This window comes from Mustela nigripes, chromosome 8 (genome assembly GCF_022355385.1).
Source record: "Mustela nigripes isolate SB6536 chromosome 8, MUSNIG.SB6536, whole genome shotgun sequence".
In the NCBI taxonomy this organism is placed as follows: Eukaryota; Metazoa; Chordata; class Mammalia; order Carnivora; family Mustelidae; genus Mustela; species Mustela nigripes.
Window position 1 is genome coordinate 81156415 of NC_081564.1, and position 144179 is coordinate 81300593.

Sequence of the window (144179 nt, forward strand, 5' to 3'; positions counted from 1 at the left end):
AATAAATAAAATCTTTAAAAAAAAAATTTACTCAGCAGAGAACATATGGTAATGTGTTCTTAACTTTTCTTTTTTAAAAAGAGAGAGGATAGGGCAAGGTGGGGAGAAGTCAAGGGCGCAGCATTTCACTTTGTATTGTCAGAGGTGATTAGAACAATCTGTTCTGTAATTTGATTTTAAATTCCTAATATAAAATTAGAACTTTGGGCATCAGATGTCGTTAACAACAGGTTTGAAAGATGTCTTTTGGAGCTGTTAGCATGTTTCTTGAATTTCTTCCATATAAATCTAATAAAACAGAAACAATTTCACTTGTGCATTAGTGATTAAGTGAGGAAACCCCTTTCTTTTTTGATAGTTTTTTCCCTAAAATAGTCATACCTAAAGAAAGTTGCCATGATCTGTGTTTATTACTTAGCAGAGTTCCCCCCCCCCCAAATAAATGTTATAGGGGAGTGATTTTCAATCAGAACATCTCATACATAATGCATAATTTGAGCAATTAAGTTTTTCCTTGATAATAATGGAACATTACCCAGGAAGGGTCAAGGTGGGGAGGCAATAAGTAACAGCCAGCTAATTATTGTCCTGCATTAATTCATTTTCTTCATGTCCACATTAATTGTAGAGTAATGAGCTTGGTCTATGAGCATTTCTAAAGATAAACTTGATAATGTCACAATAATTGTGTTAACAATAACAGATTAAATGTCATAAATTCTCTTTGTTAGGCATAATTCATTCTTTATATGTATTATTTTTGCTGATTCCTACAAAAGTCTGAGGATGTATTTTTAGTATCCCTATTGCACAAATTAAGGTGCCCAAAGAAAATATTTAAATAATACATCAAAGTTTACACAACAAAGAAATGTTAGCAACCAGAAAATAATTAAAAATATACTTCATAGACCACTTTTTCTCACTAGCATGTAAATGAGATAATATTATGGAAACATGTGAATACTTACATCAGCCGCACTCCCTTTCCTAGACAAAACGTTCTACAGATTTGTACCTGTATATAATCATGGATGTGAGTTATTTTCCATGTCCACCTTATTTGTAGCTGAGATAAATCACTTAGCACTGAAGAACTCAACAGAACATACCACATTTTAAATATTAAAATGAATAAGCACAAAAGAATGACATGAAATAAAGTGAAAACTATTTTCGTATGCTTACAGATGTTTTAAGGACACTCTAAATTAGGTCTACTTTTTTTGTAGTTTGCTTCTGATTTAGAATTGATTTTTGAATTATTTAAAATATATGAAATTCCAAGTCAACTTGATATCTTAATGTATCCAGGTTATTGATTAGTTTGAACTTGAAAGAAACATCATGAAAATGTTTGCTACTACTCAGTTTTGATACACATTTGCATGGATCTTCCTGCTGCCCACCTTGGCCAAATCCCAGACAGTTTGCACGGCTTCTGATCAGTGTCAAAAACACTTTTTAAATTATGTTTTTCCTTACATCCGATGTAAGGTTCTCTCTCTCACTCTCTCCCACTAATTGCTGCTTCTGGACCTCTGATTCCAGAGACAGAAGTAAGGGGCACAATAAACATGGCTGGCGCGTCCATAATCCCACAGCCGGATTCCTCTGCAGTGTCACACACAGAATGCTGGCGCTCTGTCCGGGGCTATTGTTAGGGTAGGTGGAGACATTTTAAGTACACTTGACGTCTGTATTTTTCTTTAGCCCGTATGACATATGCTGTGGATGACTGGTTTAAGCTTCCTCTCAGCACCTTCCCTCTGTGCAAAATTTCTAGAGCTGCCATCTCCTTAACCTATGGGAACTTCATGCAGCTTTGCCTTGTGAACAGCTAGGAGCTGCATCTTGTCCCGCTCCTGGACTGTCTGCCATTTCAGACCAGTTGGTCAGCCTTCCACGTCAGAGCTCTCTAGGAAAAGGCGGCAGCGACACATTCTAACAGGTCCTAAGGATCTGCTTTGTGACAGAGGTGCCATTCTCCCCTCCTCCAGGAAATCACAGTTTATCTCAGTAGACAGATGATCGATAGATACATAGATGTATACATGGACAGGTAGATATAACTGGAAATATAAAAAACCACATATTCCTTTCCTCCATTTCTTTCTCTAATTTGTCTCCCAGCCTTTAGTGTATTTGGTATCTAATGTCCTTTCATGTCATTCGAAAGATCGTGAAGCTACCTTGTAGGTTTCCAGTAGCCTTGCAAGTCTAACAATATATTTGTTGCCAAGCATTGTATTACAACCAGGAAGCAGAATTCTCACACATTGCACATGTTTTTATTTTCATCACACTTCATGGTAACTCATTCACATGAGCATTTCTACGGCATTTATCAATGGACCTGTTTAGACTGAACAGTTTATAGACATTACCTTTTTTCATCCCTGGGGATAATACCAATACGTCCAAACGAGTTAAAACGCCAAACTCATATACTAGAAACCTTTTGAAAAATCTTAGTGTACCCGAGAACTGCCCAGTGGTGACCTATTCTGAAAAATACATTAGTTCCGTATTATTATTTAACAAAACTCAATATGGTTCTACGCATGACCAAATAAAATAGATTGGGATTCATTGTTGTATTCAGGAATATTTATTGGTCCACTTACTATGTGCTACAGACACTTTCAGACAAGAACAAATGAACAAGACAGAGGACTCCTTGCCCATTACGGCTTACATTCTAATAAGTGATAAAGACATAACAAGTTAAAAAAGAAAAGTACGTATATATTGTAATACCAGGTGGCTAAGTGATTTGAATAAAAGCCAGGAGGAGCGAGGGCCACCGTGGAGGACGATGGCCAGGAGGCCTTTCTAAGGAAATCACAGTCCATCACAGACCTGAGTGAAGCGAGGCAATGCAAAAGCGAAACGTCCGGGGGCCAGAGCGTTGCGGGCCTAGAACACGAGACCGGAAGACATGAGCGGGGACAGAGGGACACCCGGCTTCCAGGTGGCGTGAGCAAGTGGCCTCAGATCACAAACACGCTGTGAAGCCGCGCAGAGCACTCAGTCCTGGAAGGGAAGGGTCTACGAGGTCCAGCCGCATCGCATCGGCTCCCACGACGACGCAGTTCTTCCGTGGGTCAGGGACTGCTCTGTCTGTCCCAACAACCGTGTGCAATAGCTGAACGGGGCCTTATTTTACAGATGACAAACAAGCCGGGCCAAGAGCAGACAGTTCGACAGAGTTCACACAGTTACTTGAACAAAAGCGCACTGAGTCATACTCGGATCTGCAGGCTCCAGCACGGCTGCGGTGTGAACGCCTATGATCACTGAAAGGCCTCTAAATATTTTCTTGTTGCAACCATTAGTGATCCCAGACTTACACATACACCTGTGAGTTAACGGAGGGTAATATTTAAGCACTGCAAGTGTTAGTGCGAAGCTGTGCTATTTTCATAAATATCTGCACTGATTTAGCCTTAATGAAAATTTACAAAAATGAGATCTTAATGGCACGACTTTAGGTTAGAATACAGCTGTGTTCTTGCAAAGCCCAGGGGACCGCAAAAAGGTCAAGTGTGATTGAAATGTGACCGAACACAATTTCTAGGAAATTGCAACTTCTGTACAAGAATCAGATAGTATTTTTTGATATTGTTTAAGACTAGCAAATCGATATGCAACCATCTATGTTCTTTTCCTATGTACCTCGAGTTAACAATCTCATCATCAACTAAGCCGAATTTATTTTAACACACCTGCTTAGTGCCACTGGACTCAAACGTGTGCATTTTTAAAAGTGTTCATCCAAATTGATAGGTTGTTCGTAAGGCTTTCACCCATGGCAAGACCTACTTGAGCCTCAGAAAACCCTATTTCTGTTTTTCTCATCTATTTTCCATGGACTGATTCATCTGCTGCTTTTTGTACTTTCCAATTCTTCAACCAAGATTACATATAGTACAATCTTTTAAATACAGGGAATAATCCTTTATGGAATAATCCCTGAAAATATCCCCAATTATACTCTTTCAATTTTTATGTTAATCTGATAGAAATAGAAATGTTCTCTCAACTCACACATTTCTGTTTTACTTGCAAGTTTTTCTCTTTGAACATTTTGTTTTATTTAGTATTCATACTCTTTCCTAAGTAAATGATGATATGAATGCCTAAGGATTTTCTATGACTTATCACTTCTCATCCACTTCTAATATTTTCCTAAATTGTCGTATTTCCAGTCTTGGGCTTTTTAAAAGTGTTGATACCTATGTTACTGACGTAATGGTACCTGAATGGATATTGGTGGAAAACCTCGCTTCTATTACATGGTGTGGTGCTTGTGTTTCCAAGTACAGAGGAAAACAGTACTGTAGCTATTCAAACCCACCTATCTTTAGCTAAACATTATTCAAAATATTTTCTCTAAATATAAATGGTCGATTTGGTTCAGCTCATTTCCACATGCTGCTAAGAAGAAATGAACATATAAAACAACTTTGAGGACACTGTATTATTCACCATTTTCTTTCTGTTCCACCTATGAATTTTGAATTCCATCTCGATTTGCATAGAATAATAAGGATGGTTCTGAAAATGCTGGTTAAAATTAAAGGGTTTATTATCTGATTATCTGACGTTATCATAAAGCTTGTTATCTGGATGTTTCCATGGATTTTATCATGTCCGGCAGCTTAGCATACTTCCTTCATAATGTTATAATAAAAGTAACTATTGCACCTAATTTTATATCCCATAATAAAAAAGATGACACTGAAGAATCAGTTCTGGTCTAAGCTCTTAATAAAAAGGAAATGCTAAGAATTTTATCATGTTTCATTCTATGCGTGGTGAGAATCAGTACAGGTGATCATAATATTTTGCATGAATATTAATTCAACTTTGAGTCAAATACTTCTTTCATTTACTGCTACCATTTTTAGTGGCAATAAAAACTTACTTAAAATTTTCATGCTTTCCACAATTATCATAAAGTTAAAATTTAATGTTGAGTAAATTTTGACATGCATTTTGTTATTGCATTGTGCCATAGTAAAGATGTATTTTGGCTACATATAAAAATAACATTAAATGTCTCAGATATATCTTCATACTCCCTTTTTTATATAAATCTGTAATATCAAAGATAATACCAATCTATACTGTATCTTTGATTAATCAATATACACTAAGAGTCTGTCTAAATTTGAAATCAGTTTTCAAGTATGGCCTTGACAGTGATTTTAAAATATCAAACTACTGTGAGTCATAGAATCTCAGAAACTTGTTTATTCATAAAAAATAAACACTTTTTAAAAGTTTTATATCATCACCCAGATTCTACTAGGTATTTGTTTCTCTCTGTACAGCATCAGGAACTTAAAACACATAAACAATATACTCTCACTTTGTAAGATTAAAAAAAAAAAGGATAACTGAAATAATATTAAGTTGGTCTAGTTCAGGGCCTTTCTCACATTAAACATTCAAAACTTTGTATTGGATGGTAGTGAAAATAGTGGGAAAAGTGCCAGAGGAATACTCCAGCTACATGCCACAGTTGGCCTGCACTGGCACACGAGAGCTGACTGTTAGCATCACTCCACATCTGCATTCGGGGACAACATGTGGGTAGCTGGAAATAACCAAGGGCATTTACTCCAAGGAAATCAGAAGATGCTGGAACTTTTCTGCCCCGCCCCGAGAACTGCAGTACACAACTCTTTACTAGGAGACTACCAGTTTGCCCAAACACATACTAGCATTTTTAAAAATTTTAAATAATAACAAAGCCCTAATTATTGGACTGCATAGCAGACCCAAACATGCATGCTAATCTTTTAAAGCGAGGTCCCAACTCGTTAAGGTCATCGTAATTTTCATCCTGATCAGAGGCTGCGGACCCTAAGGAGCTCAGGGACCCAGCCGAGGACCCTGTTCCCTCAAAAGCGTAGGTCTGGAGGGAGTCAAAAGGAGGGGCACAAGGATCAGTATTCGCTTCTTCCAGCTTTTCCAGAATGAACTCGCGGAACACGGCACTGTCGGGGCCCGCCTGCAGGGACTGGCGGTACAGGCTCCGGATCTGGGCGCCGGCGGCTGCCCGCGCCTTGCGCTCCCGCAGGACGGCGCTGCTCCTCAGCGGGGCCAGGTCGAAGGCCTCCGTGTCTTCCTCGCCGCCGCCTTCATCGCCGTAGCTGAACACGTTCTCGCGGAAATCTTCGCTTTTCTCCGGAAACAGAGTCGGCTTCCTCCGCTGCTTCAGACCCAGGATCAAAAAAATAAACCCTGACAAAGAAACGAGAACGTGAGCCCATGAAGCGACACTCCGTAACACGTATAGCGCAATACGTGACTATATATTAATGCAACAAGTTCATATTCATCAATATTATATGTTATTTATAATAAGCCTTGCAATCCTTGCTTTTGTTAAAAGCTCAGGACATGAGTTAGATTTTAGGATTATAAGAAAAGAAAACATAGAGGGGAGCCTTGAGTGGTGCAAGTGGGGTTGGTGACGTCATCGCCTGTACAGTGGAATATCCCCGAATAAGGTTTGATTCCCCAAAACTCAACTACAGTATTTGCTGTTGAACATTTACAAAAGGGGCGTGCAGAATGACAGAAGGCAGTATTACTATATTTCAAATCATTTTTACATCATAAAAATAAGAGTGAACTGTTTTGTGATGATAATTCACTTAAAACTGTATTTTTTATATATTGAAAACAGAAAAAGGAAAGGAGCATTCGGGAACATTTTCCAATCTATATGCATTTCTCAATTTTAGTAACCAATAATCCATGTTAAGAGAAGTTAAGCACAACAGAGCCATCTGAAATTCCTCACTGGGACAAATTCTGTGGCATAATTATTTTCTGTTAATACCCATTGACTACAAAGTATATGCCACCAAAAAGCTGGTTTAGAACCTGTGCTCAGTGATATCACATTAATTTCAGAAAGCCCAAACTATCATTTTTTTAAAAATCGTAACACTGGTATGCCCACAATCATTATTTATTAAGATAATTTTAACATGATGTAGAAACAGAAAAATTTCAAAGCACTTTTTGCTATTTAGAGAAAATTGTGTGTGCATGCGTATGTATGTATCGAGAATAGCCAACCAGAACTTCACCTATAGGAACTGAAATAAACATGAAATGATGTTATTAATATTATCATAAAAAGAAATATATTAGGCCATACTTTATGTCAATCTTACCTTTTAAAACACTGAAATAGTGTTCTTAAAATAAGGTCATTGAGTTTGAATCCAGATACTGTGAAACTCGGTTCAGATACATGGTTGGTATAGAGAGGAAGCTAATAAATAAATTTTTCAAGTTATGAATGGGAGAGAGTATTCTCGACACTTTCAAAGAAAACTACTGTCTGTTGGTTGACCCATACTTCCCACCCTCTAAATCTTAGTCATGACCTTGACTGCAAGGCTGTCCCGTTTTTGGTCTTGGGTTAGGTCTTGTCACCCTTCAAACCCTACACTGTTTTTACTACACTTGATTCTGATTCCCAGCTATGTAGCTCTATATTCAGTTTTAGGATCAAAGACCATTAAAAATTATCATAAAAACTGAGGCTGAATTGGAAAGAATGGTAATTTGGATGGTAAAAAGGAATGCATGATTTTTGAGCTTTGAGAAAGATGAGTAGAGTGAGGGCAACGCAATCCCTGAAACACAGATGCCATTTGGAGCAGTGGGTTTGGGAATACAGAACCAGTGGCTGATACAACTGTTCGCAGGACTCAGTCAAGTGGTGTTGACCTTGACACGGAGTTGTAAGGGAAGAGAGGGTTTAGGTTACTTATACTGACTGGTTTGCTGAAGAAAGAGAGACGGTGATGCTAAATGAATTATTTGTAGTTGTGGAAGCCTGATAAAACATTTTGCGGTTCATCTGCCTCATCTGTAAAATGTAAAATCTGTAAAACATCTACATCTGAAAACAACAAACAAATAAAACAGAGTTGGGGGCGCCTGGGTGGCCTCGTCTGTTAAGTGGCCAACTCCAGTTCAGCTCAGGTCATGATCTCAGAGTTGTGAGGTTTGGCCCCACTCACGGCGCTCAGCCCTGAGTCTGCAGGAGATTATCTCCTTCTCCCTCTGCCCCTTGCCCCGCTAGTGCACACACTCTCTCTCTCTCTCTCCCTCTTGCCCCTCTTGTGCGCTCTCTCTCCCCTTCTCTCTAAAATAAATAAATAAATAAATAAGTAAAATCTATTAAAAAGAGGAGCTATTTTATTGAAGTTTCTTTTGTGTTTAGCTCTGATCAAGTAAAGCCCTCTTTTTGCATTCCCCCAACCTATTTGCTTTCTTCCATTGTGGTCCTACGGCTCTAGTGAGTTGCAGGACAGGGTTAAATAGACTGTGTACAGTTATGGAAATTTAGTACATCTCCATGACCCTTTGTAAAGTACTTAGCACTTTGAGTTTTACTTTGTTCATTTATACAACACAGGTGATTAATAGTTATTATTTCATATGGTTATCATGAGAATCAAATTACATACTGCTTGTGAACACTCAAGACAGTATCCTGTAGCATAATAAGCACTCAACAGAAGGTCGCTACTATTATTACTAATTGTTATATACTGTATATGCTGTCCACTGCCAATGCTTAGTGTCAAAAACATTCCTACACAGACGTGCACACACATGCTGACACACTCAGAATTCGGGGATCATTCGTTTTCATCTTGAAATGCATGGTCACTCTATTTTTCATTTACTCCATGGTTTAAGAATTGCAACATATTCTGAAGAGCGATTACATACTTACACACACACTCACACACACCCCATACTGTGATGATGGAATTAACTACTTTTTAATTATTTTTAATAAATGAAGATAGGTTCAGTTCAGCACTACTTACCAAATATTATCATGACGCTTATCAAGACAGCAAGTATGACTTCTGTTCTGAATCCCATGGCAAGCATAAGGTCCTTATTCCTGCAAGCCTGTGTACTGCCATGGTCATCGCAGTCACAGATGTGTATGGTAAGGGTGTTTGTACTTGTAAGTGATGGGATTCCATTGTCAGCAATTAGGACAGATATATAGAAGACAGGCTCTTCTTGAAGGCTAAAACCAGTTCTATTAGTCAAAATTACAGCTGTGTTATCTAAAACAAAAACCCATGTGCATAATTTTTCAACAATATAGAAGAAATTCGTACCAGTCATATGTACTAGAGGCAATAACATAGATATATCAAGTAGGTTTAAATAATAAAGAAGAAATGTCAGGTAAAAAGTCAAAAGATCAACTCAAAAAGTCATTATTGATTTGGCATTGCCTAAACCATAATTACAATCTTAGATGAATTACATGAATCAGTTCCAAGATGTTTTTGATAAAGATAGAAAAAGTAAATGTGGAACACAGAAAACAGCTTTTTAATCAGATCTCAGTATTTTATAGAGGTTACTGATATTAAATTTATGATCACAGTATGAGTTTCATTGGGGTTATTTGCTCACTACACAGTGCTTTGTCTAATAGAAACTCATTCTTTTCACAAATACTATAAATACGTAAGACTTTCAAAGTCATCTACCAATATCACAACAAGTGGTCTCAAATCATGTATTTACTAATGAGACAGAAGGATTAGTTTTATTTGGTAGGAAAATTCTATTGGGATGTTTCATTTTACTTTGACATTATTAACCCATTTTCTATTTAAAATTCAGGTAACAGTTAAGCCTCAGCAGCACTGATCGCTCTTCTAGATAGAACATTTAAGAAATTAGCAAAGATGAACGATATACATAGTTTGACCGTTCTGCAGTTGTTTCCCCCTGAATCCCAAAATATCCTAAGCTTTTTTGGTGCAATTTCTTATATCTGACTCCTAAATTTCCCCCTCCTCTTTGTATTGCCACCCCCAAAATATTTTCTGTAGTAATCAAAACTTAGGATACACAAACAGTAAAAATGCAAATAAATGAAGTGTTTCAAAATGTGTGTGCTTGCCAACGACTTTTCCCAAATCATCTTTTAATCTTTTTTTTTTAAATTTTTATTTGTTTTCCAAATCATCTTTTTAAAATGAATTCTTCGTCATGCTTTGGAACCTATAAAACTTGGGATTTTATTGACTAGGCAGACTGAAAAGGTAAGAGAGTTTACATTTTTCAATTCATATCTTACCAGATTATTTTTAATCACAAACATTAAACCCAATTAATTATTTTCTTTGTTTTAATATACTTATTTTGCCTCAGTGACTTATGTTGATGTAAACAAATCTAAGTTGTAACTTATTTTTTCTATTGATATTTGCATTTTTTTAATCCTAAATTTAGTTGAGTTTCCTTTACTGAGAAATTTGGCAAGGAGAAAAGGGAGAAAACATGCCTGCATTTATTGTCCACAAAAGATCTCCCGTAGATCGAAACCCAGAATCAGGTGTAAAGAAGGACATCAGCAGGTGTTTGGCTATGGATACTTCCGTAATAAATCCTACAGTGTTTCTTATCTTCAAGATATAAAGTAAAATTAAAGTAGGCCCATATTATAACGAGAAAAGTGGCTTCATGCAAAGTCAAGTCACCTCTGCACGGAAGGAGAAAATACTCTGTCTCTCTACATGAAACCCTTTGGCACACTGTGTCTTTAGATTGATAGGATCACTTCATTTTGAAGGAAAGAGAATAATCTTAAACCAATTTTATATATTTATAGCTTCAAATTAATGACTCCAAATATCTCTGAATCAATCAAACTAACATGACTGTAAGTATATATCATTTTCTTCCCCAAAGATTGAAGTTTGGTTTTACGAGACACGAAAGGAAGTACTGGCTTAGTGCTGCCATTATATCTGCAGGTTCATTCGGTTTTGCAAGGTCTCACAGCCACTGATGACTTGAAAAAGTGCTTCTAATTTAAAGAAATCCAGTGAGAAATGGGGCTAGTGTTTTCAGAACGTGATGTCAGGTTTTGTTTGCTGTTTCCACTGCTTCTCTCTGCTCTACTTCTCAATATTATCATACTGCAAGAACCTTATAAAAAGCAACATCATAAATCCCTTTAAAACCAAGCACATTTCCCAAAGAAAGGATCAGAAGCCATTATGAGGGAATGGCATTACCTTCATTATCTATGATTATGAAACTCGAGTTCTTTGTGTCTTCCCCAGAGAGATGAAAGTAAAAATGGTGATCTTCTGAGGATTCATCTCTATCCACTGCACTGATGGTCTGAATTACCTAGGAAAAGCAGAAACAGGTTGCTTGGTTTTTGATTCAGGAATATAATTACTATTATAAAGATTATTATCAGTATTAGTATTAGCTTTTACCAAAATTGCCTTATCAAAATTTTCGTATCTGTTGCAGAGGATCATTTAATTTGGGGAGAATGTTAAAACATTTTCTCAGGTTAAAAATAAGTTTACCTGCCCCTTTTAAAAAGAGTGTTTTGATAAGGGCGCCTGGGTGGCTCAGTGGGTTAAGCCGCTGCCTTCGGCTCAGGTCATGATCTCAGGGTCCTGGGATCGAGTCCCGCATCGGGCTCTCTGCTCAGCAGGGAGCCTGCTTCCTCCTCTCTCTCTGCCTACTTGTGATCTCTCTCTGTCAAATAAATAAATAAAATCTTTAAAAAAAAAAAAAAGAGTGTTTTGATAATACATAATGAATTCTTGTCGGGGGCTGAAATGATTTCTAGCAGTTAAGTTTGTTAGAAATTCTGAAAATACTGCTGCTATAAATCAGGATTTCCTCCCGTCTTTCAGGCCTGATTTCCCCTTTTCTTCTCTTTTCCCTTCTTCCTTCCTTATCTGAATAGCAGCCATTATGGTTTGTTGAAATTATATATTCCCTACTCATTTGAGAGCATAGCTGTGGCAAACTTATTGTCTTACTAAAGTATTAGCTAAACTAATGAGTTTTCAAATTGATTTGAGCAAATAATACATTTAGAGCTTAGGGGCAATGTATATGATTTCCTTTGACCCATAAAGACTACAGCAAAAGTGTTCCACGTCAAATAAATTCCTATTTCAGAACATAAAAAAGTGAAGTAACGCAGTTATGAACACATCAGATCACATTTAATTCTCTTCTTTCAAGACATGAATGTGTCAGTCAAGTGGTTCGTTATTGTCAAAAAAGAAATACGCTGTCAAGATCACATAGTGAGATTGTGATTAATTCTGGAAATTAAAGTAAATTGATTATAGAAGTTATTGTTTTGAATTTTCTAGAATTAAAGTGCTTTTAACAATGTGTCAAACAAAAATATCTTTAGTTGCAAGATGACAGACCCAAATTTTATAATGTTATACTTCAAAGAATAGACTCTCTCCACATGTAGTCTTATAAAACCAAAGTAATTTGTAAGTTATTGCTCTACATCGATTGATCTTTTTCCTTATAACACATTCCTAGTTAAATCATATTCATATGGTGTTAATTAAATAATCTAATAAAACATTTTCACTCAACCCATGTCTACAATAATAAATTTGCATTGTATTAGGGTAATGGTCTTATTTTGGATTACCATAATAGCCGGGGGAAGGGTAGGGGCATATTTTGAGTGCCTGGTGTTGTTTTGTTTTGTTTTGTTTGTTTTTAATATATATTTTATTTATTTATTTGACCGAGCTGAAGAGTGTGAGCACAAGCAGGGGGAGTAAAGAGGGAGAAGCAGGCTCCCCGCTGAGCAGAGAGCCCGGTGTGAGACTCGATCCCAGGGCCCTGGGATCATGACTGAGCTGAAGGCAGACGTTTAACCCACCGAGCCACCCAGACATCCCACTAGTTTTTTTATTCTTAAAAAAATAGAGATACTAATACTTAAGTTTTAGGAATGATTTTTAGAATTTTATGTCATAGCTTGTCAAAGTGCTTGTCATACCGTCCGTACATGTTTATACGGTGTTTTCTTCACGAAAACATGTTAGTGTTGGGATTTGCATAGACAGAATGGTCTCCTGAATCCTGTGTGTAATCTCATCATATGTGTATTTCCTTAACTAAGATTGATAGCAAATTGTAAAAACTCATGTTTACCTTGTTGACACATGCAGTCTTGATTTTTAGACAAGGAATAATTTATCTCACTACCTGCCTTTCTGTATTAAATACATGCATCGGGGATGTGTGGGTGGTTAAGTGTCTGTCTTCAGCTCAGGTCATGATCCTGGGGTCTTGGGATGGATCCCTGCATCGGGCTCTCTGCTCAGTGGGGAGCCTGCTTCTCCTTCTTCTACTCCCCCTGCTTGTGTTCCCACCCTTGCTGTGTCTCTCTCTGTCAAATAAATAAAATCTTTAAAAAATAAATAAAAATAAATAAACAAACAAATAAATAAGTAAATACACAAATCTGACCAAACATTGAAAATGTTTCCCTTTTGGGTATGTAGGTTTAAGAACAATGGTGAAGTGCTGATTTTGTATATATTTTTAAATGATTTTAATTAATTAAATTACTCCCTACATATGTACAGGTAAACTGAATATGCATAGGTTTCAATATCCCGGTCCCTCTTTAATGTACATCCCTCAACTTGCACTTGCTTTATAAACTAAACTTCCACATGCTTTAGGGGTTTTATCACTTTACAAAATAGGAAGCCACTGATATAATAGAATCAGTTACCATCAGCAGGTACCATTAATTCTTTTGAACTAACCCTGAATGTGTACATTATTCTTGAGAACATAGATTTCTAGAAAAGAGCCAACATTAATGAGCACAAGAGTCTTGACTAGGGATGCTCATTTTTTTTTTTCATTTCATATAACAATGGCAAGGTTTTTGTATTAATTTTCAAATAAAATTCTAAGAAAAAAATCTTGTTGCATTGATTAGATTTCCAAACTATTTCCTACATCTACTTGCTTGGGGCTTACCACTGTTGTACACGCTGATGAGAGGAGCAAAGACAAATCAAAAGCAAAGAGTAGACAAAGTAGACAAACATGGGTGGCTATATTATGACAAATTCTGGGAGCTCAAATTTTTAAATTCCCCTTTGTCCTGGGTAGATTTTTGTCCAATTTTTTTCTGAACCAATACATGTGATTTTCCATTTATAACACTTTAAAATCTATAATGGAAATACATTGTGATAATCTAGAAAGTCTAAAAAGAGTTCCCATTTTCTATTTCCTTAGATTAAGCTTCAAGTCATCTAAGTATCCCAGGTGAGTAAAACACTGGGTCAGAATCTGAATGCAAGCCGACGTCACAGCGAGTTGAAATGAGTAGCATGTGTTGCCCCCAGAGAACATTTTCTTCAGATGTATTGAGAAAAATAAAATTGATAAATGTTTAAAATGTACATCATAATGGTTTGAAATGCATATCCACCGTGAAAAGATTCTCTCCATGTGATTAATTACCATATCCATCCCCTTACATATTTATCATTTTTTAAAAGTTCTACTTAGCAAATTTATACAAAGAATTTTATCACCTATAGGCACCATGTTGTACATTAGATCCCTAGACTTTATTCATCTTATAACTGAAAGTTATACTCTTTTTTTTTTTTTTTTAATTTATTTAGTCAGAGAGAGAGAGCGAGAGCGAGCACAGGCAGACAGAGTGGCAGGCAGAGGCAGAGGGAGAAGCAGGCTCCCCGTGGAGCAAGGAGCCCAATGTGGGACTCGATCCCAGGACGCCGGGATCATGACCTGAGCCGAAGGCAGCTGCTTAACCAACTGAGCCACCCAGGCGTCCCAAAAGTTATACTCTTTAACCAACCTTTTCCCATTTCCCCCACCCTCAAGCTCCTGGCAACCACTTTCTATTCCTCCCAGGCCCATTGTTCAAGCCCTAGACCTGTTCTTGTTCATGAAGTTGGCATACAAAAAAATACTGTAATGCGTGGGGTGTGCAAGAAGCAAACAAAACCAAGGCTCATAAAAGACAGAGACATACAGAGAAATAGGTAATATAATTGCCGTAGAAGAGATATAGACCAAAATGATTGGGAAAAAAAAGAAAAAAATAATCTGAGTATTAATTTAGGAAAAAGAAATGATTTTCCAAGTGGAATTGAGCAAATGAGCTAATACTTGAGTAAAAAAAAAAAAAAAAAAATACGAATTAATGGGGAAAGTGTGATCCAGATAAAAGGACACCATGCAAAAACCAGGAATCCAGAGAGCATATATTATTAGGTAGGATTACATGAAATTTGCATTTTTTAGGACAAAGTGAAATAAACACTGGCAATTTTATAAGTTTCAACTTAATCATTTTATGGAACTACAAACAGTATTTAACTTTAAAGATAATCATGGGAAAAAAGATAATCATTTGTGTCTATCAATTACTTCACACTATGACTTCTTTTCCTTAAAAAGGAGGCACACTTGGGCCAGCTTACTAAAATGTCATCCTTAGATTACTATTATGTGGACTAAAAAATCACTACAACATTCATTTCCCACAAACTATAAGTATGACCCTTATTAAACATGCAACTTTTTGATAGCTAGACAAAGAAGCAAGTATCCTACCTGGATTTGGAGCAAACAGGTAACACATTTGAGTCTGTTTCTTTACCTGAACAGCAGATATCAATGAAATCTACCTCCGGTATTAGTCGAGGAATGCATTTTTGAATAAGATTACAAACTATAAATTGAAAAATGAACTATAAATCAATATATAGGTATTGAGAATTAATATAAGTTATCAGTTTCTCAGAATGTGTTTAATAAACAATTTCTTTCAATAGATACATGTTAAATGAAAAGTGAGAATTGCAATAAATGAATATATGCGAGGATATTTACAATTTCATCGCAATTGCTTACTTACATAATTATTCTAGGTATTTGTACCCTGCATCAAGCTACAGATGCGAATTATTCTTTGCATCATCAAGAAATATTGTCAACAAATTTGAAGAAGACTGTCACTTTCTTTACCACTCCACTGAGGAAATGATACAAAATGTGACTTGTTTAGATAAAATAAAGGATTTGAAAAGGCTGTTGAATATCCACTCAAAAGGTCAAAGTATTAATTAACACGATAAAATTAGAGCTAACGAGAAAATTTAGTCTATAGTCTCTGTTTTCTTTGTTTAGCATGTTATTAGGAGAAAAAAAGTTGAGAACCTCATGGTATTTTAATATTATGGTCTGGACAGAAGCAGAGATACTCTGTTTCTAAAAAGGACTTTTTTACCAAATTATAGTTACTTAAGTGTCACAGATATGGAATGTTTTACAGATATCTACTTATACTCAGTTAAAAATTTTACTTTCTTAAATTTTTATTTCAGTATATATTTCATTTCTTTTGTTAATTTTTAAAATAGACCTTATACAGTTAATATAAAATCATCATATGTAAATAAAAAAGATTAAATTATGAAATTATCTGACTAATATACCAAAGGTATCCATTCGGCCAGTATTTCATTGGTATTTGGAGCATCCCATGCCATCTCAGGCCCTGGGGGTGAAACAGTGGCCAGCACCAAGTGTCTGTCAACACTGCTTACATTCTAATGGAGTAGAGAGACATAATGCCTAAAGCAAGAAAGAAAAGTACAGACTAAAACACCCACTATTTCGGGGTCAGAGGATCTGGCATCTAAACAAAAATTAGATTAAACTTCAGAAGTGAGCGGTGGTGACATCATGAATATTCTAAAAGGGCTTGTACTTCATTTTGAGGTCCCCTTCCAAGTCTTAAATTGGAAAAAACATGATTTTATTTTTATTTAGGATTCCATGATCCAAATGATTGGGCAAAATTTGCATTTTAGAATGTTCATTCTGAAGACATCTTTATTGTGAATCTGGAAATAGGGAACCCAGTGACAAGCTATTGCCTCGATCCAGGGGAGCAACTAGTTTGTACTCAAGACCTCCTGATGTGACCTATAAAGACAACAACAATCACAGTTACAGAACATGAGCTCTTTTTAATGAGAAATCATACAGAAATTGCTGAAGTGTTTATAGAAACTGAAGCTGGTAACAACATGCTCTCAGGTGACGATATGGTTTCCCAGGCTCCAGATTTCCCACAGGGAAAGTTGTTATTGTCAAAGTAACACTTCACCGTTTCAAAGAGGACACACAATATATTCTTCGGACTACTGCCCCACCACTAAGAACTGACTGCCTTGGAAATTTTCTACATGCCTTCAGACTTCACGAATAAAGATAACTAACGAGCAACAACTCTGGGTATATCCTTGCACAGGAGCCGTGAAACGGGATAATGAGAAGTTTGATTTTATAGGAGCGTCCTTCAGCAGAACTGCTCATGGTTCACTCCAGAAGATGTCTTGGGCCCCTGGTAGGGTCTCAAGAGGGAGATCAGAGCAAAATTGACAGATTACAGGGGTATTTAGAGGATGGAACCCAGAGAATCAGTGACTGACTGGATATGAAGAATGCAAGAGTAGAATGAATCAAAGATGATGTCCACACACCCTTCCTGCACAACTTGGTGAGTTACGGTAATTTTGCAAGAGATGTTAAAATAACAACAGACAAACGCAGCAGGCTTGGAAGACAATTCAGCATAACCTTAGGGCATATACGTAGCAATCTCTAGTTAACTGGGCAAACAGCTTGAAATATAGGAGAAAAAACTGGCATGAAGATCTAGAAGCCATTTGTGTATGAACTTTAATTAAGACATAGGTATGACTGAAAGCAAAAACAGTGATTTTGAAAAAATAAATAAATAAAAGAACAGGACACAAGAGAGAAAGGATGTGAGAAGAAAACCAGACTATAATGCAGGATCATGGAAATTTAGGCAATAGAAAATTTTTACATGGAGACAATGTAAATGTCTTTACATTAGAATATTGTTATGAAAGAATCTAAAAATCGCTGATATTATACTTTATTTCTGGAAAAGATATTTGGTATCAGTCAAGATAATGGGAATCATTAATTTGAAAAATTAGAACTATTTCCCCCAAACAGGAAAGGCAAATTGCCCTAGTGTCAGCTCATTTATTATATTCATTCTGCAAACCACTGAGACTTCTCTCTCTCTCCTCCTCCCCACCCTGGGCACTTAACACACTAAGAACAAAAACAAAAATTCTGTTTATCCATATAGATCATTAAGGAAAGTGCCTGATTTTCCCCAGAATGGAGAGCAACTATTCTTGCATTTTGACTTTCTACGATGAAGGTATTATCTATCCAAAGCAGATAGACACCTTTTAATTTGTCATCCTGTCCAGCAATTAAGCCTGTGGAAGTAAGATCAAGAATGATTTTCACAGTGGGGTGTCTGGGTGACTCAGTTGGTTAAGTCTCTGACTCTTGGTTTCAGCTGAGGTCATGATCTCAAGGTCAAGAGACTAATCCCCATGTGGAGCCCTGCCTGCAGGGCTCCGAGCTCAGCAGGAGGTCGGCTTGAAGATTCTCCCCCTCTGGTCCTCCCCCACTTGTGTGTACTCTCCCTTAAATAAATAGACAGATAGATAGATAAATACATCTGTTTTTTAAAAAATAATGATCTTCACAGTATGAGAAGACATAAAATACTTGCTGATTTTTAATTTATTACATGTGAAAATGATAGCATTTTGTATATATTGTGTAGATATATATTAAATTGATTCTATTTCTTTTTAAACTATGGACTCTGAAAAACAATCTGAGGGGAATGAAGTGCTGGGGGGGTGGGAGGTTGGGGTACCAGGTGGTGGGTATTATAGAGGGCACAGATTGCATGGAGCACTGGGTGTGGTGCAAAAATAATGAATACTGTTATGCTGAAAATAAATAAATTTAATTTAAAAAAAATTATAAAAATTTAATTTGGTAAGAATTTGGTAAGAACATTTAACATGAGATCTACCCTCTTAAGTTTTTAAGTGCACACACTGCGCTGTTAGTTCTAGGCACTGTGTGGGGCAGTAGATCGCTAGAACTCAGTCCCGTGGTATAATTGGAGCTTTGTACCTGATGAACACCAACGCTCCATTTTTTATATTTTTAAATGCGACTTCAAGAAAATTTAAAATTTTGTCATATTTATTTGGCAGTACAGCACTAGATCTCATTTTCTGACTAAATGTCCTTCTTTTTAGTAACTTTTTTGTATATATTTTACATATCATTGTATGGACCTGAGCTGCAGAAGACCATGAAGTGGTAGTGTGAAAGCAGAGATTTCTTCCTCATCATTGTTTTAAAGTCTGCTACCACACATTTCAGTATTAAGTGAGATTGTTTGTGACTGTTGATTTGAGTGCAAGTATCATCATTTTATTCTTACTCTATTTATTATGGCTGCATTTTGTCTTGGTTTATTTGTTACCCTGAATTTAAGTTTTAATTTTGTGAAAGGGCTTCTTATCATCATCAAATGAAGTTTATGTGCATCTTTTTGTTCCTTTGAGATATTGATATAATGGAAAATATTAACATTTTAAAATAGTTTGTTCTTCTCCTTAAAGACATTTTTCTATTCTTCGTATCACCATTTAGTACCTTCATAAATTGTTTTTAATTATAATTTACATATAATGTTTACAGCCATATTCTTAACAACCATTTTGTGTTTATGTTTGCAGGTGTTTAATTTTGTCACTTTTCTTTCAGTAAAGCTACTCAGAGTAATCTGAGGAAAGCTCCCTCCCCTTTTGTTGTGAATGTTTTGGGAAAGTTTATATAGCATGGGGACTAGTAATCACTAATAATTTTGATTTCTTGGCCTAAAATATTCTTGATAATGTTAATGATTTTTCTTTGAATCTCTATTCTTATTTTTCTTACACCATTACTTTTGCATTTTATCACCTTTTATTCCAGCAAATGATTTTGAACTTTCATTTTGAAATAACTGTAGCTTCTCAAAAAATCTCAAAAACAGTGCAAAACACATTTTAAATACTTCTTTCAGCTAACCCAGTGGTCATGTCTTAGTAATTGTAGAAATCAAAATGGGTAGAATATTATTAAATGGATAATATATTCAGTTTTCACTGGCTTTTACTTCCACATGTGTGTGTATGTGTATGTGTTGGCATGTGCGTGTATAACTCAAAAGTTGGATCTCATGTAATGACCGGTGTCACCACACCCAATCAGGATTCAGAAGACTGTTATCACCACAGGTGTGAACTCCTTCATACTACTCTTTTTTGGTCACTTACATCCCCACTCCTTCCCTTGTTCCTTGGCAACGACTAATTCCTTCTCTCTTACAGTTTTGATTTTTGGAGGATGTACTATAAATGGAATCATAGAACATGTAAGCTTTAGGATGTTGCTGTTTTCACGAAACGTAATGCCTTTGAGATTCATTGCGCTACGTGTGTATAAATAATCTGTTCCTTTTATGGCCAGGCGGTACTCCCATTTACGGATGTATCACACTTTGTCTAATCATTCCTCTGGTGACTGACATGTGGATTATTTTGGTTTTGGCTATTATGAATAAAGTTGCTATGAATATTTTTATGTGAACATAAGTATTTCTCTGACATGTGTGCGGCACTCTGCCCAGTGATGATGATTAGGCTGTACAGTAAGTATATACTGAGCTTTATAACAACCTGTCAAATTATGATCCATTTTTTATTTCCACTTCCTCTTCTCCCAGCACTTGAGGATGTCTGAGGGTGGGGTTATTCTAACCGTTCTGGTAGGTGTGTAGTAATAGCTCATTGTAATTTTAAACTGCATTGTCCAAATACCTAATCATGTGCAACATCCTTTTGTGTGCTTTCTTGCTTTCTGTATAACCTCTCAGTGAAATGTCCTGTCATGTCTTTTGCCACTTTGTAATTGGATTATTTATTTTTTTTTAACTGCTGAGTTTTAAGAGTTCCTTGTATATTCCAGGTGCAAATCCTTTGAGTAATCTTTGGTTTTCAAATATTTTCTTCCAACCTGTAGGTCATTTCTTTAATCCTTTTAACAGGGATTTACACATTTTTAAGTTTTTATAAAGTCAAATTAATACTTTCTTTTTGTTATGAATTGGGCCTTTCGTGATATATCTAAGAACTCTGTTTAGTCACAGAGAATATGTTTTTCTCCTGCGTTTACTTCTAAAAGTTTTACAGTTTCAAGTGTATGTATAAATCTGTGATACATTTTGAAATAACTTTTGTATAAGATAAGAGGTTTAGGTGGAGTTTCCCATTTCTTCCCTATGTATATCCAATTGCTCCAGCAAAATTTGCTGAAAAGACTAGAGAATTTATAGGTATCTTTGCATTTGTTCTGCAGCACTTGTCATGTCATGCAGATTTGCAAATTTATTAGGACATGCAAATATTTTATTATAAAATATGGGTTTTTTTTAACATATATTGATCTAATTGTTATTTCCTTTAATTTGCCTACTCAAAGGTAAAATTTTATCTTTTCTTATATTACAAATACCAGTTTTGAAATTAAATAATCTGGTCAACAAAGAAAGCAGTATTTAATTACTTTAAGAAAAAAAATTGGCAAATGCAATTCATTGTTATTGCTCCAGAAATTTAACAAGCAACAACTTAATCTCTTTCAAACCAATCAAAAATCAATAATCAGACAAAATCAAAACTTCCAAGAACAAAACAAAACCAACCTCAATTAATTTTTATATTGAAGTTGTAACTTTTAATTTTTATTTTATAAGCAATGGATTCCTTTAAGCACAGGATAAAAAATTAATATTTTTAATTAATTAATTAATTAATCTGTTCCCACCCTTATCTGTGTTGAGAGTTTTGTTTCTGTGCAATGTCAAGTGTACATACACACCTTTTTAGTTCATTTAGAATTCCTTTACAAGGGAATGAGCCCTGCGTCAAGAACTTGTAAGACTACTCTTAACTGTTAATTTTAACAGTAACAAAATTAACTTTTAACAAAGACCAATTCTACCCATTGTCTTACTTAATAGAATTTTATCTTTACTAAATCCTTCTAAGATAGGGCAAAAGTGTCTTTCTTTTTCAAATGAGGAGACTGGTATTCAGTGTGGTTAGATCATCATCTTATTTGGGAATTATGGGCGATAGTAAAATCCTCTTGTAACTATACCAGTCAAATTTTCTGTTACTGCTGTTTACTGTTGTTTTTGATGTTTCATGCCTAAATGAGGGGAAACGTATTTGAATTAAAACCCATGGTTTTCTACATACGTGATTTTTAGATAATAATGAAGAATACCAATTAGCCCATACAACACCCCCAAATTAATAGTAGAAAACAAATGTTTGTTGCAGTCCACTCTAAAGGACTCTTTGTGTCTATAAAAACTGGGACAAAATAAACACATAAAAACAAGGAGAACACTTAAAGAATAATAAAGGAAACAAAAATTACTTTCCTATTCTGTCAACTTTTCTCAAATGGTAAAAAGGTAGATTCATCACATTCACAGAAATACATTCAGTTATAATTTGAAAACTTAAGCTTTGTATTGTTTAAGACTAAATTAGAAGTTTAGTAGATAATACCACTCAAAAAGAGAGAGAGAGTATACTGAGTTAATAAATACCTATCTTGTCCTTGACTCTGGTCACTTTGGGGCCAAGAATGATAATTAGCTGGAAAATAATGACATTGTTTAGCTTTCTAATATTCTATTTTTTTAAGGTTTTATTTATTTGTCAGAGAGAGAGCGGGAGCACAAGCAGAGGGAGAAGGAGGTTCCCCCCAGGGGGAGGAGCCTGATGTGGAACCCAGTCTCATGACCCTAGGATAATGACCTGAGACACCCAGGTGTCCTAGCAGGAAACTACTGGGAGGTTTTTTTTTTTTTTTTTTTAGATTTTATTTATTTATTTGACAGAGAGAGAATGAGAGCAAGCACAACCAGGTATAAAGGCAGGCAGAGAGAGAGGGAGAAGCAGGCTTCCCACTAAGCAGAGAGCCACAGATCATGACCTAAGCCAAAAGTAGACAATTAACTAACTGAGCCACCCTGGCACCCCATAGATTTCTAACATTGTAATGCATTCAAGCAATGTCCAATATCCCCAATGAAGTTGTCATTAAGAAATCACCATTTTGGAAAAAAAAAAAAAAAGAAAGAAAGAAAAGGAAAGAAATTATCATTTTGGGAAGAAACAAGCAAAATTCTATCTAAAATAATAAAAAAATATTGTATATAATAAGACATTGTTTTAAGACATACAGATCTTTGAGTGCATTTGGAAAACTTTAAATTGCTTTAAAATGCTACACTTTTGGACTCTCCATTTATTTATAGATTTATATTATAAAATATAATATCCAGCATAGCTTATGGATAATCTTATAAAATCTCACACACACAGTCACATCATGAGCTTTAAAAAATGAGTTTCATAATTCAAAGTATCTTGCCCTAATTATTTGCAAATACAAATTTTAAAAATCTGATAATCTTGATGCCAAAATTAAGGTAATGAGGGAGAATGCTGCTTTTAGAGAATAACATCGGCTGTTCTGAATCTAATTGTATGACTTCAAATTGTGTGACTTCAAGACTCATTAATTTGGTTGTTCTAATAATCTAGGAGCCAATTTCAAAGACTGGTTTCCTTTTTATTGGGTTTAGGGTGCTTTCTTAGGTAATTGGCATCCCCAAACACCTTTCACTTTGGTTGTTATTCTTAAATTAAGATCTCTACATGCTCACATTTTACTTATACTCATTTTGACATGCTTACTTCATTAGTATTTCTATACTCATAAATAACTTATTAAAGATGTTTTCTATAAATCAATTTATTATAAATGTTTACATATTAGCAGTAAATATTCTATTTTAAAAGACTATGTAATAAAATGTGGTTTCTTGATAAAATATAAAAATTACGCTGATTTTTACAAAATAATATGCTTTTTACAAAAGCATATTATAGAAAATGATTTGGGTAAGTTCAATAGATCAACATATACTACAGAAAACATTCACATTAAGAAATAATTAAGATGTCTTCTGTAATGGATTCAGAGCGCTTGAATACTTCTTCATTGACAAGCTCTCTCATACTATTTCTTTTTTTTTTAATTTTTTATTTTTTATAAACATATATTTTTATCCCCAGGGGTACAGGTCTGTGAATCGCCAGGTTTACACACTTCACAGCACTCACCAAAGCACATACCCTCCCCAATGTCCATAATCCCACCCCCGTTCTCCCAACCCCTCTCCCTCCAGCAACCCTCAGTTTGTTTTGTGAGATTAAGAGTCACTTATGGTTTGTCTCCCTCCCAATCCCATCTTGTCTCATACTATTTCTGAAAGATCACTTACTACATCAATACCAAGAACCTGCTGTTAAACAAGATGATTTCTCATCAAATAGCAACTACTACTGTATGTTAATACCAGAATGACTTTTTCAGGTTTTTGCAGGAGCTATTTCCCCATTTATCTTTTGTCTTTATTTTTAACTAACACTTACTGATAAAGCCAAAAAGGTATAGAGTATATGAATATAGCTATTTGTAATTGAAAATTTGTTGTTGTTGTTGTTGTTGTTGTTCCAAGTTTTAATTTAAATTCTAGTCAGTTAACATATAGTATAATATTGGTTTCAGGAGTAGAATTTGGTGATTGATTCATGACTTACATTTAACACCCAGTGCTCATCCCAACAAGTGTCTTCCTTACTACCTATCACTCTTTCAGCTCACCCTCTGCCCACCTCCCTCCTTCTACCCTCAGTTTGTTCTCTTAGTTTAGAGTCTTATGGTTTCCTTCCCTCTCTTTTCCCCCTTCCCCTATGTTCATCCGTTTTACTTCTTAAATTCCACACAAGGGAAATCATATGGTGCTTGTCTTTCTCTGACTTGTTTTTCTTAGCATAATACATTCTGGCTCCAACCATATCATTGCAAACATGATATTGCAAGATGTCATTCTTTTTGATGGCTAATATTCCATTGTATATATATACTAGAGCATTCTTTTTTTGAGAGGGAGGGAGAAGGGGCAGAGGGAGAGAGAATCTCAAGCAGGCTCCACATCCTGCACGGAGCCCGATACAGAATTGGATCTGATGACACTGAGATCATGACCTGAACTGAAATCAAGAGTTGGAAGCTTAACTGAAGCACCCAGGCACCCCTACAATATCTTCTTTATCCATTCATCCATTGATGAACATTTGGGTTTTTTCTATAGTTTGGTTATTGTTAATAATGCTGCTGTAAACATCAGGGTGCACGTGCCCCTTTGAATCAGTATTTTTGTAACCTTTGGGTAAGTACCTCGTAGTGTAATTGCTGGGCTGTAGTGTAACTCTATTTTTAACTTCTCTGACAAACCTCCATACTATTTTCCACAGTGGCTGCAGTAGTTTGCACTCTTACCAATACTGTAAGAGGGTTCCCCTTTCTCCACAACCTCACTGACACCTATTTTTTCCTGTGTTGTTAGTTTTAGAAGTTCTGACAGGTGTGAGGTGGTATCTCATTGTAGTTTCGAGTTGTATGCAACTGAAAAGATTTGCTAAATTTGACACTGCTTACAAGCGTTGCATTTTTTGTACAATTTGTTTTTGCATTTTTTGTCTTCCATGATAGCTTCTAATGTTTAAGATTTTTTTTTTTCACTTTTTGGTATTACTACCTTTATAGACTGTCCATATTCATTCAATCTTATTTAAGGTTAGAGAGTTCTGTACCACTCCTAGGATTTTATGTCTCTATTAGAAATTTAAAGTATTTGGTTTAAAAAAGCATTTGCCATAACTTTGGATAGCTAACACAAATGTATGTGTGCTGATGCACACATGTACACACATATGACAAAACTAGCCCAACTAGTGAATGATGAGTGGGGTTATCATTTGCAACTTGAGGGAAAATTGTTTCCTCTGAATCCTTATATTTCTAATTAATGAAAACCTTCTGAAAAATGATCATATCCGTATTTCTCTAAGGTACATTAATTACAAATAACTGAAGAAATAACAGATTTTGTTGGAGTTTCCCTTAGAGTGGTCTCCACATTATTGAAAATAAAAGAGAACAGGAGAGCTATAAGATGAGACCAAGAGAAAGCAGGATTTTTCTTGGTTTTCTGGGACTGGCATCCCAATTTTGTTTACTAATCATTCCATCTGTATTTTCTGCAATATCCCACTAAAATATCACAAAACGTTAAGAAAGTGAATGCTTCTAAATCTGAGGCAGAGAATATAAAAGACGAGTTTATGTATTAGTCTGGGTCCAACTAAGGGAAAGGAAGCACACAGTAATTTAAAAGGAGGAATATTAATATCAAGAATTATTAAGCTATACTAGGAGAGTAACTATAAAGATGCAATAAGAATTCCAAAGAGCACTTGGAAGTTCAGTGAAATTATCCAAAGACACAAATGTGGAAGATAGGGCCTCTCCACAAGACAAGTGTTAGACCTCCATGGAGAACATGTGGTTGCAGCATCTTGTTTTCAGAACAAAGGAGCTCACTGGGTTGCCTGAGTCAGAGCTAGCCCACATTCTCCAGACAAGCAGAACAATCCTCCAGGGTACAAGTGTGTGGGTGGACAGAAATGCAGATGGAGTTGGGAGGCCACTGCAGGTACAAGGCCTGAAGCTCACAGCATCCATACTGGGAGGGCGGCAAGACCTCACAGGCCTTGGATGGAGTTGCATGGTTGCTGAGGGAATGTACCTTTGGGACCTTTGGGGCTATACTTGTGGCTGGATAAAGCACCACGTATATCTTCACACTGACCAACTCTGCAGGTTGAGAAAGGCAAAAATAAACGTTCTACACACAGGACAAGGAAGAGAAGACCTTTTCCTTCTCCAACGTTCGTTTCATGCCCTCCTTTGACAAGGCTCAACATTGCATTCCCAATAAGAGAAATGCTCTAAAGGGACCAATCCATTATCACGGTATCATGGAACAGGTATTTTTTAAGGCAGTACTGAGGCATGAATGTGAAGACAGAAAGCAGTAAATTAGTAAGAGGCAGAGCCTCGAACATATCGCTGTACCAGAAACGATGAAAGCAATCAAAGACTAATAGGTCATGTCTAAAGTACACAGAACCCGATACAAATGTCTGAAGACCTATTCTTTACCGCTCTTTGTCCATTTATAATTCTTGTTGAGATGCAGATTGCTTACATTTTTTTCCTTTTGTTTCTACTTGTGTATGGGTATGCACGTATGGGTAAGCACATGTAAGCATGCTTTAAACTATACGGTGCCGTGTTTTTTGAGTATCAGAGAGGCCTGCTGTTTTATAAAGAGTGTTGTGGGGAAGGAGAGAAGGTAGGAGAAGAAAGAGGGAGCTCATTTTGGGATGCTTAATAGAAACAAATTCACACCAAATTCCATCTTCCTTGGTACAAAGACTCCCTCAGGTTTTGCTTTTATGAAATTTTATATTCCCTACCCCAACATTTTCTAAATTATATTTCTTTTTTTTTATAATATTTTATTCATTTATTTGACAGATCGCAAGTAGGCAGAGAGGCAGGCAGAGAGAGACGAGGAAGCAGGCTCTCCGTGGAGCAGAGAGCCCGATGCGGGGCTCGATCCCAGGACCCTGGGATCATGACCTGAGCCGAAGGCAGAGGCTTAACCCACTGAGCCACCCAGGCACCCCTCTAAATTATATTTCATTTTAGCAATTTACGTGGGGGGTAAGCCTCAGGCCCGGAGGGGCATCACTGAAGGTTCCTCCTTTCTCCACACTGCCTTCCTTTCTGACTCTTCAGTCTAGAGGAGATTCTTTCCTCTTTGCTTACACACCCATTTGCTCTCTGGAGCAGCATATGCTGTTTCTGCATCCTTCCTTGGCTCAATCAAGAATTCATATCATGTGACATATATATTTCCCAGTTTGTGTTTCGATGGTGTAGCTGCTTTCTTATTTTGTTAATAGACTATTTATTCCTTATTTTTAAATAGAGTAAAATGAATTCCCTCTGAATGTCTAAACAGAATGCTCTTAATATTTTGCTTATAGGCACCGTTATATTAAAAATAATTATGTTGTCTGCATAAAAACCATTTCAGTTACACAAGATATGCTTTATTATCTTTCAAAGCAGATATTTTTTTGACAGCTTATTCCACCTAAGTTGTAATGTTCACACATTACTATCTAAGTTTTAGGAATGAGTACTTTTGAACGTTTTTAATGTCACTCTAGGAGGTACATATTTATATTAGGGGCTTGGTTTCGACTGTACTTGAAGGAAGCCTATCCAGTAAATTTCAAACCAGAAATCAGAGACCAACTCAATCTGATTTCACATGTAACATCTGAGGAATCATGGTACAAACAATGAAAATCCAGGAGCCATGATCGCCCTAACACCCACCCACTAAATAAGTCATCACCAACTGTGTGTCAGGAAGGAAATATCTATGGTAATGTTGGATATCTTGGCAGCACTCAACCTGTACATTGATTTCAATTCATAAACCACAACATATGTAGCAATGTGAGTGGGGATTTTTGGACTCCCCTTGGATTGGAGTGAAGGACCATTATAGGGAGGCAGGCTGCGTATCATTTTTTTCAGATACTTACAGACCTTGGACAAACTTCTAAATGTGATAGTGACATCTCTGAGTCCTCTGACTTATCTGATGATTTGTGGCATTCCTCCTTAAAGGACCCTGATTATGAAATAGCACTAACCCATGTGATTTATTCTGAATTTGAGCTATGCATCTCCCAGAAAGGAGGTGAGATTCAGTTGTATCGATTTCATTTTTGTTTTTGCCCTCATGATCACAGGTATAATTAATTTATTGGTACAAAAATTAGAAAGAGTGGCACATGGGTGGCTCAGTTGTTAAACATCTGTCTTTGGCTTAGGTCATGGTTCCAGGGTCCTGGGACTGACCCCCTGCATTGGACTCCTTGCTCAAGGGGAAGCCTGCTTCTCCCTCTCCCACTCCCCCTGCTTATGTTCCCTCTCTTCCAGTGTTTTCTATCAAATGAATAAATAAAATATTTTTAAAAAATAGAAAGAAAACTTTTTTTTTCTATTTGCTTTTGTATTGCGCAAATAATCTAAGGACAGCTGGTCTTTATAATTATCAGGGCATAGTTAAAATAAGCATCATTCTTGGAGAAAGAAACTATAATCCTTGCTCACTCATAAGCTATATGATGTTGAAAAAGTTACCTAAACTTTTTGAGGCATAATATACACATCAGTAAAATTATAAAAATATAGCATGTCATAGATTTCCCACAGAGCTTTGTTTGTAAACTCTAAGTCACACAAGAACTTAAAGTCACTATATCCAACAGACACCGCTCTTCTTCAGCAAAGTTCAACTCTCAATATGCCTTTAAAGTCTGTTGCATCAAAATTAGCATGTGAGTTTCTTTTTGAGCAGTTCTACTCATTTTTAAAGACTGTTATTTCATTTTTTTTATTTTTAGAAGTATTGCTGATAATAAGGAAATATTAACTTACTATTAGTAAGTAAAGTAGTCTTTCCATCAGTAACTGGAAAGGTACATTCATTAAATCTAGGCTACATTCTGGGAACCTAGTGACATGAACCTTTTTATGCCTTCAGCATTGTACTATTTCATCATCTTACAAATCATTTCATCATTACTCATACATTTCTCTTAATGTGCTTTTAAAAGACTTATATGAAACTTGTAAGATGAATGGCCTAGAAGGATGATAAAATAACGAAGTAAATCTTCCCCACTGCATCATTCTCCTCTTCCTCTTTTTAAATGAGTTGCTTAAAGTATTACATCATTGTTCAAAAAGATCAAAAAACTGATACACTATCTTTTTAGTTTGATTTTATTTTTCTTTAAAAACAGTTGAAAATTCAAGATTTGTCATTTTACATTCATAATGCTAGAGGGAAAGAAATTGACAGAGGAAGTAATTTCACAGTAGTGTGTGAATAGAAGATGAAAACCAAAAGCAGAAACCAGCACTACAGACGCAAGATGATGGTGGAACTGATCATGTAAAAAAAGGTTTGAGACAGAGTCCTCAGATGAAGATAAAACAGATGAAGATTCTCAAAATCAAGAATCAGCAAATGAACAATATGATTTTAAGGATAAAGGAAAAATATAGTAATCATCCTTTTAGTCACTCAACAGGAAGGCCTTCATCACACGATATTTTGTGATAAGAATCTGGGCTGTTCTGTTTGGCTAAAAATAAATGTGACAGTATTTTTTCATCTTTTATAAATGTTTTGCACCAAAATCTACTTGATTTATCTTGCAAATGGAAAACTGCTGAAGGCAGAATGTATCTAAATGTCACTGGAAGGAAGGGAATGCAATAGGATTTTTCTTTTTAACTAGATTATTATATTTGCGGTTTATAAATTTAAAGATTAAATGCTTTGCAATCACAGAGCAAAGAAGATAGCCATTCTTTCTTCAACAAAAATATGAGCCGTAAGGGTATTTTAAACTTCTCAGAGTATTACATACTGAGAAGTACGTATTTGACATTTTTACATTCCGTTAACATTTGACCAAGAGGACCATAGCATTCCCCTTGGCCTGACTCAATTTGAGACAGGATTCTTCCTGACTACAATCTCCTGACCTCCACTTTTTCTGACCAATTACAAGAGAATTTCTCATAGCAAATTCTTCCTCTGACCCTTTGTAATGTAGGTAAATCTCCCAAACTCTTTTAATTCGGTGATGCAGGATGGTCTTTCTCAAAAGCCTGAAAACCATCCTTTCCAAATGTAGACATCAACAGAGATAAGACCCCATCTCTCGTCTCTATGGGAGGGTAGGAGCCTAACTTCTCTTGGAGCCAGTCACACAGCTGTCCTAATCACACTGGCCAACCTCCCCCTCCCCACACGCATTCTCTAGCACTTTTTCACTAGCTCAGCCCAGCGTTTAAAAACTCTCCTGAATTTTGCTTCAACAGTTAAGTTCATTTGTCTCCCCTATTGCAATGGTCTTGACCTTTATTGCAATAATCTGAATTACATCTTCCTTGCCATTGCTAACAAGTGCCCAGTGCAATTTCTCTTTGCCACATTTTAGTCAAGTTGTTTTGCACTGTCATTTTATTTATATAGCTGTGAGTGACTTACAAAATTACATATTTTTAAAGAGTAAATTTGACCATATGGTAAACTGTGAGGATGGTCCCCCCACCCCCGGAATAGTGGGACTTAAGTCTGTTGACACTTCCTCCTCAAAAACTGTGGCACTCATGCATGTCCACATCAAAACTCTTGTTTCTCTCCTACATTACTGGTCCCACCTACTCAGTCTACTTTGCAAGATTCTCTATCTCTACTGAATCCTTAAATATTGCCAATCCCAAAGGTTCTGCTCAAGTTCGTTCATAGTCTCGCTTTTTATTTTCTTCCTGGGTGTTATTACATATACTACAAATAGTACCTACAAATATTCTAGTGAGTCTAAAATCTCTATTGTTAAATTCAATAGTACCTTTTCTTTTCTGCTTTTACCTGACCTGCAAGCAGCAAGTAAAACAGGTACTAACCACTCCTCCTTGGAATACTTTTTTAGTTTCTAAGGAGTTACTTTCCTTGCAAATTTTATTTTCTAGTGTGCCGACCCCCAAACACTGATACTAAATCCCTGGGTCTCAGTCTTTAGACTGATTCTTGTCTCCATCCATACTCTCTCTTTAAAGGATCTCATCACACTGCAAAGTTTAAAACATCACCTACAGGGCTAGTAATTTCAAATGTGTACTCCAGAGAATTACAGAAGAAACGCTCTTTATTTCAGGAACTACTGTCTTCAGGCTCTGCTCATTTACCCAACTAGTTATTATTGGGAACCACACTGCAAGTTGACAAGAATATAAAAATAAATCCATTCATTGTTCACAAGGATCTTGGAATCTAGAAAACACATGAAACTAGAAATGACTCATTTTGCAAACACATAAGATATATTCAAACTATGGATAGAGAGGCAACAAAATATAATGGTAGAATGCATGTATTCTGATGCCAGCACTCGGGATAAAATATCTCTCTCTTTACATAGGAAGGAGCAACTTCCCTGGGCCTCAGTTTCTTCACCTGGAAAATGAGACACATTATATATTTCCCTCACATTTTTTTTGAGAATTTTTGAGAATTGGTCTAATGTTTATAATGATGCTAGAATCATGCCTGGGATGTTGCAAATATATATTTGTTTAAAATAGTTTGATTATGTGGCATGTGAGTTCAGTTTTGCAGTATCGTTAAAATTCCGTTAGGAACTGACAAGGGCATTTCAGGAAGAAGGGTCAATATGAACAAACTCTAGAGAATGTAATTTGTATTTTGAAAGACAAGTAATTCAGAGTGTGAACAGGAAATGTGTGTATATATATATATACATATACAATTGCGATCAAATCAAAGAGAGTGATAAATACCAGGCCAGTGAGTTTTGTACTTTTATGTGCTGGTATTGGAAAATCTATTGAAGTTTTGAGTACTGAAGTCAGAAAACTGTGCTGTAGGAAGTTTTGTCTGCTCTGCCCTTTGCTGTGAATTCATCTCTGCCTAATGCCTGAAGCCTCCTGTGATCACGGTGTCACTGTCAGTGAGCAGAAGTAGAAAAAAAAAATCTCATTCTCAAAAAAGGGAGTATTCCACAATATTACAAATGCACTGACCTCTGAGTTCTGACCTGTGAGCCAGATTCTGTGAAAAGAATGAATGATCCACTGAGACAGTAAGGATATGAGTGGACTCTAATGTAATCACCAGTTAAAGGAGCTCGTTCCTATTAGAAATGTCGATTTCCATCTTTTCACATGATGCACAAGTTGAAAAAGATTATTATAAACATGATTAGTTAGAGTTGTTATTAATAGCTGGAGGAGTTAGAATAAAAACTCCAATATGATCAATAGTGGTGGGTAGCCTCATCCTGAGAAGTGTTTACAAAATAGGGCGAGGGCACTGGTAGTGAGTCTCTTCTATAAACTGTGTTGCTTCCCAAATCTTCTGTCTATCTCAGCCCAGATAAGACCATCAAACTTGCAACTTTATTGGGTAAGCGGATTTACCACCTGGGACATTTAAAAAAATAAGTGTATAGTAAATTAAGCCCATTTTTTTTAAGTTTGGGAATAGGTTGTCTAATTAGGGGAGTACTGTGAATACATGCATGTTTATGTAAAGCATATAAAATATTTAAATTTGACATATATAATTTTAATAACTATAAAATGTAATTGTACTTACAGTAACTATAAAATACAAGCCATCTTAAATATGTAAATGTAGTATGTAGAGATTTAGAAAATTGTGAGATAAATTATTTCCAAAATTGTTTTAATATTAAGCTTATTATGTGTCCAGATAGACAGATGTGTTTGAAAAGTTTGAGAACATCAGATATGTTAAGCAGAGCCTTCGATAGCTCAGTTGGTAGAGCGGAGGACTGTAAAACATCAGATATGTTAAATTCCTAACTATATCAGCTATTTATAATTCCAAGTTCAAAGAAATGTTGAAAGTCAGTTTCTACAGGAGTCATTGGTAGCAGGTCATCTGCATTCTGTTTTAGGGATTCCTTTACACCATATAGTCTGTCCATAGGTTTCTATATTAGTTCGATTTTGGATCTGGGGGAAGTGTTGCATGGTGAGAGTCTCTGAAAGTTTTATATTGACATTTTACTTTATCAAAAACCCTGGGTCCTACCAATTCAAATTAAGTAGCTTAAGTTTAAATTTATTTGTATATTTATTATAATTTTATTATTATTTTAAACTTAGGACATGCTGATAGGCAGTATTTCAGTATTATTTCTAGAATACTATGTATTCTAAAATACATATGGCCAAATCAATGTCACAAGACATTTTAAGAGCTACTAATCATCCCCGTTATGTTACAATTAAATAATCCATGGTGATTCATGTATGCGTCATTCTTAAAATATGTCTATTTCCTAAGTCAATCGAGGAAGACAATTATCATATGATCTCTCTGATATGAGGAATTTGAGAGGCCGGGTCGAGGGTTGTGGGGGGTGGGGAAGGAAAAAATGAAACACGATGGGATCAGGAGGGAGACAAACCATAAGAGACTCTTAATCTCACAAAACTGAGGGTTGCTGATGGTGGGGGTTAGGGAGAGGGTGGCTGGGTGATGGACACTGCGGACAGTAGGTGCTATGGCGAGTGCTGTGAAATGTGTAAGACAATTCACAAACCTGTACGGTGATTCACAGACCTGGACTGCTGAAGCAAATAATATATTATATGTTAATAACATTTTTAAAAATTTTTAAAAAGCAAATTAAAAAACGCCTATTTTATTAAGTATTTGAAAATGAAGCAAAATGTTGGCTACTACTATTTACCGGCAGAAAATTAAAAGTTCCATTTTTGTGAAATCCGCATTGTTTTCACCTAGCTTCATTGAAAAATTCAAATCTATTGAGAATAATTTATTTCATAGTAAATATATACTTCTATATATACATATATACACACATACACACCTACATACTCACATTCAGGATTCTGAAACCTGTCTATAGATCTTTAAAAATGTTTTATGACGTTGAATAGGTTTCTATGATTTCAAATGATGCCTAAGAAAAATTTTCGTTTACTGGAACTGAAAACAAAGAGCCATCTACTTTAAGCTTTACATTTTGCAGATGAAAAAAGTGAGTTGCACAGGAGAAAACGTGTGAAATAAATAGTGAAGTGAAAATACATGAAGAAAGAACGAGAAGGAAAGAGAACAGAAGGGAGGAAGGAAGAGAGTATGGACGGAATGGATGAAGGAAGAAAGGAAACGATCAAGTGAAGTAATGCTGGTGTGTTTCCCAATAGTCTGCTCTCTGTTCTTCACATCTCTAGGAACTCATGTGACATCAGGTTTCTTTTGTGTTGAGGTGTCTGGTACAGTAGTTATTAGCTACACAAAGAATTCCAGCTCCTTCTCTTCATGTTTCTGTTTATGCATCATGTTTCTTTAGGCCGGGATGAATAAAAATATAAAAAGTAATTGAAAGGTGATTACCTATTCTATAGAATTACCCAAAAAAGGACTTTTCTTTATTGTATTGACAAAGAATAAACAATTCACTGTGAATCCCCAGTGTTAGCAGATTTTTCAAACATCTGAGGCATTGGAAAGTAGAAAGCTTGAAGCTTACATTTTATTTTTTTAAAAAGACATGTAAACTATAAAGAGCTCACAACATAAAAGCAGTCATTGATATAGGTAAAAGAAGATTATTTTTATCGTTTCAAAATGGGAGGGATGGTAGCAAAAGTTATTAAATATAATATATGGCAATGTTTAGACATTAGCAATTTATCGTAGGTCCTTACCTGACCAGAGCCTGCATTTTCACAAACATATGTGTCATAGTATTCAGAGAACTCAGGAGCATGATCATTAATATTAAGAACTTGCACATACACAGGAACTGCAGAGGTCTGTTGCACATTGTCTGCAAATTGAATAAGCAGAATGAAAATAAAGGATGTTAATGCTATCTTTAATGCTATCATGAGGATTGCAGTAGACCCTGGGTGGCATATTTCTAATTTCCTTGAATAAAGGCTACCTGAGCACAGAACCTCTATATCAATCATATATTTATCAAGAATACAGCCTAGGAAAAAATGTTCTCGACACATTCAAATCAGCCAATACCTACCAAGTGCCTTTTCCTTGCCAGAGACTATAGATAGAGCTGATGAGAAAAAGTAATGAAAAAGATGGTCAGGTTTAGGGATACCCTCCTAAAATCCAGCAACTGTTGAATATACGTATATTAATGAATTTAATTCATTTAATAATGAATTACCACCCTCCCTAACTTTACTGATAAAAACACTGTGAATTTAGTTCCACAAATTACAGGCAAATGGCTGGTCTAAGGTCATAGCTGAAGTAGAAAGGGCAGTTTAAGAAGCCAGCAACAAGTGCTCTTAACAATGGCACTGTTTGGTACAATTTTTAAAATCAAAAACAGAGAATAAGGATCTAGATAAATTTTAAAATAGAATAAACAAATCCAGGTAAAGCTTTATGTATACATTCAGTTGGGAGGATTTTCTTGTGAGCCAAGAAATACAGAAACTATTAAGGAATGGGAAGAAATGGTTAAATACATTTTAAAATGCTGTCCTCGGCCCACCCCCCAACCCCTCCCCCCCCAAAATAAAAAAAGCCACAAAAACAAGAAGATACCAGCGAACTGGAAAAATGTTTGCATCAGAAGATGCAAATTTTAATAGCTCTAATTTACAAATTCTGACAGTTGATATGAAAAAAAGCAATGTGGGGAAATAATCACAAACTAGAAATTCATGGATGAGAAAATTCAAATGATCCACGCCAGTTTTTCAACTTCGTCGCTACTGATATTTTGGACTAGATAATTCTTTGTTTCAGGGGGCTCTCCTCTGCACTGTACAGTGCTTAGCAGAATCCCTTCCAGGAACTTGATGGTTGTGACCATCACAATGGGCTTCACACATGGTCAAAGGTATCAGGAGGCAAAACCGTCCCCATCTGCTCTTTAATAATATTCACACACACTCCGGCTCACAGAAGGGCACGTAGTGATGACTTAGTCTGTGGGTTCCGTGTTAAATACAGTGGAGCACAGTGATTGTGGAGCACTGAGAAATAGTAGGGATGTAAATCTTTTCTGGAACTTAATCTGGCAGTCGATGGTAAGAGATAAGCTACACTTCTCTTTGACCCCAGAATTCCTTTGGGAAATCTATGCCACAGTCCAAGGCACTAGTATATTCAAAGAGTATGTGATCCAACTTATTTATTCCAGAAATTTTTTTCATCTCAAACAACTGAAAATAACCCAAATGCATATCAAAAGGGAAATGAGAAATAAATTACAATCTCACTATGAAACTGTGTGCGCTTATTAAAAATGAATGAGCTAATGTAATAAACATATGAATACAGTGAGCTTTAAAAATAATTTTAATCTTGATCCTCAATTTGACAAAAATGCTTAACCACTGTCTCAGCTGCCTCTCTGCAAATTGGAAAAGATACGAGTAAATAACCTTATAAGATCTGTTATAAAGATTAAATTAATTAAAACATATAAGCATTTATAAGATTACTAAGGATATACATAAGCAATAAATGTTAAATATTATTATTTTATATATCTACTAATCAGCAGTGATAATACATGGCATTTTTCGAAATTTTAAAGAAAGCAAGTTTCTGCTATTGTGTATTTGCATATCATTATTTTAAATGATTTTTTATTTCAAAAAATGCTGTGGGAAGGTACATACAATTAAAGAGTGAGAAGAAGGTTTCTTTGTTGTTTTAATGTCTTTATTTATAATGTCTTCTTATGTTATTGCAAAAGCATTATATTTGCAATTGTAATTTGTATGGCAAATACATAAAAAAAAAAAAGGCTTAATTCTCCCTTTTGAAAGCAAGGAAAAGATTTTCCCTCTTTCCTCTTCTTAAAGCATTTACTTAGAAAACTTGTAATTTAAGTTTTATTTCTCTCTCTCTCTTTTTAATGTAAGTAAACCCTTTAAAAGCTGAATAAATGTCTTGCCAACTTCACAACACAGGCTTGTCTTTCTCAAGTATGGAAGCCAACTCTATGAAATATAATTATCAAGGAAAATGACACTCTTTTCTCCTAATTTCTGTTGGAGCCTCATTTCAGCAAAGCCTTTGACTGACACTCAAAACCACCTCTTGTCATAAAGGTCTGAGAAATTTAGTTTTCCTTTGGATAAAGCCGGTTAGTAAAAACAGATGGTCATGTCATCTACCTAGTAAACATAGAGTGAACTATGTGCGACACACGGTGTGAAGTCTTCCTACTTGAAGGCTAGTACTGGGTTATGTTGAGAACATGACGCTTGATTCTACAATAGGGTGAAATTTCTTTCTTACTTCGAAATCGCGGCAGTTGCTGTAATGCACCATCAAATTCTGTTTGAATGCTTTTCAATTATAAAACTGTTTTCTCTCTATTCCACTATTATGGAGTTGTTTTCTGGGATGGCATGATCTTGTCTGTAAATATTTTTCCAAAAAATAACAGTTGCAATGATGACAGAAATTATAATTTCCAATTAATTAAAAATTATAATTTGCAAGGTTTATTACATACCAAAAAATCTAGGTCTTAGGTTTTATCATCTTAAGACTTATAGTAAGAATTATCATCTTGAGACTCTTCTCTATTGTGTTACGCTCAGGATAAAAATAGATAAATAAAACATTAAGATACAGCAATTTCCAAGAGATTACAAGATAGAATTATTCAAAAATTAAGGCTCATATATTTTATGGCTTAAGCATATACCCACAGATAAACTTTTTGCTTAAGTAAGTAAAGGAGAAAAATTATTTCACACACAAGTAAATAAAAAAAAAGAATTGAAACTTCTATGGTCAAAAAATTATTTTTTTTAAAGATTTGTTTGTTTAGTTTAGGGAGAGAGAAAGAGAGAGCGTGAGCCAGGAGAGGGGCAGAAGAAGAGACACTCAAAGCAGACTTGCTGCTGAGCATGAAGCCCACCTCGGGGCTTGATCCCACAACCCTGGGATCATAACCTGACCCAAAATCTAGAGTCAGATGCTTAACCAACTGAGCCACCCAGGCATTTCTCAAACAATTATTTTTGATATTGATACCACATTAATAAGAAATTGGCACATACAAATATTTTCTCCAAAACTGTTCTAAAATGAGTTCAATGATGTAGAACAAGAAAAAAATTTCATAGAGAGGAAAAGTACATGAAAATTGGTTACTTGGTATTTCAAAAGTTTCCTCAAACAAATTTTTCTTAACATGAAACAAAAAATTCAAAGTCTTCAAAGATGAGTTAAATATCCACTAATTTTGTAGCTTTCTGAAAATGTTTATCTAATTATATTTTACTTTGGAATTTCATCCCCAATGCTGTAACTTTTCAGCTTTCTAATAAAAATAACAGTGGGAATATCATTTTTTATCTAAAAGTATTATTTTTTATTCTAAGGGAAACTGATTTAAATTGCCAGAAGCAGAACAGCATGAACTGTATAATTCTTGTACTTGATAACATTTCTAATCACTTATTTCTGAAACAGTGATTAACTTCTAAGTATTAAATTCTGTGTAAAATAAATGTATTCAGTTTATATTCCATGTGCCTTTCATAGCATTTATAAGTGTGTTTTCCTTGACTGCATTTTTAATCTTCTTTTATTTATAAATTATTATTATTATTATTATTATTATTATTATTATTATTTTAAAGACTTACTTATTTGAGAGAGAATGAGAGAGTGCACATGTGAGCACGGGCCAGCGGTGGGTGGCAGAGGGAGTGAGAGAGACAGATCTCCAGCAGAATCCCTGCTGAATGAGGAACTCCATGCGGGGCTGGATTCCCGGACCTACAGATCATGACCTGAGCCAAAAACCTGGAGCCAGATACTCAACTGACTATACCACCCAGGCGACCCTAACTTATTGTTTCTAAATGTTTACATGTGTTTTATATTGCTATCTTCCAATATAAAACAATTATTATAATAAAAATATGTTCTGACTTTAATGTTTCAAGAGAAAATTTATTTTTAAAAAACATCTTTTTTAAAGATTTTTATTTATTAGAGAGAGAGAGAGAGAGAGCGAGCATGCATGTGCACAACCACGGGCGTGCACATATGTGTGGGGGGAGATGCAGAGGGACAGAATTTTGAGCAAACTCCCCACTGAGTGTGAGTGCCAGTCAGGGCTCAATTCCATGACCTATGAGATCATGACCTGAGCTGAAATCACAGGTAAGATGCTTAACCGACTGAGCCACCCAGGTGCACCCCCCAAAACCATGGTTTTAACATAGTTTTGCACAATAAGACACTGTACTTCAAAATCTATTAAAAAAAGTAATCGTCTCCCAAACTCCTCTTCAATGACTATAACATCACCTGCCACACGTGCTTTCATCAACAAGTGAATATGGATGAAGCAACAGCAGCGAACGCCATGAGCTCACCCCAGAGCACAGTCAGAACATGTATCAGAGAGGAATTGAGCTAACATACTTAGAGAGATTATCAACTGTTTGGCCCTGAGGAGGTCATACAACATGAACTGATTTAAACCTTAAGAGTCACTAAATAAAATAACTTTGTAATTAAACCTTAGTTTTTAAGACTAAAAATAGAAGAGAGTTTGACTTCTTCTTTGCTAATGTGAATACATTTTATTTCTTTTTGTTGTCTGATTGCTGTTGCTAGGACTTCTAGTATTATGTTGAACAACAGTGGTGAGAGTGGACATCCTTGTCATGTTCCTGATCTCAAAAGAAAGGCTGTCAGTTTTTCCCCACTGAGGATGATATTCACCGTGGATTTTTTCATAGACAGATTTTATGAAGTTGAAGAATGTTCCCTCTATCCCTATACTTTGAATCATTTTAATCAGGAACAGATGCTGTACTTGTCAAATGCTTTTTCTGAGGATGACATGATACTTTATATGGAAAACCCAAAATACTCCACCCTCAAACTACTAGAACTCATATAGCAAGTCAGTAATGTAGCAGGATACAAAATCAATATATAGAAATCAGTTACTTTCTTACATACTAACAATGAAAATATAGAAAGAAAATTAGAGAACTGATTCCATTCACTACAGCACAAGAAAGATAAGATGCCTGGGAATAAACCCAACCAAAAAGGTAAAGGATCTGTACTAGAGGAACTACAGAACACTCATGAAAGAAATTGAAGAAGATACAAAAAGATGGAAGACCATTCCATGCTCATGGGTTGGAAGAATAAACATTTTTAAAATGTCTATACTGCCTAGAGCCATCTATATTTTCAATGTCATCCCGATTAAAAGTTCACCAGCATTTTTCAAAGAGCTGGAACAAACAATCCTAAAATTTGTATGGAACCAGAAGAGACCAGGAATTGCTAAGGAAATGTTGAAAAAGAGAAACAAAACTGGGGGCATCACATTGCCTGATTTCAAGCTTTACTACAAAGCTGTGATCACCAAGATAGTATGGTACTGACACAACAACAGACACATAGACCAGTGGAGCAGAGTAGAGAGCCCAGATGTGGACCCTCAACTGTATGGTAAAATAATCTTCAACAAAGCAGAAAAAAATATACAGTGGAAAAAAGACAGTCTCTTCAATAAATGGTGCTGGAAAAACTGGACAGCTATGTGTAGAAGAATGAAACTCTACCATTGTCTTACACCGTACACAAAGATAAACTCAAAATGGAGAAAAGACCTCAACATGAGGCAGGAATCTATCAGAATCCTAGAGGAGAACATAGGCACTAACCTCTTTGATATCAGCCACAGCAACTTTTTTCAAGATATGTCTCCAAAGGCAAAGGAAACAAAAGCGAAAATGAACTTTTGGGACTTCGTCAAGATCAAAAGCTTCTGCACAGCAAAGGAAACAGTCAACAAAACAAAGAGGCAACCCACGGAATGGGAGAAGATATTTGCAAATGACAGTACAGACAAAGGGCTGATATCCAAGATCTATAAAGAACTCCTCAAACACAACACACACAAAACAGATAATCACGTCAAAAAAATGGGCAGAAGACATGAATAGACACTTCTCCAAAAGAGACATACAAATGGCTAACAGATACATGAAAAAATGTTCATCATCATCAACCATCAGGTAGATTCAAGTCAAAACCACATTGAGATACCATCTTACACCAGTTAGAATGGCCAAAATTAACAAGACAGTAAACAACAAGTGTTGGAGAGGATGTGGACAAAGGGGAAGCCTCTTACACTGCTGGTGGGAATGCAAGTTGGTGCAGCCACTTTGGAAAACAGTGTGGAGATTCCTTAAGAAATGAAAAATAGAGCTACCCTATGACCCTACATTTGCACTACTGGGTATTTACCCCAAAGATACAGATGTAGTGAAAAGAAGGGCCATCTGTACCCCATTGTTCATAGCAGCAATGGCCACATTTGCCAAACTATGGAAAGAGCCAAGATGCCCTTCAGCAGAGGAGTGGATAAAGAAGATATGGTCCATTATGCCTCCATCACGAAGGATGAATACCCAACTTTTGTATCAACGTGGATGGGACTAGAAGAGATTATGCTGAGTGAAATAAGTCAAGCAGAGAGAGTCAATTATCATATGGTTTCACTTCCTTGTGGAGCATAAGGAATAATGCAGAAGACATTTGGTGATGGAGAAGAGAAGTGAGTTGGGGGAAACTGGAGGGGGAGACAAACCATGAGAGACTGTGGACTCTGAGAAACAAACTGAGGGTTTTGGAGGGGAGGGTAGTGGGGGTTTGGCAAGCCTGTGGTGGATATTATGGAGGGCACGTATTGCATGGAGCACTGGGTGTGGTACATAAACAATGAATATTGGAACACTGAAAAAAATAAAACGGAATAAAAATTTTAAAAAAGAGTAAAAATAGAAAGCAAGTGTAATTTCTCACATACTCAGTAAGAAACACTGTGGCATAGTATGGCATAGGAATAAGACGGGCTTTAGAATCAGATATAACTGTGATCAATCTCTAGCTTCATTATTTAGGAGCTGAGCAAATAAACTGTGTAAGTTTCAGATTTATCTTTTTTTTTTTTTTTTTTTTTTTTTTTAAAGATTTATTTATTTATTTGACAGAGAGAGAGATCACAAGCAGGCAGAGAGGCAGGCAGAGAGAGAGGAAGGGAAGCAGGCTCCCTGCTGAGCAGAGAGCCCGATGTGGGACTCGATCCCAGGACCCTGAGATCATGACCTGAGCCGAAGGCAGCGGCTTAACCCACTGAGCCACCCAGGCGCCCAGATTTATCTTCTCTGAAACAGGAATAATGTTTGCTTCAGATTTTTATTAAGACCTATAAAAATGCTACTAGAATATTACACAAAGTATATATGCAGATGCATACCTTTATAACCACATATATATTTATTTGAAATACAAGTATCTATTTAATAAATTATAATTCCTCAAAACTCACCAATACTCACAACACCATGTAAAATATGTATTTTATAAACAAATACCTAAACATACAAGAATTGACAAAGGTAGAATTTTTTTCCTTGTGAATCACAAAAGGTACCCAGTTTTTATTGTCATGGTTGTATTTTTATTTTCCTTAATATAGAAATCATTATAATATCTATGGTATTTTGTGCAAGCTTAAGTAATAATAAGTAATATTGTAAACTACGAATTGAAACAGTTCTATTTCCTGAATACTACATGCTTGCACACCCACTCACATATATAAATACGTTACAGAGAACACTTGGAGCCACTGTTTTCCTTAGTAAGGTAAAACTGGTGAGGAGCAACAGTTTAGTAAGAACTCAAGTCTCACTGAATCTTTGGGTTTCACCTCTGAACACAGCATGTAGTGAGATAATTAAATTGATTAGAAAATACATTTTGTAGTATATACATATGTACATACATATGTCAAATCAATAATTTTGGGGGATAGCAGCTATCTTGCAACCCAGAGATTTGTGTGACTGTTTTTATTTCACTTTGTGATGTTACATTTACCTCCACTATATTAAAAAGAGGGCGGGGCAACACAAAAATACTTCAAACCATGCCTCTCCAGAGATCTCCATGACATCTTTTCGATAAAAAGTAATCATGTAATTAATGGGATTTGGGTATAACTGGCTTATCTTACGAACTTTTTATATCAATCAATCATCCATCCTTTTTTGTATTCATTCATAAAATATTAGGATTTTTTTGTCTCAGAATACACATAATACATTTTAAAGATTTTGCTTCCTAATAATGCATATTGTAGCCTTTCTAATTTAACAAAAAGTGAATGATATATTCTTACAAAAAAAAACCTTGTACATAAAGTAAACTTACATATGTATGTAAAATGAATATAAAATGTTTATATGCATTTATTAAACATACTTTTGTAATAGCTGAAAAACCATTTTATAGAGAAACACATTTTCAAAGATGTCCACCCTTCCCTTGAACTGATTCGAATTCCTTTCTCTCAACAGTTTTGTAAATAGTGATATTAAAATAATTTGTTCTCAGAAAACCCAATGAATAAAAGCTTCTTGCTTTTAGAATAAGCATCTTTGTGTTTTCTGACACCAAGAGCCTTGGCATTTCTTCTGTTGCGGCAGACGTTTATTCCCTGTGACAGTGCTCCTCAGTCTTTGTTGTTAAGTTAAATGGAAAATTCAAACCCAGACTTAGGCCTCCTGCCGTGTTTCCATAGAGTTATTCAAGGCATGACAAAAAAAAATATGCAAGAGATGCTTTCCAGTCTACCATATCCCCAGCTACCACTCAATACTAAGAAATAAGATATATGTATAAAGGTTTTTTTAAAAAGCCAGAAAAGTAAACAAGATTATTAAAATTTACACAAAATCAGTTATCAAGGACACATTCTGGAACATTTCATATTCACAAATTTAATTATCTACTGAACTATAATAACTATCAGTTAAATAAAGGGGATGATCCTGGTAAGCTTTTACACTGTGTTATACCTATTCTTTTGAGATCAAATTAATTAACATGGTTGACTTAATACCAAATTGATTGATAATTTTGGAGACACTATCCAAGTAGTAAATTAGGATGATTTTATCTACTTTTTACAACCTGAAAATGGAATCACCTCCCTATCTGAAACAAAAACCAAAATCAAAAAATAAAAACGAAAATAAAAACACACAACAACTGGTCTCCACTGATAACTGAAGAAGTGATCATTAGCACAGCTTCCACTAGTAGCTTAATTTGAAAATGTCTGACTGTGATTTACCAATGAATATTTGTTGTTTGAATCCTTCATATTCTTTCCCATAATTTCATTGAAATGTGATTATTTTTAAGTGCCTAAAGTTTTAAAAGGCTGTGCTGGAGTGTTATCCTGTCCCTAATGTCCAAGAGTATAGTTAACATGTTGTTCCAGAAATAGAACAAGGCACAGGCATTCTGTGTTTTATTTCTAGAATAGTCCTTTCGTGAACTAATACAGTCAGTCTAAACTGATTATAGTTAAATGGTATGATATTACTAGTCAACTTTAAATTACTTTAAATTTAAAATATTAATTCTCACCATTAGGTTTACTATTCCTTGGATGGCAGTAAAAGAATGCATAACATTAATTAAATATTTCTCTAAATTAAAAATATTTTCTCTAAGGGATAGATTCCTATGAAATAAGTATTATAATTTCTTTCTACTTATATGTATTTTTTAAGGGTCAATTTTTTGGGGGAGGTAATGTATATAAGACTTTCTTTTTTCATTAAAATCATAACTTAAATGAGAACCCATTAATATCTGTTAAATATATCTCGGTTAAATATATCTTGCAAAATTTATGCTTAATTTGTCATAATAAAAAGTCTTAAAATATTTAGTGGTAAGTATATAAATAAGCTATAATAGGAATGAACTGACATTGGTTTATAAAATAATAAAATAAAATACACATGTATGAATTGACATATATATCATTTAACTCCAATTCCAACAAATTTAAGCTAGCTTCTTCCCCTACATTTGGAGATTACTGAATGGTTTAAAGATATGCTGAACCAATGTGTGGTCCTAAATGAGTACTTACATTTTTCTGTGGCTGTAATACTTAGGTTGTACCAAGCACTAATCTCTCGATCAAGAGGGTTAGTTGTGACAATTGTGCCATTGTCATCAATACTGAACACTTTGCTTCTGGTCATAGAATACCTGCACACAGACACACACACACACAGAGGAAAAAAAAAGTTTCACTTAATTTTATTATTTTATCTGTATAATTGTGATATGTAAAACATTTTAGAGGCAATTAGACAAATTAAAATGCATGCTCCATATAGCAAGTGTAATGCTGAACATTTTTTTAGAAAGGTACATGCGTATATTTAAGATTCAACTCAGTGAGGATGAAAAAGAAAAAAAAAACTACACAAAAATGGTCTCAGATTTAAACTGATGCATGCCAAATCTAAAACACATGTAATTCATTCTCAATCCCAAAACAAAATTTGAGTGAGTGAATGATTTAGCTAAAAAGAAATGGTACGATGTTCTTTGCAAAATTAAGAGAAGTACAAATAACTAGTGGTAAAAATTACTGCCTGTTAACTTTTTTTTTCCCTTTGAAGCAACACAAAGCATATCCTCACCCTAAACTGCTGAGTCTCTTTCCTAGACCATATCAATGCTGCTAAATCTGGCGTTATACTATAATTACCTGATTGCTGATATATGAGAAATGTGTGATTTTGTTTGTTTAAAGAAAACGCTTTGATAATATTTGATAAAAATGAGATGTGTGTGTGTGTGTGTACATCCCCTGAAAGTAATGATATTAGATGGAATATGCTGTTAGAGCATTCATGGAAAGAAGCCAGATAATAGAATTCCCTCATGCAAAAGCCTGGAAAATGATCTCAAACTCCACAATGAAAGGAGCCTTTGAAGTACTCAGCATGTCTTATCTGCTTGCAAATGATTAATAATAAAAATTAAAGAAGAGTAATAACTTGGGTTCAATGATGACTTCCCATTGCACGTATAGTCCTGAAGACTTTGATGCGACATCAATGAGTCTGCCATAATTATGTGGCAAGAGATGAGAATATTTTAATCTTGAATTGACAGGTCTCTAAAAATATCACACTGATTTGTAGACTGGTGTTCAGGGAAGAATTAAAATAGAAATTGCAGAGAATTAACCTTTAAGGAATTTAGTTTTACCTCTACTCCATTTTAAAACTTTATAAGCAGTTTACTGACATATCCACAAATGGTCACATTTCCTACTTAAGAGATTTGTTGACAGAGAGCAATAATAGTTTAACAGTTAATATTTTGTATTGAACATCTAGAATATTCTGTTGCTATAATAAACCATTCCAAATAAAGCCAATCAAATGTCTGACATAATTTTCAAATAAAAGTTTTTAAAAATCATGACTTCATCATCAGTAACATTTTAAGTAATAGTCAATATGCCCCATTAGGAAAGAAGTGTGCAACACATTTTAGAAAGAGTTTGAGCTAAAAAGCTTAAAATGTGAAGTTTTGATGTTTGGTTCATTGTCGAATTCCTTTTCATGGAACTCTTCATTCCTAAAGAATGCCGAACGAATACTAAGTGACTGTGGCACTGTTTCCTTTTGCCAACCGCTCTTGCCTGAATGATAAACAAAGGTTCTACACTCATGCTTCTCCAGACACCTGTGCCTCTTGTTCTTAATCCTCGTGTGCCTCTACACAAAGACTGTTCCCACTTCACAGACAAAGCAACTGAGACGCATAAAAGCCAGCCCATTTACAAAAGCTGGATTTTTCCAAGCAGGCTGCAGATCCATTGGGTGTTTCAAGGATTTTTAAGTGCTTCCATTAGAACACAGATGAAAGATGTTTAAAGACAGCCTCTTCCACAGGAGAACACTCCTGACATTCTTGAACACCCACAAAGCTCTGCCGGTTTCTCACACACATGACTACTCAGGTTATTTATCTTTTTATATCAATGTTGGTAGTTTCTTTGACAGAATTTCAAGGAATTGGTCTGAATTCATTGGCTTGGAGTCGTTCATAGTATTTCCCTATAATATTGTTTAATGTGTATGTGTATTAAAATTTATGTTCCTTCTTTCATTTCTGATAATGTTAATTTTTGTCCATTCTTTTTCCCTCCTTTGGTTGTTTTGCTAAAGGTTGATCAATTTCAGGTCTAATTATCGCATTCTCTCTTCATACCTGCACCCCATTTTTCTTAAACATTTACCACAAAGTTTATAATTCATACCAAAGCATATTTTCTCATGCTTTTCTGCACTTAACAGTGACATCAATGGCAAGAATAATTTGTTAAGCTGGTTTATCTCACTGAAGACTTCGCTGAAACTCAGCCTGAGAATCTCCACACTTCAGAGAAATACCAGATAGTTCTTACATGGAAGGAAAAAGTAAGTAATGTGAGTTATCTGAATTATGTATAAGGTAATTTGTTTACTATGTGCTAATTTATTTCCCCCAAACAGGGAATATCCCTGAAGGCAAAGTAAAATGCCCTTTAATTTCCTTTGGTTTCCATATGTTTTGCCATGTAACGAGTATTAAGGAAGATGTACCACATTAAAACTCAAATTGAAATCATTTAGCATTTGATTTCAAACATTTTTTTTTTTTTTTTAGATCTTTTGCTTCCAAAACAAAAACAAACAAAAAAACCTGGGGCGGGTGTACCTACTAGAATGTGTTCAAGTAGCTATTTTCATCCTAACAAATGTATGAAAAGCAGTCTTAATGAAAAGGCAACTCTAAATGAAACAATGTCCATTAAAGACATTAAAAAATATTGTGTTGATAAGCACTAACAAAACATTTTAACGTAATTAATTTCAGTATAAATGTAAGAATTGTTAGCTAAAATATTCTTGGTAGAAAATAAAGTAGGGTGCGCCTGGGTGGCTCAGTTAATCATCTGCCTTCTACTCAGGTAATGATCCCAGGGTCCTGAGATTGGGCCCCAAATCAGGCTCCTTCCTCACTGGGGAGCCTGCTTCTCCCACTCCCTCTCCTTCCGCCCTTCCTCCTACCCCAGTTTGTGCTCTCTCTCCAATAAATAAAATCTTTTTAAAAAATTAAGAAGGAAAAGAAAGTAAGTAACCACCAATATTGATAATATAAAACACATAACCCCAGTTAATATTTGGGTGTGGCTCACGTATTTGACTTATAGAGAGGAAATATTTTACTTACAGTAAACTTACAAGTCACGTAATTTTATATTGTTTTTAAACCACACCATATTTTTAGCTATGTTCATAGGTATCACTGTCAAGCACTGATGATCTATGACCGTAATTATACCCCTATGACTAGATATTTAAATTGTTTCTAACACTTAATTATTATAAATGATAATATAATAAACATCTTAATCCTTAAAACATTTTTTTAGAATTATGTATTCTTTAGTATTCTCAAAAGAGCAATACATAGGTGAATACATATAGAAGTTTAAAAAATCTAAATAATTCATTTACTGGATTATAATTATATACATATAATACCACACATGTACTTACATTCATTATGAGAAATACTATTACTAAATATAACTACATCTACATATGAGAAGGCAGTGTTTTATGATTAGGAATTACATGGGAAAGGTGGGACCATTCTTCTGTCCCAAAAATGTGAAGAAGCTTCTTTGTATCATTGCCTGTACAAAGTGCAAAGCAATAGCCATCATCTTAATAAATACATGGAAGTTAGTAAAATTCTCGGAACTGTGAAGTGTGGAGAACAGGAGAGTAAGGGAAGGAGGTGGAAGGAAACATTTGGCAGGTTTTGTTTTTATGTCTCACCGGGTCTACAGTCAAATACTGGAAAAAAAAAAAAAAAAAGAAAGTATAGTACCTGAAAATAACGGATTAGATTAATCAAGGATAAATATTGTTAAATTGCAACACATAAGCTTACTTATTTCTAGCTAACTGAACTTACTTCATTTCTATTAGTTAAGTGGTATCATGTGAAAGCTTTCTCAATTTTTGACTATTAAGTAGTATTTTATTTTGGTGAGCTTCACCCACATTTCAGTCAGCTTTGCTTCTGACTTGGCGTAATCAATGGTTTCTTTTCCCTCACTACCTACCCCAAATTAGTAGAGATGATTTCACTGAATTTTGGCTGGCGATTGCCTATTTCTCTTACAACAGCAATTGCTTATTTCACTACAACTTTATCAATAGCGAGTTTCCTGTTTTAATTGGCTTAAGTTGTTGCAAATTTAATAAGTACCATATAGAGGAGTACAGACTTATCTTTATTACACTTCTATGAAATTATATTTTCAGGCGAATTTGTATTCACTCATTTAATAATACGAAGCTGGGCTTCCAAACATACCTGATGGGTGATTTCCTCTGATCTGGATCTATGGCAAACACCATGCCTACAAATGATCCATGTGGGCTTTCTTCGAAGATTTCAAACAGGTAATATGGGACCAGGAAAACAGGAGGTTCATCTTCATCTTCCACCTGGACCCTAATGAAAGTGGTGGAAGCTTCAACATGGTATTCCATGAGCTTCTCCTCAACGTGGCGGTTTTTAACATTTGCTCTAAAACGATATTGGTTCTGGTGCTCAAAATCCACCCTCTACAAAGAAATACAATGTACAGAAGAAGAAATGGCTTCAGTAACCCAAGGCACTCTTTAGAAAAAAAAAGGTTTGGGTTATTAAGTTTCAGTCGCTTTTCAGTCAGGTTTCCCTTCTTATGTACTTGATTGGATCCCTCTGATATTATCATTAAGCAGCTGCAGGGCGAATCCCTGTAAGTGTGTTGTTATTTATTTCTGTTATAAAATGTTTTGGAATAGTAACTACATTTTTTTTAGGATTAAAATTATACTTCTCTTGGCATTAATATCCCATGGAATTGAGAATTAATTTCTTTTTTTTTAAGATCTTTCCAAAACGTCCTCTAAAAATCTTTAAAAACAATAAAAAAAACTGTTCTACAAATAATTTGAGACTCTGTAATAATTCTGTCTAATCTCTAAGTTCCTCTGCTTCCTAAATCATAAATCACAGGTTCTCATTTTAATTACTTAATGAAGCAATAACTAACCGGCTAAACAAAATAATTATATGCATTTCTGATTTGATTTTGTATTCTTCTGCAAAGTAAATGTTGGAAATATATCTACCTTTTTTAATATAACTATTCCTTCTTGCGTCTTATTATTAGTAATTATGTCAAATGTTTGTGAATCATCTTCAATGCTGTAATCCATTTCTGCATTCTCTCCAATGTCATTATCATATGCCATGATTTTTCCTATTGAAGTCCCAGCAGGTGCCGATTCAGAAACAGTGAAGCGGTATAAACCTTTAAAAACAAAATTCAAGATATTTCACATAAATAATAAACAAGAAATTCCCAATTTTAGCACCCTTTTTTTTTGTGGACTATGGGAAAACCCATACTCTTACCTTCTACCAGTTACTTCTTCTAAATCAGTATCTATTACTTCTTTATTTTTGTAATCGGTATATTGTATTTCCCTAATATCCTACCTAAGCATCTATTAATGTCTCTCAAATATAACTTAGTGAGTCTTAGCACTAATAAATATAATTTCCAAATTTTTATTCATATGTATACTTTGTTGATATTTTTGGATTTATTTATTATATACTCCAACCATCCCAATTAAATTTGATAAAATAATTTCACTTGAGCAATCTCTTAAATCTAAAGTTACTAGTAAATGTAAATGTGGATTAGAGATGCGAGAGAATAAAGCAAATAAGTGAGTTTTAAGGGTAACAGTTTGATTTTTAGATTCTGAGCTGAGTGCAGGAGCCATAATGGAAACGAGGGGGAGGGGAAGGATCCACAGGAGTCAGTGAGTGAGCAGAGGAGGAAAACCATGATGGAGTCAGATGACCCTACTGTTTTGGTCATGTGAAAACAATGGAAGTTATATTTGAAATACATAGATGTAAATAAAAATAAACGAGCTCTGCTTCCTTCATGTTTCAGAAGTAACTTGCCTAAAACTGATAAAGAGTTAGCCATTTGTAAATTATTATTTGTGGTTTATGTTAAAATGTGGGAATAATCATATATATCAATATTCTAAAGAATGGAATTTGGCGGCCTGGATGGCTCATTTAGTTTCAGCGTTTGAATGTGAGTCAGGTCCTGATCTCAGGGTCCTGGGACTGAGCCCCACCTGGGACTGCCTAGGGAGGGCCTGCTCCTCCCTCTGCCTCTGCCCCTCCCCCCCACTCATGCTCTCGCACCCCTACTTTTTCTTTCAAATAAATAAAATCTTAAAAAAAAAAAAAAGAAACTTCATAGAATTTTAAAAAGGAGCACATAATAAAAATTTTCCTTAAAGAGATTATTTATTTTCTTAAAATATAGCAAGTTATCTCACAGACTGCCTTGTGAGATGTCCTTTCTTTTTAACATGGGAGAAATGTTACTTAAGAGTTATTAATATTTTTATTATTTTTCAGGAAGTAACAGCTTAACTCTGTTTCAAGGCATTTGTTTTATTTTTTTTCATTGTGGGAAAATGTATACTTGAGAAAATAGGATTTTAGGAAGAGCAAGCCAAAAGTCCACAAAACCAGGGGCTGAAGTTTTCCAGTGACAGAGAGTAGGTCAATTGCCTGGTGTTGGTTTGTCCATGAACAAGGGGTAGAATGCTAGTACGTAACTCCAAGAGGTAATGGAAAATGACTGGATGATGGCAAATTATTTAGGACAATGGAAGTTATATTAAGGCCTGTGACTTTTTTCTCTGAGTGACATGGTAGACATTTAAGTGATCTGATCTGATCTGCATTTTAGTAAGATCATTAAAGTCGTGTTGGAAGTCGACCAGAGAACAAAGGTAGAAGCAGAGAGGCTAGATGGGAGCCTATGGCAATAGTGGAGACAAATTAAGAGGTAGTATGATCCAAGGTTGCAAATAAAATTGGTGAGAAATGTTCAGATTATGGATATTTTTAAAAGGTAGAGCCAACAGGAACCGCAGAGGATTGAGTTTTGGATATGAGAGAAAGAACAGAGGGGAAGCTGACTTCAAAATCTTTAAACGAAATAGGTTTCTATTATCAGGAGAGATTGTGTGTGTGTGTGTGTGTGTGTGTGTATGCACAGAATACTGAAAATCAGGGACTAGCAGGAATTGTGCAGAATTGATCATCACTTCAGTCTGAGTTAGAAATTAGAATTGACCTAGACTTAACCCAGAGTAATCCAAACCAGATTGTTAGAATTGAACTGAATTTGCATTGAATGGGTGAGATTTTGTCCTCAGCAATGTGAAACCTGGATTTGATAGTCATTGAGATGAGAAAAACTGTAAAAAGAAGAGCTTTAGAGGAGGAGTCAGGCATGATCAGGAACTCAAATATATGTCAAGTTTAAATGTATGTGACATTTAATGAAGACACCGAGTAGACCGTTTTTGGATAGCCACGTGTGGGCTTCATGAGAGAGGTTCATCCTGGAGGTATATATCCGGGAGTTGTCAGCATAGAGATGGCATTTCAAGTCCTGTGGCCAGATGAGAACATCAGAGTGAAGGCAAAAGGAAGAGCAATGAGCTTCTAAGGCCTGATAGCAGAAATGCACCAGACTTTACAGTATGCAGAGGTGAAGACAAAGCAAGGAAGACTATTAAAAAGTGACCAGTGAGACAGAAGATAAAGTACATAAGAATAGAGTAATCCTGTCAGATCCTGCTAAAAAATCATACTATATTAGGACAGAGCATTGACTGGATTTCGCCGCGCATGATAGAACAGACCAGATCAGTTTGGTCAAGGAGTGTACAAAAACCAAACTGAAGTGGGCTCCAGAGATTTTAAAAGACTGTGAACAGGTTGATGAGTTCGACAACACTGTGAAAATTCTTTTCTCTAAAAGAAAAGAAGAAAGCACGACTAGCTGGATGAGGAAGTGGAGTCAATAATGTATTTTATTTTGTTTTTAAGATGAAAACAAGACGTTTGAATGTTTGAATGTTAATAGTAATTAGCAGGCAGAGTGGAGCAGCCTTGACTGTAATGTGAGGGGAGGGGTGCGTATCGGAGGAGATGCGCATTAAATATTTAACACGAGAGGACGACGTGGGATTATAAAAGGGAAAGTAGTTTGCACAAGAGTAAGGAGGTCAGCATGCTTCTGTTCTGGAAGAACAGTCGATACACACATTTTCACATGATTATGGTGTGGGACAGAAATAGAGAGAACTATTTTAAAGAGTGAGGCAACTTTATGGTGCTAGAATCATGTTCCTCCACACTCAAATTTGAAAGTAGTAATGCTGTCACCTTACGCGTGGGGTCTGGGTAGCTATAAGAATTTTAGAAAGTATTTTAAATATTCGAATGTATTCAGATATATATATCAATATATACATATGTATACATTGTTATTTATACTTAGAGATTGTTTATCAATGTTCATAGGTATATAGTTACATATTATATTCGCACATTGTTATAAATTATATATGCACACCCAAGTTTATATATATATAAAACAATGTTAAAGTTGGCAAAAACTAAAAGAAGTAAGGATGGCAGCAGAAGCTGTAAGGAATTTTTGTGTCACAAACATATCTTGGGGGTACTGCCTCTGAAAGTCTTCAATTACTATTTCACATCCATCTGAATAAAACATAGACTAGAGTTATTCAATATATTCACCTACTCTTTTTCTACATTTATTATATGGCAGTCCTTTTTTGAAAGCCTGGGTGTTTCAGATTTAATTACACATCATCGTCTTGTCTCTAGGACACACGCTTTGTAGAGATCGTCACCTATTTAATGCATTTAATACCCTGGTGATGGAGGTCACAAACTGCTGCTTTGTTGCCTAAATTCCATCCAAAGAGGAGCTGTTTCATGGACTCCTAAACAAATGAGGAAATACGGCTCAAATGGTACAAAGGAGCAATGATGTAGGATGAATAAAAGTTTAGAAATCTAGTGTACAGCTCGGTGACTATAGTTCATAATGCTACATTGTCTAGGGAATTTTCTGAGAGAACGTCTCAGCTGCTCGCACCACCATCCTCCCAAGTAACAATGTGAGGAGATGGCTATGTTAATTAGTTTGACTGTAGTAATGATTTCACAATGTATATGATAGCAAAACATCATGTTGTATACCTTAAATATATACAATTTTTTATTTTTAAAAAATGGCCACATTAAACTGAAAAATTTTAAATTTGACAATAGCACAGAAATAAACATCCAGATTTCTAATATTTTTTGGAAAGTCAAAAGATCTGATAACTTTAGTTCTGGCACAAATAAGCTGAACTGAATCTTGTCTGTATTACTCAGAGGTGTGTGTGTGAGAGAGAGAGAGAGAGAGAGAGAGAGAAACAGAGAGAGTGATCCACTTTTCTCTTTGATACATGCTTATATAGTCCTCCTATCATGATAATTGCTCATGATTTCTAAAATTGCTTGTAAATATATTTCTGTAGCTAAGACAATCCTCTGGTGGGGGAGGGAGTCCTAAGAAAAAAACAATTTCTCCTAAGAATTTCATAAGAAATTCCTTCTGAAGCTCACCAAGTGATTTAACTTGTATTATATCTTAAATTATGAGAGTTGGGGCTTATTCATGCTACAAAAGTGAAAGATACCCACACATATATGGTCAATTAATTTATGACAAAGGAGCCAAAAATATGCAATAGGAAAATGTCAGCTTCTTTAATAAGTGCTGTTGAAAAAAATGGACAACCAAATGCAAAATAATGCAACAGAACCATTATCTTACATCATACACAAAAATTCACTCAAATGGATTAAAGACTTGAACTAACACCTGAAGCCATAAAACTCTCAGAAGAAAACACAGGGAGTAAGCTCCTTGACCTAGATCTTGGTGATGATCTTTTTAATCTGACACCAAAAATAAAAGCAACACAAGAAAAAATGAGTGGACTATATCAAACTAAAAAGCTTCTGCACAGCAAAGGAAACCATCAAAAGAATGAAAAGGCAACTTACCGGATGGGAAGAAATATTTGCAAATCATATATCTGATAATGGACTAATATCCAAAATATATAGGAACTCATAGAACTCAATATCTAAGAATAATATTAATAATAGACATAAGATCTGAATAGACATTTTTCCAAAAAAGGCATACAGATGGCCAACAGGTACATGAGAAAATGCTCTATATCATTTATCATCAGGGAAATGCAAATCAAAACCACCATGAAATATTACCTCACACCTGTTAGAACAGCTATTATTCAAAAGACCAGAAAAAACACGTGTTGGTGAGGACATGTAGAAAAGGGAACCCTGTGCACTGTTAGTGGGAACATAAATTGGTGCAGCCACTATGGAGAGAGCAGTGTGGTGGTGTTTTGAAAAATTAAATACAGAACTACCTTATGATCCAGCAATTCCACTTCTGGGTATTCAACCAAAGAAAATAAAAACACCTGTTAGAAAACATATCTGCACACACATGTTCATTGCATTATTATTCACAATAGCCAACATACGGAAACAACATAAGTGTCTGTTAGTGGATGAATGGATGAAGAAATGATCACACACACACACACACACACACACACAAATATTACTTAGCCATAAAAAAGAGTGAAATCTTGTTATTTGCAATAACATGGATGGACCTCACGGGCATTATGCTAAGTGAAATAAGTCAGAAAAAGAAAAAAATGAATGATCTCTCTTATATGTGAAATATTATATAAGATATTTTCATATATATAAATCATAGGTGAACACAAAAACAGGTGAATTGTGTTTATTTCTGTTTTTAGTTTTAATATATTGAATACAAATAAAAATTTAAAAATATCATTTCAAATCATTACTGTGGTAGGTAGAAAAATGAATCCCCAAAATATATGTGCTCTAACACCCCAGAACCTATGAACGTACTGACAAAAGGGAATTAAGGTTGCGGATGGAATTCATATTGCTAATTTGCATATCTTGCGATGTTGAGATTGTATTGGTTCCTCCAAGTGGACCTGATCTAATCACATTAGTCCTTAAAAGTGAAGAAGAGGCGGGCGCCTGGGGCTCAGTGGGTTAAGCCGCTGCCTTCGGCTCAGGTCATGATCTCAGGGTCCTGGGATCAAGTCCCACATCGGGCTCTCTGCTCGGCAGGGAGCCTGCTTCCCTCCCTCTCTCTCTGCCTGCCTCTCCGTCTACTTGTGATTTCTCTCTGTCAAATAAATAAATAAAAATAAAAATTAAAATTAAAAAAAAAGTGAAGAAGAGGCAAAAGTGTGGGTCAGAGAGATGACAGTATGTGTAGGATTTGACACCTTTTGCTATGTTGCAGGTGTGTGAGTTATATACAAGAATCAGAAAGATGCCTTAAGGAGCTAACAGTGTCCTTCACCTGACAGCCATCAAGGAAACAGTGACCTTAATCCTACAAACATAAAGAACTGAATTTTGCCAACAACCAAATCCAAAGAAATGGATTCTCCCCTGGATCCTTGAGAAGGGAACACAGCCCTTGAACTTAATATGGTGACACCTGTGACATTTCATTAGGATAATAATTTAAGACATAAAGCTTGTGGAAATTGTTATAGAAGCAATTAAAAGAAAACACATTACTGTTTCATTTGTATTTGACTTTTCACACTAATAAAAATAATCACACAGAATAATTAACAAATTATTTTATATAATTCTAGTGCTGTGCCAGTGTTAATATGCGATGACATCTTCACATATTTAACATATGCATAATTATGTTATAATGAAAATTCAAGACGTTTTCTACTTACGATCCTTAAATATAGGTTTATTGTCATTCACATCAGAAAGTTTAATTAATACACTTGTTGTTCCAGACAGTGCTCCAGGCAGACCAATCATATCTTTGGCTTGAATAATGACCCAATACTCATCTTGCAGTTCTCTATCCATTTTAGTAGATATTCTTATGACTCCTTTAAAAATGTAATAAAAATATCAATTATTATTTCATTATTAACCATGGTATCCACCTAGTTAAATTCCTAAGAATTCAATCATATAATCGTTCTTTTGACACATTTTAAAGCACTACAATGCGGTAGACACTGCCCTGAAGAAAAAATAATAATGATAATAATAAACACCAACTCTGCCTGGAGGTTAGAACAGTCATCGGATACTAAGAATACTAGCAGACCCTTAATAAAATACCCATGTTAATATAATCTGCAGGTAGGGAAGAGGAATATCTTATTTCTACCTCAAATTATTTTCTGCTGTCTTCTCTAACATAATATTAGTGTGCTACAATTAACTTTTCCCTTAAGTTTGAAAGAAGTTAATTATGAATAAATGTGTAAATTACAACCAAATTTATGCAAAAAATATTGTGCACCTGTGATGTTAAAGTCTATTTTAAGTCGTGGTATGTGAAGAAAGGTTTGTTTTTGACCAACAGTTATTCATAATCTACCAATAGAGATAAATATATACACATATTTTCAAACTCAAGATGGACCATAATAAATGTAATAAATATCAACTTTCTATAAAATTATTTACTGAAAAAGTAATTAATGATCACTGAAAAAAAGAAAACTAGGAAAAATTCAAGGCGGTACAGAGGACAAGGGAATGCTGGCCTAAAGATTTTGGAACACTAACACGAACACCGAAAATGGCCAGTCCTCAAATAAGGCTGGGGAAAAATGTTCACTAAAAAATTGTGAGACCTATAAAAACAAAAAAAGGGATGAATTAGACCATATTGTGATGGCATTTTAATTGTGGATTAAAGAGTTTTACAAGTATAATCTTTCATATGAATCACTGTAGGAAATGGTGAATGTATTAAACAGACGCTGCTAGAATCTACCTACGTTGGACTCTGGAGAGAATTGGATGTAAAGGTGTTGCATTTCCCACGTGGTTTTAATTTGCATTTCCATGATGACTGCTGAGGTTAATCATTTTTAATATGCTTGCAGGCTTTTTTCGTATATCAAATTTTAGTCAATTGTTTTAAGTGCCTTTAATGTATTTTTAAATTGGGTTTTTTCTTTTTCCAGTTGGTTGGTTATAATCTTTACATATGTTTTATATCTTATACACAAATGATTTTTGGTATAGATGGGGAAAATTCAATCTCTGAAAGTTAGAAAAATCAGCTAAAAGCCTAAAAAGAATTAAATGTTTAAAAGTACAATGCATTTATTTATTGAAACATCAGGTTTACTGTACAACATGTTTATAATAAGAAGATGATTTATTTTCTGACATCTGCTTACTTAGAATCCTGTTGAATTACACTTTATTTCATTCATAAATACCTGTTGTTGGTTCAATGGAGAAATATGGTTGGCCTTGTAGTAAACTGTACAGGAGACGAGCATTATTGCCACTTGAAGGATCATCAGCATCATTTGCTGTCACTTGGATGACTAATGTTCCTGAAGAAAATATAAATGGTAACAAGAAATTAAGACTGTGGTATCATGGAACAATGCATTCAGTTCTATAAAGCATTCTTCCTTAGCAAGCAAGATGATGATACACATGAAAGACAAGCCCTCCTTATTCAGAATAAACTAGTTATAAAACTAGTATCATTCTGTATAAACAAGATAATATAGCCTCATGCAAAATAGCCCTAATTCCTCTATGCAATGTAGATTTTAAGCATGTAAATCTATGCTATAATGAAATATAACCATTAAATGATCCACTACAAGAACCATTCAGGAGCTTTCAAAGGTGTATTATTAGTAGAAGACTCAAAACGGAATTGGAAGCAGTTTACTTTAAAAATCATATTGTGGGACGCCTGGGTGGCTCAGTTGGTTGGACGACTGCCTTCGGCTCAGGTCATGATCCCAGAATCCCAGGATCGAGTCCCGCATCAGGCGCCCAGCTCCATGGGGAGTCTGCTTCTCCCTCTGACTTTCTCCTCACTCATGCTCTTTCTCACTGTCTCTCTCTCAAATAAATAAATTAAAAAAAAAAATCATATTGTGACCTGTAACTCAAAAAAGTCACAGAATGTTGATAAAATGTTAATAAAAATTATTGAAATGTGCTTGAATTAATATCAAGTTTAGAGAGGCCATAATTATCTACCTAGTTTAATTCCCATCTCTAAAATTCTTTCTTACTTCGAAGAATTCTTTTTTTAAAAGTACAAAGCAAAATCTACCAGATACTGATAAGGAAAGTGTTCTCATGAAAATTCAGTAACAATCAATAAAACACAATGTAAGTGTTTGTGCATTTAAATTCCATTCTTAAATTAAACATATTTATTTAAAAATATTAAGCTTTTTAATCATCTTTATGTAAACGTGGAATAGCATTCTGGGTCTTGTTGGAAATCTGCATTTATTGAAACATTGTGTTCCGTGTCAGTAAGAATGGCAACATGAGCATCACAGAATCAAATAGCCTATGTGCTTTTCTTTATAACTAGCATCATTAATATTTTAATCACAAACTAATTATAAACTGAGACACTCTAAGAGAAAGCCCTTCTATTCCTCTGTAACAAAATTGTTGAAATTTTTACCGTGGCCCTCAAATGTATGTGATCTTTGCTCTTTTGTTTCAGTATTTTGTTAGTTACTTAACACTTGTATACTGTACAACCGCACAAAACGTAAACACCCTAGTTTCAAGCGTCTTACAATACATTACTTCCACTTGTGACAACACGGCTGGACCTTAAGGGCAGTATGCTAGGCCCAAGGCAGAGAAAGACAAAGATATCACTTACATGTGCAATCTAATAGAGCTGAGCTCATAGAAACAGAGGTTAACAAGGTCTTAGGGTGTGACAATTGAGTAAATACTGATCAAAGCCTAGAAAACTAGTTAGAAAACAAATAAGTTCTGGAAAGCTTATGTACAGCATGATAATTACAGTCAACAGTATTATATTGTATATTTCAAAGTTACTAAGAGAGTTTATCTTAATTTGTCTCCCGCCAACCTCCCCCACAAAAGATATGTGTTGAAGATGCTAGCTAAAACGAGGTGGTAACTATATATTGCAATATATAAATGTACCAAATCAACATATAGTAGACCTTAAACTTACACAACATTATATGTTGAATATATCTCAATAAAATAATAAATTAATAAATAATCAGCAAATAATAAAAGGCATTTCTGTAGTAACTGTAAACAGTTACTTCAAGAAAAGGATTCTTAGGGACTCTCAATTCAATCACTTTGTATTGGGCAAGAGTTGTTCTTTAACTCCCCTCTGTGCACACATTCATTTACTTTTTCTACGTTTCCTCTCCGTGTCTCCATTTCATTTCTTTCTATAGGAGTGCTCCATCCCTCGATTCCAGAACTAGACTACCTGTCTACTCTAGTTTCAGGAGCAAAAGTTAAAATCATTATATATTAGTTTATGACCAAAAGAAATTCTTACAATTAAGACTTTAGACCTTTTTACCTAGTACTTTACTAATGAGTACCAGGAAGATCATGAAAAGGCACTGACTCACAGATCACCCCATACTCGTTTATAGAAAAACAAGTTACAAAATTAGGGGTTTTTCCCCCCAATTTTTTCAAGCACATTTTAAATTGATGCTTCATTTACTTCTAAGCAGAACATACCCCTTCACTGTTCTAATGTGTCACTCCCTTGCTCTCTACTAAATGGAAAACCTAATATAAAATATCGTGGGTATTATTCTACATAAGAACATAATTTATACAGGCCCATCTCAAGCATACTTGTCAAACTATTTTTAAATGTTTATTTTCACAGGAGAAGACATTTTGAATTTTTGATTACTAAAATTAAAGGATGTTTTAACACCAGAAAATGAACATAATTTGTGGCATTAATGGCTTAAAAAAGAAAAATGTAAAACAAAAATTCTTATTAGATATATAAAATAGATCTGAAAATATTCTATTTTTATTTTCAGTAAAAACTCAGAAAATTAGGGAAAAAATGCAGCCTTCTAAATCTGATAAAGGACATTTTTTAAACTTTGACAGCAATCATATTTAATTATGAAGATTTAGAACTTTTCCTTCTGGAGTAGTTAAAAAGCAAGAAGTTTATTGTCACTGTTATGTTTTAAAGCATTGTATTGAACCTCCTAGACAATGTGAGGCAATGCCATGTGTACCAAAATGAATGATTAAAGATGATGATGACAGACCAATGATTCATATATGATAGATGGATGGATAGTTGGATAGATAGATAGATATCAGAAACATTTTTTTTTTAAATTACAACAATTATTCAAAGGTGACAGTATTTTTGCAAGAAAATCAAGCAGAATATACCTAAGAAAAGTTTACAGGCGAATATTAAATTAATAAAATTAGCAAGGTCGTACAAAACTCCATTTTGATGTATACCAGAAATAACACATTTATAAAATATTTCAATTAAATGCATAACATACATAACAAATAAAAATATCCAGGAACATCTAAGCAAAAATTATTAAAGATCTCTACAAAAAAACTAAAGAGATATTAATGATCAAAAATGAACAAAAATACTGGGTTTATGAATTTGATGACTTCATAGAAATATGAACAAATTGATCCACAGTATAAATGCTATCCTAATCAAAATCCTAGCAAGTTGTATTACTGAATAAATTAAAAAGGTGATTATGAAATATGCCTGGAAATGCAAAGGAGCAAGCAGGCCAACACGATTTTGGTGAACGACATCTGCAAGACTTGTACCAACAAACAGCAAGGCTTAGGACACAACCACATCAATGAAGACAATATAGTGTCAGTCCCTGGAGCAAAAAAAATACGATAAAACTGCCGAGAGGCTCAAAACTCAGAGAATACACATGTGGTGAGATATCTCCATGCAATGGTGGCACAGCTGAGCACTGGAGAATCATTTCTGTGAATGTTGTGGGCTCAACTGGATATCTCCAGGCATCTACGCATCTGTCTGTTGGTTATCTCTCTTTTGACCTAGGATTTGGCACCTGCTTCACACCTTTCGCAAAAATTGGTTTAAAATAAATTATAGAGGGGCATCTGGGTGGCTCAATGGGCTAAGCCTCAGCCTTTGGCTCAGGTCACGATCTCAGGGTCCTGGGATCAAGCTTTTTGCTTGGTGGGGAGCCTGCTTCCCCCTCTCTCTACTGCCTCTCTGCCTACTTGTGACCTCTGCTTGTCAAAGAAATAAATAAATAAATACTCTTTTAAAAGATAAATAAAAAATAAATAAATTATAAATATACACGTGAAAGGCAACAACACAAATATAACAGAATAACAAAATGCGAAATTTTTTATATAACATCAGGGAAAAAAGACAAATGCCAAACTTCTTAATCAGGATCCAGTGATTGATAACCTGATATTCGTCTAAATTCCCAAATCCCTGTTGTTGTTAATTAGACATACTCGTTTGTTCCTTTTTCCTATCCTGGATTGGTGGCTCTTACTCTACTGAAATGCCATTCAGTAGAGTCTTATGCTTACTGGTGCATTTACTCAGTTGGTGTATGAAGCATGGTACATGCCTCACATATGAACCAACCTGCTTAGCCTCTTCATTCATTTCATCAACATTTTATTGTGCTCTCACTAAAACTGACAAAGTTGGTTTAGCCACATTAGTGGGTCAAAAATGAAAGTTTCTTTAATTATGTTAGTAATAAAGTTATTTCTAAAGGACAAGTGATACATATGTACATGAATGAAAATACTTTATATAAATTAACATTAACTATATCACCGGATAGATATTTTTCACATATAGTTTCATTATTTAGTCAGTTTTTTTGTTTAATTTCGTTTTTATGAACAGTGCCCTGGGTTATCACTAGCTCTCTTTTAGATTTAATCATGTCTTAAAAGGAGACATTTAATTCAATGCCCGTATGTCTCATACGCTACTTCTCACACCCCATGGAAGAGCCACGAGTACGAAGTAGATGTCCCCCAAATTCACTCTGGCTTACTATAATGCACTACTAATAATATTTTTAAAAATAAAAAAATCAGGACCAAATGCTTTCTGGACAAAATACCCCCCCAAAATAGGATTAAGCAGGGCTGTCCTGGGTGAAACTGGAGATCTGATCACTATTTGTCACAAAATCTTCCTAATTTTCTCGGCTGTAATCTGATATGGGCCCCTTCCAAGGAGGGCAGGAGGAAACCAAAGAAAGAGGCAGACCATTCTAAATTGGTAGGTAGTAGTTGTATTGCGCAAGAGAACTTATTATGAGGCTTGATTTGGGTGTCTGTAAGCAGTTTTCTGGATCTGCCCACCAAGGCTTGAAAGTTACAGAGCCTCATGTAGCTTTTATTATTTATACCTTCCTGACTCAACACTACATCTCCATCTCAGATCTGGATGTGTGGGGCAACTTCTGAGAGGAACCAGGCTAGTGGAACCCACATTCCAAGGACAGGGGAGGGGCTGAGGAGCCTCTGATTTCTGAGGCCCAGCACACAGGTCAACTGGCAGTCACATCCTCTCAATGACCACCCCAACGTCCACAACCTCGTGACCTGTTCTTACAATCTTACATGCTTCCTCTGTTCCATGATGTGGCCTGAGCCATCAGCAAGGGGCTTCATTAAAACGGAGGTAGGTCCTTTGTCAGCTATCAGGCTGCCCTGAAAGCAGGTAATACCGACATATACAAGAAAAATACAGATTAAGAATAATTCCCCAATCAGAGACAACTGTTTGCACCAAGAATCCTGTGATCTGTACCACTCATTTGCTAAGTCCCCTAAGCAGGGGGTCAGATCACTTGTATCTTCATGTGATTTAATAAAGATGACACACTAACAGAGTCATGAGGTATGAACATACAACATTTGTTTGAATAATGTCACAGGCACTCCTTCTGAGGCTCTAAGTGTCCAAGACTGTTTTACTTTAGAGGGCAGCTTTTATCATCAGAGACATGTCAGCCTTCAATTAGGGGCAGACTTTGGTTGCTATCATCCAAGTCTTGCTGGGTGAATGTAAGGGCTTCTGTGTCAAGGTCAATGGGAGGAACAAACAAAACAGCCAAATGATTAAACTAGCAGGAAACAATATGCCCACCTGGCCTTGAGGAGAGGGAGGTCGGCAGCTTCAGGAGCTTGACCTGGCTGTGCATGCCACGTGTTTGCTGGGGGAAGGAAGCACTATCAGGAGTAAGGAGACGATCTGGGGGTGGCATATTGCAGAGCAGACCCCAAACCTCCTTCCTTCCTTCCTTCCTCACTCTTTTTCTTTCTTTTTCTTCTTTTTTCTTTTAAAGGACAGTGTTCTATTCCAGGGATAGTCTGTTTCAACAGGTCCAGTTACAGCAGGACAACGGGATCCCAGTGAGAAGTAAACAGTTTCCATTCACCCAGAGGGGGAAGTAACTAACTCACTGTGGGGGAGCATTTCATTGCAAATTCCGGTAAATAACTTTTCCTAGGTGTGATGAGGCTTGGTGTTCTCAGAAGCGTAGTATGTGAATTTGAAGTGCAGAATTTGGGGAATGGTGGTTTCCCCTGGCTTCTATACCTTTAGGGTATTGGTGCCTCAGCAGGGGTCCTCAGATGGGCATATGGAGCAACACTCTCTACTGGTTGGTCATTCCAATCTATGAAAGCCTGGGACAGTACTTTAGCCCACTTGGCCAAGGTAGTTGTACTTGTTAGTAATTTAATCTGCCTTATATTTCTTTTTCTTTTTCTTTTTTCTTTTTACCAACCCTGCTTTTTGGGCATTTTGCAGGAGATAGATCCTCCATTCCAAATCATGTTCTTTTCTGGTCTTGCATATTATGACCTTTGAAATGAGACCCTTGATCACAATCTATCTATACACAATGCTCAGTTTCCCTAATTTCCTAGTAGTGACAGCCTGGTTCACATAATGACAAGAGAAAGCATGTTTCCACACAAAACCAGGCATGTTTAAAATTCTCACTCCCAGGGAGGGGACCAATATAATCAATTTGCGAACCTGTCAACAACTGGAAACTCCACTGGGTGGCCCCAGACTCCTTTGGCAGTTGCCCTGGGCAGTGTTTACAACACACATGACATGCTGTTACTGTATTAGCCAAGTCACTGTCTTTCAAGGACAATCGAGCATCCTTAGCAATAAGCCATCCTACCTGAAGTGGACATTCTTTTTATCTGCTGTATCTACTAAAAAGTCAGTTGCTAGGGAGAATACCCAAAATAGGGCGTCCGTTGCTAGACTGCCTTTTGGTGACTGAAGGGTTCAAAAGTCAGCATGTATCTCTGAGTTGAGTCATTATAGCTTGATCAAAGACAGCTGTATTGCGTGGAAATGAAAAGAGACCATATGATTAGACTCTTATAGTCTAAAGACCGTCTTAAGTCAATTTGTATCTATTCTAGCAATGAACAAAAGTTTAACTACAAAAATTTCTCTCAGAATCTTTTTTTTTTTTTTTTTAAGATTTTATTTTAAAGTAATGTCTACCCCCAGGACAGGGCTCAAACTCACAACCTGGAGATCAAGAGTTGTGAGCTCTAGTGACTGAGTCAGTCCAGGACCCCTTTCAGAAGAGGAATTTCTCAGTTTACTTGTTCCGATAATAAACATACAAATGTAGTATTTAATGCTATAATTCTGGGTTCTATTATTACATCGATGGTTGATATTGTTTGCTATATTACTGCTGAGACTTACATAAACAGAAATTTCAAATCAGTTTTGTCTTTTAGTTAGATTCTGAATTTTGTTTTTAAAGATTTTATTTATTTATTTGACAGAGATCATAGGTAGGCAGAGAGAGAGGAGGAAGCAGGCTCCCCGCCGAGCAAAGAGCCCGAAGTGGGGCTCGATCCCAGGACCCTGGGATCATGACCCAAGCCAAAGGCAGAGGCTCAACCCACTGAACCACCCAGGCGCCCCAGATTCTGAAAAAAAAAAAAAATTTTTAAAGCTTTTATTTATTTGACAGACGGAAATCCCAAGTAGACAGAGAAGCAGGCAGAGAGAGAGGAGGAAGCAGGCTCCCCACTGAGTAGAGAGCCCGACACGGGGCTCGATCCCAGGACCCTGGGATCATGACCTGAGCCGAAGGCAGAGGCTTTAACCCACTGAACCACCCAGGTGCCCGATTCTGAAATTTTTAAAGCTAGTTTTTGTAAAAGGACTTTATGAAAAGTTTAAGACAATATTTGACTTTACCCATTTTTTGTCAGCAATACTATATGGTGAAAACTTATTATTATGTAGGTTACACGTGATGTAAACTTGTACAAATTCTTGAGAGGAAAATCATAGTTTAGTAGCCCAAACTATGGGAACTGGGTACTGCAGTTTGCCGATATACTTCATTTGTTTTGACACAAGCTATGAAATCATTATAAGATAATGGTATATTAATATGAGATAAAATATTTATTGGATATGAGAAATTACATATAAACTATGCTTTCTGTGGCATTGTTAATAAGTGCTAAAACTTACAAAACAACATGAAATTTTTAAAGCTCAAAAGCATTACTGACAGCAGGAATATGATTTCCCCACACATTAGACATAGTCTCCCACCAAAAGTAAAATCTAATGTAAGAACAGTGTAATTCCATCAATATTGATTTATAAATGGATTTTAGTATTAACCACAAGTTTTACAGAAGACTGACTGATTCTCACTTAAATGTTAAGTTTCATATTAGTAACAAAACTTTATTAAATGATATCTCATATTTCACACTGAATGCTTTATCTTCTTTCTAGTGATTATGGGAGATATCCATAAAAATGTAAAACAGTGATAAATTTTGATATGCAGACTAATTTAGATATCCTGCAGGCAATAGAGAAGTCAGCAACCTGTGACAAAGACATTTTGTATGTAAAGTTTCCACTCATTATAGAATACTAAATAAACAGTGTGGCCTAGTTTAATATATGTTTGAATGCCAAGATCTGAACTGTAGATTTCAAAATGATTCATTTATTTTAGTGTGTAACGTTTTGTGTGTTAAGTTCAGTGGTAAAAATATTAAACAGGCTTTTCTTAGAATGAAGATATAAATTGTGAATAGGCTAGCTATTTTTACATGCAGTTTTAGTACAAGTATGTTTTGACTACGCTGAAGCAAATTTATTGAGAGGATGTTGGATTGTGTAATGGTCAAGTTTAAAGAAGCCCAAATTAAATATTATTTTGACCTACACTCTGTGTCTGTGATTTTTGTAACATTAAAACGTATATAAAATATTGGGTAATTTAGGGGCATCTGGGTGGCTCAGTGGGTTAAAGTCTCTGCCTTCAGCTCAGGTCATGATCCCAGGATCTTGGGATCAAGCCCCACATCGGTGTCTTCGCTCATCAGGGAGCCTGCTTCCCACCCTCCCCCCACACTGCCTCTCTGCCGGCTTGTGATCTCTGTCAAATAAATAAATAAAATCTTAAAAAACATACATATATATATATATATATATATATATATATGTATATTAGGTAATTTAGTAAATTATAATTTTATGCAATAAAATTCATGACAGAAATAAGGTTTTAATCTGTGGATCTGCTCATCCTTTCACACCAGGCACTTATTTTATTAGTGAGGATCATTATTTATTTACAGGGACCGATTAGCACATCTCTCCGGTGTTATATTTGATATTCAATTATTTTACAACCTAGAACCTCCTAGCAAAACTCAAGAAACAGATGATATTTTCCCACTTGTCATCTTAAACGTGCAAAATATTTTTCAACTTTTTTTGTTTTTTCTGTCTACCATCACCTGAAAATTAGGTCATTCTTATTCTTGTGTTGTATTTTTGACACCTCTACTTTTCATAATGTGAGAGAATCTATGTCAGACAAATGGACTGTGTTTAAGAAAGCAAACAATATGTTCAGAGAAAATACAAAGAGTAATCCATCCCAAACTCAGTCACATTCAAGTCATATCTCCAAAGACAGAAGTTTCATAAAATATATTTTTCAAATTTGATGTATTTTAAGAAATAAGGATTTTTATATTTCAGATAAGTTTCTGCTAAGTGTTGATGCTTATTAAATTTATGAATTCAAAAAGTGACATCTAAATTTACATGTACTTTACATAAATCAAATTCAATCTCTTCTTTTATAACAGGTGACATATTATTTTGATGGTAAATACTATTAAAGTGAATTTCTTTTTCTTCAAGCTTTACTGAGATACAATTGATATACAACATTGTGTAAGTTCAAGGTACACAACATGATGGTTGATACAAATATATTGAGAAATGATTACCACAATAAGGTTAGTTAACACCCCCATCACCTCATATAATTACAATTTTACCTCATTGTGGTGAGAACAGTTAAGATCTACTATTTTAGTAACTTTCCAATATGTAATACAGTAATGTTATTATTATAAGATCTTTATACTTTATTTGACTAAAGTCGTCTCTCATGTTTGATTTGCTTCTGTTGAACCACCCTTGCATCCTGGAGCCGAATCCCACCTGATCAAGGTATATGATCTTTTTAATGTGCTGTTGAATCGGGCTTGCTAAAATTTTGTTGACAATTTTTGAATCTGTGTTCACTAGAGATACTGACCCATAGTTTTCTCGTGGTGTCCTTATCTGGTTTTGGTATCAGGGTAAGGCTAACTTTGTAAAATTAACTTTGGGAGTTTCCATCCTCTTCAAATTTTTGGAAGAGTTTGAGAAGGACTGATATTAATCCTTCTTTTAAATCTTTGGTAGAACTTACCAGTGAAGCCAATCGGTCCTGGACTTTTATTCGTTGGGATGTTTTTAGTTACTGAGTCACTCTTACGAGTAATCTGTCTGCTCTGATTTTCTGTTTCTTCACGATTCAGGCTCAGTGGGTTATATATTTCTGGAAATTGAAATGTTCCTAGAAGTTCTGCACTGGGAAATTTTACAATTGAGGAATCACTATTCAGAGACTATCTGCAGCACTTTAGGTCAACTGTGTGCTCAACGGACTCCCATAAAGCCGCCGTGGGTTTTATAACCACCGGTATCCTCTGTTCATCTCCCAAACCTCATTTCAAAATAAATCTTATGTTTATAAGGTTTATACATAAATCTTATGTAGTTTTTTGCCCATCCATGCACTCATTTTTTTAACTCAGTCATCAAAAACTTCAGGTCCTGTGTGACTCCTAGCCTATTAGACCTTATATTTTTGTGTGGGAGAGAGATAATAATTTTGTAATTCCAGACTAATGAGTGGAAAGACAATATTTCACCTCAATTCTATTTGGTAGCTCTAGTATTAGAAGTAATTGCATTTTAAATATAAATCTTATCAGTAGAAGCACACTATAAATGAATATGTGTTTTAATAAGCAACAAGTAGTTTGTAGTTTTCTTGGTTTTCTCTTCTGATGACATCCTCAAATGGAGATTCCTTTCAGTACTCTACCAAATTCTACATGCAAAGTACAGACTCAAATATAATATCTGGTATTTGACTATAATACAACACACAATATTTAAGACAACAGAGAATAAAATGTTTGCATCTTTGCTTTGTAAAGGATAAGAATGGTGGGTAGGGTGTTTGGAAGCAAGATTAACATTCGAGAACCTATAAAATGGCATTAATATGGAAAGAACATGAAGAATTAAGTATATGTTCAGGTAAAATAATTCATATTATTCATTATTTAAATATTGAGATTGAGGAAAACAGAAAAATCACACATAATATTGATTGATTTCTTCAAAGCAAAGCTAATAATTCAAGGAATGCTTCAGAGGGAAACCATCTACACTCAGTTGACAGAACAATGGGATATTCTTCTATCTCCATATAAAATAACATTTCTGACAATAGCTGACTATTGTTCTCTTGGCCACTTAACTTGCACAGAAAGGAATAAAAAGTGCTTATTGATTTTAGTATGATTCCATAAAATGCCTGAATCCAGACTGGCACTCCCACAAGTACACAGATTAACTAGGTTGATATATGCATGAACCTTGAATTGCAAAGCAAAGAGATCTGTGCTAGTCAAATACCATACAGAACAAACCAAAGTTTTGTGATGTCTGCTGAATCAACCACAGTCTTGTGGTCACACTGATGCCACGATGCAAAGACCTCGTCCTGCACATACTGCAATCTCCTTGTGGATCCACTCTCCAGCTCCACATAACAGAGTATCTCATAATAGAGGACCTCCTCCTCCTATCAAAAATCCCACCCATTTGCTCTCAATTAGTGCCTTTGTCTCATATCTAATGGATAGAAACAAGCACTTATTAACTGGTTTCTTATCAACCAAAGTGTTAACTTAACCTGAATCTGTCTCCTCTACTATTGCTCTAGATTCCATGGGTCCTTTCCTTCTCAAGAATAGTTTTCCATCAGTTATAGTCCCCTGATTTTCTTCCAAAATACCCTTCTTTTGGATCACTGCCTATAGTATATAACTGTGCTTTTAAAATTCCCATCCTAGTAAGTGCTTAAATAATGATAATAATAATATAAAAAATCCTATTTATCTTTATCTCTCTCTACCTAGTGTCCACATGTCTATTTTCTCTCTGTAGTATAATATCTGTTAAAGTTGGCTAAATTCACTGTAACCTCCTCTTCTCCATCCATTCATGCAATAGAATAATCTCCAAAATATTGCAGTCCCATTAATTCAACCGAATTTCTCTTACCAAAATCACTAGGAGCCTTCAACTTGCCAAATCAAAATCACTATACTTTCTTCATTTAATTCAACCTCACAGCAGCATTCCAGATAGCTGGCAGACCTCTTCCTTCGCAACATCTCTTTTCATGTCTTTCTATTTTTCCTACATCACTGGTCAATCTCAATCATTCTAAATTACAAGTCAATCCCCTTTTGCTTAACAGTCGACTCATCCTGTTCCTTTTTCTCTTTTCTACATACATTCTCTGCCAAGGCATCTCATCCAGGGCCATGCCTAAATGCTTGCTATTTGACAATAACTCCCATATTAATAATTAATATATGCAATCCTCTTCATACTGTATGGGAATATTTTCCTAGAACATGACATGATTGGACTCTTTGTAAACAACTTCAAATATCATCTCCTAAAATGTCCCACTTCCTCCAGTCCATTAGCATCATACCTTACCCAAAATTAACACTTTCATACACACAGTATCAAATATCACCTTATTTAAAAATAGTTACTGCTTGTGTGGTATAACTAAAACATAGGTTTCATACAAGCAATTACCTCCAAAATTATATTTCAAATAATATTCTAGTAAATGTTAGGTCCATAAGGTATGCTATTTAGGAAAAAAGAGGAGTAGGAGGAGGAACTCAATGAGGAGGAGGAAGATGGAGTGGAAAGAAGAAATGTTTCGCTGCTTAGCTACCAAACAGAAAAATAAAAACGTGTCATTTACATCTAATGATTATTGGTCATGATACATATTCACAGTCGAATTTGTTTATGCTATAAAGACCTATGTTCTGAACACATGTAGAAAGAAGTCTTTAAATTGCTTCCTGGAACCTCTGGCACAAATAATACATTGTATGTTAATAAAAAAAATTAAAAAAAAATAAATTGTTTCCTAGAATATTAAAACACAAGAATCAGGAAAATATACAACAGAATATACATCTTAGATTTGGTGGCTAATAAATCAAATGTTTAGGCAAAGAAAATTTGAAGTATGTTAGCATAATTTAAAATGGCCATTATGGAACAGAATTTATCACACTTAAGTAAATTTTATTAACTTAATTTTAATATATATTGAGCTATCAAAATTTTCTGTCTCAGTGAGTGAACAAATTTTGCATAGCCACACCATAATTTCCTCTCTATTAGAAAGACATTTCTGATTTTCAATGCCTTCAGTTCTTATAGCTTATGGAAAGCACTTGCTTCTATATGCAATATATTTAAAATATTTATAAAAATAACATTGGAATTGAAAGGAACTTTGAAGATAAATACAGTTGCACAGAAGTGTTCAACCACTTTGTTTTTAGTCTTTATGTTCCATGATTTTGATGCAGAGTATTTGTGTCTTAAAAATTGGTCTTCTACTACTCAAACATGCATATTTTTCAGGATGATCTTATGTGTTTTTAAGATACAAGATTATATCCTGTTTTGGAAAATGCATTTTATACTGGAGAAACTAATAAGTGAATAAGCTAAAGAATTTTATAAATCACTAAAACATACATTTTTAAAAAAGATTTGTCAGAGAGAGAGGACAGAGGGAGAGGAGAGACAGCATGAGTGTAAGGGGGGGATGTCAGGCAGAGAGGGAGGGAGAAGCAGGCTCCCCATTGAGCAGGGAGCCCGATGCAGGACTCAATCCCAGCACCCTGGGATCATGACCTGAGCTGAAGGCAAACACTTAACCAACTGAGGCACCCCGCCATCCCTAAAATGTACATGTTTAACCCTTTTTTCTATTGCCTTGAGGAATGAGATATTTTAACAAGACAAATAATGTATTAATATACAGTACTATTGTTTATAAAATTTAAATAATCATCTAATTTTTAAAAAATAGTTTACTTAATATGTTTGTAGAAGGAAGTACAAGTGTTGAACTTTCAATAATTCACTTCCAAAAACATGAGCTCAAGATTTTAAATCTGTCGTCATTGTTAATATATCTTTGATGTAAATTAATATGCAATACCTTCTGGAGACATCTCTGGTACAATGGCCTCATAAGGTTCATCTAGGAATTTGGGTTCATTGTCATTGATATCCGAAACTCTGATGACAAACTCAGACTCGGGTTCCACAGCCCTTCCGGTAGTGCTGTCTATTACCTGGGCTCTTAGAGTGTAGAGGGATCGTTCCTCTCTATCAAGCTTCTGGACGGCATATATGTCACCTGTTCTCTCATCAATGACAAAAATACTTCCAGCTCCAGCTCCCAAAAGCTTGTACTGGAAAGAGTTGTTTCCATTGTCTAAATCAGATCTTAGCTGCAAGTGCAAAGAGGGATAATTAAGTTTCCAAGACAGGTTTAAACGGACAAATCAATTTTAACGATTTTATTTTCATGTCTGTTAATTTTTCCCCAAGTTAATAACTCCATGTAATTTCCACAGTATATTAAATCAGGTGAAATATTAATTTTAAGATTAAATTCTATCATCAGAGAAGTCTGAAATTTCAATGTAAATCACTACGTAAATTTTATTACTCTAAATAGATTATTCTAATTAGAAACTATAGTAATTGGAAAACAAAGTACCTTCCATAAATTCTGCACAACAAAACTGGTTCAAGTTTACTCTATGACTATATTCTTGGTTACTAAAACCATACTCTCAAATATTTATATTAGATTGGGATGTAGAGACAGATAGGAAGATAATAATCTAGGTAAATTTGAACAGTGATGTTTTATCTCTAGGCTAAAAACACATAGGAAACCCTGAAAATATTACCAGGAAAATAAGAAAGCATGTTGAGAAGATAATGAGAGCCTCACCCTTCCTTCTTGGCATTTATAACATAACAAAATCTACAAGTTGCTTTATATATGATTTCCCAATAAATCCTCATAACATCGTGAGATACATATTATTATTTATTTATAATAAATTTATTATTATAAATAATTATTTATACAGAGAAAGAGAGACTGAAAATTTTTCAAACTTTTGCAGAGTCATGGTTTTTATATAGGTTTATGATTTAGACAACAGGTCTGTCTGACCCCAGAGATTCCACTGTTCTGAGTGTTGCTAAATTAGATCTATTGCTTTCCAACAAATTCAACTCAGTCCTCAAATGCATCTTTTCTTCTTGTGCCCTCATTATTTTTATTTTTTAAAGGCAAAATAAATTTGTTCATTCATAGTGTTAATGGAATTTTGAATTTTATATATAAAAACAAGGGTTATTATGATACAGGTAACATTGGTTGGTTGGGTTCTCATACCTAAATTATTTTTACATAAAGAGAAGAAGTATGCCATAATCCCTTAATTATTGTGAATCCATAGTTTTGATTTATCATTTATGAATATGTCCTTCTTCGAAGTAAGAGCTTCTCTGAAAATTTACAAAGCTAACCAAAGAAATAAAATTCTAAACCAATTCATAACTTTTCTGATAGCTCAAGGTACAATGGACTAATTAATATATTCCTCTGTGACTGGGTAGAATATCTGAAGATATCTAAAATAATAAATTTTAATAATTTTAATAACATGTTGAATAACACTACTATTTACTGAAAGAAACAGATTGGGAATAATAATAAAGAGATAATAAAGTTATAGCTCTTTTCATCTGATAGCTCTTCATTACTCATAAGATAAAACAGAAGGTTCCATGACTCACTAATAAGAAACTGAGGGACACAAATGTCCTTTCCAATAAGTATATCAAATGAAAGTAAAGGGTGCCTATGTTTTTCAAATATCATTTTGATACAGTTTGAAAGTTTTATTAAGTATTAGAATGAGATGATAAATCAAATTAGGTAATGAATAAATGTATTCCCAGTATATATGCACAGTATAATTTTCATGGATCAGTAAGCCTGATCTCTTTAAGATATATATATTTATTTATTTTTTTAAACATCAGCCTCTTAATGTCACAAAATACACAAGTTAAACACATTTTAATTTCATGAATTCCGTATTATGATATTTTCTGTATTTCTATTAAAAATATTTTTTTCAATTAGGCAGTTACTATTGGTTTGGCAAATCAATATGCCTTTAATTTTTTACTTAATTGTGCTTTCCAAACTTAATCCCTGTTAACAAATAGTTCAAAAAGAAAGTCATCTGGACACATCAGCTACATTTTATTTTTACCAGCTCTTTAACTACAGCACCTAAATATTCATTATTACTGTCTTTTAAACCAGTTATCTGTATGTTATTTAAGACTAATGCCATTGTTTTAGGCGAAAACATCTGTTAGGATACTTTTGTAAGTATTTTTATGGAAAGAAAAAAAATAGGCAAAATCAATCACGATGTGAAAGGAGGCAACAGGAGATGTGCCCGGAGCACGAAAACAAAAACTAGAAAATGTGACAGTCAGCCAGGGAGCTAGTCTCTGCTCTGCTTGTACTGATGCGCTTCCCTGTAGAGCCTTATTCACTAAAAGTCACCAGCCTCTGTTAGTCTGTCACCTGGCTCATTGATGGGAGAGCATACGGGGCTCTGTGGAGTTCACTGTAAAGGTGGCTACAGAGACTCAGTTAACTAGCACACGCTTAACCAAGGACCTCGTCTTTGCCATCCTGCCTCTGATTTACCTGCAGTCATCTTCGAGAATAAAAAGATGTGAAATTGCCTCAAAGCAGGCACACGCACATACACAAATGTTTGAAATCTGTTTGCCCAAGATCCTAACCTGAGCCTTCGGTTGACTATACACATATACATTTGCTGGATGGGACAGATGAACTCCTTTGGAATCTGGACATCATGCTAACGCTGCAGCTCTCCTGAAAGGGCTAGGAAAAGGGAGTTAATGAATTTTGAGTGCTTCACCCTTTGGGCCCAATTAAATTTTAGTGCCAGTTAATTAGCGGTTAAACTTATTTCAGTCCATTCATCTAGAGAAAGATCCTTACAGAAGAGGACACGGTATTGTAATTACCTCTGTTTAAAGAAAATTGAATAATAATAAAAACCAAAAACATAAATAGGGAATGTTCTATCTCATTAGGGAAATTTAAAAAATATATATATTCTTATAAAACAGAAAAAATAATTATTCTTTATACTTCATAATCAAATGAAGTGTGTAGGCTCTTGAAGCTACTTAGCTGTAAAAGGGTTTGGTATTAATCTGCTTCATGAAAAATTAATGATGGGTAAATCAACACCTACTGAGCATAATAGAAAATCAGACTAAATGCTGTTGGTAAACGTTATTATTCTCAGTGTGGTTGCTTTGATCCATTACCAAAAATAACACCATCAAATTTCCAGATGTTGATAAATGAGGGCGGTATTTTCATAAGGGAGACAAAAGTAAAATTTCAAAGTCAGAGCTTTTCTTCTTCCTCAAGTTTTGCAAATATTTTAGGTGCTTGAAAATCTGAAACAATTAATTAGGCTGATGTCTGAAGCTTTCTAAGGGTTCCACAGAGAAAATGTAGAATTATCAAGTGAGTTAAAACTTCCTCAATCCATCCATTTAGAGTTCTGTAATGTTATTTCCTGTAACACTTTCACAAAACCAGTACCTGGCCAATGTGATAATTAGTCTCGTTCCTTTCCTCTGGTACAAAAAACTGGTTCCACATCCAACCACGCTTCACTCGGAAGTGAGAACCCACGGGGTGCCCAACTTCCTCTGTTGTAGAGATTTCTGTTGCTGTAAAGCAAGGCCATATGAGAGGAATTCCCAAGATAAAAGGTAGCAAGAAGCAACAATTCATTCTGCTCTTTGGATTCCAACTGGTGTTGTTCAGAGGAAAGTGTAGTTGCAAACAAAAACCGTATGTTCCTTTATAATCTTTTTAAGTCTTAGGTTTCTTTCATATTCCTAGGGAACAAGAAACAAACAAAATTTAAATAAAAAATAACACTTTCTCACAAATTTGCTACAGTAAGGGTACAACTTTTGCATTCATAAAAACAAAACAACAATACACACATAATATATCTTCCAAGCTGGTTATATTTTGTTATATTTTTGTTATATATATTTGGTTATAGCTCAGCAATAATTTGAATGGTATAATTAAAAACTTCTGCTCAAGCATCGTCCATTTTAAGCTATAGCCATAAATCTGCCTGAAGGTTGAAAAGTTGGTCTGGCAATCTCATTGATTGATAAGTGACACTGAGATAGATTTTTTTGGTTTAATTTAACCTGCTTACATCTTCTATTCTATCTCGGTAAAACTCAACAGTCAAGCCAGAGGAAAAAATGTGATCTTTCTTCTTTTTCTAAATAGCATTAAGTCTCCTAATCCAATTTCCCAAGTTACAGTATTAGATAAACAAAATGACAATTCAGTTTGAAATCTGGGGGATTTAATAATCAGTTATATTGATGTTATAAAACACTCTATGAATAGAAAACCCATGCAAGATATTTGCCATTTTATATTATGAAAGTTATGAAAAGAAACGTTTTTCATCTTAACAAAGAGATTATGTTATTTTTAGAAAATAAATACAAAATATAGTGCCGGGGTAAATATGGCTGTTTATAACATATAAGACAGAGATAAAAGATAGCCTCTATTATCAAAATACTAAAAAAGAAACTTCAACTACTGAATTTTGCATGTAAAACTTTCCATTTAACTGATACTTATACCAACTCCTTTGAAATGACTGGTAATTCTCACCCTTAAAGAAAATTGAATAGCTTTGCATTTACCACATTGACATAGCACTTCCATATAACCAAATTGGGTTTGTTTGTTTGAGACTCACGAAGACAAATAATTTTGTCAGGTATGTAGTTTAATACTACATGATCAACAGAAAAGCCAGAGTCCCTGTGTCTGTTAGGAGTTTTCTTTATGATCTCATTTTGAATCTTCTCCACACATTTTTGAACAACCACCGAGAGATATTTTAGGTCTCTGATTCTTGTTAGAAAAAGTCGTTAAAAAACACCTAATTAAGAAAGAACAGGTTGTCATAAATGGAGATATTGTGGTGCTTCTGAGTTCCTTTAAGCAGATGTTTTCTTTGTTATATATTTCCTTAATGAAGGCCATGAAGAAATTCAACTGAGGTGAAAATTAAAGATGAATTTCATTCTTATGTTGAATATTTGAAACTTAAATATCTGTTGTTTAGAAATTGCTAAAATATACCTTTTGATAGCCAGTAAATAATGAAAATATTCAGAATAAGTTCAGTTTCTTAATGAGGAAGTTATTTTGTATAAACATAAAAAAATATCACTACCAGTGGTGTGAAGTGTAAATTACATTGTTGGGAAAATGCATTTATGTCAATTTTATATTATGATATTTTCATTCATCTAGGAGAAAAATGAGAGGTTTTAGGGAAGATACTGTTTTAGATTAAAGTTATTTAAAACACACAAGAACAAGTGTAAAATAAAGACATTGCTTAGAACTTAATTTGTACAAACGTATTTTTATGTTTACAATTTTTATGAATTTGTGGCAATCCAATATGATAATTCAGTACCTTGAGATGACAGAAAACATTGTGGATTTTGTTAGTTATAGAAGTTTCTTTGTGGTTAAAAATAAACCTACTTTTGATCATGTATACTGAAGCATTTTGGTGTCTAGAACTTTTTTAAAACATTTCAAAAATAGTAGGAGCTCAGGTAAAATCATTGAGGCAAAGGCTTGATAATTAATTCTTGAAATTGGGTCATGAACATTTGCATGGCTATTATTTTATTCTTCACTTGTGTTTAAAATTTATAAATTAAAACAACAACAAAAATAACAATTTATTTAGTATTTTTAAAATCAATATGGTGGACAAAAACCACTAAATAATTTAATTTAGTGATGCTACTAATGAGAACACACACACACACACACACAAACACACAAACAGAACCCCTATATGGTGCTGATGAAACTGAAAAACTTGACAGCCATTTTGAGGAATAGTTTGGCCAAATCTACTGTATTTAAAAATTAGTTGAATATATAAACTAACAGCTTTTTTTTATTGCTTTATATCTAGAGATATTCTCAAATTTTTCCACTGTGAAGCAAACATAAATTGGATTAATCAGAAATATATATATATATAGAAAAATAAAGTTTAAATCACAGTACTATATGATACCAATTACAAAGTGTTTTAAAATTACAAGATGATGTCATAAGAGACTGTTGTCATACATAAATTGTGTAAAGCAAGTCTAGAAAAAGAAAAGTGATACACAATATTTATTATGGTAATTACCATGCTAGTAGGAAGAGAAATTGGTTTAAAGATTGAAGTTTAGAAATATGTCTCATTTTTCTCCCTCTAAACAATCTCAAGTAAATATGTCAAATAATAACACTCATTAAATCTGGGTGATTTTTCTACCATATGTTAGATTTTTTTTTTTTTCAGATAAAGTACATGACTGAAATATTTTGCAATTAAATTTAAAATTAAATGTTAAACTATCATTATTTTATAATCCTAAATGATAAAACAGATAGGAGACCCTTTTATTTGAACCTCTTAATATAAAGATACAAGAATGAAATGGTAGCAGTAGGTATTCCTGAACTATGAAATATTATGGCTTTGTTTATACTTTTCTAGATCCCAAATTGTCTATAATGGTCATACATTTCAGGGTAAGGGAAAATGTTTCAAATAATCGTCCACTTCTGATTGAAGAGTGTTGACAGCTGTCAGCAGTGCCAGGCTGAGAAATATTCAGGGAGAATCTGGGCTAATACGGAAAAATGCTATCAATTAGTACGTCTGAAATGAGCCCTAGAGAAACAAGCAGTGGCATTTCCACCCTCCATCTCCAGTCCTGTCAGGTGAATGTATGGATGAAAACTTGCATAATATTTCAATATGGGAAAAACGCTAATACTGTGTCTCATGTTGATTTGTTTAAATTTAATCTCATTGCTCATAACTAGGCATAAATATTAAATATTTAAATATTAACATTAAATAAATATTTATTTAAATATAAATAAATATTAAATATTTAATAAAATGGTTTAATATAAATATTAATTATTAATATAAATTTTAAATAAAATGCAGTGTGAACTACATTTCCTTACATATCTTGAAAATATATATATTTCAAAATATATAATGTATAAAAATTAAGTGACATTGCTATTAACACAAAATTACAAAATAAAATAATATTAATATCTGAATAGCACTATTATAAAATACATCAACATATTATGTTCAAATAGGATCACATAATTTTAATATCAAAATCTGTACTTTCTCTAATGTATTACTTTCACATATGAAGAAATTTATATCAAGACATTTTAAGTGACCTGTGCAGTAGCACATACTTATTTACCAGTGTAAATTAGACTGGAAATCTAATCTTAAAGGCATGGTGTGTTCACTGTGTCTTACTGAAGAAGGAAAACATGTAGATGTCTAACACAGTCCATGGCACTTGTCATTGATAGTTCTTATTTAAATATATAGAAATTACATTTGAACGTCTGGACCAGTCTTGAAATTAGATATAATAAAATGTTTTCTATTATCTCTGTTTAGAACACATTTTCCCCCCTTGTTCTAAAGATTCTTGAGGTTAAAAAAAAAAAAAAAAAGCAAGAATGAGTCAGAACAATGGATTTGGTGTCTGTATGGAAGAAGATAGAAGTTGTAGCTCGGAAAATGTGGATGGGTTAAATAGAAAAACTTAATCCTATTTGTGATCTTTTTAAAAATCAAGTGAAACTTGGCAGCCTCATAGAATGACAGCATCCATAAAGGCTATTAAATGGCTTTCTCAGAACACTAATAGGAAATACAGAAAGAAATGCTCGTGGATATAGCTTGTATACATAAGTGAGAAGAAGCAGTACCTCCAGACCAAGATTTATATTAAACCATTGGCCAACTCTTTCTCCGTAGATGTGGAATGTAAAACATCTTTCTCTGTCCCATTTGTATGCATTCGTTAAACATGTATTTTACATATTTACTGGCACAAATAAAAGCACTGTGCTACAGCTAAAGCAATAGGAGGTCAGAGTGTCTTCTGTAGGAGCTCCTCAAGCCCGCATTGGCTTTATGGCCTTCCCTATTCACTCTCTGCATGATGTCCTAGGATGGGGAACAAGGGCCATTTCATCCCTGGGCTGGCTACTGTGAACTCTGTTTCTGGCAGTTGCAGAGGACTGTGGATTAATGAGGACTGTGCTCAGTGCTAAGCACTGACAAAATTGAGCCTGAAAGTGAAAATATTCCCCAATGAGAAGAGGCATATTCCAACTGATGAAATAACCATTGGCAAAATATCACTTTAAAAAATCTGGTATCCCATCTTTTCCATCTTCCACAAGTTACCAAAACGTGATTTCTCATTATTTCTAAGCTAAATAACTACCTAACGCTGTATTGAAGATGTGCCTAAAAGGCATATCCTTCATTATATGATGCCCACGCAATTAATCAGTATGGGACTTCATTATATCTTGCCATATTAGTAATGATTTTAATTTGGCCACTGGACGTCCACACACTCTTTCTTACACTTAGTTTTCTTGTGTGATTGCAGTCAACCCTGTAAAATATTTTCTTTAGGGAAATCTCCTTTTCTCTAAATGTTCTTGTGAAAATATACAATGTAGAAAAATAAAAGGAAAAAAAAATAAAGCAATACTTTGTTTCTAAATACTTTCTAAAGCAGTATTCTAATATCACTTCATTATCCCAGGAGGTAAACCCACATATATTTATCCATGCTTCTGGTTTCACTCCATAATTTAAAAACACCAGGAATTCCCTGAATACTTTAAATCTATTCATTTGGAGAGATACAGAAAACTGGTCTCACGGTTAACAAAGAACAAGTGAATAAAAACAAATTTCAAAATTCGTGTTAACATAATATTATTCGGCCATTAAGTGTGGTGCTCTAAAGTGATTTAATGATATAGAAATATAGCTGTAACACTTTGTTAGATGAAAGAAATACCTACAAAGAAAATTATCCCATTAATTTAGGGAAAAAAGTGTGTTGACAAGTGCAGAAAAGAAGGCCAGAAAGACTATGACCTCAAATGTAGATAGAAATTGTGTCTGCATTGAGAAATTATAAATGACTTAAAATTTTCCTCATGTGTATTACCTGTGTTAGTATTTAGTACATGTCTATACATGACTACATAAGAAAAGTTTATTTAGTGCCATCATGAAGATCAAGAGAGCACCACTGACTGCCTCTGAGGTTGTTTTCCCAAATTTGTTGAGATGAAATGCTCCCCAGGCAGCCTGGTGGAGTGAGGGGTCAAGGAAGAACTGAATACACAGTCTTGCCACCCACTGCTATAATACCTGACAAAGGTTAACCTCTGGGTACCTACTCATCTCATTTGGAAAATTAGTTTAACACTAGTGCCTATCCCATGGAGTTATCTTGATTAAATGAGTTAATATGCTTAGATACTGTCTGACAGACATTAAGTGTTTTTATAAGAGTTTTTAACTACACAAAAATAGCTACCTATAAGTGCGTGGGAAAGAGCTAATGATTTATTTTTAAACTTTGAAATATTCAACTACTGTTATTTCTTCAAACAATATACACATATTAAAAAATACTTTATGAATGACTACTGCAAAAAGTGTAAGATATATGGTTCTTAATCTGTATGTTCTATATATATTTTCAAATGATTTTAATGTCATTTTTTATTCTAAGCATGACTATGTGACCATGACATATAAATATCATGATGCCTGAAATAATATGTGATATTGCATGGACATATATTGGCTAAAAATAATCTCAGTGTGATTCAGAGCAATTATGTTTTCAAAGAGGACTAATTATGACTTAAGGGATGAAAAATATTATAATCTATGCACTTATACAGTTTGTAACTGAATCTAATTATGAATTGTCTTTTCTATGACCTCTTCTTGGTTACATAAAGACAATTATTCCATCTGTGAAAACTTATAAAAATATAATGTATTCTGGAAGGCTTGTGGAAAGCTAAAACAAGGCTCAACTAAGTCAGCTTCTCATAGAGAAAAACAGATGGCAATTAATATAATGTCTCCATCTTTAGAAAACTGTGAGTGGCTTGGTCAAAATGATATATCAAAAGACTAATAATTTGCAATGGTCAGGACGTTCTAAAGCTTAGGGGAAAAAGGAAAACTCTCAAAATCATGGTTTCTAAAACACTGCCTAAAAATAATATAAAACATTTCTCTTCGTCAACTTATATTTTTAGGTCTTTGCTTAAATTCTAGTTAGTTCACATATAGTGTAGTACTGGTTTCAGGAGTAGAATTTAGAGATTCATCACTTTACAGTAACACCCAGTGCTTATCACCAGGGCCCTCCTGGATGTCCATCCCCAGTCTAGTCCATGCCTCACCCATCTCCCCTCCAGCAACCCTCAGTTTGTTCTTTTAAATAAGCACATCTAACTTCTGAACACATAGGCACCTTGAAGTGAGTGATAAACAGGCAAGGGCCCAACCCAATAGATCCAGAGAAGCAAAATTTCAATGTCTGGAATTGCAGATGTTTTCAAGCGCTGATAAAGATGCAAAATATTTAATTAAAAGCTAACATCATATTAAATGATTAAAATAAAACTGATTAAAGTAAAAACTATATAGCTCTATAAAATTAAATATAAAGGCAGACATGAAGGCAGGAATTAACATAACAGACAATACCGATTTCTCAAGATAGTTCAGCTGAAACAGTTCAACAACCTAACATTTCCCAGCATTAATATACTTACTTTTGTATTTAAGTAAATAGACAAGGTCTTAAATAGGTTTACACAAATATACAGTACATTTTTTTGGAATGGATATTGAACCTGTGTCTGTTATATTAAAAAAATTAGACTTGGAGCTATAGTATAAACCTCTCACAATCACCCATGCTACTGCTCTACCAGACATTATAAAGGGACTCAAGGGATAAAAGAGGGGCCAACTGGATTTCAAGAGAGATGGTGTAGGGAATGTCAAAAGTGGGTTTAGAAATACTGAGGTAGCTACCTGTAAAACTTACAGGCAGAAATTCTAAGTGAGCACTTGGTGATTCTACACTCAGTTATGTCATTGTTATCATGATATCTTCCCTTTCACTCCATTGCTCTAAGAAAACATTACCTTTAATTCGTTAGGATTTCATAATCCATCCCTAACCTCTGGATGATTAGTACACTGAAGTGGCAGGGAAGAGACATCAGAGAGTAATAAAAATAACTAACATCTTTTAATCACTGTAGGAGACATACTATTGCTCATCAATATCATTCCTATAATTTGGCAGGATTATGTGATTAGTTTCCTAACTATCTGTAAGTAATTGATGGCTTTCACCTCAGAAATAGAGCAGTAAAAGGCTTTGTTTTTATCCCTCCCTTCTTTTGGCACTCCAATATTCTAGCTATGAGACAGCAGAACCTCAATCAAGCTTAGGGCACTGGTAACTGTATGGAACTCAATAGTGTACCCTCATGACTTTCATTAAATATTTGTGGTACGAGGTAAAGAAGTGGTAGCTGCTTGGCTAGATAGCCTAGCCCCCTAATACAATCCCCAACTATATTCCTGGAAACATAATATGTACTTCATGTTTTCTCTTGTTAATTTTCTTTGTAATTCTGTGAGATACTAATTATTAACCTCCATTTAAAAAGAAAAGAAAGAAGATCAAAGTGAGCTTATATAAACTAATGGGAAAAAAGGAGTCACAAAGGCCAGCTATAGATAATAACTGGAATAAAGTCTTGTCTGAGTAATAAAAGAGATAAAAATACCTAACCTGAAAGAATACAAGTTGAACAGGGTCAGGGTTGGAGAGAAATATGATGTGCCCAGGGACAAGTACATTTGCATATTAATTTCAAAAACATTATTCCAAACAACAGTCCAAGATAATCAGCCATTTCCAAGTTAAGATATTAAGGTTCATTAAATAGGGTAGAAATCTCCATAGCCCATATAATTCAGCTATTCCTTCCTGTGTGTATGTCAAGGCTTGGTTTCTGTAGTTCAACCCAGTCTTGATATTTCTAGGGTATCTGCTCCACAATTTTAGGTAATGAGAGAATTATCTGGTCATTTGCTCACTAATTATTTATTTTTATTTTTAAAAGATTTTATTTATTTATTTCAGGAGGAGAGAGTGGGAGGAGGGGCAGAGGGAGAGGGAGAGAAAGCAGACTCCCTGTTGAGCACAGAGCTCACACGGGGCTTAATCTCACAACCCTGAGATCATGACCTGAGCTGAACTCAGGACTTGGATGCTTAACTGACTGGGCCACCTAGGCAACCCCCTCATGAATTTTAAAGCAAATACTTAAAATCTTTCACACAGAGTTTAATTTTTCCTTGTGATTTCAAATAATACCCTTTTTCAAATAATAACCCTTTGTTATATTTTAATGTTTACATTTTTAAAGATTAAAACATAGATATACCTAAATCTCCAACAGTACTAATAATTATATTTCTTCCTTCTCCTGCCCACTAACCCAACTGTTAAATCCTAACTTCCTAATAATTACCGGACTGATGGATTTAATTCAACTTATTTAGTTCGGGAAAACTGAGTTGAATTACTATCGTGGACACTTGTATGTTCAGTCCTGTAGATTTCTACTCCCAATTCAAATCCAGAGCCTATAACTACGTGTTTGAGTTGAGTGCCATAGAGGAAACTCTGAAAAGTCAAATGCACATGGGATATGGTGGGCGACAGCCAAAGGCTCTCTTATCTCACAACATCAAGTAACAAGTAACTTAAAAGTTCATTACATGCAGGCATATATGCACACATAAAATTCCAAAATTCCCACTATTTTCCAAATTTTCACATGGAGAGGATTTTAGTGAGTATTTCTAGCTTTAAGGAGTTTTTGTTAAGATGTCTGGGACTCAGTCAGTTAAAGCTTCTGACTTTTGATTTTAGCTCAGGTTATTATCTTAGGGCCCTGAGAACCAGCTCCACGCTCAGCGGGGGAATATGTTTGAAGATTCTCTCCCTCCCTCTGCCCCTCTCCCACTCACATGTTCCCTCTTTCTTTCTCTCAAATAAATAAATCTTGAAAAAAAATAAATTTTTTGTTATCAATATGTGCTTATTTAAAATTGAGACTATGAATTGAGATTACCATATGGTTACTTTCTTTTCCTTTGGTCTGATAAGGTACAGAATAGAGAGAATAGATTCAATAATATTGAGACATGCTTGCATTCCTAATGTATGCACACCACTTTGTATGTATAAAATGCATAACAAAACAATACATAAAGTATAATCTATATTATATATTATCTATGATATATGTTGTTGGTATAAATGTTATATAGAATATAAATTCTAAGTTATACAATATAGACTATATAGCATATGGTGATTTCTAGCTAATATCATATGCAAAATTATTCTACTATTTCTTTCCTACATTGTCTCTTTTGGCATTAGGATATTATATCTATATAAATTGAGTTGAGGAATTGTCATAATTTGGATTACTGTATTATGTTTTATAAGAGTAGATTTAGCTTTAATTGATCCCAAGTATATTTTATTTTTATAATTAGTTGAATCTGATTCATTTTTAATTTTTATGACTAGAAGGAATCAAAGTTGCATTACACTCACCAACAAAAATTTTGTCTAAACAAATAGAAAGGGGAGCGTGAGTGGCTCAGTCTGTTGGGTGTCTGCCTTCAGCTCAGGTCATGATAGAGCCTTGTGTTGGGCTCCCTGTTCAGTGGGAGCCTGCTTCTCCCTCTACCCCTGCTTGTGCTCTTTCTCTCAAATAAATAAAATTTAAAAAACAAACAAACTTAGAAATCAAGCAGAAGGAAAACTTCATTTATGTCAAGGGTCATGCTGTGTGTGTGTGTGTGTGAATTCTATATGTGTTGAAGACTTAATTATAATTCACTTAGATATACCACTGATCCACCAATTAGAATATATAATATATATCACAAATTTCCTTTATTATCAGTTTAATCTTACACAGCTTTCAGATAATATAGAACCAGTAAGTAATGACTTTCAATGCTAAAAATAAGAATAAATAAATTTAGGAAAGTAAAAATTTCAAAGAATGATTATAAGGTGCATTTTAGAGATGTCTTTCTTTTTAACAACGTTTATTTATCGTAGAGAGAGTGTGAGTGGGGGAAGGGGCAAAGAACGAGGGGAAGGGAGAGAGTATCTCAAGCAGAGCCTGCATGGAGCACAGAGCCTGCATGGAGCACAGAGCCTGCATGGAGCTCAGTCCCATGATTCTGAGATCATGAGCTCAGCCAAAAATCAAGAATCAGATGCTTAAATGACTGAGTCACCCAAGCACCCCACTTTTGGAGATTTCTTGATCTGGGAAATAAATCATGGAACTTTGTCAAAATCACCAGTTACCATCTATGTAAAGAGTGAGAACTTCCACAATCATAGCAAAGTGAAGCATTTTTTGCTTCCACATTCTACAATCCAGAAACATTATTTGGATAAATATGAAAGCCTATCAGTTAATTATTCTCATAACATAAGTGGTATCTGACAAATTAAATTTATATATCACCATAGAAACAAGAAAAGAAAAAATATTTTTCTTCCTCACAACAATGCATCCTATTGTCCCAAGAACTTATTTCAGAATTATTTATTTGGTCTTCAATTTCCATTATGCATATATTATTTTGTTTTTCACTCATTGAAAATCTTTCTACCTACTGCTTACTACAGTAAATAAAGACACAGTTGCACTCTATTTGACATTTTTTTTTGCTGATATTGTATTAGTAGCTACATAATACCTAGTCAAATATATCATCTAAATGTTCCCTTCTCCAATTATCAATTGCTTTCAGTACATATTCTTTATAACTATAATAGCTATAAATGTATTCTACCATCAAAAGCAATACTTAGTAAGCACCACTGCCAAATGGTGTGGAAAATATAATTTTGTATTGAAAAAGACATAATACAAACATGACTTTTTAAAGACCTAAATCTTAGTGAATAGAAAAAAAAATTAAAGTCATACACTCTATTTGTGTGTGTGTGTGTGTGTGTGTGTGTGTGTGTTTGTGTGTAGAATCAATGCAAAACTTAAAACATTTATAACAGTATCATAGAACCACATAGTACCTGATTCATATGAACTGGTTAAAATATTAAAGCGTTTTAGCTGCCATGTGAAAACACTTTGACAATTGCAGTAATTATTATTTTAAAACATGAACAAACATGACAAAACTATTATTTTATGCTGGAGATGGTTACATTTTTCTACTTTAAAATTTTCATTATGCATGAAGAGAATTCCTTTTTCTTTACATAAGTGTAAAGTAATCAATAACTTGGTTGATTCAGTCCCTCAATTTCTAGGAAATGACTTACTCACCTTATTCACATTAGAATTAACCACAAAGCTAAATAAAATGTAGATTCCATATTCCAAAGATTCTGATTCACCATTTAGGAGATTTTAACAAGCTCCAAGATGATTATAAGGCAAATTGTCCAAGGATACCACCACCACCACAACCATTACGTCTAACATATATTGGTGGCTTACATCATGACTATTACTATACAAAGAGTATGCCATTCTTTAAGTGATTTCCCTTACAACAGTTATATGGTATATGTCCATTATTATTGATATTTCATAAATGCAGACAGTGAGCACACAGAAGTTAACTAGATTTGCTTAGCTATGTAATAATTTGTCAGGCTGGAATTAAATCCAAGCAGATTACTTCCTTCAGAGCTGGTTCCCTTAACCTTGAGGGAAACCATTTTCCAGGATATGGATGCCATTTTGGAAAAGAAAAAAGAAATATATGGGTAAACAATGGCCAGGGTTTATTTCTAGGACAGTGGTTTCCAAATTTTCATATTTATTCTCCTATGAAAAAACTGCTTAGGGTAAACTCCAATATTATAATACGTATTTATATACTAATCATTTACTTCTACAACTTTTACCACCATAAAGACATTTCATAAAAACATACTCAAAATTGAAATATAAGAGTATGAGGTAAAACATCAATATAAATAGATTTTTAAAATATTTTGCCACAGCTCAGCTGATGGTCTTGGGCACACTCTACATTACCTTTAGGAGACCACATGGGAGTCACTTGTCTGGAGATTGCTCTGCAAAGTGGAGGAGCACAACATGGCCATTTTGAATATTTCAAGTCCGTATCTCCCACCTTATCCTGCTTTTCTCTCTCTTCAAGAGAACAATTTGCATGGGTTCTCAGACTTTTACTCTATGTCCTGATTATGCAATAGTAACTTTCTGGTTGCCAAATTATACCACAATAGATGGTTCTTATAAGTAATACAAACTGAAAATAGGAATTAAGTCAAATGGACTATATAATTTCTATCTTGTTCTTTTTCTTAATTATAGTACTTAGTTAAATATTCATTTAATATTAATATTAAATTAGTATTGACCACTCAGGAGAATCTGTATAAAATGTAAAGATTTGTGTCTCTATAATAATACAGCTGCATGACACTAGTCTAAGTACTTAAACACTCAGATTGAGTTTCTCCAACTGCAAAATGAGATAGCATACGTAACTTCTAGGTATGCTGTGATAAGTCACAAAAAAATAACAAGCTGGACCTGAAGCATATCAAATGTTCAATAAAGGAAGTTATTATCATATCACAAAAACGTGGCATTTATTTAAATATTTCTAATCAGATTTCTTCGGAAAATTCTAATTAATCTCTTCCTAAAGTGCAGAAGGGAGCCACTATGTCCCCATTGCTACAAGAATAAAAGAATAATAATAAAAGAAGTGACTGTAAATACACACACTAAATCATTCAGGTAAGAGCTCTGTCCAATTCAAGGCAATTGGGAATGGGAAATATTTCCTAAATATTATAAATAACTTCAGGTTAATACACGGAAGGCTAATGTGTACAGTTTCTATTATATGAAATGTCAGGATCTGGTAGGAGAAAGGAGTAGAATTGTGTATAAGTAGTCACGGGACCTAAGACACTTTAGAGATAGCAGAGGAATAAACCATTACTATATAGGTCTGTTGTCACATCTTAATATAGGAAAGTTGATTTCCATCAACTTGTAAGTTGAAGTCTCTCTCTCTCTCTCTCTCTCCCTACCTGTCTGTCTATCAATTTCCTTTAATAGAGAAATATATATCCTCAAGAGGAAAACTGTAATATTTGAGGATCTCTAAATCAATCACCTTGGTCATTGCCATAAAAATATCTAATGAATTCTGACAGTATTCAGTCTCCATTCCCCACTCATACAAAAAGACTTCCCAAACAATTTTTATGTTCCTTATTCTTATATATACATGAGGTTCCTTTTAGGGAAAGATGCCAGTTGAAAAAAAAAGTCCAAAACAAATAGAAAACATAAAAATATAACTGAAAAGAAGCAACAACAAATGGCAGGAGTGGTAGACAACAACAACAACAACAGAAAGAAGGAAACCCAAAATCTCCTTAGATAAATAAAGGACTTCCTCAATGAAAGAAGTATAGTGTGTTTAGAGAACAGGAACTGTAATTCCTGGCTATTTTTTAAAGGTATGTATAGGAGGAAATTTTGAAAGGTAAATTTGAAGAAAAATCTTGATCAAAGCAGAAAAACAAAGCATGGGTATAGAAAATAAGATTAAAAGATTATTAGGGTATTAATTCAAAAGGCACAACATAAAAAAAAATAAATCTCAGAGAAATGGAATAAATGTCCATTCACTCTCTCCATATTTTTCTCATCCAATCTACACAAAAATGCAATCTGGCTTGTCCCCCCACCAATACTACAATGCAACCAATCCATCCAGGTCAAGAGGGGGATTTCTTTAACAAAATTCAATAATTTTTTTTTCTTTATTTTTTGAAATTAACCTTATAGTGGCATAGCACATTGTTGCTTTCATCATAATTGCAGTTCCCTTTTTAAGAATTCTCTCTCTTTTGGCTTGCAAAGCTCTACACACTTTCAAGCTTCTCCTTCACCTCAAAATCTCTATTTCATTTTATTGTTCTCTTCCTTAAATACTAAAGATCCATTCTTCAGAAATGCTTTACTCATTCTATATGTGCAATAATGTCTGCAGATTTTATGGCTTCAATTATTGTCTATATACCAAAGCACTACTAAGGATTCTCAGCGGTCCATATTTATCTCTTTTGTTATCTATAGATCTATTTTCCAAGATGCATTTCAAAGTCTCACGGCCCACAGAGAAACCCTTATCTCTTATTGCTCATTCCTCTTCATCACTTTCTCTCATTGAATGGATACAGGACCCATTCAAAAACTGTAACTTGAATAAGGAACCCCCCTTCAGTGTTTACATTACCTTCCATACATATTCAAACTTCATTTATGGTCAAGTCTACATCTTAAATCTCTCAACTATATGCACTTACTTCTTCCTTTTTTAATTAATATATATTATTTGCCCGAGGGGCACTTACTTCTTATAATCTCAAAGCTCTTAATCTATGACTTCTTGTCATGAGCTGTTTCTCATACCAGCAAAATAAACTGAAATGATATGTTTAAATTAGAAAATATTTTTCCGGAGTGTTAAAGATTTTACACCATTTTATCTACTGAATTCATGTCTGAAAGTCTACCCTAAAGAAATAAATCAGAATTTAGAAAATGTGGTGTAAAACACTGTTTACCAGTGTACTATCTATTGCATAAAAATATAAAACTAATTTTTGAAGACCGTTAATTTTTGACATATATACTCAAATGTTTAAAGAGATTGGACAGGATTATGACAATTATAGTTGTATAGTAGAAAGATTTAATAGTTGACAACACTCATGGTATCAGGAAAGTAAAGTTCCATAGTGAATTGTATTTAATTAGAAAAATCAATGTTAACAAATGAACATGAAAATAGGTATCTTTCTTAACTTGTCACCAAAAGAGGTCACACCAACATCATTGGTAATTTACCTATCACCAAAACTAACATGCACCCTTAGTGCCCAGATTTGGTTTCTCATACCATTTGTCATTTAAAAGAAAAACAAACAAAAAATGGTACATCTTGGTGAATAACTAAAGAGAAGTTTTAGGAAGGACTGAAGCAGAAAAGAATGGACTGAAGAGTGATCAGAGTCTAGAACTGAAGAATCTAAGAATAGATGAGTCATTCAAAGTAGATGCTAATAGAAAAAAAGCAGAGATCTCTTCACTGGGGAGTATGGATTTAAGAAAGAATGTTTTAAGATAAAAATTGCAGTTTGGGGATTCTGTTTGTAGGTCAATTAAATGGGCAAGAACAAGCAAAGATGTTACAAGGAAAAAATAAACCAAGCACCAAAGTAACCACTCTGCAAATTCTGTTTATTATGAATAATAACAACATATAAGTAAATAGCAATAATATAATCATTTTCCTTACACTTCCCCATGACTTGAGAGTTAAAAAATAAATTCAAGAAATTCTAAATTATAATCTCTCAAATTATTCGACGTGTCAAAATGATACTGAAATCAATTTCAAAACTGAAAAAATGAATTGATAAGGAGTTTAATTTAGTATTTCAGTAGCCATTCACAAAAATTTTAGAGTAAAATGATAATAAATTTTGGATCCTAATATGGAATGTCTACCTCAAAGGAGAAGTTTTTAAAAATAATAAAGCATATAAATAAAAAATTCCATCTTTGTGCAGTGGCAGTATCATAGCCAATGAGGTTTATCTGAGGTGCGATTATTGCTAATTGAAAAAATTCCATATCATTTATGTTTTTGTTTTCTGAATGCAGGTTAAAATAACTTAGTGACTAGCCCACATTATTTTTGACTAGTCCACATTTTTAAAGTACAACTTGTTGAATTTATTTAGAGTATGTGATCATGAAAATATATTTTGAAGACAAAACTTGAAACCAGATGAATTAGCTTAGCAGAGTGTTTAACACAACTATTTTACATTCTGGGGTTATCATCTCATGATTGTATGCTATTAGCTATGTACAGAGAATGACCAAGGAATGTATTTTAGTAAACATAATACTGGAAACACCTCACAAGGAAGACTTTTTTAAATCTCTTTAACATGAATGGCATGCTTACAGAATAAGTAAACTCCTACTCCAAAATTCCCAAAATAAGCACTTTGGGTACATCACATTAATTCTTTTTTTTTTCTTTCTCTTTTTAAAATTTTATTTACTTATTTAACAGAGAGAGAGAGAGAGAAATCACAAGTAGGCAGAGAAGCAGGCAGAGAGAGAGGGGAAAACAGGCTCCATGCTGAGCAGAGAGCCCGATGCCGGGCTCAATCCCAGGACCCTGAGATCATGACCTGAGCTGAAGACAGAGGCTTAACCCACTCAGCCACCCAGGCGCCCCACATCACATTAATTCTAAATAGAATGTATATAGGAAAAATGAAAAGAGATACATTTGTAAATCTATAAGACAGTAAAAGTGTACCTCCAAGAGATGGGATGGGTTAAACATACATATAAATTTCAGGAAGGGAAACCATCATGAATATAATTAATTTGAGGAACAAATGGATTTAAAAAGCAAGATGAAATAGGTTCTTTAAGGTTTTGATTCCTTTGTAATTGATGCCAGAGAAGATAAAGATGTTCCTTTCAGTGCTTAAATGTAAAAGCATTCAGTATAGTTTGATGAATGAGTGAATTGTTTGACTGAAAAGATGTCTTTTTTTTCCTCTTAGAGCTTACATTATGTGGACTATGAGCCACTCCATTTAACAATGTGTAGAAATAGTTAATATGTTCTGTGAAGAGATGATGTTCTTATATAAAATAATCCATGTTATTTCTTTAATCCAGCAAGCCTAGCATCATTTTGTTTCTTAATATGTAGAAAGCAGCTAATTAACAATTTACTAAAATTTGGATACTTAACTTACATATATACAGTGTTAAAAGTGTATTTCCTATTCCTGTTTCCCTACAATGCAAGTGTTCAATTATAATACAGTGTCACATAATCTCATAAAAATTATACTTACGATTTAAGAACTGTGTGTTTTAAACATTTGTTTAATATACACACACAATGACAACATTGCTTCGTATCTTTAAAACAGTTTAAATTTAAATTTCATAGAAGTAACTTTATATATGTCATCCTCTATATAAAATGGCATGCAACACAAGGAACAACAGGTTTTGGCAAGGATGTGGAGTAAGGGGAACCCTCTTGCATTGTTGTGGGAATGTAAACTGGTGCAGCCACTCTGGAGAATGGAATGGAGGTTCCTCAGAAAATGAAAAATAGAACTACACTACAATCTGTCAATTGCCCTAATAGATATTTACCCAAAGAATACAAAAATACTAATTCAGATTATCTGCAATAACCAAACTATGGAAATAGCCTGTGGCCATTTATTGGATGGATAAAGAAGAGTCACACACACTGAAAGATCACTGAGTTTTAATGCAATAATGGGGATGGAGCTAGAGAATATTATGCTAAGCAAAATAAGTTAGAGAAAGACAGGTAACATTTGATTTCACTCATATGTGGTTTTGTTAGGAAACAAAACAAACCAGCAAAGGGGGAAAAAAGAGAGAGAGGCAAAACAAGGAACAGATTCTCAACTATAAAGAACAAACTAATGGTTACCAAACTAATGGTTACCAAAGGCGAGATGGGTGTGGAAATGGGTTAAACAGGTGATGGGGGTTAAGGAGTGCACTTGTTTGATGAGCACAGGATGATGTATGGATGTGTAATAAATTACTGTATTGCTGTATTATACACCTGAAACTAATATAACACTGTGTGTTAACTAAGTGGGATTAAAATAGAAACTTAAAAAAATTTAAAAAATATGAGGCATGGGAAATTATACAATGGCATAGAACTTTAATAATTTATGTGGTCTTGATATTAGCAAGTGAAAAGATATATTTATATACACATGAAAAAATATATATGTGTGTGTATGTATGTATACATATATATTATATATATAATATATATATTTATATATATATATAAAATCTGAAATCTGTCCATAGACAAAAACAGGCACATGTATATGTGTGTGCATGCAAATATACATACGCATTTTTATAGTCTTTATGACAGTCATTTTTAATGGCTATATATGATTTTATTGTGATAGAGAGCATATTATGTTACTCAATTCATCATTTATAATCCCGTTGTCGTAGATATTCTTCATTATCTACTTTTAGATTATTTAAGTATGATGAAGTCCCAGGAAAGAGACTTACTGGGTCAAAAATTCAGCTGCAACTTTGGTTGTTTGTTAGCTTCAGGAGTAAGAGCATGTAGTGATTCATCACTCACATACAACACCCAGGGCTCATCACAAGTGCCCTCCTTAATGCCCAACACCCATTTATCCCATCCCTGTCCACGACCCTCCAAGAACTTTTGGATTTTTCCCTATTAGTGAAGGTTCTTTTATGGCTTGCCTCTCTCCCTTTCTCTCCCCCACCTCTTCCTCTACATTCATCTCTTTTGCTTCTTAAATCCCAAGGTGAGTGAAATCATAGGGTATCAGTCTTCATCTGACCGAAGTCAGTACTTTAGCACAAAACACTCTAGATCCACTCAGGTCATCTTAAATAGCAGGACTGCATTGTTTTTGATGGCTGAGTAATATTCCATTGTCACATATGCCCATTTATTATTGACTAATAATTTGGGGTCAAATCCTGGTATGTCTATAGAATTGGTATATTTTACAAATGTTGGATAAAAGAAAGAAAATAACCAAAGAAAAACCAATGTCTTATCCAGACACAAAGACAAAAGCCTTATTTAGAAGGAAGAGAATTATATCCATCTGAAAAGTGATGTTATGGCCCCCCCCCTTTTTTTTCACCTAATACTATAGGGAAATTTTGTTTTACACTCTCTCTCTCTGTCAAATAAATAAATAAAATATTCATAAAGAACAATATTTAAAGGGTACATGTTAAGAGCATGAGTGTCAAAAAATTCAATGTCAGTTTATATTTAGTTATACATTATCATCTATCTAATTATATGTATCTCGATTATGACAAATTCCTGAAAGATGGGTCAGATTTTTAAAGAATGCTTGGGAAACATTTATGCAAATCATTTTAAAGCATCTTCATTTACGATAATTTAATTGAAATTTTTTTTTAAGTTTCCAGGAATAAGTACATTGGAAGGATTCTAAGGGAAAAACAAAACAAAACAAAATATATGAATAGATGAAATACCCTTTAAGATCTCCAGTCTGTATATGTGTGTGTTTGTGTGTGTGTGTGTGAGAGAGGTAGAGAGGCAGTGCGTTTAAGTATAGAAGTAAAAATATTTCAATATTTTATTAGGACACAAAGAATTGCTAAAATTGAGAATGGAAAATGAAGATATAATTTACATAATGTTCTGAGACATTTCAGTCATTGTTACAAAGCCTTGGTAAAGCAGAAAATGCATATAAAAAATAAGAGAATAAGTCATCTAGAGATGACTTCTAGATTTTGTAAAATTGCTGTTTGTAAAAATTAAATAATTTTAGACTTTCAATTTTAAAATGTTTATTCTTTTTGGGGTACAACTTTATTGGTTACAAAATTTGGTAAACAGAAATGTCCACATTATATAAAAATTTAAATATTTTCAAACTAAAAATTGTAAGTACATATCTACTTGTACATGTGTACTTAGATATCTAACATATATAGAATTTGGAATGAAGGATATTATATGAATGCATATTATTTTATTACATTACTTGATATTGCAAATGTCCCCAAAATATAAATTTATATTGCTAAATATGCAAATATTTTACATAAATAATGTCTTCTGTATAGATATATTAGTTCAAAAAATTAATTATTTTGAGCTACAATATAAATTAACATAAAGAAAACATTTGCCATTCTATTTAGATATTTTTGTTGTTACCTCTTCATATGTTTTTTATATGCTAGTTACAGACTTACTAAATCCCTTTGATGCAAGCTTACATTAAAGTATTTTATTAAAATTAGAAACTTGCAATAAATTAAATTTACTTGCAATAAATTAAAACTGAAGCAATATTAAATATCTCACAATTTGAATTTTTGTAATTTACACTTTCATGTCTTTCATATTATTGTGTCTTTCATATCTCTTGAATCAGCTATTTTATTACATGTGATGGATATAATTTATTGCAAATTAATACATGCACATTTGAATATGTTGATAATTTGCCCAATTGTTCACTTCTCATTAATATTATTACTATTATATTCTTAATTACTTTAGCTTTTTTGCCTTAACACTTTTCTAAAGTTCATAAAAGTTTGATAGCCCAAACAACTGACAAAAAGGAAGAAAATAAAGTATTTATATGTCAACTTTGAGAATTGACTGTCCTTCAAAGAAACATTTAATTTTATTCAGATATGCAGAAAGCTCCATACTGAATATCATTTCCTAAGAAGTTATTAATTGAATTAAAAATATTTACTCTATATTTTCCTTGCATCTTTAAGGTGATTTTATTGTCCATAGCATCTGATAGAACAAAGATAAATACATGATAAATTAAAAACAAAATCCTAGAGGAAGAAAATAAATAAAGGTGATACATTCCTCCTAAGAAGTTTAACATTTTAAATGTTCTGGAATGAGCAACTTTTATTTTCCTCAATCTGAATGGTAGAGATGGCCAACTGGTCTCATAAGTATTTATTTTAGAGACAGTTCAATATATACATTGTGATTTTAAATTTTTCGAATTTTTTTCTCTTTTGAAGCACTTTTAAAGTCCTTTCTGGCCCAATATTCATGATAAGACAATTTATATAATTCAAATATGCCTAATTCTCACATCCTTACCTCTGTTATCTTCAAGTTCTAGGAGTTCTGCAAACATTGACATTCAAAATTCATGGTAAACGCATGAGGACGAGGAGGAGAGATGGTTCTTTCTTTGCTTCCCAGGCTTCTCCTCAAACATGAACATGTGTCCCAGTGCTCTGAGCTGGAGATACTTGCTCGTTTAGTACCACACCACCAGCATGTCACTGCTTACAGAATGCTATTTTGGGTTCTCTGAGTACAGCCATGAACACTGAGCCTTTTGTGCAAAATATCATAAGGGCACTCTGATGTCCGTTCATAGGCTTGGATTAAAATGCAGACAGCTCCAGCAAGTGGTATGAGCTATTTTTTTTTTTTTCCTTTTTCCTAACAACAAGCAAAAGGAAAAATAAAGTACTTATTGGTTTGAGGTGATAAGGAGGGAATTCAACTTCTGTAAGAGAATCCTACAAGTGGAAAGGACATGCCCTCTACTTGGGGATTAGCTGAAGAAACAAATGATCAATTTAAAACAGGCACAAAAGTTGCTAAAAAGAGAAGAGCTTTTCCACTCAGCGTCTATGCCTTCTGGCTGCTTCTTAATTCAGTCTTTCTGCTCAGGAATCTAGTAAAATACAGAAAGAGAGGGCAATGTCTAAATTAAACTCCTTTTCTTCTCCTTGGTTTATCTATTACCTAAATACACTTATTTCATTAAATTTATAATTAGATTCTGTTATAGCTATTATTATGAGCTACATAATCCGAAGTTATGTGTTGATTACTAAGGCTGTTTTTAGTTAAAAAATTTTTTGTACCAAATTAGAGAGGTTCAGAAATAATGAACAGCACTTACGGTAAAACGGTGCCAAAATTATGACTGATGTCTAAAAAACGCAATATTTTAAGTTTTACATATGCAATTATTGTAAGGAGGCAACCACAGATATCAGAAAGATACAGTGTTGGGACCGTATGCATGTTCACTGCTTTTCATCATAACAGGGAAGGATAGTAGGAAAGAAATTACAAGTAATGTCGGTGAGAGCTAAATCGACTACGTGATGTCTAGTTCAGGCTTACTTCATGTTTAAATTCACAAGCAAGCTTTATTTGTTACCATTTGCTACATAAATGTTACATGCCTCTATAACCTGAGTCAAAACCAAACATAAGTGTTTTTCATTAAGTATTTTTTTTAAATTTAAAATTTTAAAATTAGGAACACACGAGACCTACCTTCTTTGATTGTAAAGTACTTAACACAGTTTGTAAACGGCAGGCAGGATGTGGTACAGCCGATCTCAAGAAATATTTGTCTTGCACGTGCTGAGACTTTACACCCATTGCGCAACTCCCCACACCTCCCTGTCCGGGCCCTGTTAACCACCATTCTGCTCTCTGATGACTTTAGATACCTCATGTGGGTGGGATCATGCGGTATTTCTCCTTCTGTAAGTGACACGTCATTTGCACGATGTCCTCTAGTTTCATCTGTGTTCTAGTGTGTATGTAGGAATCTAACTTTTTACGGGATATTGTCTCCTGTCTCGATATCACATGAAGCTCCACTCTGGGTTGCAACTGTGCTTTTTTTATCTGTACGTGTATGTTCAACACTAGGTTCCAGGACTTGTGCTGTATGGCATGAGGGCCCAGGTCAGCATTCGCTACGCTGATTATTGCATCAGGAAAAGGAAAATCACAACTGCAGAAGTTACACTGAGACAGGATAACGTTTTCTAAAGAACCTAGGGTCGGAACTTATGTATGTCAAGTAGAATACGATTAACAGAAATGTGTGATTTCATTAAATGGAAGATATGTTATAAAACACCTATGCAAAGTGGCCAACTAGATTTGCTTTGAATATAGACACAAAGTACTTCCTTTTCTTTTTTATTTATTTTTTGAGAGAGAAAGAGTGAGCATGAGCTGACAGAAGCAGCAGAGGGAGAGGGAGAGAGGATTAGACACAAAGTTAGTCATTACTTAAGAAATGTTTGTCCTCCCTGGAGGGTAAGAGGGATTAACATCAGATTGGCTGGAACCGAGCAGTCTTTATATCTATGCCATAACCCAAAACGTAGACTGACCTGGACTGATGAGACTAGTCATCACATAAATGCAGGGATTACTAGAACTGCATTTTCCTCACATCAGAAAAAAAAAGTACATGAAATCTTTCCCATACACAGAAAGAGCAAGGAATTGTGAATAGTGAATGGCACATGACTGTGTGAGAATGGAGAGTCTCAGAATTAAGTACACCATTACACAAATGAGTGTCAGTGCTGTAACACGAGCATTACTGGAGGTCTTCACACCACCGAATAAGCATGAGGGAGGGTGGGTGATTCCTGAGACACTCATGCCGCTTCATATATAGAGAAACATTCTGAGAAATATACAGAAACATTCTAGTAAACAATCGTCAGCTTCCCCATGCAATCTGGGTAGATTCTACAAATGTCTTCTGCCAGAAGGCTGAGGATCAGAGCCGGGAGTTCCTGATGCTGTTAGCTAGGATTGTATTGAGTTAATCTAAATCAAGATTTGAATTAAAATATTATAATTCGGGACGCTTTGGTGGCTCAGTTGGTTAAGCAGCTGCCTTCGGCTTGGGTCATGATCCCAGTGTCCTGGGATCGAGTCCCACATCGGGCTCCTTGCTCGGCAGGGAGCCTGCTTCTCCCTCTGCCTCTGCCGGCCATTCTGTCTGCCTGTGCTCGCTCTCTCCCCCCTCTCTCTCTGATAAATAAATAAAATCTTTAAAAATATATATATATTATAATTCATCAATGTCCGAAAGAGCCACTGATTTCTTTCTTTTTTTCTCCTTCCTTCCTTCCATTTTCCTAATGTTTTTTAAACCAAATAATTAAGAAATGTAAACCCACTGACAAACTGAAGACCGGACCAGCTAATGAAGGTCAGACCTAACAGTGGACGGACGAAAAAAACCACATATTATTCAGGTTCTGACCTGTCGCTAGAAGATCAGCCTTTAATCAGAAACTTCATATCTACTTCCTTCACAACATAACCTACTCAGGTGCCTCTAATTAGACACATAGGCTTAGTCCAATCAATCACAATCACGATCAATCAAACACAATCAATCAATCAATCACAATCAATCACAGTCCAGCTGTGGCCAGGACGATAGCATATAAGGTCTATGTCTTCATCACCATAATCTTGGAGCATACTATTTCTCGATAAATTTTATTCATGAATGGTTTTGGAAATAAAAAAACCTCACGATAACATGAAGATAGAAAAATTCAAAAATGTCCAAAAAGGCTTAAATAGAAAGGAAATGTGACACATTCATAGAAAGATAAAGTAGAGTAAGTGTTAGTTGATCTGATGGCTTCACACCATTATTTATCCAGGTTCATTTGTTCTCTTCTTGTACTTAAGAGTAAATAATCTTTTCCCAAGAGCCCTTAAGACACTCTACCTTTGTCTTATTGGCTAAAATAATTATCTGTCCCCATATCTGAACAAAGTATGCCAAAGAGAAATGCTGAGAACCATTAATCCATTCCTGCACTTATGCAGTAGAGAAATGGATTGATTTCTCCAATTCAGGGTGGGGTAGTTGGCAACCAACAGTATTCACTATAGACATGTGTTTAAAAAGTTGAAAATAAAAATAATAATTTCTGCTATGTATGATTTATAGATGTTATTCTTTACTAATAGTCTAATTTGTTGTATTGTCTCTCTTGTTTTAAGAGTATGCATATATCACAATGATAAATGGGAGAAACTAAAATAATGATTAAAACAACAATAAGAGAAAACACTAGCTAATCCATATACTTCAAACAATAACAAATTCTTTTTTGCCAAGCTCAGTAAAACTTGGCTCCTGGTAAAGAAACATTTTTTATTGAATATGGTAACATGTTATAGTGTCTTAAAAGATTTATCCTTGAAGTTATATTGGCAGCAGCCACTAGTTTGATATAATTAAAATTTATCTGTTTATATATATCCATATTTCCTTCTTTTATTTTTGTTTTGTTTTGTTTTGTTACTGTTTTCTTCTGGGAGAAGGCCTTGCTTTGGAGCTCCGCAACCAAGGAATACCTTTGTTTGGTTAAACTATAACATAAACTACATCATAGAGGAAATTGGCAAATTAATAGATACATAAATAATGAAAGTTCCCATTCTATAAAATGTATTTAATTGGCAATACGTAAACAACTTAAAATACTGGAAATCAGAAGTATAACCCCAGAAATGTAGAATCATCACCCTTGACTCCTAGCTCTAGATCTATTAGTCAATCATCTATTATTTTTATTTTTGCAAAACATTGTGTTAAAGTTATTGCTATACAAAGATAAATAACACTCTGACCAAACCATTTCCTGAAAACAAAAAGCACAAATAATTTTTAAAGTATCAAACAGGAATAAACCAAACTGAAAACCCAATAGAATCACATGGGAAAACAGGAAAGTCAACCTTCACTGAATATGTGATGAAATGTGAAATACGTGTCACTTTGTCAGGAGCTGATCATAGAGAATTTAAGAACTTAACAGCTTGTTTGCAGCGTGAGTTTTACTGTACAACTCGATGTCCTTGTATTGCTTAAGCTCCCTGAAATGTAATAGTATCTCTAAGACATTTCTGCATTACTAAAGATTTTGCATATATCTATGAAAATAAAAATCCTGCTTAAATGATATATATTTATATTAGTGGCGCATGTGTGGCTAAGTCGGCTAAGCGGTCAACTCTTGATTTTGGCTCAGGTCATGATCTCAGGGTCCTGGGATCCAGTGCAAGGTCAGCAGGGAGTCTGCTTGAGGATTCTCTCTCCCTCTGCCCCTCCCCCTGCTTGTGTTGCACAATCATCCGTGTTCTTTCTTTATCTCTAAGGTAAATAAATAATTTTTTAAAAAAAATTAACTAAATGTAACGTGCTCACTGGAAATTAACAGTGTTTTAATATTAATTAAACAACAAGCTTTCTTCACTCAGAATTTGCAAACTAAGAAGCCCATGTGCCAAGTCTACCCAGCCTTCTGTTTTCATTAAAACAAAAACAAAAAACATTTTACTGGAGCAGAGCCATTCCCATTTGTTTACAGATTGTTCAGATTGTCTGTGGTTGCTTTCATGCTATAATGGCAGAGTTGAGCATTTGTAACAGAGGCTCTTGACCTACAAAACCTAAAATATTTACTATATAGTCATTTACAGGAAAACTACCAAATCCTGCTTTATATTCATGTGATACAGTGACTTCAAACGTTTATACTCTGGTTTACTTAAGAATTAAATTATATACTTGATCAATCAATAAATGTATGTATTAACACACATAAATATATAAAAATCTATATAGAAGAAATCATCTTATTCTATTTTATCTTGTCTGTCACTGAGTTAATGAATCAATATGGTGGAATGAAAGTTTTTTAAAAATAGTTTAAATATACTTTATTGCAATGTAGAGTGTCAAGGCATTTTCTTTAAGAGATGTTATCCTCAGAATGGGGCTGTGCATATTTTTCCATAAAACACATTCCTCACATGTCTATTTTCCAGTTTGTATCTTAAGAACCAAGAAAGAATTAAAAAAAAGAAAATATGGAGTCATATATGTGCAAAAACCTTTTTATAATAGACTATTTTTAAGAGCCATTTTTGGTTCAAAGCAAAACTGAACTTACAGTACAGAGAGTTCCCATATTCTTCTGGCCCCCACACATGCACAGTCTTTCCCATTATCAACAACACCAGCCAGAGTGGTACACGTATTATAATCAATGAAACTACACTGACACATCATCATCATCCAAAGTCCATGGTTTACATTAGGGTTCACTCTTTGTGTTGTACATCCTGTGAGTTTGGACAAATACACAATGACGCATGTCTACCATTAAAGTATCATATGGAGTAGTTTCACTGCCTGCCAAATCCTCTACAATGCCCTTTTACCCCTCCCTCACCCCAACCCCTGGCAACCACTGATCTCTTTATGTCTCCATACTTTTTCCTTTTCTAGAATATCCCTCAGTTGGAATCATGGTATGAAGCCTCTTCAATCGGCTTCCTTTACTTACCAATATGGATTTAAGATTTAGCTCATTTCATTTTATCCTTAAATAATATTCCATCGTCTGGATACATCCCAATTTATCCTTTCAGCTTTTGAGGGACTTCTGGGTTGCTTCCAAGTGGTAGCAATTATTAATATAGCTGCTATAAACATACATGTACAGGTTTTTGTATGGACATAGATTTTTCCAGATTTTTAAAAAAATATCTATTTTAAAGTGTTTTCATTCGTAGCATTTTAACACCTTGCTTTTATTAAACATTTCCACAAAATTTTCTTAGATTTAATAGAAAAAAAAATAAGGGCTTGTACCTTTCAGACATATTTCATTTGTTTTATTTTGTAGATTTGTATTTTTCATAATAAGAAACCCGGGAAAAACAGTTTTGCAAACAGAGGTGGCTGGCCCTTTGTGTGGTTAAGAGCAAAAATATGCTCACGAAGTAGAAGGTGTTGTGTCAGGTGCAGGGTGTTACATCATGCAAAAGAAACAGAAAGCTCCAGTTATTCCATTTTCTAGTACATATGGGATAGCTGTACTATGGTAGAAATACGCATATTATCTTACTTCATTCTTAAAACATTCCTTCCAGGTAGTTGTAAGCCCTTCTTTACATCTGAGAAAACATGAGACAAATAGCAGAGCCAGGTCTTGAAATGTCACAAAGTCTATGTCGTACTTATTATAATACAATAATCCCCCTTTACTGAAGGAAACTAAAAATATTTGAATTCTAAAATTTCCATAGGAACAAAGTATTCTATGTACATCATCAAAGATCCTATAGTCACTTATCTTTGGACTCAACTTATCTTATACAATTTCCTGTGGTAATATGAGTAGAAGGTCTTGTATGCAATGAATGGTAATTCTCAGAACATCCCCTTCCAGCAGCAGTGGGTTAAAGGATGCTATGACACTTTTAGGTGACATGGAACTGTCAGGCATCATGATATATGCTGGTTGCTATTCTTTTTATCTTCATATAAGGCATGAGGAAATTAAAACTCAGAGAATGTCACACAGTTAGAATGATTTGCAGCCAGATTTCAAACTTCTGTCTATCTGATGCCAGAAATGATATAGTTTCTACTCTAATACACTGTTTTATATTTCTGAGTGAAAGTGAATAGACAGTATTCATTCATCGAAAGAATGTTTATTGAGTGTTACTATGTATGATGCATTGTGCTATAAGTATACAAACAAACAAACCAAAATACTCTTGTATGGCCATTCATACAAGAATCATTTCATCAACAGATACATGAAAAAGTGCTCAACATCAATGATCATCAGAAAAACACAAATCAATACTACAATGAGATATCACCTCACATCTGTCAGAATGGCAAAAATCAACACAAGAAACAACAGGTGTTGGCGAGAATGTGGATAAGAAGGAACACTCATGCACTGTTGGTGGGCATGTAGACTATACAACCACTCTGGAAAGCAGTATGGAAGCTCCTCAAAACGTTAAAAATAGAACTACCCCATGATCTAGTAATTGCACTACTGGTTAAATATAACCAAAGAATACAAAACCACTAATTCAAAGGGATGCATGCACACTTCATTTACAATAGCCAAATTATGGAAGCAGCCCAAGTGTCCGTCAGTTGATGAATGGATAAAGATGTGATACACACACACACACACACACACACACGGAGGAATATTATTCATCCACAAAAACAATAAAATCGTGCTATTTGCAATGACATGGGTAGAGCTAGAAAGCATAAGGCTAAATGAAATAAGTCAGAAGAAAAAGAGACACCATGTGTATGTGGACATCAAGAAACACAATAGATGAGCAAAGGGGGGAGGGTAGTGGGAGCAGCAAATCAAGAAACAGACTCTTTTATGCAAGTTTTTATTTTAATTCCAGTTAGTTAACATACACTGTTATTTAGTGTCAGGTGTACAATATAGTGATCTAAAGGTTCCATACATCAGACCCTTAATTATAGAGAACAAACTGAGGGTTACTAGAGGGGAGGGGCTAGGGAGATTGATTAAATAGGTGATGGGGATTAAGGAGTGCGCTTGTGGCAAGCACTGGGAGGCATCTGGAATGGCTGGATAACTATATTGTACAGCTGAAACTAATAAAACATCATATGTTCAAATAATTTAGAAATATTCATGGCATCTATTAGTTAAGGGTCCTTCATTTCTTAAACTCTTAGAAGTGCTGTGATAGGTTTATCATAGAATACTACAAAAGCAACAAAGATATGGCTTAATCTACTAACCTTTTTTTTTCAGCTATAGTATGGAGACAGGAAAGCTTTCCAAAAGGGACAATGATCATATTGAGCCTGATGAAAAAGTAGGTCTATTTACATCAATAAAGGTAACCATAAATGAAATATCATAACAAAGAAAAACATCTTAATGGAATGTCTAAAAAAACTGGCATACTTGGATTTTTAAGGTGGATGTTGAAAATGTTATGAGTTAAGCATGAAAATACAAGCAGAGGAAGAACATGGAGGTGTTGGATTTAGCTCTAAATATGTTTAAAAATTTGGGGGGAAAGGATTTGACTAGATCTGAATTTTTGGAAAGTGATTTAGACAACAGTAAGAAGGAATGATGTTCAAGAGTGAGGGTGGATACCCATTTATGAGACTTTGTAGTATGTCTCACATAAGATGGATAAACATAAAGATAAGTGCTAAGTCACTAGCAAAAGAGATGAAAATGACTTGTGAAGGTATTTATCATTTATGCACTTGGGGATTTGCTAATCCCAGGTAGTAAGAGAAAGAGGAAGACTGTTTTCCTGCAGGTTTCTAGATTGGCCAGTTGTGAGAAGAGTACAAAAAACATAGAATGAAGTAGGACAGGTGGGGGGTAATACATTTTGGGTATGGGGAGAGACTAATGTAGAAGAGGCAGGAAGAGAAGAGAATGATGTTTTAGGCAAGGGATGTCACTGAATTTATAATCAAAATGGTAATAACTGAAAAATATAACAACAATGAATATCCTCACCTGAGAACACAGTACAAGTTTCCATTTATTTGGATTTCTTTAATTTATCTCAGCAATGTCTTGTAAATTGGTCTTGACTATATTTTGTTAAATCTGTCTATACTGGTTATGTAGTTCTGACATTGGATCTGGTAGCTTTTTTTGTAGATGTCTTAGACTTTCCTACCTAAATGATTAATTTGAGAATAAATGTGTACTTCTTCCTTTCAAATCTTTGACTACTTTATTTCTTTTCATGCCTTGTTGCACTGAGTCAAACAGCCAGTATATTGTAGAATACAAATTCTGAGAGTGGATATTCTTGCCAATTTGTAGTTTAAGGGAAAAATACTAAGTTTTTCATGATTAAGTTGTAAATACACCCTTTAATTCCTAATGTGTTGAGATTTTTTTTTTTACCATAATGGAAGGTGTAATTTGTCACATGATTTTTCTGCACCAATTGAAATTTATCAAACATTTAGCCTACTTTATTCTTTCAATGTGATCAGCTACATTGATTAATTTTACAATGTAAAACAAACTGCAGACCAAGGACAAATTCCACTTGTTAATTATAAAGTGAGAATTTTTTTTTATACTGAGAGATTTGATTTGGTAACGTTCTGCTAAAGATTTTATCTATGATAATGTTATTTAGTGTTCTTGTGATTTTTTTCATATTTTGCTGCAATTCTGATCTCAAGAAAAGGAGTTGGCAATTGACTGTTCCTTCTCTAGTTCATGAAAGACCTTGTCCATACTCAGTACAATTTATTCCTAAATGTCTGATAAAAATTACCGATCATTTGGTGACCATGTAAGTGTGAAGTTTTTCTGTGGGTATTTTAAGTTTTAAGGGTGGATATAAAGATATAAACATTTTCTATTTCCTTTGAACCCAGGTTGAATAATTTGTGTATTGTGAGGAATCCACTGAAGTTTTTCCTTTAAGATGCCAAGTTTATTGGCATTCTGTTTTTCACACTCATTATCTATTTACTATTTAGAGAATCTCTAAGGACATATCTTTTTCTTCTGTGGTGTAATATAAATTATGCTCTCTATTACTTTCTCGTATCATAAATAGAAGTTTACCAATATTATCAATATTATGAAAAAAATCCTTTTGTTTCTATTGATTTTTCCTATTGCTTCTATTTCATTGATTTCCATGCTTATCTTTATTTTAACATTTTATTTATTTATTTATTTATAGACAGGGAGAGCCCACATACATGGAGTGCAGGGGTGAGGGAGAGAAAGAATCTTAAGCAGGCTCCGTGCTCAGCAGGGAGCCCAGAGTGGGGCTCCATCTCACAACCCTAACATCATAACCTGAGCCAAAATCAAGAGTCAGAAAACCAACTGAGCCACCCAGGCGCCCTATTTTCATTCTTTTCTTTATTGTTCCATTGTCTATTTACTTTGGGTTTGGCTTGCCATTTTTTGAAAGGGTTTTTTAAAATTTTTAAATTTTTTTTAAATTTCTGTGAGAGTGAAGAAGGAGAGACAGAATCTTAAGCAGGCTCTATGCCCAGTGAGGAGCCCAAGGCAGGGCTCAATCTCACAACCTTGAGATAAAAGATCTGAGCTGAAATCAGGATTTGGAGGCTTAACTGACTCAGACACCCAGGAGTCCCTCGAGAGGTTTTTTAAAATAGGTCACTTAAAACATTAATTTTAGACCTTCCTTCTTTTTCTTTTCTTTTTCCTTTTTCTTTTTCTTTCTGTCTTTCTTTCTTTTTTAAGGCTTTATTTATTTATCTGATAGAGAGAGAGAGCACAAGCGGGAAGAGCAGCAAGCAGAGGGAGAGGGAGAAGCAGACTCCCTGGGGAGCAGAAAGTCCGACTTGGGGCTCCATCCCAAAACTCTGGGATCATGACCTAAGCCAAAGGCAGATGCTTAACTGACTGAGCCACCCAGGCGCCCCTTCATTTTTTTTCAATATGAAAATTTACTGCTGTATTATCCATCTATAATATAGTCATTCATTTTTGGATTCACATCTCTTATTTGATTTTCTATATACTTATTCTAATTTTAGAATTAATAATTGTTATTTGCAGGAGATTTTGCCCAACCACTAAATCTTGGATTGAATTACTAGAAGCCTGACACTTGACATTTGCCTGTATTTATATACTAAATTTTATGAGCCTATAGATAGGGAGGATATAAATTAATATTTATTTTACCTCAACAGCTCTTATGTTTTCCTTCCATGTAATTATTTTAATTAATTATCATGACATCCCCATTAGGTAGACATTTTTCCCATGATAGGGTTGAGTAGACTGCAGGTCAAATCACTTCCTCGAAGTTAAACATTGAATAAATGACAGAATCAAAATTCAAGCAGCATGATACTAGAACTGGTGATCAAAATCTTTGGAGATTCTGTGAAGGGTGACTAAGGAGTTAGAAATGCACATGTGTAAGCAAGAGTGCATAGGACAGACATAGCTGGTTTGCTTTCAAATGACTCAACTAAATTACCAGATAGAAGACAAATCTGGATATAGGGATGAATAACATGTAAATTGTGGAATACTCATAGCAGTGATATCAAACACCTTATAAGTACCATTTACATACATCTAAAATTAATTTTGTTGCTTTAAACACAGATTCCCTATGATGTATCTATGATTTGAGCTAGGCTACTGATACAGATTTTCAGATTGTGTAATAAATACTTCGGGGGCACTGTCACACTAACATTCTCTGAATACCTCTTGAGGTGTGTATTGTAAGTACTCTGTACTTGTAAGTACTCTGTATTGTAAGTACTCTGTATTGTCCTGTCAAATCCCAATGCCAGACATTATAAATATCAAAACATGACTTGGATTGTGTTTTTAGCACTTTCCTCTAAAAAACAAATTGAATGCGCTTATTTTGAAAGATTGGTTATGTACTAAGCCAAAATCATAAAAGAAAGAAGAACAGATGAAGACATTACAGTATAGTATGTAAAAAATTTCCAAGGAGTCTCAAAACCACAGTCCCCGTCTTAGGCCTACAGATTAAAAGGCCTGGATATATGGTTCAGGGTGGATACTGTGTGACAGTGTCCAGGCAGGAATAGCTCTTCAACTCATAAAGTTTCCATTTCACTTCCTCAAAAACAATGATTTTATTAAAATAATTAAATAACATTGACCAAATGTTCATAATTGCTCATTTATTGCCCTCTACTTTGCCCTGATCAAACTTCAGTTGGACTTATCTCCTACCTAGGTGTCTCTGACTCTCTTCACCCCTAAACCTAAAATGTGGATCATACAACTTTATCAGTTTTTCCCTACATCGACTGACCACAGCAAGATGCTTTTCATGTCACACCCTACAGGTCATTACCCCTTGGATGGCAAACTTCCGTAGAAAAATACCTGTAAATCTTTGCTTACCCCTTCTTATTTTTTTTTCTTTTAAAGGCCTTTTTCTTTCTTTTTTTTTGTTTTTTAATTTTACTTATTTGTTTGACAAACAGATAAGAATAGGCAGAGAGGCAGACAGAGAGAGAGAGAGAGAGATAGGAGGAAGCAGGCTCCCCGCTGAGCAGGGAGTCCGGGGCTCAATCCCAGGACCCTGGGGCCATGACCTGAGCCGAAGGCAGAGGCTTTTTAACCCACTGAGCCACCCAGGTGCCCCAGCCTTTTTCTTTTATTGAGACACTGGCACATTTCTGAACTCAGAGCCTGCTCTCTACTACTTCTTAATAAAGTTTCCTCTAATCTAAGTCTGGATTTATTTTTCAATTTGAAAGTATAAATCCTAGTTCTAATCTATCTGGCATAAGAGTGTGGACATGCTGTTTGGTCCAAGCCACTGGTCAGATGCCACTGGTTCTCTTTCTAACTTCCTTTTTGAGCATTTGCTTAGATTCTTTAAAAATTTTATGTAATTTAGTTTTTTGTGTGTGTTCCAAAATTCATTGTTTATGCACCACACCCAGTGCTCCATGCAATACGTGCCCTCCATAATGCCCACTGCCAGGCTCACCCAACCCGCCACTCCCCTCCCCTCCAAATCCCTCAGTTTATTTCTCAAAGTCCACAGTCTCTCATGGTTTGTATTTCTCTTCAGTTTCTGCCAAATCACTTCTTCTTTCTTTCTCCCAATATCCTCTGTGTTATTCCTTATGCTCCACAAGTAAGTGAAACCATATGATTATTGACTTTCTCTGCTTGACTTACTTCACTCAGCATAATCTCCTCCAGTCCTGTCCATGTTGCTACAAAAGTTGGGTTTTCATCCTTTCTGATGGCTGCTTAATATCCCATTGGTATATGGACCACATCTTCTTTATCCATTCATCCGTTGAAGGGCATCTTGGCTCTTTCCACAGTTTGGCGAATGTGGCCATTGCTGCTATGAACATTGGGGTACAGATGGCCCTTCTTTTCACTCTATCTGTATCTCTGGGGTAAATACCCAGTAGTGCAAGTGCAGGGTCATAGGGTAGCTCTATTTTTAATTTCTTAAGGAATCTCCACACTATTTTCCAAAGTGGCTGCACCAAGTTGCATTCCCACCAACAGTAATAAGAGGGTTTCCCATTCTCCACATGCTCTCCAACACTTTGCTTAGATTTTAATATAATCTCCGTCATCTAAAAAAAACTCTTTTTTTTTTTTTTTTGATAAACGCATTCACTTTTTTATTAGTTCTCCCTGGAGCATTTATGGTTTTAAAATTTACTACAAAAGGAGGACTCCATAAGCAGAGAGGATATACTGACATAAGAAACTAGTCTCGGTTATTCCAAATATTGCAAAGGATAACATACTACTATCACAAATTTTAAATATTGGTAAAAAGAATGAACAAAAAAAACCCAATATCCTAAAAATTTAACTAAATAAAACTGAGTGGAGGAGGGACAGAAAACAATGTTCTTTCCTAATTAACACTGAAAGTAAAGATGACAGTATTCTTTTTTTTTTATTTTTTTATTTTTTATTTTTTTTTTTTTTAAATTTTATTTATTTATTTGACAGACAGAGATCACATGTAGGCAGAGAGGCAGGCAGAGAGAGAGAGAGAGAGAGGGAAGCAGGCTTCCTGTGGAGCAGAGAGCCCGATGCGGGGCTCGATTCCAGGACCCTGAGATCATGACCCGAGCCAAAGGCAGCAGCCCAAACCACTGAGCCACCCAGGCGCCCCGATGACAGTATTCTTGAAAATAGAAATGAAGTAAAACCCTAAATAAGGAAGAAAACAGTCCTCTGTTTCAGAATTTCTTCTAACTCACATTAAGAAAGCAAACAAAATTTTAGGACCGTGAAAAAACTCTGTATGATAATCTAATGATAGATACATGTCATTATACATTTGTCTAAACTCGTAGACTATACAACACCAGTGTGAGCTCTACCATAAAACGTGGATGTTGGGTAATCATGATGTTATCAATGTAGGTGCATATTGTAACAAACTACCCTTCTGGTGGGGGATGCTGATAAGACAGGAAGCTGTGCATGTACAGAACAGAGGTTAGATAGGAAATCTCTGTACCTTCCTCCCAATTTTGCTGTGAAACTAAAACTGCTCTTAAAAAAGTTTTTAAAGAAAAAAGAGAAATACTCAATATCATCGACCAAACCAAAACACTATGCTGCCCATCTTGATGAAATAAATTCGCTGTGTCAGAGTCTGTTGAAGAATAGATAAACACGTCACCAGAAGTAATTTTGTAGGTAAAACGACTTGTAGTTTGGAATAAAAGGACTAAAAAGGCTACTATTGTGCCTATTACAGCAATTTCATCAAGTCGTATTCAGAAATGTTGATAGATGTTGAGAAAAATGTCACTATCATTGCTCCACTAGATCTATCCTAATGAAATGCAAGGCTTCTGGAACTTCTATTTTTACATGTCATGAAGTTTTGCATTGGGGGAAAAATGGAAATCATTTGGCCCTTTGGCTTCTGTATTTTTTATATGCTATAATACTATCAAAGAATGATAGTGTATTAGTGATTGAGACAGGAATGAAAGATGTCATGACAACACAGAAGTATTCTAAGTATATTTTGAGTTAAAATGTAAAAATAAGGGACCTTATGCTAATGTAAGACTTTTTGATGTGGCAATATAAAATATTAATATTTATAATGTTTTTCTCTGCCCAAAGCATGCTCCCTCTGAATTGATTTGTTCATTTAACAATGTATATGATCAGCCTTATATTTGTTTTTATGATGGATTGAGGACATATGGAGAAATTATGTTTATTTTACCTCAAGTTATATTTTTAAGTTCTTGCATTATTCACACCTAATACAATTTTGCAAGACTGATACAGAAAGAAACAACAACAACAACAACAACAAAATAAATTTTCTCTCGTAAAGCACAAAGGAAACTCTCATGGATATGTAAGTTAACCTCAACCCTTTCTCTTCATAGCGGAGCTAGATTTTATATACTGGAATGACCAGCCCCACAGCTTAATCTGGGATAATAATAAGAGAAGGGATAAGCACAGAAGCTTTCCTTCCAGGCATGAGCAGGTTGTCTTGAGCACATCCCATAGTATTAAAGGAACTCTCATCAGTGCTGACCAGCTTATAAATGTTACAGAATTTCCTATTTACTAGAACACAGTTGAGACAATCATGGGAAACAGGAGTGAAATGGATTTCAGTAGTCAGTTAATCAACGAGGTAATTCAATATAAACATCCACATACACCAAAACTAGAGGTTGTATTTTATATCTGTGGCAGACAGTTAGTTCCATATTAAAACCATGGATTTTATTTCCACTGTAGAGAGAACATATATGTATGGATCAAAACTTTTTTTTTTTTTTTTTTGCACTGGTAGTAACCATTCATATTTAGACATTGGCTTTCTTTCAAATTATTTACGCACCTTCCATGCCTAGTGGCTTGTCAAATAATTTTTATTAATAAATACTGTTACTTCCTAGAGACTTGTAAAAAGTTTCTATGTATGTTCTTCTGTGTTGGCTGCAATTCCATCTGAGCACATCAGACTCTCCTTCCCGCCACAGCTGGTACCAGAAGCACGCACACGCGGCATGTGTGACCTGTGCAGTCCCATAAGGGCCTTTTCGTAGAAAGACCCCAAACTCGGTGCAATGTTCTGCTGTAACCATCTTTAAATTATAAGTAACTTTTGAACAAGGAGATCTGTATTTTCCTTTTTCACTGGGTCTGACAAATTGTGTCATTCATCCTGAGAGTATTAGATTATTTTTACCAACCATAATTCTGATAACTTCATTCTCTTGCTCAAGCATTTCTAATACCACCCTAATCATGTTTAGAAAATCCAAAGCAAAGTATACTCTGGGATTCAATACTACACTTGCAACTTCTACCCATATCTCCTTAAAATTGCTTAACTGACTCCTGGAAGCTTCAGTACAAGCTTCATGTTTTCCAGTGTGCTGTTTTTATTTAAACTGTTACCTGTCTGCATTGCTTTTTATCCCATTTCTATTGTCCAAATGTGTCAAACACACTCCTAAATGGCATCTTCTCCATTTATTCTTATTTGAGTCCTATCTTAAAGAGCAATCTCCCTGCTCTCCATTTGCCAACATTGTTTCTACACAGAATTGTTGCACTTCAATTTCTTCACTGTATTAGAATATCTATTGGTGATTGTATTTAATACTAGGATCTTCTGAATATTGGGGGACTTATTTTGTGATCTCACACAGCTCTCCTAAGCAGCTCTTCTCCAAGCACTGACTCAAGAATCCAAGTTGCTTCCATCTTGCATCTCTGCCTTCTGGAAATTTTTAAATAACTTAAGTGTATAGCAGAAGAGAAGAGAAAATACAGGTTTTACAAAATATTTTTAAGGTAAAGGCTTGGAAATGTCATACCACTTGCACTCACGAATCGTCATTAAGTACTTGGTCTCTTGGTCCCAGCATAACTGGAGAGGTGGGGAAGCACAGCCTCCATGTACTCCCGGGAAGAGGAAACAATGTGATTGATTTACAGTATGTTAACCTCTGCCAAACATGAAGGTAGAGAATATATCCAATGCACTTTCTTTCCATTTCGTATTACCTCAGCCACATCTTTGGATTGTAAGACTTATGTCAATATTTGTTGAATGGATGATTCAAAGAATTTAGAGGTCTAAATTCCCTGAAGAGTCCTGAAAATCTTATCATTTATGTTCACTTAGCCAAACGCACAGCCTGAAACATTTATTCTTAAGAATGACTGCCTCCGGTTTAGAAAGTTTTATCTAATAGAAGAAAGAGTCAAAAAGAGAGCACACCATTTCAAAAATGTATATTGTTTGAATCTGAAAAAATTTGCAGTAAAGATTTAATATCTAATTACTGCCTTATATGAAAATATCCATTTCTTTAGAAGACAAAAAAATAAGGGCAGGCATGAAAGTAAATACAGCAAGTTGCTTATGAGTCATTGGAATAATTTATAGAGGATTTAAAATATAAGAAAATAGTAACTTCTGAGATCTAGCAGGTGATACAAAGATGAGTATGTACTGAGCATAAATATAAAAAGATGTAAAGACCAATACACACCTAGTATATTATTATTATTTTTTAAATTTTTTATTTTTTATAAACATATATATATATTTTTTTTATTTTTTATAAACATATATTTTTATCCCCAGGGGTACAGGTCCGTGAATCGCCAGGTCCACACACCCCACAGCACTCACCAAAGCACATACCCCCAACCCCCTTCTCCCAACCTCCCAGCAACCCTCAGTTTGTTTTGTGAGATTAAGAGTCACTTATGGTTTGTCTCCCTCCCAATCCCATCTTGTTTCATTGATTCTTCTTCTACCCACTTAAGCCCCCATGTTGCATCACCACTTCCTCATATCAGGGAGATCATATGATAGTTGTCTTTCTCCGCTTGACTTATTTCGCTAAGCATGATACGCTCTAGTTCCATCCATGTTGTTGCAAATGGCAAGATTTCATTTCTTTTGATGGCTGAATAGTATTCCATTGTGTATATATACCACATCTTCTTGATCCATTCATCTGTTGATGGACATCTAGGTTCTTTCCATAGTTTGGCTATTGTGGACATTGCTGCTATAAACATTTGGGTGCATGTACCCCTTCGGATCACTACGTTTCTATCTTTAGGGTAAATACCCAGTAGTGCAATTGCTGGGTCATAGGGCACTTCTATTTTCAACATTTTGAGGAATCTCCATGCTGTTTTCCAGAGTGGTACACCTAGTATATTATTAACACTAGGTGTGTATTGGTCTTTACATCTCTAGTGTCTAGAGACACTAGAGACCTCAATATTCATGATGTACTCATTATATATGAGGTATATGAGACTCTCCAAATGCCTGATGTTTTCAATCTGCCATCCATTAGGGGGATTTTTTTTTTTTTTTTCTGGAACGGTCTTCTACTCAAGAAACATACAAAAATACAAGCTAATTGGCACCTTCCACTGAGGCCAGGTTTACATGTTCCTGAAGCTCTCTGATATAAAGAGTGTGTATGTTAGTCCCAGATACTGTCCATTATTTGAGTCACCTTGCTCGGTCCTCAAATCCAATTCACATAACTACATTGTCAGGAAGACAGCTGATATGGGAGAGAAAAAGAACATGACTTACGAATATCATAAACCATGATTCAAACAGCATGATCCTTCTACTCCACTTTCAACCTATTCTTACTTGATCTGTTTCTTTAATGTAGAGAAGAAAAGAGATCCAAGGGATTTGGGGCTCTTCGACAATATAGTTTATGATACGTAGAACTAGCAAAGAATACTGAGGGCAAGTGTTCACTGGGTTTTTAAGAAGTTAAAAAAAGAGGGGGGTCATGGGTATAAAATGAATAACAAAAGTGTGTCACACGTTATTGACAGACTACATATATCAGAGGCATTCCTGATGCTGTTGAGAGATAGTTCCTTGGAATAGTGGGGCTGACAGCCCAGCCAAACTGAATAAAAGAGTAAATACAAATACATTTTTGAGGAATTTTGCTTACAGAGTGAAGAAGTGGGTTGGTAGCCGGAAGGGAGTGGGAAGCAAAGGGAGGGTTCGATTAACAGAGATGAGTGAAAGAACAGAGTGGGCCGGACTCCTCATCGTGCTTGGCATCAGTAAAATATACTTAAAATGGAACTGTCGGAGATTCACTATATGTTAAATCACTGGGTGCCACTTACTGGCAGATTAAGAAGGGCTTTCTTTTAAATATATGCTCTACATCCAGGAAAAGTGGCTTCTGAGTTGAAGAGAGACATATCTACCAAGGTTCAGTATCTTCTTCAAAACCATCATTTAGCATAGTTCTGACTTAGAGTGTCTGAATTATATCGCTAAGAGGTAGGCGGAAACCAGCCCCTTGGAGCTTCACGTCTCTCTCTCTAGCAAGATCACTCTCGCACTCATGAACATCCTGTTTTGTGTAGTCACATGGAAGTTCCCTATCCCTATCCCTAACGTGCAGAGCGTTATGGAAGTGAAATCTCTCCCTACTAGGACCATGATGTGTGCAGTTCACCTGTGTCTAGCCTACACCCACCCTCTGTTCTTCTCTTCTTGTAAGTTCATAATGTCCGTAATTGTGAGAAGCCATGTAAATTACTTTACTCATCTTCAATATTTTCAGGACTCTGAAAAATAAGATGTTGTTCTTGAGCAAAAACTGTTCTTCCCTGCAGCTGCCTGATTCCTGCTACTCTTCAATGTATCAGTTTGCGTGCCCTGCCTCAGATGTCAGAGGTCATATGAAATCAGCCAGGACATGATGCCCTGTCACTCATTGTCTGAATTAACTATGTTGACTGTATTAACAATGCCCTAATTAGCAGTGATGGAAAATAACATGCATTGGCCCAATGAGGCCCTCCCTTTTTCAGATTGTATTTTATAGGGTTGTGTGAATTTCTCAAAGTACAAAAGTGTCCTTCCTTTTCCATTTCTATTTACCACTGCAAACAACACCCACCAGGGATAGTAGGAGAAAATAACTCTTTTAACTACTAACTTCTATGCATTCTCTTCTGGTGCACTGAACACAGGAAGTAGGAATCAGGAAATATTACCCTTGTCTTCCAGTTACTTTTCTGCATAAAAAACCATTCAACTCAGTTAAAGAAAACTACTTTTTTTAAAGAGTAAAAGACAAAGATTTCACACAGTCTCTACTATCCTAACAAGATTGCAGATTTCTTTGTTTACTTCTAGTTTCTGGTCATGTGAATTGTATCTTTCTCTAGTTGCAATCCAAGTTTAAATAGTGTTTTCTATCCTAGTATATATCCTAATATTTCCCCATGCTACTACACAGGCTTCTTGGCTGTCACTTTGCCTGTAGAGCACTGCATGAAGTACATGCCCCTTAAGTTCCCAAGCTTTGTCCTTTGGTTGGTCTTTTCATATTATTTTTAACTGTCCACAGTCATAATTATCCTATTCATGCACTTAACAAATATTTACCAAACCACGGTCATAGTAAAGATTTAAGACTGCAACACCATTCTGGAAAAGTTATGGTTGAACTTGTGGGAGGTCTCTAACTCAGAGCGGCTTGCAAAATGAGCCTCACAGAAATGGGTCTGTGCTATGAGATTTGTCTTGGTCAACTGCTGGGTAGAAGAAGCCTCACAGAGTCATGAACTTGGCATCAATATGGTGGTGGATCCAGAATACAGAGGATCTTAGTGGGGGCTGTCTGTCAACTGTGTTTTGCACAGCAGGAAATCATATGGGGGATTTTCATGGCCACCACAATGACCATAATTAGAGTTTATGGGAAGGTCTTTACTTCCTCCCTATCAAAAATATATAGACTCATAAATTAAATATTAAATATCAAATAATATGTATGGTAGATATTTGTAAAATCAAGTCATTTACTCAATCACTATTTGAATTATGATTTAAATAGCATAGCCTAAAAAAGGGAAACCAGAATGTATTCTCATCATTGTCTATCTTAAACATTATCTTTACCCGAAACCTCCATCAGGAGAGTGGGACTTTCCACCATCATTGTCTGTGTTCTCTGCTACTACTGATCATCACTTCCCATCCAAAACTCTAGTGCATCAACTGGGTTGATACACTTTTTCTTCTGAAGCATGAGGAAGAAAGGCAGTAAAGTTTCTTTCCTGTAAAGCCTGATTTAAGACTAAAATAAAAGGTATACAAGCTTTGAAAAAGTCTTTACATAAAGGAAAATTTTACTATGGAATTAAAATTTTGAAATGATAAACTTAAAAAATCTAAAAATCTTAGAATTTTCTTTGAATCTCAGGAAGATAAGCACATAGAGCACATAGATTCTTCTGAATAGGCATCTTATGCTTCTTCCACTTCTGACCCAGCTCTTTTATTTTCAAGGTTGTTTTTTTTTTTTTTGCCTGCACTGCAATTGTGTATTTATTGTAATTTTGTTTGATAGCAAGTATTGTCAAAAGCACTCTCTCTAAAGTCAATGGTACTTTCAACAACTTAACTTGCACTTCATATTAAAATGATTACAGTGCACTTCACAAAGGTACACAAACCAAAGTTTCTGCATATGAGAATGAATGTCTTAATTTATTAGTTTTGATGTTTACACTTGAACTCTACACTAAATAAGAGGCACTTGACTTAGCTGAATATTTTATATTCAATAATGTATCCAAAATATGAACGCTTATAAGATGTAATAAAGGCAGTTCTGTGTAACAAGCAATAACACTATTTTTTTTATAAGATTGGCAGTGGGCCATGTGAGCCTTCATACAGGGGAACATCACGGGGTAATCCAACATGATTCACTCTGAGGCTTTCTAACATTCTGGGTTGGTTTCTGAGTATTCCTGTATTAACATTATATCTAATGTCAATATTCAAGAAGAACCAAATAAAAAATTATTCTGCACAAAAATAATTCTGCACAAAGGTGTGGAGAAAAAAATACACACTGTAGCAGATTTCTCTTCTTGTTCAAATAAAATTGGTGTTTAGTCTAGGCCAAAAAATGAAGTCTGGGATAAAATTACATTCATGGGAGTGAATTTATATAATGCTACTGAATCATAACCTCATTCACATGGAACTGTACCATACTAAATCAAAGGGAAGCTGAAGAGTATTTAATTTTAAATATCTGGTCAATTCAAATATTACTTAATACATGCTTTTATTGGAGAAATACATAAAATTATTTTAATTAAACAGCTGATAGTTTCTTGATAAAGTAAATTCAGCTTCACTGCCAGTAACTGTTTTGATCTGTCTTACTAAATTTTTGCTTTCACTATATATTATAAATAATAGATTCAGTTCCTAGGAAGCAACTTAACTTGTAGAGATTGATTTATGTCCAAGCACTTACTTTTTTCCATTTTAATACATCTTCTAGAAAATCCCAAGAAGAACATTTTCATGTTAAGAAAATCTGCAGCAAAAGTATTTCTAACCTAAACCAATGAATAGTAGTTGTTTTCTTCACCAGTAAAATTGATAGCTACAATGCAAGCTATATTTTTTGCTCTGTACTCTCTTGGTAGGTACTTTTGCAACAAGATAACAATTGCTTCACTGATTGCTTCTCACTGGGAAACACACTTAAATGGGAAATGCACTATCTATGCAGTTTCTGTGTCTAAAAACAACATTGTCACTGGGGGAAAAATATGTAAAATGTATTACTTTAATATTTTGGGGAAGTTGTGCTGGCATACAGAAGATCAGGGATACTTGTTTGTACCCGAGTCCACAGTACTCTATGGTATGCCTCCTCTTCTGGTGAATTTTTCCCTTTACTACGACTGCATTTTCCTTAAAACGAACCACAAACAATAATGGGTCCTATGTTAACAGTTTCTTCTGCATGTGATAATAATGAAAGAGATATTTCTGGATTTAAAAATTCATACTGGACTATGACTAAGGCCTAAAATAATTAACATGGAAAATAGCATTGAATAAAAATATGCACTTTTTTCCCCCCTCCCTGGACTAAGTGAGTAATTTTCAGTAAGTAGTTGTATCTATTTAAATAGATTCAGTCAGGCTGTAGTTTAAAAAAACAACTACAAAAAAAAAAAAACCCAAATTGTTAAAAATTAGTGGCTTAAAAATAAATGATTCTTTTTCTGAAACCCACATTTTATCAAAGGTATCTGGGACTCTGCTTTGTGTATATTTACTCCAGAACTCAGGTTATCAAGGCAGACACTATATTGAATGGATGCCTGCTGTCAGGGCTGGGGTAAAGAAGACCAATAGCTTGTCCACTGGTTCTTTAAATTTCCACCTGGACCTGACAAATGTCACTTCTGCTCACACTTTATGGGCTTCAATGGAGCAGGACAGTGAAATCAGGTTAGATTCCTAGAAGGAGAGTCAACGATATTAGAGGGCCAGCCTTAATGCCTACCACGGGGTTACCTACCTGTACTTCCAAAATTGGTCTCTTCTCCATATAATATACAGACACATTCACTCGTTCCTCTAAGAAACAATGCAAAATTCTCATCCAGTGCTTCGGTTCAGATGCAGGCATGACAAGAGCCCTAACCTTGGAGATGGGAAATGCTCCAGGGCTAATCTTAATTCTGTCCCCTAGGTAGGAGATCACCCATCAGGCTTTTTCCGTAGATGTCAGCATCATGTTCTAGCAGTGTCTCTTTATCCATTATTTTCCCGAACCGTGTCTACACTGAATTGGAGAATATACCTTTCCGGGACTGAGCAGATTTCTTATCCCACTTCCTGCCTCTAGTTACCTGGAGATCAAAGGGACATTTTAAGTCTTAAAGAGTCACAGTTTATGCTGGCTTGAGAGTGGTGGTGGTAGTTGTAACATTACAACTCTCTCAAAACCCAAGCTGGCTTGCGATCTATGTGATTCTAGTTAGGTCCAATGCCAATAAGTACGTCCACAGTTCTTTCTTAAATCTAATTCCTAAATTTGCTGCGTATTTTATCTTTCTCACTCCAATCATGATAGGTCTGAGGAATTTGAAAAATGTTTTTTTCAGAGCATGATTAAAATTGAATGCCTATTAAAACAGTTGCACAGGGTGATATCAAATGATTTTATATAAATGGGCAATTAAAGAGTTAATGCCTATTACCAAAAACCAATATAACAGTTGGAAGATCACTTAAATTTTTCCAAATGTAGTGAAGAAAATGTAAGTGTTCACACACCAAGAAGAATGAATTACTGATCTTAATCATGTTTTTGTTAATACTGTGATCATTGTTGTGTGAGGTTATATAAAGGAAATAAATTTCTAGTACAGGATTTTCTTTAGTTATATATTTGATCTTCAAACAATGATGTAGTTCTGGATCTCCATATTTTATCTTTAACATTATTACTGTCAAATAAAATAAAAATTGGAAAGGTAGATAATTTGACCATGTTTTTCACACGATGACTGTAACATAATTGTAAATGAAGCCAGATACTGAGGGCTATGATATAATATATATCAACACATGAGAACAAACATGGTGAAAATATTGATCGCATAAAACATTACCTTAAATGTATTTCACCACTTGTTTCATTTCCTTGTTTTAAGTATGATCAGGTTGTGAGTTTAAGCTCAGCAGTTAATATTCTTGACTCACTAAAACCTTGTATATAGATGCTTTCCAATGATTAAACAGGAACACAAATTTATTTAAAAGACTAAGACTTCTCTCTATTTTATTTATTTTTCGAAGATTTTATATATGTATGTATGTATTTATTTATTTAGAGAGTGAGCACAGGTGCAGAAGCAGGGGAAGGGTGGAGGGAGAGAGAATCTCAAGCAGACTCTGCACCCAGCACCTAGCACTATGTGGGCTCCGTCCTGGGACCTGAGATCATGAACTGAGCTGAAATCAAGAGTTGGAGGCTTAACCAACTAAGCCGCCCAGGTGCCTCAAGGTTGCTCTCTATTTTAAAAAGTTCACAGAGAAATTTTTTCAAATGTTGAGAAAATGTTCAAAATAATGCAGCTGAATTGTAGTATTGTTATAACAATCAGATAAAATTAATAGAGAAGGGTTCTCTCCTTGTCAGAATTCAGAAAAAGATCATGTATAATTAACTTATTTCTGTATTAACTGATTATAAGGGTTTGCCTGTGAAGATGAAACCAGAGAGGGAGAAAAACGCTAAGAGCTTCTTAATCTCAGGAAACTAACTGAGGGGTGGTGGGGTGCGGGGTGGAGGGCTGGGGTGGCTGGGGGATGGCACTGGGAAGGGTGTGTGCTATGGTGAGCGCCGTAAGTTGTGTAAGACTGAAGAATCACAGACCTGTACCTGTACCCTGAAACAAATAATGCATTATATGTTAGTTAAAAAAAAAAGAATTTCCGTTTGAAATTATATGGTAATAGAATTTTCATTCTTGGGAGTGATTTAATTCAATTAAATTTCTCTCATAGATGTAGAACCATTCCAATTTTGCATTTTTTTCACTTAATTTTTGTGGATTATGTTATTATTTAACAATTTGTTCCTTTTTCAACTAAATTTGGACTATAGTTCCTCATAATATTACTTCAGTGTAAAGGGCCAAGAAAATAATTCCTTCAGAGAGTTAAGTAAATTCATTAATTAATGGATATTAAATGCATTTTTTAAAATGTAAATTCCATGTATGCAGTAGTTCTCTTAATCACTTGGTATTGTATTTGTAACTGATCTACAATTTATTTGTTCTAAGCTAGGGTTCTCAACCTTGGCAGACTGGCATTTGGGGTTGAATAATTCTCTATTGTCATTGTTATCATAGGCATTGTCAAGTGCTCAGAAGCATTTATATATATTAATATTATATATATATTTGTATATAATAAATATATTATATGTTAAATAAATATATAACATATATTATATATTTATATGTATGTTACATATAATATACATATATATAAATTCTAAATATAGAGAATATTTGGTTTCCATAACTAGGGAAAAGAAAAAGGTGCTACTGGCATCTGGACTACTGGCCCAAAGTGTTTCTGGGCACTTGACAATGCCTAGGAAATATATATATATATATATAGATAGATAGATAGATAGATCTCTCTATATATCATAGCAAATGTCATCTGCAGGGCAAAATCACTCCTACATTAGAGCCACTGCTTATGTTAAAGTAACAGCTTCCTCATGATACAGTGTATGAACTATTTCTTCAATCAATTTCTCCCTCCCTTACTTTCTTTCTGTCTTTCTTTCTTTCATAAAGACTATTGTTATATTTGAACAATTAAAGTACTATTCTCTTTGTCCTTAGATTGAACTTTGAAAATACATGCACGTGTAATATTTTAATGGACTATTTTCAGTGATAAGATAGGTGTTTAATGAAAGATACAATATTACTGAAGAATATAATCCAGGAAGAAAATGCAGGGCACTAAAACTAATACAGAAAAATAAACTCTAAATTTATGCTACTAAAATGACATAGGTTTCCCACGTGTGTTTTAATCATTTGCAAATTGATACAGATATATTTAATTTGGAATGAAGATTCATATAAACAACATATAATATAAAATATTGGAAACCATGTGGTGATAATCCATGTTATAGATAGATAAGAGGATTAGAAATGTGCAGTTCTGGGAGTTTGGGACTACCTCTTATTTATTTACCAACAAAACTAGGTACATTAATTATTTATACTGAAAATTTAAATGTATATGTTGTATACAAAACTTAGAAGGAAATAAATAAAAAAATAAATGTTTAAAATTAAATATATGTACTCATATATTTCAGAAAGCAAATGATAATGAATTAACCTAAAATGAACATGAAGGAACTGGAAATGAATATATGTTGAAAAGCAGGTATTAGCAATAAATTATTTCTTGGCTAGTATGCTCCACTTATTTTCCAAAGGCATGATATATCTTCTTCTTGAAAATATTTATAACATAGATTATTAACCTTTGGAAGAATGCAAGGTTTGAATGATTTAAAGTCAAAACAGCAATATGTTAAACTCTGTTCTAGGACTTTTTTCAGAGAAAAGAAACTGGGTTGAACTATAATACATGAAACAACTGAAGGTAAAGGACAAATCTATTTCAAGAAGGTTTCCAGATGTCCGACATCAGCTGAGAGAGGGGGAAACCGAGGTAAGCCCTATCATTTCTCAGTTTTATGACTGGAGGGTCTCATGGATCTTTAGCCAAGGATTTTAAGAATACATGGGAGCAGAAACTTCTTGATGCCAGAAATACAATCACACACAAGGAGCACAGGACTCACATAGGGCCAGGAATATATATCATGGCTCCAGCAGTCACGGTAGAAAACTTGTAGTTCATGGGATGTGGGTCAAGTATCTAGAAAGATATTGCCTCCTTATTAGTATTTAGTCTTTTATTGAAAGCTTCTTTGGTCCTATCTAAAAAATACAAAAGCAAGTGCTGATCTGCTTTAACCATGCTCTCCAGAGCCTGAGCCTCCATATCTGACCACAGACTCAAAAGTAAGACTGGAAGGATAAATACCATTACCACCTAGAGTCTTCTGAGATAAACTGTATTTTACCCAAGTCGCTCTATTTTCTTCCAAACACCACGCACCACTTCAATCATTTCTTTTTCTCTGCCTAGTGTCTTTTGGGTTTGCAGTTCAACTGATACTTTTCCTTACTTCTGAGTCATACCTGAGCACTCCTGGACATGTAAGGAGACACCAGCACAAGCACATCTGCAGATTATTGACTTTTCCTGGCTGATTACCAAAAGACATGCAGATGCTGTGACAGGGCAAGCCGAGTATGAAACTAAACTTGCCTATCACAAAACAGGAGCCCGAGGATTGTTTATGTCCACAGTACCCATGATGGAGCGAAAGCCTTATCATCCCCCAAAACGTGGTGACACTGCATTGATAACAGCAGAATAGTGCTGAATTGGTTTAATTGCCTGCTTTCTCATATTAAGGAAAAGCAGAATGAATAAAGACAAGCAAAGAGCTACAACAGCAATAGGAGTATTAGGGGCCACTACTTCCACACAGACATCACCGATATCAACTACAGCCACGAAGAAGTACAGCTTGATGCTACATCACTTGCACCTAAAATGAGTCTCCTGTTGTATCCTTATTTTTTAGTATCTAATAAACTCCAATTTTCTAAAAAAAATTGGGGACAGAATTATCATTTTTGGAAAATCCCTGAAGGCTGAAGTTGAGTGGGGGAGGAGTAAGTTGGAGGCCAAGACTGAAATTTCTGATATGAGAAACAGTGTCACACACTTCAATCTTTAGGAAACCTGAACAAGAATTTTACTACTTAATCTCTAGGGGAAACAGGGGCACAATTACGGCCCCTAGTAAGAATCGCAATGATTCATGGCCTTGGGGCACCTTAATATGAATATTCCCTTACAAACTCTCTTTACTGATCAGATCTATGTTTAACCCAACAAGGATCTCCTAAATTCCTGAGTTTCAATACATTATATATACCTAATGTAGAAGCTACTTAAACTCTGACCAGAGGATTTCAGCAGTCCTGTGGACATAGCTGGAAGCTTGCTGTTGTTGGGATGGAAAGCCCAAGTGACAGTCACTCTGTCTTTTTCTTACCAAAGTGTAGAGATATTTTAATACAGTGAGAACACTTCACTCATCAATGTTCCTTGGTCTTTGTCCTAGTTTTTTAATTATCAAAATTTAATACAACCACATTTTATGAAGATATCATCTAAGTGCAAACTAATTGTGATAAGTTGTAGAAGACATAAATATAATCCCCATGATAGTGTGCTCACTCTTTCTCTGTATCCTTCCTCTCTTATGGCAGCTTAGTGGTGATAGCTTATTTTTAGTAGTGCAAAATGGATGAATTCAATGTGACCTTCCGTACACCATGTGTTCAGAAAATATGATACGCTCTGGGGAATTAATGACATATCATCACCATTACCCTAGCAAACACATCAATGCTGTAATTTGTACAAACCATAAACTGGGTGTGGGAAGGAATCTGAAATTAAATTGACATTGAATGAAAGTTAAAATTGCAGCCCCCCCCCACAGAAGCAGATCTGGCTTCCTTCATTTTAGTAAGGCATTGTAAAGGAGCCTTCTGATTGATAGGTGTTTGGTATTTATGGACCATCTAGAACCGAGAGAAGTTGGGAAAAAGTTATTGAAAGCGGCTTTACTAACTTTTCATAACATATTCACTGATCCACATGTCGGACTTTTTATACGGGTGAAAACCAAGCTGGCAGCATGTTAACTCATGGCATAACATTGCTGAATTTTAGATATTTAATATTAAGTTGAAAAAGCAAGATGTAATATGATAGTATATCCTACAAGTTCAATAGAAGTATTAATAAAAAGCATATTTGTCATAGATAAAATATTTGTTGTAAAACTAATAGGAAAATATGGAATGATAAAAAATTATAGTGAGCAAGAGAATTAGAAGGAACCCCTGGTGAGTATCAGTAATATACTTCCTTAATTTATGTGATAAATTAATGATGTTCATTACGTTGTCATTTCCCCCAAATTATAAAAATACTGTGCATTCTGTTGCATGTGTCAAATATTTTATTTTAAATGTAAATAAATAGTATTCATAATAGTTTGCATAGTTTGATGTTAACTCTGTAGAAACTAAACAAACCGCACTGTCATACACATGCCTGGGGTAGGGGGAAGAAAAAAATCCAAAAATATATCCATTTATATTATCAAGAGTCTTTACAGTTTCTGGGTGAGTTGTTGGTTACCTGGAGTTGACAAAAATATTGTCAAGATATATTTGCTTTTAATAATGAAATCAATAAATTTTGTAAGTGTAAGTAATATTAATTTGAAAAGAAGGACCTATAACTTCGTAATTAGTAGCAAAATTCTTAAGACTCTTGATGACTTTAGAAAAAAAATAGTAAGAGTGGTAGTTATGGTTCTTAGACAATGATGAAGACCAAAGTGATTAGGTTCCCAGTGCATTCAGAATAAAGTCCACAGTCCTTTTCAAACCCTACAAAGAACGTAGAGACCCGCGCTGGCTAATTTACAACCTCTACTCCTGCCACGACCCTCCGCCTTCACTCAGCCGACGCCTGCCTCTTTGCTATTACTCAAGGATCTCAAGCATGTTTCTACCTCAGGGCCTTTGCATTTGTTGTTTTAACCTGTCAGAACGCTCTTTCTCTGGATATTCACACGGGCTCAGTATCCCAGTTGTCCCAAGTCCTTTCTCAGCATCAATTTGCGTGACTGGCATGGTTGCTACAGGAGCAGGAAACACATAAAAGAAAACACTAGAAAGGCTGCTCTCTAAATATAAATGTTTGATATTGGAAGTGTAAATTGGTAGCACTTTGTGGGAATAATCTGATAATATCTGTCACATTCACAGAGCAATTTTTGTTACAAGCAAATACGTGCTCATGATTTTCCTTGACTGTTGTTTCTATTAGCAAAAAACAAAAACAAAAACAAAACAATACCTGGAAACAAATCTGCACAAATAAGGCCAGGACTGGAATATAGAATAATAGAATATTTGACTAGGGCCATAGATATTCCATGTCTGGAATGCAAAGAATGAAGACTTTTCTTCTGCCCTGCAGAGTATATAGAATGTCTCCCACCTATTATATATGTTTATAATATCTGAGTCTAGAAACTTACTCCCTTCTGCATATACATATAAAGTTTTGCAAGATTTTAAACACATGGAATGTGTATATCCTTTAGAACTACAAATCCTGTGTAAACTGAAAGATGATAATGTAATTTATTTAGAACACTTTCAAAATTTTTGAACATTTTGCAAAGATAGATCAATAATGGCAACACTGGAGGTAACATTTATTATAAAAACAGCATGCTTATTTCTGTCTGTATTTGTAGCTGACAATAACACTAACTTTAAATACTGGTGCAAAATGATTATATGTCTTCTAGTTTGGTCATATCCAAATACTCTCCTACTAAAATTAATATTTTATTACAATTACCTTTTTTATTATTTCTCCATTTTGTAGTTATTATACTGACACTTTATTGTCTTATTTAAAATTTTGTGTATTTTTTTCATTATGTTCAGTTAGCCAGCATACTCATATCATAAGTTTTTGTTGTAGTGTTCAACGATTCATTAGTTGCATGTAACACCCAGTGCTCATGCCAACACATGCCCTCCCTAACACCCATCTCCTGGTCACTCCATCCACCCATGCCCCTCCCTCCTGTAACCCTCCGTTTGTTTCCTGGAGTCCACAGTCTCTCATGGCTTGTCTTTCTCTCTCTGATTTCTTCCTGTTCAGTTTTCCCCTGGGGTTCTCTGCCCTACTCCTTATGTTCCACATATAAGTGAAACCATATGGTAATTGTCTTTCTCTGCTTGACTTATTTCACTCAGCATCATCCCCTCCAGTTTCACCCATGTCGATCCAAATGGTGGCTATTCATCCTTTCCGATGGCTGAGTAATGTTCCAGTGTATATATGGACCACATCTTCTTTATCCATTTACCTGCTGAAGGACATCCCAGTTCCTTCCACAGTTTGGCTACTGTGGACCTTTGCTGCTATGAACATTGGGGTGCATAGGTCCCTCCCTTTTACTACATCTGTATCTTTGGGGTAAATACATAGTAGTGCAATCACTGGATCATAAAATAGCTCTATTTCGAACAACTCGAGGAACCTCCATACTAATTTCTATTAGCAAAAACAAAAACAAAAACAAAACAATACCTGGAAACAAATCTGCACAAATAAGGCCAGGACTGGAATATAGGATAATAGAATATTTGACTAGGGCCATGGAATTGTTTTCCAGAATGGCTGTATCAGCTTGCATTCCCACCAACAGTTGCAAGAGGCATATTTTGAGAGATTATTTTATCAGTGATTTTTTTTCCCCAGAATCCTTTGCTGCTCCAATATCAGTGTTTAGTTTTTGGATCAACAGTATCATAAGTGCCAAATGTCAGAACCCTCTGCCAGACCTGTCCAAACAGAATCTGCATTTTAACATCTGTACTGCATTGATGTTAACACTGGTATTTGAGAAACACTATTTTAACCTAATTAACCCTCTCCTTTTCCACTACTACTGGTTTAGTCCCTTATATTTTATTGAAGGTTCTGCAAGAGTTTAAATGCTTTAAATTCATGTTCCACCTCAATCCACTCTTCAAAGACTAGAAAAAAAAGTTCTCCTCTTAACAAATTTAATTTGTGCAATCCCTTCAATGGCATCTTAGTACTCTCAGGCATACGCTTACAATCCTAACTGTGCACGACCCTTCCTCTTAACAAGAAGCCATATGTGGTCTAGTCCCAGATCACCTCGGCCAACTCACCGGAGACAAATCTGAATTCCTGTAAATATGACTCCGGCTTTTCTGCTAATTCACCTTCCATGAGTCTTCTTCTTTTTTTTTTTTTTTTTTTTTTTTTTTTTTTTTTTTTTTTTTTTTTTAATTTTTTATTTTTTATAAACATATATTTTTATCCCCAGGGGTACAGGTCTGTGAATCACCAGGTTTACACACTTCACAGCACTCACCAAATCACATACCCTCCCCAATGTCCATAATCCCACCCTTCCATGAGTCTTCTTATTGCAGTCTTTGAAAACACTCTTCACTTCATTTCAAAAGCTCCTTTCTATTCCCTGACCCAATTCCCTTAATTTTGCTGGTTCTTACTATTCCTTCAAATATGAATTCAAATATATCTTCAAGAAAAGCTTTCTTTAAACATTAATATTTATCATTTGATATTTTATATTCAAAGTTGATATGTTATTCAATTATATTCCAAATTGAGAGCCTTGATATACTAATGTATAATGAATGGCCACCATAAATGGTAACAAAACTTTGACCCACAATTTCTGCCGCAGCCATCAGGGAATCCAAACCACCTTGGCCGTGATGTATCTAGAAGATTAGAACTTGGCTAGTGACTGACAGCTGGCTGATGTTTGTTCTTGCTTCCAACTGAGGACCAAACAGAGAAAGCCAAATATGCTCCCCCAGCCAATTACAGGACTCCTCCCGCCTCTGGTGAGCCCACCTATAGCTTCCTCATGATTTCCAACCAGAGCATACCCGGAGCCTTCCCTTTATCCAACTATAAAGCTTATCCACTACCCTGTTTGCCTTAGGGTCTCTGACAAATAACAATAATCTCTCTAATGAGCACATAACACTTAGAAGTCAGGCCTGTTTATATTTGTTTATCCAATCATGCAGCACACTTTCTTGTCTAGAAAGGAACTATTCAGGATTTCCTTTGCTGGTGACTACAAGGTTAAGTTAAGTGATGGTGGTTGACATCCTTGCTACAGCAAACTCTGAATGAATAGCCTTTTTTTTTTCTTTTTTTTTCTCTCACTTGGATCATCTTTATTTCCACATTACAAATTTAATTATTTGAAAAGAATTTCTTTATCTTGGATGAAATTCATACAGTACAGTAGAAATAACAATAAAAGGAATACAAGGAGATTCTATTATTCTGTGTTTACTCTCAAAATCAAGTACTTTCAGTCCAGAATTAGATGACCTATCTTTAAGTACCAAATGCATATTTGGTGCAGGTGGCCAGAACACACATCAACATAATGCTGTATTAAGAGCATTTACGGATTAAGCAATGTGCCTTTTGTTTTCACCCTTCCAGTGTTTTACAAAATCTGTCTATCATTTAAAGTATTTTGTCTTACATTAGGCTGGTTTGCTGAATACTAATAAACCCAAGATTATTTCTAACTTGAGGACAGTCATTTCTAGGAAATTAATTTCAAAATAGTATGCTACTGCATTGTATTTATGTGCAAGCCATTTTCATAGAAAACTAGATCCCAGTACATTTGACAGAGTTAAATAATGCAATTATGGGATGCAATAACAGAAGTAGAAAGAAAAAGATATGGTTTTAGATGGGATTTGAAATGGCAGCTCCAATAACGCAGAAAGATAGAGAAAGCCTGTTCCAGATGTTAGTCACTGCTGCAGAGAGGACTGGGAGTGATAATTTTGCGTGAAGTAACACAGAAGAAATAAATGGAGTCTATGTATTTTGGACATATCAATTTTGATTATGCCATTTCAAGCTATGAAACTAAAGTTAAGAAAAAAGCAACTTGTTAGATCTAAAAATACAGTTTGATTTGGAAATAGATTAAACTGACATTTATTGAGAACCTACTAAGTGTGAGATAATATACTGGAATTTTATAGAGAGAGTTTTATTGTGAGATGTGGAGAATCCCTACTCTAAAGTTACCGGAAGACGTAGGTATGAATGAATGCACACTCAAGATGTCAAGGTCTCACACCATTAAGTATAGTTATGTTATTAAAAAAAATAATTTTATTGCCAGATTTTGAAAAAAGTATCTTCTGACTATAAACGTACTATATATTTACTGTAAACATTTTCCTTATACAGAAAACTATGAAGAACACAGTGCTAATAACCCATAATTTCGGCTCTTATAGATCACTACTGTTACTTTATACATGTATATATCATGTCAGTAATTACATGTGGACATATTGCCAAATGGGAATATACTATGAGAAAGTTTTATATAAATACTGCAAGTATACCTCTTTGAGATAATACAAAGTTCAGACTCTCCCATTTGAAATGAGAGACGTGAGTTATGACTGATTTGTTGGCACTCAGTAATTCAGTGGCATAGCCCTGGCTACTACAGCCGGACTAATCAGAAGGGCAGCTCTCATTCTGGAGTCCCACTCCCTCAGCTGACCTGCTCCCACCCAGGTCCCTCAGCTCTGACTGGCCTATTCTAACCGATGTATATTACCGTCTGCACGCACTCTGGTTTTGCACCAGGCGATCCTGAATGCCCTTCATTAAAGCAAACTCAGGCTTTAAATATCCAGATTCAAGGGAAGTCAAGATTGTCCAAGGGCCCTAGTGATCAGTACCTTTCCAGGAGATAGTCCTAGTCCTTGCCATTTCTTTCATGATTATGGTGCATATCCATGGCTCCCTGGCTATGCAGAGATCCTTACGACTTCTCAGAGGCCCATCTTTTCTCAGGAGGAGTCCTGTGACCTCAAACTTGTATAAGAATATTTGGGTTCTTTCCCTGGGGCTTTCCTTACAGCAGATGCCATGGTTGCCATGGATTCTTGTGAAGTGTCCCTAATCCTTCTATACTATTATTAGACTGCACTTTTAAGTGTCCTGACTTTAAGAATAAGATAAATCTTTTTTTATCCAATCTTAATATTTCACATCATTTCAACTTAAATAAAATCCCGCATCTTCCACGGAGGCTCCTAACTAACTCAGGGCTTTTCTAATTTCTATGAAACATCAAACTTAATCCCTTTATCTTTTACCCAAGAACATATATATTGACAATTAATCTTTGTAAATAATCTCTCTAATGAGCACATAACACTTAGAAGTCAGGCATGTTTATATTGTTGATCCAATCATGCAGCAGACCTTTTTGTCTAGAAATCAACTATTCAGGATTTCCTTTGCTGGTGACTGCAAGGTTAAGTAATTTATTAATCATATGGGAGAGAAAGAAGTGAAGTTGATCTTATCCTGGGAATACAAATTAGAGAAGTCCCTTTATTTTATCTTGGTTTCTGCAGACATTGTGCCCATTTCCTTTCTTTTTTTTGGGGGGGGGGGCAAGTGAGGGAGAGAATATTAAGAGGACAAGTGAGGGAGAGAATATTAAGCAGGCTCCACACCCAACGCAGAGCCCAAAGTGGGGTTTGACCTCACAACCCTGAAATCATGACCTGAGCGGAAATCAAGAGTCGGATGCTTAACTGACTGAGCCACACAGGCACCCCTGTGCCCACTTTCTTTTGTTGCATGTAGGAATGCATGTATTTTTGTAGGTATACGAGTACATGAGAAGGTAAACAAAGACTGCCACAAACAATGTCCATGTTAACCTTATAATGTCACTGCAAGAAAATTAAAATGACTTTTTTTTTTTTTTTTTTTTTTTTTTACAGGGAACTCAAGCCAGAAAATCCTAGAAAAGGAATGCAACTCTTATATATTCATCCTGGGTTTATTTCCATGGTGATAGGTGAGGAGAGGAATTATTATTACTCCCCCTATATCATATGTCTATTTTATAGTCTCAAGTTATAAGCCATGTTTCACATCTTCCAACATAACCATGCATTTGTCTTAGAGTCAAAATGATTGCCAAAATGCAATACTGGGTTATTTCCTGACTGTATGTTAATGCCTTATCTGAGTTGATTATAAAACCATTATCAATAAACATTAATAGATTATTATAACTCTTTCATATGATAACAGTGCATTATAACAGCCTTCTGAGAGGGGGGAAAAACATCTTTACCCAATGATGGTTAGTTTCCTCCATCATTATTCTGCAGAGGGAGAGATTTCTGTCTGTGTTTGTTTAGAGAAAGTCCCCAAATCATAAGACTATTTTTGCCATCAGAAAAGAGAATGTAAGTTAGAAATAAAGCATTTAACACAATGAGAAACAGAATTTCTTTTTAAAGTTTTATTTATTTTTTTATTTATTCATGAGAAACAAAGAGAGAGAGAGAGAGAGAGAGAGAGAGAGAGAGAGGGGCAGAGGGAGAAGCAGGCAGGGAGCCTGATGTGGAACTCAATCCCAAGACCCTGGGATCATGACTTGCACTGAAGGCAGATGCTTAACTGACTAAGCCACCCGGGCGCCTGAGAAACAGGGTTTTAAAAACAAGTATTATGCAAAAGAAAAGATGGTAATTTTCAAGTAAAGGATTACTGGGGAACATTTTACTGAAAATGGAGAAATTGATTTTTTTTTTTTAAGATTTTATTTATTTGACAGAGAGTGAGCGAGATCACAAGTAGGCAGAGAGGCAGAGAGAGAAAGGTAGAGGGAAGCAGGCTCCCCACTGAGCAAAGAGCAGGATGCGGGGCTCAATCCCAGGACCCTGAGACCATGACCCGAGCCGAGAGCAGAGGCCTAACCCATTGAGCCACTCAGGTGCTCCAAGAAATTGATTTTTTTAATCCACCGATTATCTGACAAAAGTTCTCCCTATGACAGTTTTAATAATAAATTAGTTGTTATTTAAGTGTATTACCTCAAACTCATCCACAGATAAAATATCCTCCTATATAAAACTAGTATTGCTATAGAAAACAAATTATTTTTTTAAAAAAACCTAGAAAGTTAAGGCATCAATTTTGTAAATTGATCCTAACAAATTCTGTGAGAAGGGTAGGCTGTTAACATTCTCATTTTTCATATGAAGCAACTTTCACCAGAGATTTCAAGTAATGTGTTCAAGAGCATATGCTTAGTGGTTTTTATAGCTGAATCCAGAATCCAAATGCACTGTTGATTCCACTACTGAGGGTTAATAGCAGTTAATTTCCACCACTTTGCTTATCAGTACCAATGCCTTCTCCTACGTACACTCTTTGTAAGAGAAAATTTCTGAGTTGGATAGCTTCTACACACATAATATGGCATGCTTTCCAATTTTAGTGAGCAATTGTATTTTTAGAAGTATTCTCATCTTTTTAAAATTTTTATATTTTTTTAGGAATTCAGGAATCAATGCTAATGGTTGATCTTTCTGTGCTTAACCAGAGGAAGCTGAAGCAGAAGAAACTGCTGTTTTGGTCAGTGCTGTGCAGATGCAATTTCACATATCAGTTATTTTTACTGCTCTTCCATGTTTACTTCGTTTTTTGTTTTTTGTTTTTGTTTTCAATTAACTAAGAGGTAAAGGACTACAATGAGCCAGGACAGAGAACCATTGGTTAATATTTTTTAGACAAAATTTTCATTTCATGATTGCTACTGATCTAAGTGGCACCAGGGGAGAAAAGCAGGTGATACATAAAAGCACTCTCTCTAAATGAAAGACCTTGTTATTTTAAAACTTTCCCAAGATACTACCAAGTGAAATTAGCATCTTTGTATGCGTGTAAATCTCTGCATTATAATCCACTGTCTCTGTCAGCCTTGAACATCTATGTCTTCTCTCCAAATAGATCTATTTAGTTACAATACATTTATTATATGAGTTTGTTTTTTTCTTCTGGTTCTCCTCTTCCCAACAGAAGTCACTGTTAATGGGAGAGAAAAATGAGGAAAATCACAAAAGTATATTCAATAAATGGGTATTCTCTTCACAAAAGCAAGCAGGACTCCTCGCAGTTGGTCTGTTGGTTACAGCGAGAGAAGCCTGGGACAGCAAGACGTCTCAAAAGAATCGTTCTCTGAGAGTGAAGTACGAGTCTAATCGTCATACAGGGTGATGAGCACCCGCGGCCCACTCAGCAGCCAGTACTGGCAAGACCTGGAAACTGTGGCCCGGGAATGGCCAGTTCCAGAGCACCTGCTGTCTAAACGGCCGACGTGGTGTGCAGACGAGTCAGAGAAAGGAGAAGAGCCCAAATGCGAGCCGAGAGAGAAAGACCACAGGTTAACTTTGTTCCGGTGGATTTTCCCTTATGGCTAAAATGATGAAAAATATTTCGATCTGGGCAGGTCTGTCGATTATTGAGACTGAAGGGATATCATATTGTTTTTTTCCCATTTCCTCTTTACATTCCAAAGACACTATGTGACCTCTGGGTGTGGTCATTTAAATTCAGTCCATTAAATGTGCTTTAAGAGATGTCAAGAAAAGGTATAAACGTTGTCATTGTTAGTGAGTAACTGTACACGTAGCATTTACAGCCATTAAAACTTTTATCAAGTTTACACAATTAATGCTACAAAGCCAGTCAATAGGCTGAGATCACAATTCTAATGTACTGAAATACAGTATTTTCCCAATAGAATTTATTAGGATGTCTACTATGTTCCAAGTGCTTTCTCAAAGCATCATGTGACTATTTACAAAATAAGAAATATCAGTCTTGTATTAAAGATCAGACGATTTTAGTGTCAAAGAGGTCCAGGAAGCTACACTGGCCCGGGGAAGAAGGCTCTGAGAACAGTGCTTCTGTCCCTCTCCTGCCAGCGCTCCGACATTCCATCCTGTCTCCCTGCCCATGGATTCGTCTTTTTATGGGGCTAGTATCGAGCAAACTCCAGAAGATGCTGCTGGATGTCGTGGGGGGTACGCTGAACAAGGAACTTAAGATTTACTATTTTATAACCTTCACATTGTCAATGAGTAGTATTAGGGAAACCAACAGGGATAATTGTGTTTTCCACAGGCTTTTAGTATCATTATTTGGAGAATATTTGTTATTCTTAGAGACATTCTAAATAGAACAAATTGCTAGAGAAAAAAAAAATCACATTATAAAATTATTAAAAACCTCAGGAAAAACTAAAATATACTTGAATTTTCTGACATTTTGGGGGAAATAATTAAAGAGGAAAATAGCAACTGTCGGGACGCCTGGGTGGCTCAGTTGGTTAAGCAGCTGCCTTCAGCTCAGGTCATGATCCCAGTATCCTGGGATCGAGTCCCACATCGGGCTCCTTGCTTAGCAGGGAGCCTGCTTCTCCCTCTGCCTCTGCCTGCCATTCTGTCTGCCTGTGCTCACTCTCTCCCCCCTCTCTCTCTGATAAATAAATAAAATCCTTAAAAAAAAAAAGCAACTGTGACAAGCCTAATTAAAAGAAAGTGTACAGTATTTTATATGGACAGCAACCTTTGCATAAGCCTCAAATTTCCCATCAAACTTAAATTCCTTCATTGCTATCATTGTTAAGAAAATAATGGATAATTAAATTTTTAAAATAATTTTGGATCTTTATTTGAAATTTCAAACTTTATTAGATGCTGCTTGGAGGACAAAGGGTCCATAAACAGAGCCAATTGTAGTTCCCTTTTTCTATTATTATCTATTTTCTCGAGAATAACAAAATGCCTTTTTTCCCCTCCAATAAAGGATGGCATAGTTTCCTCCAACCATACCTTGATAAAAGAAAACAAAAATGTCTGCTGTATGAACACGACTTGGAAACAGAAATTTCCTTTTTATACAAAAAAAAAAAAAAAACCAACCAAACAAACAAAAATTGGTATTTTAGAATATAAAGTTCATTACAAATGGAACCCTGGGAACCTGTAGAAACTCAGTTAACAAAAATGACATTTAAATGCTCAGACATGTAAATCCCATACTAGCTGATCGACTTTATCACCACTTTGTACTCTTATCCACAGCAGCAGGCGTCTGACTATACTCACTTGGATTTACTCTGTAGGGACTTTTCCAGATTTAAAGCATTCTACCAAGACAAATAGAGTGACAAATGCAATAAATTACATATGCATTATATGAGTAGAAAAAAAATTAATACTGTAGTTATTAAGAATAAAAGGCAAAGGAAAACAAAACTTCAGACCCATTCCTCATCTTTACTAAAAAGGAGACGCCAAAGACCCAGTTGAGTGAATGCGATTTTGAAGAAGTAGCATAAGGGAAGTCTCTGTGGATGTGGGGGTTATGGGTTCTTCTCTTCCCTCCTTTCTCTTTTCTCTGCCTCCTCACCTCCTCGCCACACAAAAAAAGAGGATCGCTTGGAGAACTGTGGCAGATGGTGCCCTTCCAGGGCAGCGCCAAGCAGCCATGTTTCTTTTGCTGTGGCAGCTTCCACGGGAGGGAGACTGCTTGTCCCACTTCGTTCAGTCTGTTTGTGAATATTTGCTTTTCACAGAAGACAAAAAAGGGCAAGAGCTCTGGAATTCAATAGAAGGTCAGAGCGGCAATCTTTCTGCCTGGTCCAGCTTCCTTTTATACTCTGACATCTGGTGCCCATTACCAGAACAAATTAGAGCAATTCCAAGCAGCAGCCGAGGAGGAGGACTTCCTGTTCTCAGGCAGCACAGTCATCAGTGGGAACACAGGAACTAAGGCTCAAAACAATGCAGCCATAGAAAGAGATTTGTGACACTTGCTTTGCCGACTGAAAGTATAGCCCGTGGTGAGTGTAATTAAGGAGAAGACGTACTCTATCAGAGGCTTGCAGTTGTATTGATGACTTCCCACTAAATGTTCACCTTATTATAATAGGAAACCCGACACACTGAGTGGAATCCCACTATCAAAATCTAAACATATATATATATATATATATATATATATATATATATATATAATCAGGTTTTTGTTTGTTTTGTTTTGTTTATCAAGAGAGAAGACAATCAATCATCAGAAATATTGTAAAAACCAGTAATTTAACTCACGCCCTTAGAATGCCACAGTGTATTTCTGCAGGCCACAATCTTCATTTCATATGCCTTTCTCCTATTTAATTATTCCCATTTTCTTTATCACACACATATCAGCTGTTTTTTCAAAATACCTCTTGGCTTTTTCATGCCGAAAAATCTCACTGTGGGTAGCTATACTCCTTTAATATTTGATTTTTCTTCTTCAGAACTAATATTCACCTTTAAAATATTCTTATTTATTAAAGGAAAAAAACAAAACAAAACCAACGACCCTAACTCTTCCAAAGAGTTGCAACAGAAAAGGAGCAAGCAATATTGCTCATATAAAACATATAAGTTAAATTTCTGAGTAATTCACTCACTGACTATGATAGGTTTTACCTGGAATTTTGTAATACTGAGTATTCAAAACAGAGCTCTGAGTCACTAAATGGTGAATTAGAATGGGATATTGTTGCATAAAAGGATTTTGTGATTTATTTTAAAAATATGTAAAGCAAAATATATTCATAGTAATTGAGAGTGTATTTGAATATTTTAAGCCATGTGAGTAGGTTTTTCTCAGTGAACAGAAGGAACATATTCTGAGAACTTCAGTTTTTCAGTATTGATTTTATGTATATAACTTCCACTGATATATGTTAATATACATCAATATGCACATATAAACCCATATATGTATATTCATCATTTATGATCACAATTTCTCCTTTCCTATATATATTCTATGTAACAGAATGTAAATTAATTTAATATTAAATAACAAATTAGTTATTTCCTCTACTCAAACACTATGATTATCTATACTTAATTAGTAGAAATTCCATGGGCCTTCCAGGGGCTATTGAAATGCTGTTTTTAAAGATTTTATTTATTTATTTGACAGAGAGAGATCACAAGTAGGCAGAGAGGCAGGCAGAGAGGCAGGCAGAGAGAGAGGAGGAAACAGGCTCCCTGCTGAGCAGAGAGCCCCATGCGGGACTCGATACCAGGACCCTGAGATCATGACCTGAGCTGAAGGCAGCGGCTTAACCCACTGAGCCACCCAGGCACCCTAAATGCTGTTTTTAGATTTACATGTAGGAATTTACAAACTGATACAATACCCTACTTCAACAGAAGCCTCATGACACAAGAAGCAGAAGGAAAAAAAAAAAAAAAGATGAGATAGAATGCCCTACCAATAATTTTTGTTTAATTTTTTTATTTATTTACTGATTTATTTATTTACTGATTCATTCATTCATTCATTCATTCATTAAACATAGCATGACCAATTTGTTGATTTAATGGACAGTGATTTCTGTACTATAGAATGATAAATAGTCTGGGTACTACAACTACTGTGGATCTCATGAGTACTGGACAGCATTGAGATATGCACACAGTGATTGAGTAGTTGAGACTTTGACTGCTCTGCATTGTCTTCCCAGAGTCTGTTTGTAGTTTTAAGGGATAATTTTGTCTTCTTCTATTGTTATTTTTATCTGTTAAATGCTTGACAAGTTGGGTTTAGGACAGCAAGAAGATGGAGAATTCCTCTTATATCCTTTTATATGTTCTTTACATAATCCACAAATATCCAAAAATCCACAGAAGTTCTCCCAGAATAGGAATAAATTCTCCCAGAAAACTCTCCAGTGATTTAGAGGGAAAAAAAAATCATATTTTAGGAGCACCCGGGTGGCTCAGTGGTTAAGTGTCTACCTTCAGCTCGGGTCATGATCTCAGGGTCTTTGAATCCAGCCCCATGTCAGGCTTTCTGCTCAGTGGGGAGTCAGCTTTTCTCTCTCTCTCCCGCTCTCTCTCCCTCTGTGTGCTCACTCTCTCAAATAAATAAATAAAATCTTTAAAAAATCACATTTTAAGGTGGAAAATCATTAGATATTTCCATTAATTTTTCCAATATTCCACATAATGTTTTCTCATTACATGTTTATTTTGTCCAGTTAAGACAATTTAATTAGATTTTATCTACATCAATTACATGTAGAATTTATGGATTTGTAGTAGGTAAGTGTTAAAATTTATATATTGAAATCTATATCTGATGATGAAATACAATGTGACTGATTTTTATTTTATTTTACTGCAAAACTATGTATAACATTAATTGCACATTTATCACTGATTCACACACTCTACAAATGTGTCTACAGATTACAAATTAGATTTTGAAGGCTTTAAGGAAAGCATTATATAATTTTAATTCTTTAAGTTGCCAAGAAATTTAAACCTATAACTAACGAGGAAGATCTGACTGGTATTTAATTTTATCAGAGCAATTCAATAAAAAAAAAATCATAAGACATTACTAAATCATGTTATTGAAAAAAGCAATTACTTCATTTTGAGTGAATGGGAAATACAACTGAAATACTCTTGAGTCAAGAGCTAATTTGTGAGAATTCCCCCATTACACTTTTAAAATCTCATGTTATTCTGTATTATCAGTATAATGGTAATAACTAGAAGCTCAGAGAAGGTGACAGTTTTCTGCAGCTAGTAGTTATGTAATTAGACATTTCTTCCTGTTTCGCTCAATTTTCCAAATATGGAAAAATACATATACTTTTAGAACACTGATTCTGAATACATTTTCATTTTTATTTTATTTTTTTAAATTTTTTAAAGATTTTATTTATTTTTTTTTGAAAGGGAGAAAATGTGAGAGAAAGCATGAGAATGGGGAGAGTCATCAGGAGAAACAGATTCCCCACTGTCTAGGCGCCCAATGTGAGACTCGGTCCTGGGACTCCTGGATCATGATCTAAGCCCAAGGCAGTCATTTAACCAACTGAGCCACCCAGGTGTCCCTGGGTGAAATCTAAAATTTCACTGAGTGCCAAATAATTGTTAGAGCCACAGTCTTGCAATGCCTTTTCAGGAGTTTTCAGGTGAGCACATGACCCCCGTATTGCAGGATTCCTGGTACATAAGCAAAGCCTTCCCAAGACCTTGATGCCTCTCAAGGATTACCACCAAGCAAAAGAGTGAGGAAGGCTGGGTCTATGTTGACCATGTTTCACTTCATAAAACCCGTCAAAGTTCTTCATCAAATACTTGTCCTTCAGGGAGTAGTGATTTTCTTTTCTTTTTTTTTTCTTTTTTTATTCCCAAGTAACATCTAGGGTTATGCCACAGTCTATAGATTTCTACTTGGCAGGGCCATCTATAACTTCCAAAGTCTGATGGATCAGGTCAAGGTCCAGAAAATTAAAGAGAATTTTCAGAAGATTTCAGAACGTGGAATGGTTCGACTTGATCATCTGTCCTTCAGGGGTCTTGGTCAGACCCATCAATGAAGCATTCATTTATCGTCTGGACATAGTATTGATAACTCCAACTATCCCTTCATTTGTTCTTCACCACTTTTTTTCAGGGAACTTTTTGACTTCAAATCCCTTCTATTTCCCAATGTAACTCAACACCATCAATTCCTTTTCATTGATGGAAACAAAACACAGCTCTTGTTTATAGAAGGGCATGGTGGCTGGCAGTCGACATTGTCAATGATAGCATAAAACTGATGACAGTCATTCTCTCAGTACCCTCATATGTGTGAACAGGGACCTGTGACCCAGGACAGGAAGTGTGCTATACTAACAAGTCTTTCTAAGTACTTCTGTGATGCTGATTAAAATAATGAGTTTGTCCAAGTTACAGATTTCTCATATGCAGGAACATGGTTGGAAGAAGTAAAAAACCAAAGGCTCGAACCTTTTAGATTTCTCTGCTTTGAGAACCAATGCTCAGTTTGCAGTGAGGATACCTTCCCAAGTTCCTGTCATTTCCTAACCTCAATCTGTGTCATCTGACTGACCTATGCAAAATCAAGAGAACTCTAGGACCCCACACTCCACAGATTATAGCAAACTGATTTCAAGATCATAGAACCAGGGGATAGTTCCACTTCCGTTTTGGGAGCCAAAAAAAGAGGCATTTGGTTAATTCCATACCTTCTCACTAGGCAAAGAGGGAGCTCAGAATCTAGGAGAACATTATTTCATAGAACATTAATGAAATATTCCATGTCCCCCTGCTTTTTTGCTGCTGTTGTTCTACTTTTAACCAAGGTTTAACTGACATGCAATAAACTGTATTATTTAAAGTATATATTACACTCATGTATATGGCTCTATCTGTATTTACACACATGCACAAACACACAAAAAATCGAGAAGAGCGTATCATTCACGCCCAAGCTCCCCCATGCCCTGAATGTAATCACTCTCAGCACCTCCTTAGCTGCCAGCGCAATCACTGATATGTTTCCTCTCACTGCAGGTTATTCTACATTTGTTGGAATTTTACATACATGAAAGCATGGATGACTTATTTTGGGTGGGAAAGGGGGGGCAATCAGCTTCTTTTACTCAGAATAACTATTTGAGATACATATATGTGGTTGCGTCCATCAGTAGTTCATACTGCCCCACAGTACTCCGTTTTACAAATTGTTCAGCCATTCACCTATTGACAGATACCTGCATTGTCTTCCACTTTGGTTACCACAAATACAGTTGCTATGAATATCTGTCTATGATTCTTTATAAAGACACAGGCTTTTAAAAATATTTTAGAGCCATTAGTGGTTCGCAGTAAAACTGAGAGAAAGGCACACGGATTTCCTATAAACCCTCTCCTTCCACACATGCACAGCCTCACCCAGCATCAAGTCTCCACCAGAGTGAGGCATTTGTTACAGCCGATGAATCTACACTGACACATTATCACCAGAGTTTAAATTAGGGTTCACTTTTGGTGCTGTACAATCTCTGGGTTTGGATAAATGCATAACAACCTGTATCCATCATTACTGTATCACACGGAGGAGTTTCGCTGCCCTAAAAGTCCTCTGTGTGCTGCCTTTCCACCTCCTTCTCTCTTAACCCCTGGGGACAGCTAACTTTTTACTGGCTCCAAAGTTCTGCCTCTTTTAAAATGTCTTACAGAGTTCTACTCTCTGTGACTACTGTGTGAAAATCATCCCAACTGAAATGCGGGTGTGA

At 34.9% G+C, this 144179-nt stretch overlaps 1 protein-coding gene and 1 pseudogene across 1 annotated transcript; one reads left to right on the forward strand and one right to left on the reverse strand.

Annotated features, from left to right (window-relative positions):
- Positions 1–4965: 4965 nt before the first annotated feature.
- CDH19 (cadherin 19) lies at positions 4966–98079 on the reverse strand. Its single transcript, XM_059410092.1, has 12 exons — positions 97949–98079; positions 76639–76940; positions 73102–73396; positions 58792–58911; positions 57271–57435; positions 50635–50816; positions 49829–50082; positions 45519–45640; positions 35227–35348; positions 11103–11220; positions 8877–9128; positions 4966–6255 (listed from the first exon to the last, which is right to left on the reverse strand). Exons 2-12 carry the CDS (start codon positions 76831–76833, stop codon positions 5765–5767), a joined length of 2316 nt encoding a protein of 771 aa, XP_059266075.1. The 5' UTR covers positions 76834–76940; positions 97949–98079; the 3' UTR covers positions 4966–5764.
- Positions 92778–92943, forward strand: LOC132024009 (U4 spliceosomal RNA; annotated as a pseudogene).
- Positions 98080–144179: the final 46100 nt, after the last annotated feature.

Coding starts and splice junctions, on each gene's coding strand:
- CDH19 (XM_059410092.1), bottom strand. CDS start 76,833: ATGAATTGTTGCTTCTTGCTACCTTTTATCTTGGGAATTCCTCTCATA. Junction 73,397..76,638: donor CTAATTATCACATTGGCCAG/GTACTGGTTTTG, acceptor TTGCACTTGCAG/CTAAGATCTGATTTAGACAA. Junction 45,641..49,828: donor CAGAGGAAATCACCCATCAG/GTATGTTTGGAA, acceptor GTCTGTGTGCAG/GTATTCTATGACCAGAAGCA.